The sequence below is a fragment of the Panthera leo genome, chromosome D1 (genome assembly GCF_018350215.1).
Source record: "Panthera leo isolate Ple1 chromosome D1, P.leo_Ple1_pat1.1, whole genome shotgun sequence".
NCBI lineage: Eukaryota > Metazoa > Chordata > Mammalia > Carnivora > Felidae > Panthera > Panthera leo.
This window is the reverse complement of record NC_056688.1, coordinates 8,627,012-8,771,190: the sequence shown is the minus strand read 5'-3', so window position 1 is coordinate 8,771,190 and position 144,179 is coordinate 8,627,012. Positions and strand designations below refer to the sequence as shown.

The 144,179-nt window shown below is 40.2% G+C and overlaps 2 protein-coding genes and 1 non-coding gene across 5 annotated transcripts; 2 read left to right on the top strand and 1 right to left on the bottom strand.

Moving 5' to 3' along the window:
- The first annotated feature begins 26,447 nt into the window (after positions 1–26,447).
- Positions 26,448–28,218, top strand: LOC122199264 (60S ribosomal protein L37-like). The gene is given in 2 exon segments (XM_042904153.1): positions 26,448–26,910; positions 26,913–28,218. Coding segments are annotated over 2 exon segments (291 nt in total). The 5' UTR covers positions 26,448–26,669; the 3' UTR covers positions 26,963–28,218.
- Positions 28,219–40,529: 12,311 nt separating this feature from the next.
- On the bottom strand, positions 40,530–40,663 carry LOC122201546. The gene has a single exon (XR_006194242.1). It is a non-coding gene; the product is annotated as a small nucleolar RNA SNORA52 (small nucleolar RNA).
- An 8,593-nt stretch (positions 40,664–49,256) lies between these two features.
- RDX (radixin) lies at positions 49,257–143,760 on the top strand. Of its 3 annotated transcripts, XM_042904261.1 has the most exons (16): positions 49,257–49,446; positions 65,495–65,564; positions 73,759–73,842; positions 79,855–79,950; positions 80,372–80,646; positions 85,873–85,956; positions 86,159–86,305; positions 90,087–90,183; positions 90,642–90,805; positions 95,392–95,522; positions 105,920–106,080; positions 106,982–107,074; positions 111,213–111,455; positions 112,443–112,603; positions 140,655–140,748; positions 143,194–143,760. In XM_042904261.1, exons 2-15 carry the CDS (start codon positions 65,553–65,555, stop codon positions 140,719–140,721), a joined length of 1,815 nt encoding a protein of 604 aa, XP_042760195.1. In that variant the 5' UTR covers positions 49,257–49,446; positions 65,495–65,552; the 3' UTR covers positions 140,722–140,748; positions 143,194–143,760. The 3 variants fall into 3 exon arrangements, with proteins under 3 accessions (XP_042760195.1, XP_042760193.1, XP_042760194.1); XM_042904259.1 differs by lacking the exons at positions 140,655–140,748; positions 143,194–143,760 and having other exon boundaries at positions 49,259–49,446; positions 112,443–115,028; XM_042904260.1 differs by lacking the exons at positions 49,257–49,446; positions 140,655–140,748; positions 143,194–143,760 and adding an exon at positions 64,735–64,757 and having other exon boundaries at positions 112,443–115,028.
- Positions 143,761–144,179: the final 419 nt, after the last annotated feature.

The window sequence follows — 144,179 nt, the reverse complement described above, 5'->3', positions numbered from 1 at the left end:
TTTATATTTATTATTTACTTATATTACTTATATTATTTATATTTTACTGCAATAAAAAAACGTGCCAAAAGACCAAGCAGATGGAACAAGGAAATAAATATTTTCCTATATTTTATCAGTCTCTTCACAAGAAGGGATTGATGGTCTATTACAGAACTGTTCTGTAATGTAGATGTGAATTATTTGTGAATGTTAACTACTAACCTCTAATGACGCCCTTACTATGTGTTCGGAACCGTGCTGAGGGAATTAACACATTCTCTTAACTCTCAAAATCAGCCTGTGTAGGTGTAGGTACTATTATTATGGTCATTTTCAAATTCAGAAAGTAAGGCTTAGAAAAGTTTTAAGTCATTTGCCCATAGGGCAGAGTTAGGGCACTGTGGAGCCCAGATTTGGCCATGTTGCTCATTTCAGAGTTTGGGTTCAGTTTTGGGGGTTTTTAGTGCATTTTTCTTTTTCTTTTATTTTAGAAGGGAAGAGAGAGAGAGAGAGAGAGAGAGAGAGAGAGAGAATATCTTAAACAGCCTCCACACTTAGCACCGAGCCCAAAATCAAGAGTTGGATTCTAAACCAACTGAGCCACGTAGATGCCCCTTAATAAAAACTTTTTGTTGTTCGTAAGTTAAACACTTGTTTAAGGAATTTCTCAGGAAAGGAATTGGAATCAGGAGAATGCAAATGACATTGATATGCTCCGAGGATCTAAGAGCTGAACAGTGCTCCTTTCAGAATTATGCCTAAAACAGTGCCTCGGCCAGCGGCCCATGTACTTGCTGTGGAGTGGGGGGACTCCAGCCTTGATCCATGGGTAAGGGAACTGGAAAAGCAACAATGACCAGATACTTCATTTGAGGTACAAATAATTTTAGAAAATATTCTAAAATGTCACTTTAAAACTTTTTTTTTATTTTCAGATTTTATAATTCCTGACACATTGTTCAGTATGAAATATTCTACATAAGCATAAACTGGGCAAAACAGTAGAACCAAGTAAAGAATTGAGAGATTGATTCTGTCAATTTACAGGACTTCATCTTCCCCGCAAAGGATTAACTGGATGTGTTATTGTATCTTTTCAAATGCACATCTGTTTTGTGTGTGTGTGTGTGTGTGTGTGTACACACAGTGGTAGATTAAGCACATGCATTTGCCTCTCCTGTCTCCCATATTCCCATCAAAGTAACAAAAAAGATCTTGTAGAGAGAATGTGAGAAAAAGCGTCATCAGCTGGCCAAAAGTGCTGAGACATTTCTGAAAGAGAAAAGCAGACAGATGACCTGAAGAGAAAGCGCAGAGAAAACTGTAAGCCAGGGCACAAGAAATGAGCATGTGTCTTCCCAAGGTGCCCTCCCCACCCCCAAGGGAGCTCACACTCAGTCATAAATAAGATGATGGGCTGTGGGGCCACCTCCAGTGGCCTCATTAAAGAGCCAGATGCAGTGCCTAGAGACAGCTGGGCCCCTTTCCTCCACATGTGTAAACACAGCTTGGCAGCTGGGACTTTTGCCCTCAGGGTAAAAGCCAACGTGCTGCCCTCTAGAAAGCCAGCTATCGGCTCAGAGAGCGTTCTTGCTGAGGATGTTGCAAGAGGAGATACTGAAGAAATTCTGAATGTCTATGATAAACTCAGACTGGAAATCATCAGACTTCAGATGCACCCCCACCTGGAAACCTCTGGGTTCCCAGATCCCCTTGTTTGCGCTTTGCCCACAGGAAACCCTGCAGGGAGGCCTTCCCGCCTCCAGACTCCACCTGCTTCTACAACCACCGCCGTCATCATTCTATTCCAGTGAAAAAGCGTAGAGAGACTAACGCAAAACCCCCCGAAGAGGAAACCCACACAAGCTACCAGATACTAAATTAAGGTGTTGGTATAGAAGGACAGCAGGGAGCCTCAGACTTGTGAGAACAAACAATACAAAAAGGGAGAGCCTTAGAAAAATAAATAACTGAAGCTGAAGAAAAAAGACAACCTAAGCAGTTAGCATATTAAACAAAAAAAAAAACAAAACACCTAGTGATGCACACACAGAGCACTCACATCATTAACACCTATATTAGCCAATCAATACAATTAATATTTAAAACAATTTTTAAATTGTGCTGAGTGCTTTATATGGATTAACTCTTTTAATCTTCAGAAGGCTTACTTATAATCACAGAGCCAAATGTAGGAGCAATAAAAATGCTAATTCATATCAGGAGAATTTATAACCTGCATTCTTTTAAGACAATTATAGTTTGTGATGAAAAGTAACCATCAGGGCCGCCTGGGTGGCTCAGTTGGTTAAGCAACTGACTTCAGCTCAGGTCATGATCTGACGGTTCGTGGGTTCGAGCCTTGTGTCGGGCTCTGTGCTGACAGCTCAGAGCCTGGAGCCTGCTTCAGATTCTATGTGTGTGTCTCTCTCTGTTCCTCCCCTGCTCATTCTCTGTCTCTCTCTGTCTCACAAAAATAAATAGATGTTAAAAAAGAAAAAAAAAGAAAAGAAAACCGTCAGACAACATGAAAGAGTTGTTGGAAAGTAAAAATAAAAATGTCCAATGGAATTGCTAAATAATAATATAAATACGATGGGAGATCGAGTTGGTTACCTGGAAGATAAAGGAAGTGAAATGACGTAGAATATGAGAAAAAATTAAGATGTGGAAGGTAGCTCAAAGAAATCTAATACTTCTCTAAAGGCGATTCTAGAAGGCATAGGGGTTGACCATGGAGAAAAATAGTCAAGAAAGTGGTGAAATAAATTTCCTTACGCTAAATAGAGTTTTTAGGTTGACAAAACCCACCAATTACAGGGCAGGGAAAGCAAACAAAAGTACATCTAGACACCCTGGTGAAATTGTAGAATTCTAAGAACAAAACAAAAATCCTAATATAATATATATACACAGAGTGTATACTCTGTGCTCAAAACTTTTCTAGGTCCTTGTGATAGATCGATGAACCAAACAGACCAAACCCTGCCCTGGCGCATCGTTAGCAGAATGTATTCCAAGTTACTGAGGGGGGAAAATCGATCTTAGAATTTTAAACTTGGCCAAACTGTTAATCAAATTTGAGGACTTAAAAACAATTTTAGACACTCAAGGCTCAGAAAGCTTACTTCCCATACAAAACAAAACCAAAGTTCCAAGGAGTAACCCAACAAGTTGTAATCCAAGAAAGACAACAAGAAGCTGTGGTGAGTATGACCCAAAGGAAGTGACAGAAGCAAGGAAAGGAGGAAAGGAATGGAGGGAGGAGTGAGACTCCATTTGTTATTCAAGTTTAGAAGAATCTCATTTAAGCCACAGAAGTTCAGTGAAATAACATTACATTTCCTTCTCAATGGAGGTTCATCTATACTACTCAGTTGTGAATCATAGCTGGCCGTTACAGAGGACCTATGTGCCTGGCACTGTGCTGAGTGCTTTATATGGATTAACTCTTTTAATCTTCAGAAGACTTACTTATAATCACAGAGCCAAATATAAATACAGTAAACCATAACCATGTATATATTCCATGTGTATATATCTGTATCCATATATACTTATGTATATGTGTAAATCTATCCATAAAAGAAAAACTTAGAAGTAGAGCCTATCACATGACTGGGAATCAAGAGTGCCTTACCTAAATAAATAATTCCAGATGTAGAAGTTTGAGTATTATTTAAAGCTACAAAGAATATTTTAAAATATAGTTTTCAGAAAAATGAGAAATACTAACTACTGAAGTGAATTACAAATAATGGAGCTGACACACATTAGGAGATAGAAAAGTTGGGGGAAAGTATAAATATTCTTCCTTATCTTTCATAGATGGAAGTCGGTAGACACTTTCCAAAGCTGATGAATTGAGAAACAACTGTAAGCGTATTATTTTCAATTACAATAGTAAGTACGACGTGACAGGAGTAGCTGTTAACAGTGCTTGTGTTGGGAGTGTCAGCCTGGGCAGGAATGGTGTAGAGATCACGTTCATTTTATACTCTTCTGTACTGATGCACATTTTTTCTTATTATATGCATGTAAAACTGCTATAAAATAACAGTGACCTACTTCAACAATAGTAAGTACGTTAATTTTTTTTAAAGAGTGAAAAGCTAAAGGAGCCTTTTCTAGGGGCACCTGGGTAGCTCAGTCGGTTTAGCATCCGACTCTTGATTTCAGCTCAAGTCCTGATCTCATGGTTTGTGAGATCGAGCCCCGTGTCAAGCTCTGTGCTGACAGCATGGAGCCTGCTTGGGATTCTCTCTCTCCCTCCCTCTCTGCCCCTCCCCTGCTCGCACATGTTCGCCCTCAAAATAAATAAATAAACATTTTAAAAAATTAATGAATCTTTTCCAGAAACGAGGCAATAGTATTTAAGTATATGTACTTGAAAGAGAACTTGCTTAGTCATTGTTGCTAAATGTCTTCAAAGGCTCATGATTGTTTTAGGAAAAGTGTCTTAGGTCAAAGACAGCTTAACAGGGTTACCTGGGTGACTCAGTCAGTTAAGCGTCTGACTTTTGGTTTCAGCTCAGGTCATGGTCCCAGGGTCATGGGATCGAGCCCTGTGTTGATTCCCACGTCAAGCACCACGTTAAGATTCTCTCACTCTTCCTCTGTCCCTCTTCCCAGCTTGCATGGTCTCTCTCACTCTCTAAAAATAAGTAAAAAATAAAAAGTTACAAAAAAAAGAGCCTCACATATTATCTGCTTGTCTTTTTTAAGTTGAAAAGAGAAAGTTAAATCCACTCTCCAGCTTTTGTCATTTTGAATTGGGAGAAAGTTGCAAGTATCATGTGTCCTATCCTTGTCGATCCTACAAATGGCTCAAAAACTGATGAACTAAATACTTTGAACTCTCCAAAAAGGAATTCATCACTGAGGATTACTCCTCTGTCCAACTAGAATAAGATGCAGTTTGTATTAAACAACATTCTCTAACAGTTAATATTTATTTACTGAGCCAGGGAATGCGGTGGCATAGGGGACAGAGCAGGGGGCAGAAAGTCTGTCTTTCTCAGCTGTGTCCCCAACTATGTAGTGACCTGACCACCGCTTCATCTGTAGCTCCTTCATCCGTAGACAGCAGATAAAACCACTCTCCTCGCCCCTTCATATTGTCCCTGTGAGCATCAGAAAGGATCAAAGGTAAATCCTTTGAAATACTGAAATAGTGCCCTGAGATTACTATGTAGTATCATTTGGATGATAGAACATCACAAGTGAAAAGAAGTTAGAAATTATCTTCTTTAATTCACAGTTTCGGTCTCTCATCTATTACTTGCTTAGAGCCCCTCCACATATTATTAATACTCAACAACAGAATTTCACTTAGAATTATAGCCTTCTGGATTGCATCCTCTTCTAAAGTTACAAGGAATCGTAGGGTTTCATGCTGCAAGGGACTGCTGCCCTAAGATAAACACAGGACAGTGACCCCCCAAGCCTTGGGTTAAAGCCTGTTCCCCAGACTTCCAGTCCACAGCCCCTTCCCATGGCCATTTATGGATAATTACAGTCAATAAAGTTCTATACTGCCCTGACAAGAGTATGCTAATTGTTTTCTGTTTTTGTGATGTTCAAAAGATGTACCCTTCCTTAAAAAGCAATTATGTGGCAAAATAAACTGAACAAAAGAAAACATAAAGAAGAAGGGAAAAAATTTAAAAAGTAATTATGCTCGAAAAAAATATAAATACACAGATGCAAATCTATTCTCTAAAACTAAGATTGAAATATCAGAACAATTAGGCAGTTAGTAGTCAAATTAATTACCAACATTCCAGGAAAACTGGACATCATTTAGTCCTTCACACAAACCCATGGAAGAGAGGCAGAAGATGTAAATGGTTAACATCACCAGATTCTAAATCAAGACATGGGTTTGAATTCCAGTGCTGCCATTTACGAGATTTGTAAATTTTATGTAAATTTTGAAAATGTTCTCAACCTCCCTAAGCCTCAGTTTCCTCATTTATATTATGGGAGTAGAAATAATTACTTCTTAGGGTTGTTGTAAAGATTAAAAATTCACATAGTTCAATAAATGGGACCACTTATTATCACTTGAGATTTTTAAAAATTTCTTTAAAGTTTTATTTTTACTTATTTGACAGAGAGAAGGAGAGAGAATCCCAAGCAGGCTCCACACTGTGTGCGCAGAGCCCAATGCAGGGCTCAGACTCACCAACTGTGCGATCATGACCTGAGCTGAAGTCAGACGTTTAACGACCCACCCAGGCACCCCTGTCACCAGGGATTTTTGCAGGTGAAGAAACTAGAGCTCACAGCTGTCGTTTGCTCAGCTAATAAGGGGTGGAGACAAAACCGAAATCCCAGTCGTCCAACTCCGTTCTTCTCACCTCCCTGCGCAGTCTCTCTAGCCAACACTTTGTGAACCTCACGGGAAATATCCCCCTGTGACCCCACCCCCCCAGTGCTCCGCTTTTCCACACCCAAATGGGAGGTTTCCGTCCTAAGTAGGACAGCTCTTTCGGCCAATTTCAGATGACATGGCCTTCAAGCGGACGCATCTCTTTTGGCCTGCCAAAGGGAGTCACTTGATTCTTTCAAGTTCGCAGCCCTCGTGTGCTGGAGAGGAGGTGGGGTGGGGGGTGGCTGCCCATCTGTGTCACACAACCCTCTATTGTACTCTTATCCCTCCTCACTGCCCCTGACCTTGTGTCCCTCCCGTGAGGAGGCACGTGCCTTCAGTCTCCCTCCCTCCCCCCCCGCCCCCCCCCCCCCCTCAGTCTCAGGCATCTCCAGCCAGGATTGGGAAGGCCCTCTCCTTCTTCAGCCTGGTGTCTGGGTGCCAGCTCTTCAGCACTCAGATCTTCCCTCAGTACCCTAGACAAGTCTCTGAGGGGCCCCATGCAAATTTGACTTCCCCCATCCTACACATTCTGGTTGTCCCTGTCTTTTGTGTTTTTATTTTTGTGGCTTTCAGAGCCCAGTGGGAGCTGGCATGTCATTAGCACTCCATAAATGTCTGCTGGGAAAAGTGGGAAGGAAGAAGGAGGAGAGGGAGGAGTCAGTGCTCTTGTCACTAGAGATTCTGGACAAGGTGTCACAGTGAGGTCACCTTCCTAGGTCCAAAAGCATAACAATATTTATACATTTTTAAAATCTATTTACTTATCTATATCTGGAAATACTGATAATAGAGATATCACTTTAATTTTAGTCTCAGACCTCACACTTAAAATTTCGGAGAGAGTGTGTGTGTGTGTATGTGTCTGTGTGTGTAAATCAGAGTTGGACTTTAGACTGTGTGAGTTGAATTGCAAATACGAGTGGAGTCCAAGAGCCCTATCTTCTTGTGCCTCCAAGCTGCTGTGTAAACCTGGCTGAGCCACACTTTCAAAACTATTAAGAGGCACCTGGGTGACCCATTTGGTTAAGCGTCTGGCTCTTGATTTCAGCTCAGGTCACGATCTCATAGTTTGTGAGTTTGAGTCCCGCATTGGGCTCTGCACTGACAGCATAGAGCCTGCTTGGGATTCTCTCTCCCTCTCCCCCTCCCTCTTTCTCTGCCTTTTCTCTCTCTCTTTCGAGCAAATAAACATTAAAAAAAATTTTTTTTAACCATTAAAATGGAAGCAATTTTAACAGATGCCACCATTACAGGATTGTCATGAGGAATAATGATGATGCATTCTAAATGGTCAATTATTAATAAACCCATGAAAAATAACTATTGCACTATCCACATTTTCACAACGCTTGTTGGTGTTTATGGGCCGTGTTCTACCATTTGAGTTTTTTCTGCTTGTCCATCCTCCCTGGCTCAGTGAATACCTCTAGGATTCATGCCACCTGTCCCCGCTAATTTTGCTTCTGAAGTGACCTTAGAATCTGTTCCTGGCCTCTCTGTTCACACTCTGACTCTCCTCTTCTTTTACTACTTCGCACTTAGACGCAGTGACCTCCTGACACTTACACCTGCATTTTTAATGATCATTCTTCGTTGTGTCTGCTCCATCCTAGGACATTTATATACATTCAGACTGCCTTGTATCCCGAGAGTACACAGAAGCTCAGCTTTCAGCTGCAGCTGTCTTGGAAATTTCCTTCAATATTTTTTTGCTCTCCAATCTGTGGGCATTCTATTCCAGCTCCTAACACCAGTTGCAGAGTCTCCTGGCTTTGATCACCTGGGAGGATGTGCTTCTCTCTCACTCCGCATTCTCTTTGATCTAATGTCATTCTTATTCGTAACTCATATCTGCAGCTGTGGGTAAAATTATGTCCACTGCCCCATTCTGGCCGTGACTGACTGATTTTGGCCCATCAGCCTACTCATCATGTAAAGGAGAACAGGCGATGTCTGTCATTAATGTGTTGTTCCGAGACTCAAATTGTAACTTGGTATTCTCTGATTCCACTGCCAACAGCAGAATGTCAGTGTGGTTGTTCAAGGTTTTTGTGATGTGGCTGGTATGAGGCACAAAGGACCTTTGGCAACAGAAGGCTGGGTTGGAAGGAAGACAGAAGCCAGCTGTTTGGGAACACCCACCAGTGGAATGGAAGGTTGACAGGGAGGAATTGACCAAGGATCATAGGCCGGCCCTGGAGAAAATCAGATGGGGCACAGGCAGGAGGGCTCAATAGTCTCAGCCACTAATCCAGAAGTTCTTGGTTCTGCCATGGTAGTCAGCCAGCCCGGCAGCAAGTGGTACTCTTCAAGTTTTTACCTTAAAAAGCATATACATAAATCCTTGCTAGAGACTCCATTCATTCCTTCAGTGAATAGTTAGACACCAACTACATACCAGGCATTGTGTTAGGCATTGGAAAAGGAAAGCCAGCGTGGTGACTTCCTTGGCAAGCTCTGTTAAATAACTTGGCATGGACCGTTCTTCTTTATTGTCTTGTCAATATTAGAACGGGTTTTGGACCAGGAGATGTGGCTTCTAGCCAATGCGTTTATGCAAACAATTCTCAGATGTGCCACAAATATGTGCCCAAGATAACATTATCGTCTTCATTCCTGCTGTGGGATAATGACACAACTTTTCAATAAAAACAAATCCTTCGTAGGCAAATAACAGAAATACACATTGTGGTTTCTGGATGTTTTGAATTTTCCAATCAGTTTTTTCAACTGGCCATTCCTCTACATTCAGTTAAAAACAAAATCCCAGGAGGGCACCTGTTGGGATGAGCTGTGTTGTATGGAAACCAATTTGACAATAAATTTCAAATTAAAAAAAAAAATCCCGTCTGGAAACTTCGATAGCTAATCATCACAACACAGTTTTCAACAACACCCCCATGTGTTTATGCTGTCAAGAATACTTGGTGTCCCACCATGAAAGGATTACATTCTTGTTGAGCTTGCTTGGTTGGTAACAGCAAGATTGGTAACAGAAGCAAAATCAAACAACAACAGCAAAAACCTAGTCTCTTTAGAAGAAACTAGTTCATATCACTAAGAATCCGTGCCCAGTGAGAAAGAACACCTACCTAAATAAAGAGACGTGTCATATTCTTGGCTTGGAAGACACACATTGTAAAGATGTCACTTTTCCCTAATACCAATCTATAAATTTATTATAGCCCAATAAAAATTCTACTGAAATTCTTTTGGAACTTGGCAAAACCATTTTAAAGCTTAGAAGAATAAAAAATATGCAAGGAACATCTGAATACGAAAGGATATTATGGAGGACCTGGGCAGTTATTTAAACTGCGGCGTTGGGTGTCTGGGTAGCTCAGGTGGTTAGGCATTTCACTCTTGGTTCTGGCTCAGGTCATGACCTTGAGGTTCCATGAGTTCAAGCCCCACAGCGGGCTCTGCACTGGCAGCGTGGAGCCCTCTTGGGATTCTCTCTCTCCGTCTCTCTCTGCCCGTCCCCCACTTGCACTGTTTCTGTCTCATAATAAATAAATTAATTAAACTGCAGTATCTACTACCAATATACTGCTGAAGGAAGAGACAGATGATCAATAAGATATTGAGCACAGAAGTAGATCCAAATACGAATGGCATTTGGTTATATAATAAAGTAATGAAATGTGCTATTCCGACATCTGGCTAGTCTTTTGGAAAAATGACAGAGTTGGTTCCCTACCTCAAACTTCCAGATGAAATAAATATTCAAAAATTTTTTTAAATCATAAAGTATCAAAAACTTTTTTTTTCGATGTTTATTTATTTGAGAGGCGGGAGGAGGGGCAGAGAGAGTGGGAGACACAGAATCCGAAGCAGGATCCAGGCTCTGAGCCGTCAGCACAGAGTAGGATGTGGGGCTCGAACCCATGAACCGCAAGACCATGACCTGAGCCAAAGTGGATGCTTAACCGACTGAGCCACCCAGTACTGGAAACTTTCAGATGAATGTTTTTACTAGTTTTCAGTGAACGGGGGCTTGAAGCCTGCCCCTTGGCTGTCCAGGCATCAGGCTCCCCCATCCAAGGGAGGGATTTCCCCGCTGTGCATGGCCCTGGCGTGACAGAGTACGCTGCCTCCTACTTTAGGAGCTGGAGGAGACAGGGCCCCCTGCAGCCAACACGTAGTGGCCTCGTCGGTGAGCCCCCTGTGACCTGCTGAAGAAGGAAGTGTTCAGGACTGGTTTTGCAGATGGTTCCTACCTGATCGCCGACACTAACACAGTTACTGTTGCAGTTCACCCACTTAGGGATGGCCTAGAAGGACAGTTGGAAGGAACATCTTCCCAGGGTTGGAACTCTGGCCGGGTCGGAGGAGCACGTGGCTCTTGATCTCCGGGGCGAGAGTTTGAGCCCCCTGCTGGGTGTAGAGATTACTTAAAAGGTAAATAAATAAATTATAAATAAATAAATAAAGCAAAATAAAATAAGAATGTTATTCTTAAAAAAAAAAAAAAAAGAACTCTAAGTAGTGTATCTCCTCACCCACCTTCCTGAGAGGAGCAATGGCCTGAGGGTTTAGAATCCAAGGGAAACAGGCTTCAGTCAAGGGACACATTAAAGATTCCACTGAATTGGAAAATGAAGTTCTCACCTTGCCATTTTTTGGCACACAGAAAAGAAAATTCAAGTGTAGGCTGGGTGATTAATTCTGACTATAAAGGGAGAGAGAGGGATTGTAAAGGGAGAGAGAGGGATCGTAGAGGGGCAGAAAGGTGTTCCCCAGATATACCTCCTTGTAACACCATGCCAGTGCTAAAAGTCAGTAGGGGATGCTTGTAAGAGCACACAGGCAGGCCTCTGATCCTTTGGAGATAAAAATTTGGGTCACTCCAATGAGTAAAGAGCCCCAACCAGTTAAGAACAAGTGGAGGACAAAAAAATCAGTTTTGTTATTTCAAGATAGCAAAAATGTATTTTGTCCTATGAACTCCAGGGAGCAGGCCGACCAACTTGAACCTGTCAGTATGTCTCCATTTTAGCCACAAAGTCTGTTCAAGGTTCAGAGAGGAAGACACATTTTCTTGCTTACCAGTAGTTCTGCAGGCAAATTTTTACCATCTGCTACTTTTTATCTTGCTCTGTCTCCAGCCTCCCTCACCCCTGCTTCCTGTCCCTGGCAGTCCTCTCCCTGCCCTACAATACTTCGCAATTCATAGTCCCTTAGGTCACCAGGTGGTTTCCACCTCTAAAACTTGCACCTTGTGCTCTTCCTCCTCCCTCCATGGCTCCTCACCTACTCCCATTTGGGGTTCAGCCACATCGTTCTCTCAGAAGCCTCTTGAGTATATATGCCCAACAGAACTGGTGACTGGGTTCCTGTTTTCGTCAGAGTACCTGTAATACTCCATTGGTACTGTGGGTTTATGTGTTTATCTCTACTTACCAGATTTACCTTTAAAATCCCCGAGTTTGTGGGAATGCAAGCTGGTGCAGCCACTCTGGAAAACAGTATGGAGATTCCTCAAAAAGCTAAAAATAGAACTACCCTAACACCCAGCAATTGCACTACTAGGTGTTTATCCAAGGGATACAGGTGTGCTGTTTCGAAGGGACACATGCACCCCCATGTTTATAGCAGCACTATCAACAATAGCCAAAGTATGGTAAGAGCCCAAATGTCCATAGGTGAATGAATGGATAAAGAAGATGTGGTATATAGATACAATGGAGTATTACTCAGCAATCAAAAAGAATGAAATCTTGCTATTTGCAACTATGTGGATGGAACTGAAGGGTATCATGCTAAGTGAAATTAGAGAAAGACAAATATCCTATGACTTCACTCATGTGAGGACTTTAAGAGACAGAACAGATGAACATAAGGGAAGGGAAACAAAAATAATATAAAAACAGGGAGGGGAACAAAACATAAGAGGCTCTTAAATATGGAGAACAAACAGAGGGTTACTGGAGGGGGTGTGGGAGGGGGATGGGCTAAATGGGTAAGGGCACTAAGGAATATACTCCTGAAATCATTGTTGCACTGTGTGCTAATTTGGATGTAAATTTAAAAAAATAAAATCAAAAATAATAAATAATAATAAACCTACATCCAGCAAAAAATAAATCAAATCCCAGAGTTTGGCACAGAGAGTGGCACAAAGTAGGTGCCCAACAACGCTGGTGAACCATACTGATGAACCGCCAGTGTTAGAGGCAGCGGAGAATGAACTGACTTTCAGCCGGAGACTTTAAATGGAGCAAATACTCCTCTAAGTTTACTCTAAATAACTAAAGCTTATGTCGAGCACTTAAAAAGAGCCAAAATTAATTCTGTTCTTTAGAACGTGTAAAATATAACTATTTTTTAGATCCAGTATTTAAGGCGGAAAGGTTAGGTCAGCTTACAGGCCTGCGGGTCCCAAAAGATCATAGTAACAACAAATCATCCCTTTTCTGCCTTTGACCCTGACCTTGTGACTGTCCTTTCTCTCTTTTGTGTAAAGGGCAGGAGGAAGTTGTGCAAGGAGACAATAGCAGTGCATTTTTCAGGATCAGCAGCTTCGGTGACAGTTAAAGCTTGGAGGAGTTCAGTCCTATTGGTGTAGGTCACAGTTGCCATTATCATTACCAACTTCAGTCACTCGCTGATTGAGTTCTTCCTTTCCCCCAAATTTTCCTGGGTCTGCTTTGCTTGGTAAATCCACTGTATATTAAATTTTTTGAACATTTATTCATTTTTGAGAGAGAGAGATGAAGCATGAGTGGGGGAGGAGGCAGAGAGAGAGAGACACAGAATCTGAAGCAGGCTCAGGCTCTGAGCTGTCAGCACAGAGCCCGGTGCGGGGCTCGAACCCATGAACTGTGAGATCATGACCTGAGCCGAAGTCGGACGCTTAACTGACTGAGTCACCCAGGCACCCCAACCCACTGTATATTAATAGTATGTGAAATTCTGGGAAATTTTCATTTTCCTTCTTTTTTCCTCAAAGATACTTTTTTCCAAGAGGCCCATTTGTTATCAGCCATCATTGTCAAAAGGATGTTTAACATGGCAGGAGTCTTGTGATTTCTCCAAATGGTCCCTATTTTCTCCCAAGTATATTTCAGGTATTGTATCTGGTTGGCCTGTCTAATTTTAATCATGATTTCATTGGGCATGAGGCTACTCAGAGCAAATTAGGCACCTTTGGGAAGCTACATTAAAGCTTTGGGAATAGTACAAGTGATTTTGTGCACTAAAGCAGTAATTTACCAAATGTTACTTAGCTATCTGAGAAAAAAATTGCAGAGTTTTTCCTGGTATTTAATTTGTTTCCAGGAAGTTATTCAAAGGGAGGATCTGAGCTAATATGAACAAATGGGCAACCTTAGATCTTACCTGTTCTAAAATCAGTACTGTTGCCTAATTAAGTAAGCATGTACAACAAATGTACTCACAGACACAGACCTGGCTCTCTGAACACAGAAATGTTCTATTTTTCTCTGCAAGGAAAATAACCTAAAGAGAAATTCTGCTTGCCCCTCATGAATTCTCTCAGGGTTAATTTTTTTTTTTTTACTTAATACATCAAGTAATAGTTAAAACATGCATTTTTAATCTCAGGGTACCACATATCAGGGATCTCTTGTTCATAGTATAATCTTGAAACACATTCACCATTTTAAGCTGAAAGGTCAATGTTCATCAAAATAAAAGAGTGGTCCTTTAATGACTTTATATATTACCCTTCCCCATTTCATTATAATCACCAATAAATCTCCAAACACTGTACAACCTCAATGGAATTTCTACCAATCAATTCCTTTATTTTTTTTTAAGATTTTATTTTGAAGTAATCTCCACACCCAACGTGGGGCTTGAACTTACAATCCTGAGATCAAGGGTCGCATACTCTACCACATGCAAGCCTACCAGGTGCCTCTCAGTTCCTTTAAAATAATCTGAGCAAATATTTGTGGAGCATTAACTGTGTGCCAGGCAGTGGGCCAATCAATGGAGGAAAAAAAATGGTGACTGTAACAGACATCATCCTTACATTCGTGAAATTTACAGTCCAACTAGAAAGACTGATTTAACAGGTCTTCATATAATAAATGTCTAACCAAAACTCTGAAGATTTGAGGGTGCTTGATTGGCTCAGTCGATTGAGTGTCCGACTTCAGCTCAGGTCATGATCTCATAGCTTGTGGGTTCGAGCATCACGTCGGGCTCTGTGCTGACAGCTCACAGCTCGGAGCCTGGAGCCTGCTTCAGATTCTCTCTCTGTCTCTCTGTCCCTACCCCGCTTAAGCTCTTTCTTTCTTTCTCTCTCTCTCTCAAATATAAAATAAAAACATTAAAAAAAAAACAACTCTGAGGATTTTGATCCCAGTAATATACTGCATCCATTCAGATCAAGGTCCCCACTGACCTTCAAATGGCTAAATCCAACGGTCAGCTTTCAGTCAGTCTTACTCAGCTCCTCCAAAGTATTTGATACCATCAGTCACATCTTCCTTTTATAAACATTTCTTCAATTGGGGCACCCGGATGGCTCAGTTGGTTGAGCATCCAACTCTTGGTTTTGGCTCAGGTCATGATCTCACAGGTTTGTGAGATCAAACCCCTCATCAGGCTCTGCACTAAGAATGTGGAGCCTGCTTGAGATTCTCTCTCTCCCCTCTCTCTTTCTGCCCCTCTCTTTCTCTCCCCATCCCTTTCAAAATAAATAAACTTAAAAAAAAACATTTCTTCAATTGATTTCCAGTTCTGTGGTAGAACTGTAAAATTTATAATCCCTAAATTCATTTATGGCTCCCAAATTCATATTTTCAGCCTCACTCATTTTTCTAAAACGCCCCAATCAAACACGCCCCAGACTGAACCACGAATCCCCTTCACCACTTCACAGAACCCACCTCTTCCTTAGTGTTCACGCTTTTACCACATGGAACCCATTCATTCAGCTGATCAGGCCACAAATCTTGGAATTGTCCATAGCTTTTCTTTCCTTCATACTCCTCATTCAAGTTAACAGAAAAGCCTGTTGGATTTACTTTTAACCCATATCACAATTTCACCACCTCCCACCACCTTCATCGCTACTGTCTTAGTACCAGCCACCATTTTTTATCCTCTGGATCATGCTAATAGATTCCCAACAGATCTCTTTCATTCCTCTCTTGTTCTATTCTTTGTACAGCAGTCAGAGAGAACCTTTTAAAACGATTGTTATTTCCTTGTTTGTATCCTTTCACACTTAGGGTAAAACCCTCACCGTGGCGTATAAGGCTCCACGTGATCTGGTCTTCATCTGCCTCTCTGCTCACCTTCCTTCCTACTCTTCTTGATATTTCTTGAGTTTGCTCAGTACATTCCCACTTTAGGGCCTTGGCATTGGTGTCCCCCTGCTTCGGATCTTATTCATTTGGATATTATGATGGTTCTCTTCAGTTCAGTTCACACGTATCTCTATTCAAATGTCAACTTTTCAGAGAGGACTTTCCTTACTGCTAACTTAAACTACTAAAGCAGTGTTCCCTCCCCATCTCTTTCTCTCAACCTTCTTGGCTTGCTTTGTTTTCTTTCCACTTATTACCCCCTGACACTGCCTGTCTGTGTGTGTGTGTGTGTGTGTGTGTGTGTGTGTGTGTGTTCATTGTGTATCTCTCCTATTAGGATGTAAGATTGAAAAGCACGTGGAATTTTGTCTCATTCACTTTTGTGTCCTCAGTGCCTAGAACAATGAGTGCCTGGCAAATTGTAAGTACTCTTCAAATCCGGTATATAGGAATGAATGTGATGATGGTAAAAAAAAGGAAATTTACAAGGGATGATAGGATCATACATGGATGTAACATAGAATGAGGTATCAGACAAGGAAGCAAATATGTGTTCTGGTGAATATCTATAAATAGAAAAGGCAGCTGTGCAAATGTGGGTGACAGAGTTCTCTAATGCTCTCAAGACAGTTGCACACCCCTCCTTCTGAGCTGACCCATGTGGGGTAAACATAAAAGCTCTACTGAAGAAAAATGTTTTTCATGTATAGTTTGGTTTTGCTTTTTCCCAGAGAAATGTGACCAGCAATATCCTGTTTATCTGTGTGACAGATCTGGTAGGTAGTTGGACACGAGAGATGAAAGGAAAGGAATAATACCAGTTTTGTCTTCGTGAAAAGGCAGTGAAATGGAGAGAAGTCTTGTGACATACCCAGCATGATAGCAACAGAACTAGACGTGTAATTGATCCTCCTGATTTATTACTGATCTCTGCTTCCAGAACCTCAGGGGGGTGGGGGAGAGACGTTTCTGCAGATTTGTCCAGAGTGGATATGTTTTCTCTTATATCTCCTCAGCCCAAACCACCACCTGTAATTCTCATCATGACTCCCTTAAGTTCTAAAGTGTGGGAAGTGGCCAGGTATGAGGAGAGAGTAGGTGCTCTATACATATTTGTTGAATTGACAAATGAGTTGGTAAGAGCAAAGGGAGTAAGAAAGCAGGTTCTGTGGTGTGTGTTCACATGTGCACAGGTGCAATTCCCAGTGATTTGGGCATATGTGAAGGAAAGGAATTTAGGAGCGCCTGGGTGCCTCAATCAGTTCAGCATCCGACTCTTGGTTTTGGCCCAGGTCATGATCTCACAGTTCATGAGATCTATCCCCGTGTCAGGCTCTGCACTCACAGCGTGGAGCCTGCTTGGGATTCTGTCTGTCTCTCTGCCCCTCCCCCACGCTCACATGTGCACTCTCTCTCTCCCCTCAAAATTAATAAACATTAAAAAAAAAAGAAAAGGGATTTGTAGCATAAACAGAATTGAAATCTATGGAATTGGGATGCAGGATTGAATGGAGAATTTACCTAAATTTCTCTGGCTTCTGTGTTTTTACTTTTAGTGACCTCTCAACTATCAGATTGCTCATATTTATGTCAAAGTATCTTCTAAAGTTTATAAACAAACTATATTTGTCAGGTATAACTTTATTGATGTCAGATTTCATTGTGTAATGTGTAAATTCATTCATGTTCTCCCACTGCAGTACAGGTGTTTGATAAGATCAAAATGACAGTGACAAACAGATGAGTTTGATGTGGCCTGCAGAATTCCTTCATTCCATCAGTGTAGGTGTAGACAGTCACCGGTCTGATGCCCCAGCCACAACATGGCATCTGACATTTCTTTCCCTCAGACATTGGCCCTCAGGCTGTTACTTTCTGTGTGCTTCTCTGTCTCAGTGTCTCCGTGTTTCTGCCCCGTTTCACTCCCAACTCTTCCAACCCTTGTTCTCTTCTGGCCATTTGCCCCCAGTGTCTGATGCACAATATGTTCTGTTCTTTCCTTTATGAGACCTACTGGAGTACCGTGGGGCCTGTGGGCAGTGCCGGACCTCACAGTTCTGTAATAACCAGCTGTGGCACAAATACTGGAACCTTGTGTTTGAGAAATTAACTCGGCCTTGTTTCCTCCTCAGGAGAAAAGATGGGGGGTGATGGACGATAATGCTAAATGGCTACTAAAAAGCTATTCCCAACCCTCTTGTCCATTTGTACCCTTAACTCTACAGCCTGAAAAGCAGGATACTTCTCCATCTTTCCTTGCATCTAGAGATGGCCCTGGGACACAAGGGGAGCGTGCTGGTGGAGAGAGAGGGGTGCTGAGAAAGATTCTGCTTTCCTAAAAAAAGGAAAACGGTTGAGATAAATGTTGCCTATTCGCCTCTCTCCCTTTCTTTCTTCCTTGAATGCAGAATTGATGGCTAGAGCCACAGTGTCATCTTGTAACTGTGAGAGGAAGGTCAGGAGAATCAGATACATCAACCCTGACAGCAGTGACCTAGAGAACCTAGGCCGGTACTTCTTGTTAAGAGAGAAAAATAAGCTTTTATCTTTCAAGTGGCTATAGGTGGTCTTCCTGTTATTTATGGGTGAATGTAAGTCTAGCCTATAAACAGGTACTTCCTCACCACATCACAGCCTCCTTTACAGAGAAAATCCAGAGTTTTGTAAGCAAAAGTCTAGGGCTTCTTGGTCACCATGGAAGAGCTAAGATGTTTTTATTTTTTAATGTAGCCTAATTGGAGGATAGGGCTGAATCATTCAAGAGAAGGGAGGGATCTAATCTGAGGAAAGAAGGAGAGTCCCAAGATTGGGAAGGGTGGGACACTATCAGACCCCACAAATAGTGGGGCCTTGAGTGGCTCCCACACAGTGCCTTAGAGGGCTAGGACCTCAGACGGGTGTTACCAACGTCACCGAGTGCTGCAGTCCCAAGAGTAAAGGTAGGCTACTCTGTAGCTAAGTCTGGTTAGTAGAGAAGTTCATCATAAAGGATGTCTGTCTACCTGGCCGATGCTTGGAGACACCTGAGGAGGGACTGAAAATGGCGTCATGTGGTAAGTGGTAGAAGGAACACATGTAGCTGTGGCAACTGTGTAGACTCAGGGCCAGGCCTCCTGTTTACCTACAGGTTCGTACATTTTTGTGCGATCTCACTGTGGGTGGAGAAGGGATGGCAGTAATACCTGACCAGCGCTGGATTTTTGTCTGCCCTAATACATAGTGGATTGAGCTAGATTTAATTTTTTAACCTTTGTCTTTATATTTAAGGTGAGTTTTTTGTGACAGTATATTCTTGGGTACTGTTTTTCTATCGAATCTTTTCATTTATCCAAACAGTTTTTTGTGATTTAACTAGTGTGTTTAGACGTTTGCATTTAATGTAGTTATGAGATGGGATTAAAATTTACCATTTTATAGTTGTTTTGTTCATTCCATCTTTTTCTGCCTCCTTTTGGATTATTGGAGTGTTTTGCTTGAGTTTTTTTGTTTTGTTTTTTTTTTTGGTTCCATTTTATATATACTCTAGACTTACTATTTTTTACCTCATTTTCAAAAAATTTTAGTGCTTACCCTAGGATTTAAATATACATCTTTAACTCATCACAGTCCACCTTCAAATAATATTATAGTACTTTGTATATTGTTTAAGAGCCTTACAACAATATATTTCCACTTCTACCCATCCGTCCTTTCTACTATATGCTATAAAAACAAAACATATTGATACAACTGATCTTTGTTTTAGATAATCAGTTATCTTTTAGAGCAGCTAAGCTAAGGAAAAATAGAAATTTATATTTACCTTCATTTATACCAGAGATCTTCATTTCTTTGTGCAGCTCTATGTACAAAATAGTATATTTCTTTCCAAAGTTAATAGAAATATTTTCCTAAAATTGTATAGGGAAAACCATTACATCATCCAAGAGACTGTTTTTCAAGGGTCATAGGAGACAGGAACTGATATCAAAGTTTCTCGTTTTCAATGTGTACATACATCAGATGGTTTGCTGTGCAATTGACCATTTTTCCTCTTTGGGAGAACTTTTTTGTATTTTTTGTAGTTGTGTATACAGTCTAAGCATTTATAGTCAAATCTCTATATAAAGTTCAAGCTTTAAGACTCTTTTGGACCACATGTCATCATTACTGCCACCGAGTATAGAAATGTTTCAAAACATGTATTTTGACTATATTGTGTAACTCTGCATTTGTGACCTATTTACATGTTAGTACCAATTTCCATTAAAATGACCTATGTATCAGGGGTGCCTGGGTGGCTCAGTCGGTTGAGTATCTGACTCCTGCTTTCAGCTTAGGTCGTGATCCCAGGGTCTTGGGATCAGGCCCCACATGGGGCTCTGCACTGAGCATGGAACCTGCTTGGGATTCTCTTCATCTTCCTCTGTCCCTCCTCCACTGGCACACGCACATGCCTATGCTTTCTCAAAACCAACCAATCAGCAAAGAATACAGCTAAGTAATATTTTTTTAACGGCCTGCGTATTAAACTAAACTAAAAGTCAGTTAAACAGGACAGAGATATTTTAAAGTCCTAAAAGCCCTGAGATCTACTGTTAGACATTTAGCCACTGAGAGATTTCAACACTATTTCCAAATTTATAGCACTTGTTTTTTGAACTGCCACTAAGAAGTGCAATATGGGGAAAATGCAGTGGAGCTTCCAAAGGAGGCCCGAAGGAGTATCATCTCCAGCCTCTGTGTTCCTCAATTCTCTGGCAGATGGCAGATTCACTTCTTTGGAATATTTTTGGGATAGAAAATGAAGAGCTCTTTACAGGCCTTATTTGTTATGGTACAACATTTGCAAATATGTAATTCACATTCTCTTGCATTTATTTGTCCTTTTTGTTTGTTTTCCTGTTGCTTTTGTATGTCTCGTATGTCATCAGTCTTACTTCAAAAGTAATATATAGCAGAAAAGGTATATACGCATTTTAAAGTAGCCATGTCTTGGGGTGCCTAGGCAGCTCAGTCGGTTAAGCATCCCGCTTCGGCTCAGGTCATGATCTCATGGTTCGTGAGTTTGAGCCCTGCGTCCAGCTCTGTGCTGACAGCTCGGAGCCTAGAGCCTGCTTGCGATTCTGTGTCTCCCTCTCTCTCTCTGCCCCTCTCCTGGCTCTCTCTCTCTCTCAAAAATGAATAGCTCTCCCAAGACAGAGAAAGGGTCCAAGGAGCCGCCTCTGGAGCCAGAGCTGTCATGTCCCCTCCTCTTTCACTTCCCGTCGCAAACAATAAAGGCTGTTCCTACAGTAAAAAAAAAAAAAAAAAAAAACAAGGGGGGGATGGGGCACCGGGTGGCTCAGAGGTTAAGGTTCGGACTCTTGGTTTCCACTCAGGTCATGAACTCTTGGTTTCTGACTTGGAGCCCTGCAACGGTCTCTGTGCTGACAGTGCAGAGCCTGCTTGGAATTCTGTCGCCCTCTCTCTCTGCCCCTCCCCTGCTGGCTCTCTCTGTCTCTCTCTCAAAATAAATAAATAAACTTTAAAAAGTTAATGAACAAATAAACATTTTAAAATATAAATAAATAAATAAATAAATAACCCATGTCCTGAATTAATGGTCCTATAAGCTGTGCAGATTTAAATGCATTTTTATCTTTTTGTTGTTTCCCTTTTGGGAGTTCTGTGTCAACGAAGCCAACGTCCTGCATGTGGGTCTCGTAAGGCCTGTGTTCCAAGTCTTACCTCCTGAGCCCAGTCACCAGTCTTATCGAATCACCGCTTCTAACGACGTCTAGCCCAGGCTGCTCTAACGGAATAGCACACACGGGTGGCACAGGAACAGTATGCATTCATTTCTCACAGCTCGGGAGACAGCATCAGGGCGTCGGCATGGCTCTGGAGGGAGCCCCTTTCTGGGTTGCCCACGGGTGCCTTCTCACCGTGTCGTCTCATGGCCGACCCGGCAGAGGAGGCAAGATCTCTCCTGACCTGTATAACGGCGCCAGTCCCGCTCACGAGAGCTCCACACCAATGACCGCATCTAATTCCAATCACCTCCCGAAGGCCCTACCTCCCCAAACCCTCATATCGGGAAGTAGATGGATGGGGGAAGGAGGACACAAACCATGCTCCATAACAACAACAACAACAACAACAACAACAACAAAAAGCGACCTAAAACCTAACAGGTCAGAGCTCAGAACAAAAGATTAGCAGTGCCATAACACTGTCCAAACCACAGCTGTGACCTCCACAAGCAACAGGGCTATCCATCCACTCCAGCCCAGTGCATAGGGAAACTTCCAGTTGGTTCTTTTCCATCTCACCTTGGGAGGGGATATGCCACCTTTACAGTGGCAAAATGCTTTTTTTCTGATTGAAAAGACACTTTGGTTGCATATCCATTTTTATTTCCTGTTGGGGAATGTTCTCAAATGTGGGATAAGCTAAAAATTGTGGCAATGAGGATGAGGTCAATGCTCAGTTCTGCCTATTCTGTCCCCCTCTCCAAGCCGGCATATGGCATCTAAGGAGGCTTATCACATCTCAGCCTTGGGTCCTGAACGTTCATTCTGGGACTGTGTTGGCTGACGTGCAGTGGGAGAGGAGTGGCGATGTTTGCAGGAGAGTAGGCAAGAGAAGAGAGTGATACCTGCTCCTGAGAGAAGAGATCAGGGCTTGTCTGTGGGGCTGTCTGGAGAGGGGGTGGCTCTAAACTAATGACCCGGGGTTATCAGCTGCCTGGACCCTGGCTCTTTTCTTTTCTGAAGGTCCTGAGTATGACCAGCCCAGGGCCCCCCAGCCTGGCTCACTGTGACTCCACTATTTCCTGACAGGCTTTTCTCCCTCTCCGGATTGTATCTTAGGTCAAAAACGTACGGCACAGACCACATTGGCCCTTACCTCCCCGGATACAAGGTTCCATCGCTCTATCCTGCCTCCACTTTCATTGTAAATAAAAACGTGTGTGTATATCCTCTTAATATACAAACTTGATTTGTATTTTCAACTTTAAAAATTTCATTCTCAAGAACAGGACTAGGTAAACCTTGCTGAAGGCCCAGCTGACACTGACAAAAATGTAAAAAGGATTAGGATTAAGATTGGAGTTAAGCAGTTTTTCTAGAGCCAGAATATGGTGGTTGCACGCTCGTGTGTGACAGATGGGCACCGTGTGTGGGAAGAGCCAGGGAATAAGTTCTGAAGATTTGGAGCCTTGGGGTGATTGAAAGAACAAGAACTTTCTTGTCTGGCTAGACCTGGTTCACAGCCATTCACTGGGGAATTGGTCAGCAACACAGAAGAGAGTCACGGTGTTAGAGAATGTGGAAGAGGCCAGCCGCTCCTGAGTCTGTAGCCCCTGCTCACACGGAATCTTCGCCCCCATCAGCAGCCCCCCTGGTTCTCCGTGCCTGGCCCTGAGCGGACAGCAACGCCAGTGCACCCATGAGAGGGCGGGACGGGGAACTGTCCTCCACAGTCACCAAGAAAGGGAACTCAAAGGCTGGGGCTTACCACTGGGGTCACACTGCCACTCAGGTCACACAGAGACCTGCAGCTCCTGTCTGTTGCAACCGGTCACCCGACCCTCCTCCTTTTCTGGGTTCCTGGGCCACATAAGACGGTGTTTACCAGAAACACCGTTGAGCCGAGCAGACTATTTACCTGGAAGTTTGTGAAGAGCTGAGTCCACAGCTCACAGCCATAAGAAACAGCTCTCCCACAAACTGACGGTGGCCTTGAGCTCTACGGGCAGCAGCGTCCCCCTTGTGAATTAAGAGAATAGATCTCATTGCTCGTTGGGAAGAATTCCTCTCCTCTTTCCAGTTCTTACAGTCACAGCAACTGTGTCACAGCAGCTGTGTCACAGCCTTTTGCCAATAGCTGCTGTGTGTCCCACACCATCAAGGTCCGTCGTCCTTGGGCCGCGGCCACCTCAGCCCCTGTCGCTGCTGGATTCACCATGAGAAGATGCCGTGTCACTGCCTATCACCTAAGCTGCCACCGGTTCCATAGAGACCGCATCTGCCACTGTCCCCTCATCAGCAGCCGGGGGCCCTGCCATAGGTTGGCCTGTCACCAGGCTCCACTGTCATCACTACAGCCTCTGCTGTCTGTTGCTTGTTTTCTCCCTGAGTAATAGAAAAGGAGAATGTTCTCTTTGTCCCTTTTCTAAGAGGAACATGAGGCTGTTCACGTTAGGAGTTTTCTTGCACCGGCTGATTCCAGGTCTGCAGAGGGAGCAGATCGTTTACTGTAAGTAAATTACCTACTGGAAACTCTTAGAGCACAAACAAGGCAACTTGGGATACTAATTTTGATGAGAATGATCTATACGTCAAAGGCAAATCATCTGTTAGAGTCTCCTGAAGCATGAGCTCTTTTCAGCTAACAAGGTTTGAAGCAGCCTGTCCAGAGGCAGAGGGTTGGTACGTGATGTTTCTTCACCAAACCCCTTCAGGAGGTGAGAGAGGCTGAGCGATGCCCCAGGGCCCAGGCTTTGGTCAGCGCTAAAATTAATATTCTTTCACTTTAAAGACTTACCCAGTGAAGAATAATTTCTACAGCTCAGGTTGGGGGGAGTAGGGAAGGAAAGAAAAGAAATAGCTGATCGGCAGCCCTTCACGCAGGGGCAGGATCATCAATGGATGGGCGTAGATATCGATTACTTGAGTAGGGATGCAGCCCTTTCTTTGGGCAGCCTCCTCCACATATCAGCATGTAAAAGTCCTTAGCTTAGGGCCGTCAGTTTCACATAAAAGAAATCCTCCAGTTTGTGGTCTAGAGGGTATAATATAAGCTTGCCTCTAAGGATTCTGGGAGAGCCCACTAATTATTATTAAGACTTGAATTTGATACCCGCCAAACATGCCTTTTTCAGTATTCGGCTAGGCCTCCCCCTGTGAGGTTCGGTTTCTCCGGAGAGTGAGTTCCGCCCCAGCCTTCTGCAGAGGTGAGGGAGGGGTCCTAGGCTGGGGGAGCAGATGTTGAGTGTACCAGCTGCTCCTTTCTACCACTTTCCTGTGTCTGGCCCAACCCTACACCCCTGCCTTCAAACATTGCTGAAGACTGCATGCCTGAATCTTTCTGGAGCTCGAGGGCAGAAACTATTTCACTTCTTTTTATCTTCTCCCAATAGGCACTTAAATGACTTTAATGAGTTTTCAGGAGAAAAGTCCTAAGTCGTTTCTTTTGTTCAGTCTATCATGTTTAACCAAAACCCCTCTTTTTTTCCCCCCATGCACTTTGCTTTACAAAATTTCATCTTTAGCCTGTGTTTGTAACACACAAGAGAGTTGAGGATACTTTGCTTCGGAAATTGGAAATGGTGTCACAAAATGTATAACATTCTCTGTGGGCCCAAGGTGGTCAGGCAAGTCGACGCCTGTGGAAGGAAGTTACAGGAGATGTGGGGACCTCATGGGGGTGCGGCAGTGGATGCCAAGAGGAGAAGGAGGCTGGTGAGAAGACACCACACTAGATATTAAAGGGTATTTTATGCCATATTGACAAGTTGGACTTAAAATATATATAGGACCACCAGGTCACAATACAATGAGGTAAGCCTAACATTTCAAGAGACACACATTCTCCACACATGCACAGAGGAGACCCAGCAGAGCTCCGTAGAAAGCAACACCGAAGGACACGTGACAACCGGCTAAGCTTCGAACGTACTGCTGACCCGCCACATGGATGGATCAGTGGAGCGTGGAGGCCTCGCAGGCTCGGGGTGTTTGAAAACAACCTCTGCCCGGGTCACCGGCTGACTATTAAGCGATGCAGACATAAAAGGAAGCCCTAGGAAATCAGGCTGCGGGAAATAAAAATTACAATTAAAAAAATCTCAGCAGACACGTCAGCAGCTGCGTACTGTGGGGGAAGGTAATTCCGCAGCACTACAAAAAAATACGTCAAAATTCATAGTTGCTGCAACATTTAGTTAAAAGGTCCAGTTTTCTACAAAAAAATTATGAGATGTGGAAAGAAACAGGGAAGTGTGACTCATACTTGAGAGACAAAAGTATTTGATAGAAACTGACTTCTAGTCAGCCCAGATGTCGACTTTATCAGGAAAAGATCTCAAAGCAACTATGACAAATACGTTCAAATAATTAAAGGAAATATGACAATTCAACAGCTCAAGGATGTCAGAAGAGAAATAGAAACCACACACACACACACACACACAGATTCTAGAGTTGAAAAAAACCACACTGACATTTTCCAAAAAAATCACTAAATGGGTTCAACAACAGATTGGAGATGGCAGAAAGAGGTATCAGTGAGCTCCAAATAGAGCACTGGAAATTATTCAGTCTGAAGAGCAGAATGAAGAAAAGATTCAGGGAAAGTGAAGAGAGCCCCGAAGACTTGTGAGACAAACATCAAACACGAAATAGGAATCCCAGAAAGAAACAAGAGACAAAATGGGGCAGGAAAACATATTCGAAGAATGATGGCCAAAAACGTCTCAAATTTGATGGAAAACTTAAATCTGCAGATCCGAGAAGCTCAAATAATCATAACTAGGATAAAATAGAAAAAATGTCTATTACCTGGACAAAGAGAAACCCTTGAGGAAAAAAAAACATATATCTAAGATTCTCCCCTTGTCTGGGTGTGGACAACTTGGCCTCATTTTATGTTTTAATGCTTATTTATTTTTGAGGGAGAGAGAGAGAGAGAGAGAGAGAGAGAGCATGAATGGGGGAGGGGCAGAGAGAGAGGGAGACACAGAATCCGAAGCAGGCTCCAGGCTCTGAGCTGCCAGCACAGAGCCCGACTCGGGGCTTGAACTCATGGACCGTGAGATCATGACCTGAGCTGAAGTTGGACGTTCAACCACCCAGGCGCCCCTAGATTCAAAGACTCAAAACAGGTTGAAAGCAAAAGGATGGGAAGAGATACATAACGCAAACAAAGTGTATAGTAGCTGGGCCAGATATATCGTTCAAAATATACTCTAAGAAAACTATTTCTCATGACCTTTGATTGATGAGTCAGTCAAGATTTAATAATTGTAAACAGAGCTCTTTGGTCTGAGCCGCGGAAACAAGATGACGAAGGGGACATCAACGTTTGGAAAGCACCGCAATAAGATGCATGTGTTTAGCCGCCACTGTGGCTTGAAGGCCTACCACCTTCAGAAGTCAACCTGTGGCAAATGTGGCTATCTTGCCAAGCGGAAGAGAAAGTATAACTGGAGTGCCAAGGCTAAAGGAAGAAATACCACTGGGACCGGTCAAATGACGCACCTAAAAATTACACACCACAGATTCCGACCTGGATTCCATGAAGGAACAAGAGGGCAGCTGTTGCAGCATCCAGTTCATCTGAAGGATTTCAGTGATTAGTCACACAATAAATGTTCTGGTTTAAAAAAAATTGTAAAAGAATATCTAAAATCGGCCCCCAAAAATATGAAGTCAAAACTGACAGAACAGAAAGGAGAGGGAGTTCGCCAGTTGCAGTTGGAGACTTCAGAGCTCCTCTTGTAGTGACCAGTGGAACAACTAGACAAAAAATTGGTGAAGACATTGAAGGTGTGAACAGAAAAGCCACCCAACCTGGTCGTATTGATATGTAGGGATCACCCTACAGATGTTGATGGAGACTATAATTTAGAAACTGTGCTGTATTTCCCCCAAAGGGTAAATAAACCCAGCCCTAACAACCCACTTGAGACAGACCAATGAGGCAGAAAAGAAGGGATTAGAGCAAAGCAGGATTTCCAAGGGCCAGAGTCATGAAGACTAACCAGAATGGCGATGCTGAACATAAATGGAGCAGGATCCTTTCAGGTCAGCGAGGCAAATGCTTTTCCTACTCAGAAAGAGAGGCAAAGCTGGGCAGACAGAGTTGGGGTTGGGTGGAAGTGAGGCGAGGGGGTGGCATGAGAAGAAAAGCAGTTGAGCCCCAAGCTGCAGCTGACAATCCCAGGGCTGATCCCAGAGAATAGGCACGGAAGCAAGTGCCAGAAAGGAACCAAAAATCCTTCCTGAGATTCCACCAGAGATCGTTTGTTCCAAAGTAACACTGCACCAGAAATCTGAGGAGCTCCATCCAGCCTCGAACGCCATCAGGCCAGACGGCGTGGAGGCCAAGAAACACCACCGGAGCTTGGCAAACTCTACAAACAGAGCCAAGCTAAGCAGCCCGGACCTCAGTGAGATTAGGATAAAAAAAAAAAAAAATCTATGTAAACCTATCCATTTCTCTGCTCTTATATTTGCTTGCTTTTCCTTCAGTGTTTTGTTTTGTTTTGATTTTCAATTTCAGTCAGGTCCCAGCTGAACCAAGGGGGAAAGTGATTTCCCACACCTAAATCAGGGTAAATAATGGAAATGCTGTGAGAAGCACACAGGGTGGCGATGGCTTTAGAGCCAGGGAATCGTTGGTGGCGGAGAGAAATGGTGGGGAGGGGTTCTGGACCGCAGGGCACACTCCTACCTTTCTTCCTAGGGATTTCTACCTTTCCTTTGTGCTTTCTCTGGAAGTTTGTGCTCACGCAGCGGCCTTGGGCGTGAGGCCTGTGACTTCCCATCGTCCGGCTGGAGAAACAAACAAAGGATTGCCTCTATGGAATTGTGGAATGTTTATTATTCTAAAGAAAAGCATCTGTCTTCTCTGGCAGGAAATCCTGCCGTCATATCTTAGAACGGCCCCTGAAATAAATAGTCTTCAGTGCCTTTATTTAGTTTTTTCCAGCTTTATTGACATACAGTTGACATATAACATTGGTGTTATGTTCATTTGAGATCATTTGAGATCTGTATATATTGTGAAATGATCACTACAATTAGATTAGTGCCTCATATTAAGCCACAGGATATCTGGAAGCACAAGAAAGTAGGTGACCTACTGGGGGTGGGGCAGTGGCCGAGTTCATAAGCAGTGCCCACAATTGCTCAGGCTGTTAACGTGGCCACGGAAGCAAACCCACTCCCAATCCTGGATCCTGCCCTGTCGTTTCTTCCTCCGCCTTCCCAGGGAGTGGGGTCTTGGAGATTACAGCCTTGAGGAAAACACTGGGACTCAACCCCACAGATGATCCATGGAACTCGTGGACAAATATTGTTGTGAACTCCTGGGATGTGTAAGAGCTTTGAGGAAGCCAGAGAAAGTTCCCATAACTCAGCTTGCCTACCAGCTCAGCCAGTCTCACTGACGGGACACACGGCTGGCTGTTTGCCCAACTCTCAAATTGCCAGAGGTTGAGGGACATTTTAGAAGTAGATTCCTACCTTTAAAAAAGATACTTTTTCTTCCTTTGTATTAAGATGTTATATGTTGCCTTTCCTTAATCTCTTCTGCAGAATGTAAGCAAGTCAAGTAGGACACTGACAAAAATCCATCATAATTTTCTGTGACTAATATGTCAGTATTTACATTCCTACTTCCTGTCTTTCTCTTCTTTAATTTTTATTTCTGGGCTCACTTTTCAGAATTTTCCAAGGTGAATTGAGGAACTGAATGTAGACTTTTTCCTTCTGTTTTTGTCTTCCTATCTTTCTCCCTTACAGTCTGTTTTGTAACATAGACTTACACACCCACATCAGAAGGAAGCACACTTATAAGTATATATAGGACCATCTCCGAGGAGCAGGTTTAGAGTCTAACTGAGAAAAAAGATCCTATTCCTAAAAAGAGCAGACTGGAGGATTTTGTCATTAAAATGCAAAAAGAAATCTCGACAAAAGAACTTTCTGACCCTGGTAGTATAGAAGTTAAATGGTACAAAGACCAAAGGACACAATGAAATCTTCATCTCTAGAAGACCAAAGCTGGCATAAGATTTCTACAAGAACTTCTCAGATCCCTGAGTGATTCAGATCCCTTTTTGCTTTAAAGCTATATAATTTTGTAACACTATCACTAATTCTGCATGCTGGAGTTTGTTATCTGATGTTTTACCAAATGTGACTTCCTTTAAATAATAGAAAATTTGTATTTTAGTGAGATCTAAAATGATTCATTGTCAAATTAAAGAAGGGAGACGTCTCTACCAAAAATAAATGTAGCTGATTTTACTGCTTTCCCTGAGGCAATATGGTTTTACACAGCTATATTGCTGCCTTAGGGAAAATTGTGACGTATCCCTCTATTTACAAAGAGTGGAAACTTAACCAATTACTTGTGAACCTCGCAAATTTTGTCAAATGTATGTTTACTAAACAAATGAATTGTTGTTTTGGACAAGTAGAGAGAGATTTTTAAGGGTCAGGCTTGATAAATGGCAGAAGCCCACGTAACTGCTGAGGACCAGTCTGGCAGGAATTGGCAATGATAACAAACTGAACAATGAAGGTCCATTATCTCAGAGTTCACAGAAGAAGGGCTTGGCTGCTGGCCAGGTGTATAATCAGTCTATTTTAGTCTTTATCACACAAACCAGTGGGGTTTTTTTCAAATAATAGTAAATTAGGTGTGGCTGTTTTCTTTCTTTCTTTTTTTTAAAGAGGATTTCCTGACAATCTGCCTGGAAGTTATGATACTATCTTTGTGTATTTTAAGAAAATGGTACATTATGCACCTATGATAAGAAACAATGGGTCTTTGGTATCAGCTTTTTGATTCTGGGTGTTTGGGGAATTTTATTTTCAATGGTTCTTTTGATTTCATTAGTCTACATCAAGGCCAACTTTACCTTAGTCCACATCCCTTAAAATCTGTGCTTTGTGATGCCCCATTACAATAAATAAAGAGAGCCACAATGTCTATATGGCAGGTTGGCTTCCACTTATTCAAAGAGGAGTGCAGAACAGACACAGAACTGCCACCCAAACCTCACCTACAATACATACTTGCGGTCACACACATAGGTCTTTGAAACCAAATATCTGTATTTATCAGCACGTTGCAGTCATTGCTGTCTAGTTTAAACTTCCCTCGTTGTCACAATATACCAAAACTAAAATTTTAATTATTTCTTGTGGGGAGAAAATAGTCCTCAATCTCAAATCACTCAAGGTTCTATTTATTATAGAAGCTGCCATAGAGAAGCTGAGAATTTATCGTTTAATATGAGTGAGAAAATTCATCATTTTTATTAGTTGGAGATACTATAAAGCCATTGAAAATTTTACAGAAAAAAACTAAAAGATGACTTACTCATATGTATTTGGTGCAGAAATTAAGGTTAAATTAATTGCTCAAACCTTCAATAATGCTCAAAATATTTAAAAATTCAACATCCATTACAAAACTCTCAGCAAAATACAAATAGAAAGGATTTCCCTTAATCTCATAAAGGAAAACCAATAGCTAATATCATACTTAATAGCAAAGACTGAATGCCTTTTCCCTACCATTGGGAATGAGGCAAGGATATCTGTTCTCACTACTTCTACTTAAGATTATACCAGAGGGATGCCTGGGTGGCCCAGTAAGTTAAGCGTCTGACCCTTGAGATCGGCTCAGGTCATGACCTCAGAGTCATGAGATTGACCCACGTGTGGAGCCCCTACATTGGGCTCCACATGGGGTGTGGAGCCTGCTGGAGACTCTCTCTCCCTCTCTTTTGTTGCCCCTCCTCCACTTGCACATGCTCACAGGCTCACTCGCTCTAAAAATATAAATAATTAAATAAAAAGGGAAAAAACATAAAAAGACTGTACTGGAGATCTTAGGCTGTGCAATAAAGTAGGAAAAAGAAATAAAAGACACACATATCAGAAAGGAATAAAGCTATTTTTATTTACAGGCAACATGATCACCTATAGAAAATCTGATGGAATTACCAAAAAAATGTACTAAAATTAATAATTGAATGTACCAATGTTACAGGATACAAGATTAATATATAAAAATCAAGCATATTTCTATATACTAGTGAAGAACAATCTCAACTTGAAATTTAAGAATCAATGCCATTTATAATAGCAGCAGAAATATTAAATATTTAGGGATAAAGCTGTCCAAACATGTTTAAGACCTATACATCAAAAACTATAAAACATTGCTTAGAGAAACTAGAGAAGACTTAAATTAATGGAGACATAAAATGTTTTCATAAATTAGAAGAATCAGTATTGTTAAAATATCAATTCTTCCCAAGTTAATCTTTAAATTCAGTGAAATCCCAATCAAAACCACTAATTTTTGTCTTCTGTAGCTTTTCATAAACTGATTCTAAAATTCATATGAAAATGCAAAGTACCTCAAATACTCAAAACAAGAAATAAAGTTAATAGATACACACCATTTGATTTCATAATTACTAGGGGCACCTGGGTGTCTCATTCAGTTAGGCATCCGACTCTTGATTTTGACTTAGGTCATGATCTCACGGCTTGTGAGATCAAGCCCCGAGTTGGTCTCCATGCTGATAGCACAGAGCCTGCTTGGGATTCTATCTCTCCCCTTCTTTCTCTGCCCCTCCTCCACCCACAGTCTCTCTCTCAAACATTAAAAAAATGATAAATCTGCAGTAATCAAAGTTGTGTGGAATTGGCATAAAATAGACATTTAGGAAGAGTGTCTAGAAATAAATTCAGTTGGTTTTCTACAAAGGTACTAAGGCAATTCAATGAGGAAAGGAAAATCTTTTTAATAAATACTACTAGAAAATTTGGATAACTATACCCCTCAAAAATGAACCTCAAAATCTACTTCACATCATATGCAAAAATTAACTTGGAATCTATTATGGTATAGGCCTAAATATAAAATATAAGCTAGAAGAAATCATAGGGGAAAACCTTAGTGACATTTGGTTTGTTAAAGTGTTCTTAAATATGACACAAAAAGCACTAAGTGAAAAGGAAAAAAAAATAATAAATTGTACTTTATCAAGATAAAAAATTTTTGCTCTTTAAAATACTGCCATGGGGGCAGCTGGGTGGCTCAGTCAGTTAAGCATCCGGCTTCAGCTCAGGTCATGATCTTGTGGTTCATGAGCTTGAGCCCCGCATTGGGCTTTGTGCTGACAGCTCGGAGCCTGGAGGCTGCTTCAGATTCTGTGTCTTCCTCTCTCTGCCCCTCCCCTGCTCACATTCTGTCTCTCTGTCTCTCTCTGTCTCTCAAAAATAAATAAACATTAAAAAAAATTTTTTTTAAAGACTGCCATGAAAATAAAAAAGCAAGCCACACCCTTGGAGAAAATCTTTGCAAAACCTTTATCATACAAAAGACTTTATTTGGAATATAAAAATATCTCTTATAAACCAATCAGAAGGTGACCTTTATTTAAAATGGACAAAATAATTGAACAGACACTTTAGCAAAGAGGATACATGGATGACAACACATGAAAAGGTCATCATGAGCCACTAAAGAAATACAAATTACAAATTAAAATCATAATGAGATATCACTACACAACTACTAGATTGGCAACAATTAAAAAGGTTGACAACATCAAGTGTTGGTGAGAGTAGGAAAAAACTGGAATTCTCTTACACTGCTGGTGGAAATGTGAACAGGTGCAGCCACCGTGAAAACCCGTTTGGCAGTTTCTTGGTAAGTTGTACACATACCTATAATTTGACCCAGCCATTCCACACCTGGACATTTACTCAAGAGAAACAGAAGTACATTCTACACAAAGATTTATACATAAATGCTCATGGACGCTTTGTCTATAAGAGCCAAAAACTGGAAACAACTCAAATGTCTATGAATGCTCAAATGGATAAGCATATTGTGATATAGGAAACACTATTCCACGGTGAAAGCGAAACTATTCATACATGTAACAGCATGAATGAATCTCAGAGTAATTATTCTAAGGTGAAAAAAGCATGGCCAAAAAGTACAAGGTGAATGAGTTCATTTATGTAAAATTCTGGGAAACGCAAACTAATCTGTAGCAACAGAATCTAATGCAGTGGTTGCCTGAACTTTGGTTGGGGGAAGTGAGGAATAGATTATGAAAATGTACAAGGAAACATTTTAGAATGGTATTAACATTCAGTATCCACATCGTGGTGATGGTTTCATGACAGTATAAATATGTCAAAACATTTTATACCTTAAATATATGCAATTTATTATATGGATATTACAGCTCAATAAAGCAAAAAATAATAATGCTTTGTTGAGCACTGTTCTTTTCATTCCTCCCACTTTGTTCATGAGTTATGTAATGTTAGCAATCCAAGTTTGCTTCTGTTTCACCCAACCTTTCAAAATTTATGCTTACAGTATTTAAATGATAGAGGGGCACCTGGGTGGCTCAGTTGGTTAAGGGCCCGACTCTTTTTTGTTGTTTTTGAGCGAGAGAGTGAACACGTGTCAGCACGAGCAGAGGCAGGGCAGAGAGAAAGAGGGTAAGAGAGAATCCTAAGCAGGCTCCATGTTCAGCACAGAGCCTGATGCGTGGCTTGATCCCGTAATCGTGAGATCATGACCTGAGCCAAAATCAAGTAAGTATCTGTCTCTTGATCTCAGCTCAGGTCTTGATCCTCAGGGTTGTGAGTTCAAACCCTGTGTTGGGCTCCATGCTGGATGTGGAGTCTACTTAAAAAAAAAAAAAGTATAAAAGTTATATTGTTAAGTAGAGATTATATTTAAGGTGTCTAAGTGTGATTTAATAATATATTGTCATTAAAAGTTACTTGAGAGAATGTGGACAATATTTTCAAAATTTTAAGTGTATTTTTTACTGCTTAGGAATAACAGCCACTATTTTTGTTTCCAGACCTTCTCATGCATATAGAAACATAATAATTTTTAACTGGGATTATATTGCATGTAATGTCTTATATCTTGATTTTAACATGTAGCATGTTAAATTTCAGCACTTTTACATGTAATTATATTTTACCTGTCATTTCAAAAATGCAATTTTTCTGTTGTATACTAAACATTACATTGTAATGTATATGCCATAATTGATTTAAGTTCTCTTTTTTTTAAACTTTTTTTTTTTTTTTTTTTTTTTGAGAGAGAGAGACAGAGAAAATTAGCAGGGGAGAGGCAGAGAGAGAGAGAGAGAGAGAGAGAGAGAGAGAGAGAGAGAATCTTAAACAGGCTCCATATTTAGCTTGGAGCCCCATGTGGGTCTTGATTTCACAATCCTGAGACCATGACCTGAGCCAAAATCAAGAGTCAGATACTCAACTGACTGAGCCACACCCCTGACTTTTCTTGTTTGGGACATTTAGGTTGTCCTCAAGCTTGCACTAATATGTATAATGCTGTGTTAAACATATTTGTATGTGTGTGTATTAAACCATTTCCTTATTTTTTAGTGTAAACTCTTAGACATGGATTAATGATCAAAGAATAAGAATACACTGAGGACTCCTGATATGGTGTCAGACTTTTTTTCAGCAATACTGAACCAACTTACAACTCATTGGAAATACATAAAAGTATATGGTTTCTAGCTTATCTTACCATATTCTTCAAAGTATTGAAGCCTAGAGAGCTTTTAAATTTTAACACCATTTCCCCCCCTCACTATTTAAGGAAACAAGGAAATTCCTTGAAGGAAGCCATCATTTTGATATGACATCCTACTTAAAAGATATGAATCACCTTTTCAAAAAAGTAAAAACCAACGCATCCCTTTTATGAGAGTAGTATCATTAACATTCATTAACAGTGCATTACAATTCTTTGTCAATCTCACAATTTTTCTTTTGCTAATAGACAAATTACCTACTATAGTCTCTGATTCTGATACACGAACATGTAAAAATTTGGTAAGATGTTTAAGGCACAGCTTGTGAAGTGACAAATTCTTCTTTCTTTTTCACGTAATGTGTTTGGCTTATTTCTTTTTCACTTAATTATAGGTCTCCAGTAGAAATTATCACCTGGTAAGAAGTGACAATTATTTAGCTACAAATACCAAGTATAATTTTGTAGACTATAATAGTTAAAAATGTGAAGAGGCATTCTAGGATCTACAGCCTGTTTAGATCTCTGTTTTAAATAGATTTTTAGATGAATCTATTTTTAGATATTTTTAGGTAAGTCTAAAAAATAGATTCCCTGCTTTTTTTTTTAACTTAAAAAAATTTTTTTTGCTGTTTTTTTGAGAGACAGAGAGAGACACAGCATGAGAGGGGGAGGGTACAGAGAGAGAGGGAGACACAGAACCCAAAACAGGCTCCAGGTTCTGAGCTGGCAGCACAGAGCTGGATACGGGGCTCGAACTCACGGACCATGAGCCGAAGTCGGACACCCAACTGACTGAGCCACCCTGGTGCCCCTAGATTCCCTGTTTTTTAATTGTATTATATCAGGGACAAAACTCAGACACAGGTTGAGTGCTAGAGCCTTTTCATTTTTGTGCGTGAGTCTTCTGGGTCTTTATCTGATGATTCTGACCTTTACCCACACGACTGATGTGTACCTGATGGTCCAGCACCAATGTGTGGTCTGACAGTCTGTGATGCATTAGGACCCTTGGCCCTCCAGATAATTCAGACAAGGGTCAACGTCCATAGGATAATGTTAGATCAGCTTTCAGTGGGGGTATTCAGAAAGAAAAATGGTTAAACTGCAGACAAAAAAAAGTGGCACTAGTTGAGGCTAACAAGTGAATAAATACGCCATGAATAAGGTCTACAGGAGCCTACTCAGGGAAACAATCCAAAGCGTGATTTGAAAGCAAATACTGTGCATATTCCCTAGCTAATGCAGTCTGTTACAAAGACGTGTTGGGAAGATGAGGAGTGGCCTCGAAAGGGTAGGGACGAGTATGTGACGTATGTGACGCCCCGTGCCCTCCACAGTGCCTGGTTCTTGGCAGGTGCTTCGCAAAATGTTGCTGAATGAGGAGGTGCTGCTACCTGGGAGTCCAGAAAACAGACGGAGAGGAAAGCAACAGCAAAGGAAAGACACCTTGGTTTGCATGTTCGTGTGAAGAATGACTTGACGGATGTAAAGACTGGCAGTCTGAGTTTTCCTCGACATTTAAATAAATCGTACCTGAGGCTTTGACAACCTGCTTTGTAAGTATCTGTATTTTTTCCCATGCAGACTTACAGAGGAGACTGGCTGGAGGGCGGAGAAGGATGATGCCTTCCTCATCAAAGGAAGCCGATCCCCGAGGCTCCAGCCCCGGGAGTAAATGAGAGATGGAGGAACTGGATTGTCCGGATCCGGTTTTTACCAAAATGATGGGCCAGAGAAAAGAAGGAACCTTAGAGAGTCTGACCTAGTTACATTTACATCCCAAGGAGAAACGAGTAAGTGGTATAACTATCAAGCTTTTAAGGCTGCTTCTAAGTTTGAAATTTCTCTATGATGTTATTTCAACCCCTTATATTCTCTTCTTCTTTTGAAGGCTGTAAAATTCCTCAGAAACACTCAGAGTCATTTTCTGGCACAGAGAAGAGGAAGGGAGGGGGACACCATGACACTCTTTTCAGCGTCCAAGAGAGACAAAAACTCAGCTGGAGAATGTGGGGCGATGCTAGAAGAAAGCTAGGGTCACACTTGGACCCTCTGGGAGAAAAGGATGAATAAAGGGGCCAGCCTGGCAAGGAGACACGAACCCAGGCATCTGCACTAGCCGGAGAACCGGGCCACTCACGGTGCTGCTAGTTTCTGGGTAGGAATGATGGGTGTGCTCTGTGGTGGAGAAGAAAAAAATCATTAGGTGTTTCCATCAGATACTGACATGTTCTTTAAGAGCATGAAGTTTCCTTTCCTGGAAAATACCTTCTTGTAACCCCACGCTGATTTTACAACTCTCTCATGATTCGGCACGGAAGCCCGGTTTCCCGAGTGTAGATCCTGACCTCACTGATGACCAGGTATGTTAATATTTCCATTTGTTTCCTCACACATAAATTAAATACAAGAAAGAAAGAAAGAAAGAAAGAAAGAAAGAAAGAAAGAAAGAAAGAAAAGGAGGAAGAAAGAAAGAGAGAAAGAAAGGAAAGGAAGGAAGAAAAGACAGAAAGGAAGAGGAAAGGAAGGAAGGAAGGAAGGAAGGAAGGAAGAAAAAGAGAGAGAGAGAAAGAAAGGAAGAGGAAAGGAAGGAAGGAAGAGAGAGAAAGGAAGAGGAAAGGAAGGAAGGAAGGAAGGTAGAAAAAGAGAGAGAAAGGAAAAGGAAAGGAAGGAAGAAAGAGAGAGAGAAAGAAAGGAAGAGGAAAGGAAGGAAGGAAGAAAAGAAAGAAAGAGAAAGAGGAAAGGAAGGAAGGAAGAGAGAGAGAGAGAAAGGAAGAGGAAAGGAAGGAAGGAAGGTAGAAAAAGAGAAAGGAAGAGGAAAGGAAGGAAGAGAGAGAGAGAAAGGAAGAGGAAAGGAAGGAAGGAAGAAAAGAAAGAAAGAGATGAAAGAGAGGAAAGGAAGGAAGAGAGAGAGAGAGAGAAAGGAAGAGGAAAGGAAGGAAGGAAGAAAAGAAAGAAAGAAAGAAAGAAAGAAAGAAAGAAAGAAAGAAAAGGAAGGGAAGGAAGAGAGAAAGAGGAAAGGAAGGAAGGAAGAAAAGAGAGAAAGAGGAAAGGAAGGAAGGAAGAGAAAAGGAAAGAAAGAAAAAAAGAAAGAAAGAAAGAGGAAAGGAAGGAAGAAAGAAAAGAAAAAGAAAGAAAGCAAGAAGGAAATAGTACCTTCCAGCCACGTTCGTTGTGAGAATTCAATGAAATAGTACCTGCAAAGCTCTTAGCGGGTCACCGGGCCCAGTGCAGCTGGTTGCTAACTGCTGTTGTTGCTACTAGCCGGGTTGTGCAAGCACCTGGGTATTGGGCTTGAGTACCCAGGGGCGCCCTGGCTTTGTCGGTGAGGGGGTAATCCAGATTTGGTGTGGTGTGGCAGAGACTGCTAGATTGTGCCAGATATCTCTGAGGTGACACTTGAGATCTCTCAGCCTCGTCTGTCTCAGACTTTGGCCTCTCGTCTGGGCCCAGCCTCTGCGGTACTGACTCTACGTGTACCCTGACTTCGCGCAGATGCTACATGATGGTGACGCCCCGCTTGCCCGCGCCATCTGCCTACCATCTCCCTTGCTGAGGCTTCCCTGTTGAGGGAATGGAGATGCCCTTCCCTTTTCCTTTACCCCCTTTCCTGGCTTTAATGCAAACACAACGGCTGGAGCTGGGGCAGCCCTTTTGCCATGAGGCAGAAGCCGTATGGTGAAGGCGGCCGAGCGTGGAGACAGCAGGAGCTGGGGTCCTTGGTGAGTGGGCAGGGCGCCACTCCAGCTCCAGACTGCCTCTCTGGTCATCATTTTGAGAGAAAAACACATTTCTATCTTCTTAAAGGACTGTTATTTGGGGTTTTCTGTCATTTTCTGCTAAACTTAATCCTAACTGTTCGAGTAGAAAATTGGCGTTCTGTATGAATGAAATGAAGGGAAAGGAAGAAAAAAGACAGCATCAAGTGTCATTTTAGATGCATTACATACGGCATGACAGGATCCAGATGTCAGTGTTTTTACCAGTACATTGTATCATCTCTTACAAATTTAGATTATGTGAGCCAGATGTCCAGTGACCCGGTCACCTTTGAGATAACGGAATACTGACCTTCCAGAGGAGCATAAAACAAACAAAACACTCTCCACTCAGAAAGCTGGCCTGTCAATGCCTCTCATCTCCATTAACACACAGCGTTAATTACAACAGTATTTACTGCGGGTCCCACTCTGTGCTAAGCCCTCCAGTTAGAAAACCCAGGAAATCTCGCTCTGTGAAGGATATGTTTGAGAGGGTCGGAATGCTGGACTGGGATTTCACTTGGGAAGTTTACCAGCCTCCCAGGTGAGGACAGTAGCCGAGTTAGGGAGGAGAAGGTGGGACGTAGGACTCGTGAAGAGATAATATCAGCAGGACTTGGTGACTGATGGAAAGTGGGGGCTGAATGGGTTCAGAATTACTCTCCAGCTTCTAGGATGGGTGACTGGCTAGAAGACAGTTTTACAAATTGCAATGGGACACATACAAAGGAAGGGAGGGAGAAAGCAGAGGGAGGAAGAGGTTTAGTAGAGAAGGTAGAGAAGATCATGGATGGGTGCAGTTCTGGGCATGTGAAGTCTGAGGTGTCCCTGGGCACCACGTGGAGATGCTCAACAGGAAACGAAAGACTGAGTCTGGAGCTCAGGAGAAAGGGCTTAGAGCACTTTTCAAGCGATTTTGTAATTTTTGTTTGTGACGTCGCACTTCCCAGTAGACTTTCTTGCTCATCTTGTATTCTCAGCACTTGGCACTGAACCTGCAACATAATCAATGCTCAATAAAAATTGGTTTAGTGATTGACAGATTAATGAATGAATGACTTTCAATCAGTCAAAGAAGATACAGGTTTTTGCCATCTCAGGTTGAAACCCCTGTATGTATTCCAATGGAAACATGATTACAAACCTCAGTCGGTTGCGGAGAATCCCTCTGTAGTGTGTTAAGTTTGAATAAACTTCTGCCGACTAGCCTCAGAAATGAACCGCCCTTTAAGTCATTTCCACAGGAAAAAGAGAAAACACACCTTTAAAATTCCAAAGTAGTTTACACCATACTTTTGAACCAAAAGGTCCTTCACTAGTTGGGAGGGTCATTCTTTTTTTTTTTTTTCCCCCTGAAGAACTTATCAGAACATCCTGCACATGTGTCCCAGAAGCCACCATATCTAACATAAAGCCGAGAGTCAGAACACTGCATGGTCACCACCTCCATGCTTCAGGGCCGCCCTTGTTACCCTCTTTCCGAATCAGGTTGCAATGCCCAAAGAAAGAATTTTGAGGAGACGAACAGAGGCACAGCCCAGTGACTTGAAAAGTGTTCCCGAAATTAATAATTGGACTAGATCAGGGACCCAAGTAGATTTGCAAAGGGCCTACGCTTTGCCCCTTTCTTCATACATAGTTAACGATAATCACTAGATATTTCTCAATAAAACCGGCTCTGATTCTGAAAGTCTCTCCAACTTTTCTGTAAGCATTGCATTTATATCTTAACTTCTTCGGTAAAAAAGCATTCATACATTCAATTGCTAACTTATTTTTCTTACTGCTTTTTCTTTTCTTTTCCTGGAGTGCCTAGAAGCAGCCTGGCACAAAGCCACTGAAGCCTTGCTCGCCCCTCTGGGTAAGGCTTCTAAAGAACTCTGGTCCACAAGCGAAACCTGGCAGGCCACAGGCTGACTGGCAGGGGTTAGGGTGGACCGCAATGACTAGCTTCTTTCGTCTCATATCGGGTAAAAGCAATTGATAGTGGAAGTTGCTTTTGAACTGTTTCAGTAATGGCTGTTGTACCAGCAGCATTCTACAGACAAAACAGAACCCACAGATAAATACGTAAGAGAAGATTTATCATAGGAATTGGCTCATGTGGTTACGGAGGCCAGGAAGTCCCAGGAGCTGCCGTCCACCAGCTGGACAACCAGGAAAGCCAATGGTATAATTTAGTCGAAGTCTGAAGGGTCGGTGATGTCACTCCCAGTCCAAGGTCAAAGGCCTGAGAGCAAAGGGGCTGTTGGTGCAAGTCCTGGAGTTGAAGGCCTGGGAACCAGGAGCTCGGAAGTGCAAGAATGGGAGAAGATGGAGGTCGCTGCTCCAAAAGAGAGAATTAGCCCTTCCTTCCCCTTTCTTGTTCCATTTGGTCCCCTGACACATTGTTTGATACCTACCCGCATTGGTGAAGGCAGATCTCTTCACTCAGTCTCTTCAATCGAATGTTAACCTCTTCCAGAAACACCTTCCCAGACATACCCCCCCAAAATTTTTTTAACCTGTTATCTGGGTATCCCTTAAACTAGTCAAACTGACACATAAAATTAAACCTCACAGATGTATTTCAGGAAATAAGTGGCCAAGTCACAAAGTAAATAAGCCTGCACAAGAACTTTGTCATTTAAAAAAAATTTTTTTAATGTTTTACTTATTTTTGAGACAAAGGCAGAGCATGAGCCTGCTCTGGGTTGCGGGGGGGTGGGGGGTAGTGGCAGAGAGAGAGGGAGACACAGAATCCAAAGCAGGCTCCAGGCTCTGAGCTGTCAGCACAGAGCCCCATGCGGGGCTCGCACCCATGTATCGTGAGATCATGACCTGAGCTGAAGTCGGACGCTTAACCAACTGAGCCACCCAGGTGCCTCAGTAATTTGTCATTTTAATACAGTTAACTATGCCTGGACATCATATACCACTAGTGTTGACCAAAAAAAAAATTTGAAAAATATCAACGATTTTCTTTGCACTTAATAAATGCATTGTGTCGATATTCAGAGCTGAGTACACCAAATTGAGAGCAGCAGGTAGGTTGTAATTAACATTAAATTTGGACTCAGGAAACCTAGATGTTGGTCTCACACTAACTTTTTGAGTCATTTCATTCATTCATTCAACAACTATTTTTTGAACAGGGTATAACGCTCTGGACACTGTGGTAAGTGTTAGGGAACAAAATTGAAAAGAAAGTGACATTGTAGCTACATTTATAGACTTGTAGGCTAATAGAGAGGACAGATACCAATTAAAAAAAAATCTATGCATTAATAATACAACTGCTATGAACTACCACAAAGAAAAGTTACAGGGAGATTGTGCCAGGGTGGCAGGTGGTCAGCACAGGCTTGATTGTGATTGAGATCTGAAGGATGCTTACATGTCAGCTAGACAAGTGGGGCAGAGGGAACTGTATATGCAAAGTCCTAGTGGCCTGGATGGGGCAGCTGGCAGGCTCCAGGAGTTATAGATGGTCAGCGTGGCTTGAGCCTGGAGAACAAGTGCAGACCAATGGCCAACACACAGTAGGAGATCAACAAATGGTCGGGGGGCAGCAGGTGGAAAGGAGATGTGAGATAATCATACTTACATTTCAACAAATTAAATCTGGATTCAATACTGAGAAATAATTGTAGAAGGCACAAGCTGGCATAAGAAGACTAGTTAAGAGGCTACTGCTGGTCCAGAAGAGAGAACCGTTGTGTGATCAGGTCGGAAGTGGTGTAGATATGAACAATGAGACTGAGGCAAGAGGAGGTAAAAGCAATAGGGTTAGGTAACCGGTTGGGTATGGAGGAGGTGAATGAGAGGGAAGCGTTAAGGATGGCTCCTACATTTCTGGTTGAGCTGGGGAATAATGGAAACATACCAGATTCGAGCAAGACAAACTGCAAATCTTAATTTGTTTCTGCAAAATAAAAGGCAGACTTTTCTTTAGAAAAAGCCTTTTAATGTTTATTTATGAGAGAGAGACTGAGCATGCGAGGTGGGGAGAGACAGAATCAGAGAGAGGAAGACAGAGGATCCCAAGTAGGTTCCACACAGTCAGTGCAGAGCCCGAGGTGGGGCTCAAACTCACAAACCCGTGAGATCACGACCTGAGCCGAAATCAAGGGCCGGCTGCTTAACCAACTGAGCCACTCAGGTGCCCCGAGGCAGACTTTCCTTTAAAGCACTGTCCAGGCTTAAAATGGTATGAATTGGATTATGGAATTCAATCATTTTTTTCAAAATAAAGAGTGAACTAACTAGAGTGGAAATTCTGTATAGGTAAATACATTAGGTATCTATTGTTATCTATTGTTAAAAAAAAAAATTACCCAAACCTCAGCAACCTAAAACAACATTTATTATCTCACAACTTATGTGGGTCAAGGAGTCAGCAGCAGCTGAGCCGGGCAGTTCTGGCTTAGGGTCTCTCAGGTGGTGGCCTTCGGGTTCTCGCCATGGGCTGCAGTCATCTGATGGCTTGCCTGGGGCTGGAGGGCTTATCTGCTTCTGTGGCGGCTCACTCACATGGCTGTGAGAAGAAGGCCTCAAGTCCTGACTAGCTCTTGGCAGGAGGCCTCCATTTCTTACCACACGGGTATCTCCATAGTTGGCCTGCATGTGCTGGTGATATGGCACCTGGCTTGCCCCAGAGAGAGCCAATGAGGAGGAAGATATAGTCCCTTTTGTGATCTCGTCTCAAAAGTCCCCTGCCATCAATTCCATTTTTCTGTTTGTTAGAAGCAAGTCACTAAATCCAGCCCACACTCGTGGAGGAGGGGAATTAGGCCACACCTCTTAAGGGAGGACTATCAAGAAATATGCAGATGTATTTTTAAAATTTTTTAAAGTTTATTTATTTTGAGAGAGCAAGAGCATGAGTGGGGAAGGGGCAGAGAGAGAGAGGGAGAGAGAGAGAGAGAGAGAGGGAGAATCCCAAGCAGGCTCCACACTGTCAGCACAGAGCCTGACACGGGACTTGAACTCACAAACCATGAGATCATGACCTAAGCGGAAATCAAGAGTCAGATGCTTAACCGACTGAGCCAACCAGGCACCCTGGTTTGTGGATGTATTTTAAAACCACCACAGAAAAGTGTTGCCTCAGTCTAATTGTTCATCTCTAATCTTCTACGCTTGCCACTACACAAAGCACTGGGCACCTTTCCTGGTTAGTGAATAACCACTGTTGTATACATTCAACTAAACTAAAATAAAACTAAAGTGTTATAAACTAGAAAACAGCTGTCTAGAATACTCAGTGCTAAAGGTCAGGGTGAATATTTACTCATTTATTTATTTATATCTCTGTAATGAGACAAGGACAGTCCAGCAAGGTACAAAGCTTATTGAATAATAAGCTGATGGATATTTGGGTCAAAAATTGTGAAACACTAGGAAGTGATTGCACGTAAATACTTTCTGCATAGGTCATAAGATACATAATGAGTTCTAGAAGTTACAAATCAAATATTTTATAGGTGAATCGGAGTTAGAGTTGAAGAATTAGAGAGCTTGAAGAAAGCTTACAGATGGTTAGTCTCATCTAGCTCCCTATTTAATAGATGAGAAAACTGGGAGTCAATACAAAGTAAAAAACATTTTTTTTCTTAGGAGCTCTCACACAGTTAGTGGGTGGAAACCACTTTTGATGGGACCGCTTCACAGTAATACCGGAGAGGGGAGTCACTGCTTTTTGAGGTTCTCTTCTAGTCCTGAAAATCCCCGACGTCTTAAGCTCTTGGAAAAGCACAAAAGGTGTCACATTCCCCTCACTTTAACCCTCTTTGCAAGCAGGTTACAGAATAGTCCATCGGATCTTTCAAGGTCATTTAGCAACTTGTTTGTAGGAATTGGGAATAAAGCCAAGGTTATGGATTCCCTCGTTTAGACTCTTTCGACCCTGTTACTTCTGAAACTTTGTTGTTTATCACAAACTAAACTGGCTTTTTTATGATATAAGGAGAGAGGATTAAGTAATAACTTTTACCCTGCCTTTGTTGAAGATTAATACACTCATATCTCTGAACACATGAATTATGTACTTATGTAATTTGATCTTAGATAGGGAGAGAATAAAGGCAGGAACAGGCCTGTGGTTTCTTGAATCTTCCTTTAGATTCATTAGCCATCAAACCTCTGTTGACTGTACTGGAATTTTATAGCTTATATCAGCAATTAAGTTTGTATGGCTTACTAGGCACACAAAGCAGATGATAAGATAGTTTTATTTACTTTGTTTTTACTGAGAGCTATCATATTGCTGAACACATTGTGAATATCTACTTAAATATGCAAGGTAGTGGGAATAGTATGAAATATCACAGTTTATAATAGAAAATTCCCTTTTGTATCTCTATGTATAGGTATTTAAAGTAGCTGTGATTTTACATCTGTATAGCTTCTTTTTAATTAAGAATAATTTTTTTAATGTTTATTTATTTTTTGAGGGAGAGAGAGGGAAAGCATGAGCAGCAAAAGGCCAGAGAGAGAGGGAGACATAGGCTCCAGGCTCCGAGCTGTCAGCACAGAGCCCAACGTGGGGCTTGAACTCATGAACCACGAGTTCATGACCTGAGCCAAAGTTGGATGCTCAACCAACTGAGCCACCCAGGTGCCCCACATTTGTATAGCTTTTTAAAAATGGTGAATAAAAACTAAAAAGAGTGTATAAAGTTTTTTCATGGAAAAACATTTCAGTATACAATGATGGTTTAGATTATCATCTAATATTTCATATTCAAATCCTTGAGTTGAACAAAACCACATTTTCCAAAGACACAGTTGGAAATGAAAAGCCTGTTTCAGCATGTTACTGATGTTCATCTATTTAATGAGTATTTATTGGATGTCTCATTCACCATAGTTCTTATTTCCAGTTACTGAATATATACTTGTTCTTAGAGTACCCATAGACACTGAAAATCAGCATCTCTGTAAGTTGCCTAATTATCTTTATCTCTGAGTTCTACATCTTTTATACTCCCTGTTTATTTTAGTGGCACCCATTGGGTACTCATTTTCACATCTCCTTTCCTCTTACTTTTTTTTTTTTTTTTTTTTTTTTTTTTTTAAGATTCTATTTCCTCTTCTTCATCTTCGAAACCTCCTAGGGTCAGTCCATCATTCTCTAGTGCCTGGGCCTTTATAGCAAAACTGTCTGTGTCCCTGATCTTATGGATCACTCTGTCACTGAACTGCTCTCCCATGTAATCCACATGGCTGCCAGTTACTTTGCTAACACAGAGAGGATCGCATTATTCCTTTTCTTAATGCCTTGTATGGCTTCCTAGCTCCTTAAGGATGAAGGGCAAATTCTGATCTTCCCAAATGGTTCTCAACTTACCTTTCTAAACCTCTAGTTATAAACATCCTTATTTCAACATCAACCCCGTCTTGGTACTCAGTCTTCAAAGTTGATTGCCTTTCCCCACTTCTCTTAGGGAACCTCTACTCACCCCTTCAACCTTTCCTCCTCTGAGAGGCTTTCTCCTTTCTATGCAAAGTTAACTGCCCAGTGTTTCACCTGACACTCTGTGTCTATCCTTATTATAGCTCATATTGCACAACTGTTTGTTTGCCTTTCCCATTACTGAATCTAGAGGGCAGGAGCCTAGACTTAATCAAACTAGCAAGGGGGCTGGAGCTCAGTGTTTGTTCTAGATGGAGAAGAGGTTCCATTTACAAACCATACTTGCAAAAATGAGTGTTCTTCAAGGACTTTTATATGTGCTGAGACAAATGCTTTGTAACTATCATTGGAATTCTAGAATTCAGAATTAGTCAATATGGTGGAGTACAGTAGGATTGTAGCATACAAGAGTTAGTAATAGATTGTAGTAGATTGGTTTTGGTCTTTTTTATGCATAGTAGGTGCTATATAAAATTTTTTGTAACTACTGGTAATATCAGAATAGTTTTCTGGAAAAAAAAAATCTAGTTTCAACAACCGTATGTGAATTTTCCCCTTGACAGTATAAATGTGGGAATAAAACAAAAAAAATTTTTTTTCAGTTAAATCTCTCATATTTCATTAAAGATGCATATATTTGATATAAGGAACAAGGTACAACAATGGTGTGTATAGATGACATTTACAATGAAAATACCTGACGCCTAACTATCTGTCAGCTCAGTTCATTACGGTTTTTCCACAGTATAGTCTCACACTTAGGAAGCAGTGGCTTTGCTGCTTTTGTGTAATTGATGACCCACATTGTAGTAGATCTCAATTTAAATAATTATTTTTACACTGTAAAAATAAGACAGAAAATACTGAAGAATAGAATAAAGAAAAATGCCCATAGAAAACCACCCAGCCAACCCTGGATTTCAAACTTTCTCTTTTTTCCTGACCCCTTGTACTTTTGTGTGTGTATGTGTGTTTAAACATACATGTAATCATACTGCTTGGATAGTTTCATAACTTGTTCCCTCCCCCTAATACTACCAAAAATTTTTCATGGTGTTAGACACATTATATAAACATTTCAAGTTGTTACCCAAAATGTTACAGAGTATATATAGTTACTTTCAGGATATTTAGTTCCCATGTTTAATTTTTGCATCTTTTAATACTATTGTGATGTAGAGTTTATGAATAAAGGTTTTGCTCTATTCCAGATGATTTCATTCAGAAAGAATCCCAGATATGGGATTATGGGTACAAGAGGATGAACATTTTTATAGGTTGAATCACGGTGCCAAATTGCTTTCTAAACAGGCTGTTTAAGTTTACACTCCCACTCACAATGTCTGAGAGTACCCTTTTTATCTCACCAGCCTTGAATGTTATCTTTTACCTAAATATTTACTAATACTATAGTCAACTGAAATGTTACATTTTCTGGTCTGTTTGCTGTTGCCAGAGTTTAGGATAAAATCACAGCTTTGGAGTCCAACATAACTAAGGTTTGGTCATTGCTCTGCCATTTCCTGGCTGTGTCACACTGAACAAATTACTTAACTCCTTTGAGTCTCTTCAGTCACTGATTTAAAAAAAAAAAAAAGTCAATGTTAATATTGACCCCAAACACAGGGTTGTTGTAATTATTAAAAGAGATGCTCATGTAAATGCGTCTTACCCCAGTGCCTGGCACATGACAGACAATAGCGTATTATCCGTTTTCCAGTGCAAAAGTGTGTTACATACTTTTTTTTTGATTAGTGTACTATCCAGGAATTTACATAATACTTTGACTATCTTTATGCATGCAACTTGATGTGGGACGCTGAGCAATTACCTGGATAAACCTTGCACCCTAGGGATAGAGTCAGGGAGTAATCTTATAGTTAAGTAAAAGCACACACCTGGTTCCCATCCTCCAGGAATTTGCAATCTGAAGATCTTTGAGTTTAACTCTAGGGGCTTTTAATTGTTCAGAAAGGTCGCAGAGGGCAATGGAGGAAACTCACTGAAGCTGGGAGCTTAGCGAACTGAAGCGTGAGCTTAGTGAAAGTGATCTGGGGAGAGAGTTCCTGGAAAAAGCTACCGTCTCGGGGAAGGCAAATGCTAAGGCAGGAAGCATATGAATTATTTGTTCCATAAAAATTAAGTACATTCTTGAGGTTTTATTATTTGAATGTAAAGTTTGTTCATAAAGGGTAAACTATATGAAGATGGCATGCACGGCAAGCTGGACTGATCTGGTTTTGTGCACTACGGTTCAAGTATACTCAGGGCAAGTGTTACTCTTTGAATCCCAGCAGAAGACGGACAAGGATGGGAGCGTGGACACTGACCACAAGTCTGTCTAGTCCCAGCCACTAATGAAAGTGAGTGGCCTGGAGTCAGACTAGGACCACTTGTCCAACCATCTCTAATTCCAGGATAATTTAGGTTTGGCTGCTCCTTGGGGGCCCCACGTCCAACTTTTTTCTTCTGGACCGCCTCCTCCCCAGAAATGTCGGTGGTAGTAAACATCGTCGACATCCTTGCGTGGATAAAACTCTGCACTCGCGACTGGGGCCATATCCATCGAGGTTTTGTTGGAGTTATTCGAAATAGCAAGTTTTTCGAGTTGGGGAAAAACGGCCAGAGCAATTTCCACGTTCTCGGTGGCACACATAAATCCCTCTAAGATAGGCCCCTTTCTGTCTCCCGGTGGATTCTCCAGCTGAGCAGCCAAGTAACCCGCGCCCGACTCCGTCCTGGCTCCCCCCTCCGGGAAGAAGACTCCCTCCTCAGGAGGGCGATGGAAACGCCCTCGGCGAGTTTTCCGGCACCCGCGGGAGTTTCAAGTTTCCACTCCCGGGGGTGCGCGGAGCGGGTGGCGGCGGGCGCGCCGCGAGCTTCGGCTGCAACAGCCCGCGTCCCTCCGGCTCAGTCCCGCCGGCAGGGGCTTCCCGCGGGCCTCCGCGGCCGACGCCGGCCCTGGCGCGTCCCCACCCCGCGCCGCGACCCCCGGCGACGCCGCGTGCGGCGGGCGGCGGCGAGCGCGGGGGGCGGGGCGCGGGCGGCCCTCACGGCGGCGGCGGCGGCGTTGGCGCTCGGGCCGCGGCGCGAGGCCGGCCGGCCGGCAGGGGGAGGCGGGGGGCGCGGGGCAGCCCCGCCTTCCCCCCGAGGAGCCGCCGGGCGGCCATATTGCGGAGCTGTCTGCGGTGGTGGCGGCGCCTCTCGTCCCCGGCGGCCCGGCGCTCCCACCGCCGCCTTTCCCTCCCTGCCGCAGCCGCGACGCCCGGCGCCGCCGCGCAGCGCCCCGGCCACGCTCGGGGCGGGAAGGAGCCGCTCGCTCTCGGGGTAAGCCGCTGGCGCCCTCCCTTCCCACCCCCCCCCCCCCAGTCGCTGCTCCCGGGCGGCTCCGGAGACGCTGAGGTGGCGAGAAGTTGCGGGGGCCCGCGCTGCCCGGCGGCCGCTTCGCGAGGGCCTCGCGCGCCTCTGTGTCCGCGCCCCGCGGGCCGCGGCGCCGCCGAGCTCCCGGCCCGGCCCGCCAGGCCGCTCCCGGGGTCGGCGGCAGGCGCTGGGCGCGGCCCGAAGCCCGAGGCGGCCGCCGGGCGTTTGTGGTCGGCGCGGGCGCGCGGTCCGCCCCCGGGGTGGGCCCCGGACCCCCAGACCCCGGGCAGCGGCGGGTTCCCGCCGCCTGGGCGCGGCCCCGGCGCGGCCTGGCGCGGCCCTTCGGGGCGCCCAGAAAATACCGTGAGCCTGGGTAGAATTCTAGTTTGCAGTGCAGGATGGGGGGAATTTATTAGAACTTCTCCCCCTCCTTTCTCCCCCTCCCCCCCCAACCCCCACCGACCTCCAGTTTGAAAGTAAGGGTGTTGAATTACTAGAGAGAGCGCGTTGGCCCTGGCGGCAAAGGGATGTTGTGTTCTGTACGGGGTTCGGGGCGCCGAGCCGCTCCCGGCCCCGGCCCCCGCGAGGCCAGGCCCGCCGTCCCCGGCCGCCGCGCTCTGTCTACCTGCTGCCGCGGCCGCGGGCGGCCTCGGAGCCTCGCAACTTTGTCCGGCCGCGGAGGCGGCAGCCCGGCTTGCGGTCTCGGCCCCCGTCCCCGCTTCCCGCTTCCCGTGAACGCGCTTCCGCTTGATTTCCGGGCGAAGTCTGAAAGAGGGGCTCTGCGTTCCTGCAGCTTCGGTGAAGCGCATCACTTCCTATACAAAGACGTCGGGATTCCTGCACCGAGCCCGCTATTGGGTTCTTTTCTTTTTTCCCCTAACGAGATTGAGTGAAGTCCGTTTCGTCAGAGATCAGTTTAAAAATACGGTTGAGGGTTTGTACCAGACTTTTTAATGAGTCCCGTGGCACTGAGGCTGGCATGGTGCAAATGTAAAAGGCTGAGATAATAAGGGTTTATTTGATGAAGGGGTACGGACATCGACATTGCAATCTATTGTTTACGGAGCGTACAGTTTTTACAACACTAAATACTCTTTTATATGTCGGACGGAGCTCTGAATGAACAATTGCCCCGTTCATGTGGCAGGGTAAATAAATAATGGCTTAATCCATTTGCCAAAACAGCATTATTAGATTTGAGAGGAGATTAATATTCAGGGCTGCATTGTTTTGTGTGTGTGTGTGTGTGTGTGTGTGTGTGTTTATTAATTTTCAGAATCCCATTGCTTTCACTAGTGTGCTTTATCTTTCAAACTAATATGACAAGAATGACAAAAGGTAGAACACCCCTTTTGAAGTTAGTAGTATGTTGTAAAAAGGATCGTCACGGACTTTGGTTCTTTCCTTAATCACTTTTTTTATGTAGGGAGGAATTTAATAAACAGGTAACATTATTAAAGAATGAATACATATGTATTGGAAATTGTAGCTTTATGTAAATGAGGCAGAATTTAATTGTGGCGTTTAGGAATGTTAAATTCTTGCTCTTGCGGAATTTACGTTGTTTTGTTCACTTCTGTGTCCCTACGCATGGAAGAGAGTGGGTAGGAGAGACTCAGAAATATTTGTAGAATAAATGCAATTAATTTCAGTGTGGGTAAAGTATGTGGGGTCTGTCCTTTTAGACATTGTCATTACTTAAACTGATGATTGTTTTTCCTTTGGTGGTAAGAAATGACAGACTTTGCTTTTCCCTCTCTTGGTGTCAGTAGTCTCGGGGAGGGGAGCAAGGGTTGTTTCTTGATTGCTTCACCATTGCCAACAGCACAATTGGATTTTATTACTCATTTATGTGTTTGGCAGGTTGTTGAAATGAAAGTCTTGATACGTCTTTATTTTGACTTCTGTTGTCGTTGAATATCCTCTCCATATAGTTTCATAGAGCCTGAAATGTGGAACGATGGTGGGAATCTTTTCACCCATTTTTAACTTAATGCGTTTTAACTTAGGCTGCTTAAAAAGTGGCAGGTTTTAACCAATATTGCCCAAAGACTGAAGCCAAAAGAAATGTGTTCTGTGAGGACTGTGAAGAGTGAGCTGTGCTGGTGGAGCACACCTGGCAGGGTAGAGCCAGTATGAGTTTATGCTCCTTCTCTCAATCTGGGAGCTCAAGGAAGTAACCCTTTCTTGGATAGCTTGGGCCTCCAGCTGACCAAAGGCTAGTGGGTACTTCTTAACTACCCTGATGTTACCCTTTTGCTACTGAATTCAGCGGAACTGGATTGGATTGCTCTCGACTCCACCCTTAGAAGGTTATTTTTAAGCCTCCCAGTGTTGTTACTGACGGCTAAAGTGCTTCTGGGACCTTCACTCAGTCCTGTGGCCAGTGCGTACTCACCTCTTGGGTGATGCAAGCGGCCTGTCTGACCCCAGCGAAGTCCTCAGTTTGTAGCCTCTTTCACAGAATCTTGTCTTTCCTATTCATTTATTTCTCAATATTATTTTCTATTAAACGTATATTTTAAACTTTTATTTTTTAGAGAGCGTGAGTGTGAGTGAGTGGGGGAGGGGGCAGAGGGAGAGAGAGAATCTAAAGCAGGCTCCACACTCCGCTCCAAGCCCTTGACCATCATGACCTGAGCCAAAACCAGGAGTTGGACCCTCAACCGACTGAGCCACCCAGGCGCCCCTTAAACCATTTTTAAAGATGTTGAAAGTAATACAGTTTATGACAAACTTAAAAAACTTATATCTTTAAAGATGTAAAAGTAAACCTACAAGTTCTCTTCACTCCCCAGAACTACCCAACGTCTTTCCTACTCCCGTTTTTCATAGGTATTGCTGTTAGCACTTCCTTCCGTGGATACAGAAAATGCCAAAACTTAGGCAAAAATAAACATAAAAATCCTTTATTTGTGATTTTAAAGTCTATAAAAATAAGGTTATTTTGTAACAAACACTGAAATGGTATTTATTACTGTGTTGAAAAGATTAATGTTTCTCAGACGTTTAAAAAAATTTTTTTTAATGTTTATTTTTGAGAGAGACAGAGTGTAAGCGGAGAAGGGGCAGAGAGAGAGAGAGAGGGAGACACAGAATTTGGAACCGGCTCCAGGCCCTGAGCTGTCAGCACAGAGCCCCGGGACTGGAACTCAGGACCCATGAGATCATGAGCTAGGCTGAAGTTGGGCGCTTAACCGACTGAGCCACCCAGGCCCCCCTAAAATTTTTTTAATGTTTATTTTTGAGAGAGAAGATTTGAAGCAGACTCTGAGCTGAGAGTGGAGAGCAAAGTGTGCTTATGTGCTTGTGCAAATTTTCTTGCTTAATGATTGAAGGTGAAGTTCACTTTTTGTTTTCTCCCTATAGTATGGCATATAATAGTGAAAAATGGTGTCCTTTAAAAAATGTGTGTCTTTGGGGATACCTAGGTGGTGCAGTTGGATAGGCGTCCGACTCTTGACTTTAACTCAGGTCATGATCTCAAACTTGGTGAGTTTGAGCCCCACACTGGGCTCTGTGCGGACAACGCTGAGCCTACTTGGGATTCTCCCTCTTTCTCTGCTGTTTTCCCCTGCGCGCACACACACACACACTCTCTCTCTCAAAATAATAAGCTTTAAAAAAAAAATGTGTCTTTGTATTGGGAGCTGTTTGGAAAGGAAATATAGTCCATACGATTGACTTTCCTCATTCCATTTAATACTGAAGTCTAGCTTCAGCTTCGTAGAAGAGAGGGGCTCAGTCAAGTTAGGAGTTGGACAGGGTTTTTTGGGTATTTTTTTCCCCTTTGAATAGACAGTATGTATAGAGATCCTTCCAAATTTCCTAATTTAAAATAACTTACTTTTATTTAAAAGGTAGATGTTAAAAATTTGTATATGCATAAGTTTTGTATTGTTTTTTTCTACTGTAACATCAGTTACTCTTTAATAGAATTCTAAATTGGATTTTGCAGAGGTTTTATATATATAAATAAGGTAGCGATTTTTTTTTTTAATTTTTTTATTTAGTGTTTTGCTTCAAGCAGTCCAATACAGAGGAATAGAATGTCCAGTCATGCTGGTTACTTTTCTACGTAGTTTATATACATTTGAAATAAACTGTTTTGACAGGCCAGATCTCTCCGGCTGGCCTGATTTTGTAAAGGAAGTTTTATTGGAACACGGAAATATAATTAGTTTACATAGTGTTTCTGGATACTTTTGAGCTATAATGTCTGAGGCCATATATTTTGCACATCCTGAAGTATTTACTCTCTGGTCATTTACAGAAAAAGTTTCCAACCCCTGATTTAGAGAAAAAAATATCTTGTTGAAAGAATGTCTTAGGTACTGTATGGAAGGAGGTAGCACATTGTTTTGTTTTTTGCCCCATGATTATAGAATTTATAAAGTTATAAATCTTAGTAATTGGAACAGATCGTTTTTTCCAAGTTGTAGGTAGTCTGTGGGCTTTCAGAACTTTAAATGTTTCTTTCATTTGTGAAAAGTTGTTAACTAAAACTGGCTGCAGTGAAATTGTGAGGTGAACAACCTTCTTTTTCAAGGACTTCTATCACTTAAGATGCTTTGGCCACAATAACAGGAAATTCTCAAACTGGCTTAAATAATGAAGAAAATTAAGACACTTAAGAATAGCTCAGTAATGATATCAAGGACTCACTCTCTTTACAACTTTCTGCCCTGTGGCCTTCCCCCATTGGCTTCGTCCTGAGACTGCTCTCTCCAGCGTTACAGTTTGGCTGCAGCCACCTGCCATCCGCACACAGCAGTTCCCAAAGAACTGGGAAGGAATGCCTCTTCCAGCAGCCCCCCAGCAGAGGTCTTCTTAGTGTCACTGACCAGGCTTGGGATATGTTCCTTATCCAACCCAGTTACTGGCAGGGGGAATGGGATTGCCCCTCCTCTATCTAACTCTGCTCCCACTAGATTGTTTTAGTGTCTTGGGTTCTTTCTTAATCCCACCCACCTGAACTCACACCCAAGATTGAGCTGTTGTACATAATCTAGCATGAATATGTGAGTTCATATCTTCTTGGTTACCAAATTTATTTAAATTATGAAATGAAAAGTGTTGATTCCTGCTAAAACACTTTTGAGGCAGGGTTGACAAAATGTGGTCCATGAGCCAAATCCAGCCTACGGCCTGATTTTGTAAATAAGGTTTCATTTGAACACATCATTTGTGCACATATTATCTATGGCTGCTTTCATGCTACAAGAGCAGAATAGTTGTAACAGAGACCGTATGGCCTTGCAGAATCTAAGAAGTTTATTTACCTGGCCATGTAGGGAAAAAGTTGGCCAACTTTAAGATAGCATACATACATTTATACTTCTCTGCCAAATACTGTTTGTATCTGGTGAGTAACATACTGACAAAGTCACATTCTAATGGGAATACAAATGTGCTGTTTTGTATACTATAAAGTGTGTTAAATGTTTAAATGCCCTTGTGTTAATAATATTAACGGGAGTTAATTTTCAGTGCACCAGTGTTCTAAGAGTTTTCTGTGATGTGAGTTATTTCTTGTTTCCTATTTATTTTTTTTAATCTTCCTATTGTTTCTGTAATTTAATAACCTTTCAATAAGTTAACAGAGTAGGTATTGTTTGCAACTAAAAATCCTGGCTAGTACACAGAATGATGTGGGCACATGAGTGCAACAGAGGGACCCTTAGTAAAACGGAGAGAGAATGGGGATACAGGAAATCTCAGCCATGATTAATTGGATCTGGAACCCTTTGGCTTTTACTGAGTGTGTGGAATGGACTAAACTTGGTTAGCCGTCATCAGGACTTCTGATAATTAAGCCATTTGTAGATCCTAGACTTAGAAAAGCTGTGAAGTTTTAGTTTGATTATTAGCAAGGTTGGTGTGTATACTTGAACCCATTACTATCATCTAACCAACAATCAGTATAATTATAGTTACCATTAGAAGTGTCAGACTGTCCTTTAACTCTGATTTGATCGTCAAATTAAATGAGATTGCTAAAAATAATCTCTTGAATAATGTCTTGAGTAGAGACAATAGAGACAGCAGAGGTCTAAATTTGGGAGACCTAGTTGGGAGGAGTTTTGTTCTCCCATATTCATGTTTGTTGTCTCTCTTTTATTTTTTTTTTTAAATCTTTTTTTTAAGTTTGTTTACTTATTTGAGAGAGAGAGAGAGAGAGAGAGAGAGAGAGAGAATCCCGAGCAGGCTCTTCACTGTCAGCATGGAGCCCGATGGGAGGCTTGAACTCACAAACTGAGCTCATGACCTGAGCCAAAATCGAGAGTCAGACGCTTAACCAACTGAGCCACCCTGGCACCCCTTGCTGTCTCTTGTAGTATGTTGGCTTATTAGTGTGTTACTTAGCTATTTGATAATGTAAATTAGAGGAAAATATTGCCCTTGACAATAATCAACAGAAAAAGTCAAATGAATATTACATGTAAACTTAATATGCCAACAAAATCGACAACAAACTTCTGAGGCCCTACTGTGAGCCAGGCACCATTCCAGTTTAAAACAAAAATTTTTTTTTTACATTTATTTATTTTTGAGAGAGAGAGACAGACAGACAGAGTGTGAGCAGGGGAGGGGCAGAGAGAGAGGGAGACAGAATCCAGAGCAGGCTCCAGGCTCTGAGCTGTCAGTACAGAGTCCGATGTGGGGTTCGAAGCCACAAACTTTGAGAGCATGACCTGAGCCAAAGTTGGATGCTCAACTGACTGAGCCACCCAGGCGCTCCCTCCCTTCCAGTGTTTAAAAGGGAGTTTTGAATATTTTGAAATTAGAAGCTTAATGAAAGAACTTCCAGAGAGCCTTAGTGATTGCATGAAAGAATATTGTCCAATTTAAGAAACGTAATTACTTTATTCTGTTTTGAAAATAAGCTGCTATTGTGTCCAGTGGTTCAAAACCTGTAAAGCCTAGAATGGTTTGTGAGAAGTCAGGTCATTTTGAGACTTGCTTTTTCCTACTGCATAGGTGACTTAAATCAATCTGTTTGTTTTAACATTTTTTTTTTTTTAATGTTTTATTTATTTTTTTTTTGAGACAGAGAGAGACACAGCATGAACGGGGGAGGGGCAGAGAGAGAGGGAGACACAGAATCGGAAGCAGGCTCCAGGCTCTGAGCCATCAGCCCAGAGCCCGACGCGGGGCTCTAACTCGCGGACCGCGAGATCGTGACCTGAGCTGAAGTCGGACGCTTAACCGACTGAGCCACCCAGGCGCCCCTGTTTTAACATTTTTAAACATGCATTATGTTACCTTTTGATGTTTTCATAAGTGTAAAATGAAACTGAATTGCATTGAGCTTTCTTAGCTTTTAGCATTTAAAATTAATCTTTGCAAATGGTATTGTTTTTCTACCCACCTTGGGAACAATATAGATACGGTGTTTCTTTTAAATTTATAGGTTTATTTTTTTAAGCTTATTTTTATTATTTTGAGAGAGAGCAAGTGGTGGTGGGGGGGGGGAAGAGAGAGAGAGAGAGAGAGAGAGAAAGAAAGAAAGAAAGAAAGAAAGAAAGAAAGAATGAATATCTCAAGGAGGCTCCACGCTGTCAGCACAGAGCCCATCTCCAGGCTCAAACCCATGAGTTCATGACCTGAGCTGAAACCAAGAGTTGGATGCTTCACCAACTGAGCCACCCAGGTGCCCCAGATTTCTTTTAGAAGAGAATCTAAATTCAGTGTACAAGTTTGTTTTTAGTATTGTAGTTCTGCTTTATATTTGTTTTAGGTTCTAGAAATTTGGTTTGCATTTATAGTAACATGTAAAAATTGCTCAAAAGTGTTGAAGATTTCATTTCCTTGAAAATATCCTTGAACAAAAATCAGTTTCTACCTAAGCAAGTACTTATAAATACCGTATTTGGAACTGTATATCACCCTTATAGGAAATACATTTTCAAGGTGATTATACCAGTACTAATGTAACTTGTAACATCTTTAGAGATAGTCTTTTGATCTGAAAACAACGGAAGAAAGAGCTTTAGCTTCTTCTAGAAAAGCTCTGGTAATTATTTGAGATGAGCTTCTCTGGAATGATGTCAGAAAAAAGAATAGGAAAACCAGGAGAGCCCAGGACTCAAGTTTAAAAGGACCCCTGACTTGTTGACTAGCCGTATTACTTAGGGCAAGTCACTTATCTGAATCTAAATTCCTTATTAAAAGAATGAGGGATTGTGATACCTTTCTTGGGCAAAGGGAAGAAGGGTAGTTATTATGAAGGTTAGGTGATACAGGTGAAGTGGCTGAAAAGTATTCTACAGGTAGTTCCTTCATTCACTCCCCTTGTGCTTGTTTTGTGCCTTATTTCTTTATTTACAAAATGGAGCTGAAATTTTTTTGTCCTCTTTGCTTCACTTGAGGAATGACATGGCATTATATAGCTAAAGGTGCATTAATACTGCCATTAAATTGAGTATTAACATTGAGCTAAAAACATAATAAACATAGTTCTGTGTATATTAGAGCTTTTAAGCTTGTGGGTCTGTGAACTTGGATAGGGAAAAAAGTTGCATATTTTTTACACGTTTTCTTGCCATTATTAATGTGGGCACCTAGTAGTATTAGCATTAACACAGACTGTTTCCATTAGAAATTGTAGATGTTTTCATAATCCGTCGCTGTTGCAGAGATGTCGAAGTGACATTACTTGGAAGTTTAATCATTAGATCCACTGGTAGACACTGTTACTTAATTTAAAAACACATATATTACTATATCATAAATTCGTGATTTTTATATTTTGGTGATTGTAGTCCAGTATAGTTGGTCTTTTATGCAATGTTAATGTGTCTTATTAAAATACATTTAAAAGTACTTCTATACATTAAAAGCATTTAAAAATGCTTTTCTAGGAAGGGCTTTATAGGCTTCACCAGAGGAGGACCATGCAGGGGAAAAAGAACTTTTTTATTGTAGATGTTGTTATTGTGTTCGTCTGACTGCCAGAGTTACCTTATTAATTCAGTTTATACTTTCTTTTGTTATACTGCTTCCTAATCCCCCAGTAAATTGGCAGAGGAATTCTTTTGTAACTTTTTGGTCTGTGGAGAGAAACGGTTGGTTCAGAGATTGCTTCTGTATCTCAAAAGGCAGGGAAAAAAAATTACAATTAGGCGTGAGGAAAAGGATATCTTAAGAGTAAAATTAGGCAGTGTGACATAAATTATTGAAGGTTTGGTAATGGGCCCAGGATGGACGAGAGTGAACACCTGTTTTACCACCTGACAGGTGGGAAGAGTCTGTTGTGCCACTGACTTCATAGAGCTCAAGGTGTTAGGCATGAGGCTGTTTTTCCATTGTGTGAGGTAGAGAGGAGGCTGTTTTAAGGTCCCCCTCAGAGTTAACGGATAAAGTAGAAAATGCTTTATATGAATGCATTGTCTGTAAACATCGTACTTAGAGTTTATAGCCGTACAGTTACTTTTCTGCAGATGGGAAATGTGTATACTGGCAGCATCTCTTAAAACTTCTTGTTGAGCATGTCTTTGCCGTGATTGTGCAAAGAAGTAGGGTAAGACCTCTTGAAGAAATTTACCAAGGAGGGAGTAATTTTCTTCTCAGTAATTAGATATTTGAGGGTGGATGGGAGAAGAGTTTATTTTTACTATATATCTCTAATGTACAATGGTTTAGGCGATTATGTAATATATATGTATATGTGCGTGTGTGTATATATATATATATATATATATTTTTTTTTTTTTTTTTTTTTGACAAGAAAGAAAGGAAAACACTGAAAGACCGTAATTTCAAGATGAGTCAGTTAGAGATGGAAACCCAGGACATGTATCTTGGTATCTTAGCTTTTCTTTTCTTTTTTCTTTTCAAAAAAATTTATTTTAATTGTTTATTTTTGAGAGCGAGAGAGACAGAGTATGAGCCAGGGAGGGGCAGGAAGAGAGGGAGATACAGAATCCAAAGCAGGCTCCAGGCTCTGAGCTGACAGCACAGAGCCCGATAGGGGGCTTCAACTCATGAACCATGAGATCATGACCTGAGCCGAAGTCAGACGCTTAACCAATTGAGCCACTCAGGTGCCTCAGTATCTTAGCTTTTCATGTGACATTTTATTAAATTGGCCATTCTGGTACTAAGATGTTAGTTTCAGGAGAAAACACACTAATGAAATCATAGAAGAACTAGAAATGTATTACTGAGGTTAAATAGTATTACTGTGATATAAATACTTTTCAGTAATAACTAAATTGGCTAAAAACTTGAGTTTTAGTTATATCTGTACACAGCTTCATCGTAAAAAAATTTAAGGTGGAATTCTTAAGTCCTATAAGCTGGTAAACTGATACATGAACAGTTTAGTGGATTACATTTTCTAGGTTCTCCTCTGATTTTTTTTAAATTTTTTTTTTTTTTTTTAACGTTTATTTACTCTTGAGACAGAGAGAGACAGAGGATGAACGGGGGAGGGTCAGAGAGAGAGAGGGAGACACAGAATCTGAAACAGGCTCCAGGCTCCGAGCTGTCAGCACAGAGCCCGACGCGGGGCTGGAACTCACGAGCCGTGAGATCATGACCTGAGCCGAAGTCGGACGCTTAACCGACTGAGCCACCCAGGCGCCCCTCTCCTCTGATTTTTAAAATTAGGAACTTAACAGAAATAAGATCTTGATTATTATTATGTGTTCAGTTCTTTATATCCAGATACCATTTGTAAGGACACCTGTGTTTTTACATGGTTAAAGCAAGTGGCTACATAATCTGCTTTTTCACTTACCCTTATGTAAATGTTGACACAGTTTGTCATAATACACAAACACCCCTGTAACAGTCTATCATGTTATCACATTACATTGTGACTTTAATTAGTGGCTTTTATGACATGTACTGCTGTGGATGTCTTGCTAGAGGTTACTTTGTTTTGCATTTCTTTACTTCTTTGGCGTATATTCCAAAAGCAGAATTTCCTGTTCGGAAAAGATTTGAGCTTTTGTTATGCATTGACAACTTACTTTCCAGGAATATGGAGCCGATTTATGGTGCTACCAGCAATGTTTATCTACTTGTTTAGCAGTACTGCTCATCGGTACTGCCATGTATAATAATTATTTTGCTAGTTTAACGACTATGTAAACAAAATGGCCTTTAAGGCCACTTGATTTGTGTTTTTTTTTTTTTTTTTAATTTTTTTTTCAACATTTTTAATTTATTTTTGGGACAGAGAGAGACAGAGCATGAATGGGGGACGGGCAGAGAGAGAGGGAGACACAGAATCGGAAACAGGCTCCAGGCTCCGAGCCATCAGCCCAGAGCCTGACGCGGGGCTCGAACTCACGGACCGCGAGATTGTGACCTGGCTGAAGTCAGACGCTTAACCGACTGCGCCACCCAGGCGCCCCTTGATTTGTGGTTTTAATCAGCAGAGTTGTGCATTTGTTTTGTGAAGAGTTTGTAGAGAGTTTGTCATTTAACCATTTACTGAGTGGAGTCTGAGTGATATCTTTATATATTTAATTATTTCTTTCCATAGTAACTTTTTATTCTGGCTATTGCATATTTTTACTCTATACTATTTTGCTATTTAGATGTAGGGATTTTAAACAAAATAATCTGTTTTCATCATAATGTATATATTTTTCTTAGTCATATTTCTCCTCCAAAATTATAATTTTTTCTAAAGTCTCTTTTTGAGAAAAAATTCACCTACTTAGATTTTATTAAATGTTATGGTGAAGTTAATAGGCCCGACTTAGGTTTATTTACTTAGAGTAATTTTGTTCTCTTATTTTAAAGAATTTGTTTTTCTTATTATGAAAGCTCTACATTATTTTAGAAGTCTACAGATTTATGTTAATTCACAGGAACTCGCTATTTTGGAGTATGATCATATTGGTCTTTTCATATGATACTGTATGTATGGCTTTATAACCTGCCTTTTTAGTAGTTTGTGGATGTTTTGCCATATCATTTAAAATTTTTCTGTATCTTTTTTAAAATTTTTTAAATGTTTTTATTTATTTTTGAGACAGAGCATGAGCAGGGGAGGGGCAGAGAGAGAGGGAGACACAGAATCTGAAGCAGGCTCCAGGCTCTGAGCTGTCAGCACAGAGCCCGAGACAGGACTTTGAACTCACAGACTGCGAGATCATGACCTGAGCTGAAGTTGGACGCTCAGCCGACTGAGCCACCCAGGCATCCCTCTGTAACTTTTTTTTAATGTTTATTTATTTTTGAGAGAGAGAGTGAGGAAGGGGTAGTGAGAGAGGGAGACACAGAATCTGAAGAAGGCTCCCCCCCCCTCCCGTTCTCACAGTTCATTCATGTAGATGAATTAGGTTTGTTGCAGATTTTAAAAACTTAGTTAGCTTGTGTAAAAACCTGTTTTTTGTGTGTGTATGTTGGTCTATGATAGATTTATTCTTTCATGTCAGTAGAGCTCCTTATTAAACCTAAAACTTTAATGCAGATTTTCTTCTTGAAAGATCCTTTTAATAGAGTATAACTGGAAGTAACTCTAGTATTGAAAACTTGGATTAATTATTTTTTATAGGAAAAGGAAATAAACTTACCTTTATTTTGTTCAAGTATTAGGTTCATGTGTAACTTCAGAGTATCAGCAAACCTACATGCTTGGTGTTTATTTACCTGCCCACCTGGCCCTGTGTTTGTGGACTACTTTTTCTGTAATTTAGGTGCTTTAACTTAGTTTATACAGCCTGGCATATAATTAATGTTCAGTTTCTTTCCCTGGTTTTTCCTTGCTGATGAGAGATTGAACAGAAGGGGCACCACAGCTGTATGGTTTAGTAAATAACATGAGCAGTACGTGTGGAAGCTCTCCTGAGTGTGTGTCTCCTGAGTTCTCCAGCATGTGGCTGTGGGGGTCTGATATGGTATATGGAATACAATGTCAAGAAGTTAATGTAAAAATTAGTCTAAGACAATTAAAATTCCTAACACTCTGCTAGGAGCAAGCCTGAAATACCTCTGTAGTGATACATACACACAACTCGGGGCTTGCAAGACTCCCACACTGGGGACTGGGTTAGGGACATGACCTTTCTACACTTGATCTTAGGCAAAAGGCTGAGAACCGATAGGGACATGAGCTTTCTGTCCAAAATTAAAACTGTAAAGAAATAAGCCATACTGAATTGAAAATAGAGTAATTTTATAGTGAGAGAAAATAAACATAGGGATAAACGGAAGATTCAAATGTTGTAAAATAGCATGGCATTATTAAGATTTTTTTTTACAAAGCTGAAAATGAATTTCTAGGAATAAGAATATATAATTACTGAAATGCCAAACTATCAAAGACATAAAACATAAAAACAGTGGAAGAGAATTAATGATTCGAGGAATGTTGCACACAGAGAGAGAGAGAGAGAGAGAGAGAGATGGAAACCACTGAAGTGATGCTTAGAGAAATGATACGGTTTTAAATATAAGGCAAGACGTTTTAAAAATATTCCCCAGAAAAGGAGATTTATATTTATGTTTTTAGGAACTCTGTCACTGCTCTGTTCTTTTTCTTGGGCTTGGAAATATTTTTGAAGACAGGCACATTGACCTGAAATGCCTTTAGTACATGGGAGTTTGGAAAGTTCACAGAGCCCATTTACTAAGTGGTTTAAACATTAAAAAAGAGGTAAATGTAGAATAGATCTGGTTTTTAAAAAAATAATATAGTGGTTGCACTGTAGATACTAAAATATTCCAACAGTACAAACAAGAAAAATTCCTAGTGTTTTATATGAATGGATAGTGTAACTTGGGATAAAAACTTTAATGGTAGTATTATATACTGATTCAAAAAGTGCCTGTATAATCTGGAAACCTTGCTGTGATGCAAGAAGTTCTCATATAGACTTTCATGTCTCATTTGTGTGTGGAGTTTAAAGAAGTTCTATGTTCTCTGAAGTAAGAGATGAAGTAAACTTTTTCAGTATTTTATAGATCATGTGTTTTTAATATCTATACTAATGTACATACTTGATTATTTTACATATTCAGGTGATAAAAATTATTTTTAAATATTTTCATTGACAAAAAAGGGGATACTTTATATTTGGAGTTGCCTTATACTTGGGCATATTTAGTTTATGCCCTTAATGTACATACTAGAAAAGAAAAAATACTGGGAGTTACTTAAAGGTTTAATTTTAGGAATTAGAAAATGAGCCACGGAGAAAAGCCAGCTAATGAGAAGAAAAATGATGAGGAAAAAGACAGAAATTAACAACAACAAAAAAAGAACAATAAAAGAAACAGAAGATCAACCAAACTGAAAGCTGACCTTTAGACAGCTAAACTAAAGCAAACTTCTGGCAAGATTAATCAAGCAAAAGGGAAGGTAAAATTTAACAGTATTAAGAATGAAAAGAGGATCATAACCACCAATGTAGTACATATAAAGAAATCCTGAAAGAATACTATAACTTTCTAGAAATGTGTTACCAAGACTTGGAGAAAATCAGATTTGGCTATGGGGTAGAGATTTAAATATGTTTTGGTCATGTTATATTTGAGATAATCTTTAGACTTTGAGCAAGGCAAGTTAGGCAAGTTCTAGAGAGACAGATTTGGCGATTACTAACTTAGAAATGATGTGAAGGGCAGGTCAGTTTTGAGGAGGTTTGAGGACCTGAGATGGTAAGGATCTGAACTCAGACAATAAATAGTAGGAGGAAGAAAAGGGGATAGAGAATGAGATAGGTCTGAGGAACATTGAAGGTTCATCAAAGTAGGTGACTGTAGGAAGGGAGGTTAACATTTCCCTAGCTAAGAGTTAAGGAAATGAATTCCATGGTTCAGCTGTTAGATAAAAAATATCTCAGGAGGAGGTTCCTTTTAAAGAGAGATTTATTGGCACATGATTGAATGAAATTTAGGGAAATGACTTCAGTGTTTCATTTTTTTCCAATTTGGACAGTTTTCTGCTTCATTAATTATAGCATCTTAAAAAGCTGTAATACAGTTTTAAAACAAAATTATATATCGATGCTAGTATAGTGGGTAAATTTTCACAGCAGAGAGATTATCAGCGGAAGCTGATTTTTAAGTGATTTATCTAATGTACCTCACTGTGGCTCTTCAAACTGGAATAATCATTTTTTCTGGACTAAGGGTTGAGAATGTTAGATCTTCTGGTTGGTTTGTTACATGTTTTTAAGAACGTTTGTCCTAAGACAGTATAGCATGATGGGTTTCTTGGATTAGGATTCACTTTTGCTTTACAGGGAGAAGATAGAATTTAACATTGGTCTTAAGGACAACTCTAAATTTCAGTGAAGGCCACCAGTTTACTTGTGAGTAGCATGCAGATTGCTAGTGTGTGGTCTATGACTGTTTAATACACCTTGGGTGAATAAACTACTTGATACAATTTTTAAATTGTTTTAAATTCCAAGAGAAATTGGAATTGGGTTTTTTAAATTCCAAGAGAAAATAATTTTCTTTAAAAGTTACCTTTTTAGAATTTACATTAATCAGGGGCACCTGGGTGGCGCAGTCGGTTAAGCGTCCGACTTCAGCCAGGTCACGATCTCGCGGTCCGTGAGTTCGAGCCCCGCGTCAGGCTCTGGGCTGATGGCTCGGAGCCTGGAGCCTGTTTCTGATTCTGTGTCTCCCTCTCTCTCAGCCCCTCACCCGTTCATGCTCTGTCTCTCTCTGTGCCAAAAATAAATAGAATTTACATTAATCAGAATTTCCTTTTGTCTTTGGTGTACAGAAAAAAGGTCAGAAAGTGTTTTTGAGTTCATCTCTTTAGAATTTGAATCTGTGTCTTCCCCTTGACTATATTCCTTTCTCTACCAGGCTGAGTGTAGAGGTGAACCTGACTCAGACAGAGACAGTATTTGGATCCGTAGCAGTCTTGCTTCCTTGCTTTGTGTTGTCTCTGACTGAATTAAAACTTGGAGTTGGTGATTGGTCTGCTTTATATGATGTTGTTTGACATGTGTGCTATTTGAAATCACAGTATAAATATTTTTAGAGAATTAGAAAGTAATAGATCTCTTTTGCTTTCTTTTTTCTTTAACTGAAGGTGACAACAGAATTCATAAACGTGAATTTTTAAAGAAGGTGACAAAAAGAGAAGGAAAATGCCGAAACCAGTAAGTGTATTTTTACCGCTGCTTTTACCACTACTTACTTAATAAAATGTCAGTAGCATTAAGTTCCTTTCGGAACAAGGCAAAATATTATGGTAGAGTCGTTGGGGAAGAAAAAGACACTGATCCTGCTGCTGGTGGCTTGTTTTAGATTAATGTGGCTAGAATGAAGCATTATGTGATCTAATGAAAAAGAGGTACAGGTAACACTGTAGTTAAGATTCGTGGGTTCTGGAGCCAGACGTCTTCATTTGTATCCTGGCTCTGCTGCTTACCCTCTGTGACCTTTGTTAGATTACTTCAGACTCTCCAATTCTTAATTTCCTCATATAAAAAATGGAGATGTAATTAGTTACTTAAGAGATCTTGGTGAGAATTATGAGAACTGGGAACATTCGGTGCTCAGTAAATAGTAACTTCTTGTTAAGCAGGAGGAAGTAATAAGAGGTTGGAAGGATCCACGCATTAATTTTCTCATAGTTCTAGCTTTGATGCTAGTGACACCGATGCTGATATTGTATAGTCTTAGCTTTTTTAGTTTAAGGGTGTATGTATGATTTTACTTAGTTGTATAATTATATAGTTTTTGACTAAGATTTATTCCTTTTTTCTTGGGATAAATGTTTTTGCTTCATCTAACAAAATTGAGGTGTTGTTTTTCAGTGTTTCTTTTGGCCAGTTACCTTTTTAAGAAAGTCATTGGTTATAGCTATTTGAGTTTCCTGACATGAATATCTCTTTGGAATTACTTTAAAGACTCAGCAGGTAGGTAACAGAGTACATTTGCGTTGTTGCAGCTGCAGATGACACAGTCTTCAGGAATCTAAAAACCAACTACTAGAACTAATAACTGAACTTAGCAAGATTGTTGGACACAGGCTTATATTTTTAAAAATCACTAGCCTTTCTTATATCCTTGTATACAATTTGAAAAATGAAGTAAAAAAATGTATTTGTAACTCCATCAAAGATATGAAATACTTTGGAATAAATTTACAGAAACTGTACGAGATCTCTACAGTGAAAACTTGTGGGAAGTTAACGACTTAAATTTGCAGGATAATATTCTGTAATGTTCATAGATATGTCTAGAAAATACTATTAAGGTGTCATTTGTACCCAATGTAATGGTAGAATGAATGCAATTTCATCACTCCAATCCAAGGAGGCTTCTTTGGCTGACATTGATTAGCTGATTGTAAAACGTCTGTAGAACTGCCAACATTTATATGGAAGAGCTAAAGCAATTTTTAAAAAGAAAAAAGTTGGAAAACTTACACTTCTGTATCTTAAGACCTGTTCACAAACTACAAAGATAAGATAATGTGGTGTTGGTAGATAATGGAATCAGTGAAACAAAAATGCAACTACCCATATGCATTCATTAGATTTTTTACAAGACTTTCACACAATTCAATAAAAATTAAAAAAAAAATAAATAAATAATAAAAAATAAAATTCTTTCCAACAAATGGTTTGGAACAAAGGGTTATCCATATAGAAGAATATGAACATTGGACCTTACCTCACAATTTACACACCGAATTAACCCTAAGTGGATCATAGACCTAAATACAAAAGGTCAAACTGTAAAACTGCTAGAAGAAAACATTTTTGTGACCCTGGGGTAGGTAAAGTTTCTTAGATAACATACAGGAAGTTTTAACCATTTATTTTGTATTTTTATTTCTTTCGAAAGTTTGAACCGTTTAAAAAACACATTGGATTTCATCATAATTAAAAACTTTTGTCCTTTGAAAGAGAGCAATGAGAAAATGAAAAGATGAAACAGAACAGGAGAAAGTAATTGAATATACAGTTCCTCTAGAACTCCGTAAGATAACCCAGTTTTTAAAAAATGGGCAAAAACTTTGAACAGATGCTTTACGAAAGAACATATATTGATAGCTAGCAGACACATGAAAAGATGCTCAATGTCTTTAGTTACAGGGAAACACAAAACTACAGTGAGATACCACTTTATAGTCACTATAATGGCTAAAATTAGAGCTTGATAATATCAAGTGTTGGTAAGAATGGGAATCAACTGGAGCTCTAATATTTCTGATAGGAATATGAAAGTTTATAGTTACTTTAGAAAACTGTTACTATAATTGAGTGGAAAACATTGATGTATTATTCCTTAGAGTAAGGATTCAAAATTATATGTGCAGGTAGATATAAATTGTATATTAATTTGATTTCTGTGTTTTCCACTGATCTATTGGCTTAGTTTTATACTTAGTAGATACGTAAACTTGGTCAAGTCACACTTCTGCAGACCTGTGTATCTACTTTTAAATGTTTATTTTGAGAGAGAGAGAGAGCTCGCACGTACACAGGTGGGGGAGGGGCAGAGAGAGGGGATCCCAGTCTGACCCCTGATTTATATAAACATGGAAATTTACAGCCCTGTCATAACAATTAGCAGGGAAACCCCTGATAAAATGATCAGTATAGAAACGAGTTGCATTTCTATAAAAGCAAAAGGAGAAACAATTATGTTATGGAAAAATATTTCATCAAATCTACAATCTTTTGTTTGAAACTCTTTAAGCTACATGAGTTTCAATATTTGGAATCTTTTGGATTTTATAAAGGTGAATATATACTTTATTATGTGTCTCTGTCATGTCATGAAGCTTCCCTCAAGACCTGGTATATCACCTCAAAAACATTAATGTTTTTCTATGTCAGTGTGTGAGTATTCATTTGAAATGGGATAATTAAACTCACCAGCTAGTCACCCATCACTTCATGTTAATAAGGTTTTGCTAGAAATTAGCTAATAAACTTGTTTTCAACGCCTTTGGGATATCAACGGATAGTGGACATGTATTTATAATAGTGACAAAATCATAGTGATATATGGGAACGATGTCTAACAAATGATTAATATGATTTTTTTAAGATTTTATTTTTTTTAAGTAATCTCTACACCCAGTAGGGGGGAGCTTGAACTTACAACCTTGAGATCAAGAGTCACACATTGTACTGACTGAGTCAGCCAGGTACCCAAATTAATAGAATTTTTAGGGAGAAAATTAGAAACACTTTTTGGAAGATTTTAAAGAAGACTTAAATTAATGCACAGAGAGAACCACAGTCATGGATGGGAAGAGTCAGTATTGAAAAGATGTTATTTCTCACCTCAGGAGACTAATGAATTTAGTGTTGTTCCATTTTAAATCATAGGTATTTTGAAAATTTACGATTTTCTGTGAAGTCAGGAACAAGAAAAAAGAACCAAGAATAGCCAAGAAGTCTTAAAGATAATGAGGAGAGACTTTTCCTACCAGATACCAAGACTTTTGAAAGATGTAGTAATTAAAACAGCGTGGTTTTGACAGAGTAGTACGTCAACCAGTGCAAAAGAATAGCGCAAATTCAGACCCCAGACCTGTAGATATTTGATATGTTTCAGTTGTCTTCAGGAAGCAAATTAACTAATCAATATACATCACTTAGATGTTTTAAATCCCCATGTCATTATCCTCATGGGGATTAAAAAATGAAATTGGATCTCTACCTCAAATCATAAGCAAAAATCATTGAAGACAAGTTATGAAAAACAACTTTAGTATGAAATAGAAGAGTATCTTCAAGAATCCAGAGTAGAGAAAGATTTCTTAAATATGGCCCAAAATAGTGACACCCATAAATACAACATATCTTCAACATTAAAGTTAATATGTTTATCATAAAGGACACTTCAAAGTAGAATGACAGACTACAAACTGGGAGAAGATTTTTTTTTGTGATACAAATAATTATCAAGGTATTAGTATGTAGGATATGTAAAGATTGGCTACATAGTAGTGAGAAAAAAAAAAAACAAAAAAACAACCCAGTAGAAAAATAAGCAATAGATGTTAACAGACGTCTCCAAAGATGAGGAGACTGAGTGGTCAATAAACATAATATATTAGTTTTGTTATTCTTTAACAAATTACCACAAATTTAGTAGCTTAAAGCAGTACCCATTTATTATCTCATATTTTTGTAGGTTAGAAATAAGGGATGATATGATTGGGTAGGTTCTCTGTTCAGGGTCTCCCTAGCCTGAAATCAAGGTCTATCCCAGCTGCATTCTCCTCCGGAACTCAGGGTCTTCTTTCAAGTGTATTCCTATTGGCAGAATTCATTTCTTGCAAAAATGATCCATCTTTAATTACTGGAGGCTGAAGTTCCCATTTTCCTACTAGCTGTTGGCCAGGGACCACTCTTAGCTCCTAGAGGCTGGTGTCAGGTCCTTGCCCATGGCCCCTTTAATTCACCAGTGGAGAACCTCTTTTATGTCAAATTCCTGTCACACTTTGAATTTTTGTGACTTTTGCAACCAGTCAGAAAAAAACACTTTGCTTTTAAAGGACTTCTGTGAATAGCTTAGCTCCACTCACACACAATCCTTCAATTTTGAGGTCAACTACATCTGTAGGTGAGGTCAAGTACATCTAAAAAAATGCCTTCTCCCGTGTAATGTAACATAATCATGAGGGTGACATCAGGGGATGAAGATCATGGGGGCTGCCGTAGACTTCTGCACACTATACCTATGAAAATGTTCTCAACCTCTTTTGGAATCAGATCTCAGTAAGACCGTATAGAGATACCATTTTATACCCACTGGATTGTCAGATATTTTAAAAATCCGGTAATACCCGTTGTTAGTGAAAATACAGATCAGCAGGACTTCTGTTGTTGGAAGACAGTTCACTTTTTCATGGTAAATTTGACTTCATACTTTATTACCCAGGACTTCATTGGAGTATTTACTTCTAGAGACACTCAGATATATACGTATTAGGAGACATATACAGGAGTGTTCATAACCGTATTCTTGATAACCAAAAAATTAGAAACAATGTCCATTGACAAGAAAGTGGGTAAATTATTTTCTGGCAATAATTGTATAGCAATAGAAATGAATGAATTATAACTACTCACAAAAAAATCAATGGATTTTAGAAATACAAAGGTGAAAAAACATTTGTTGAAACTTTTTTCTTTAATGTTATTTTGAGAGCAAGCGAGAGATCACGGGTTGAAGGGCAAAGAGAGGGAGAGAGCATCCCAAGCAGGCTCTGTGCTGTCAGTGCAGAACCTGACAGGAGGCTTGATCTCACAAACCATGAGATCATGACCTGAGCCAAAATTGAGAGTCAGATGCTTAGTTGACCAAGCCATCCAGGTGCCCATAAACTTTTTATTGAAATAGAATATACATACTGAGAAGAACATATTGTGTTTAGTTGATGAATTTTCATAAAGTAAAATATACTTCTGTAGCCATTGCCCATATCAAGAAAGAAGACTTTCTTATTCAGTACTGTACAACTTTAACACAGTTAAAAATCAAGAAAAACTAAATATTTTACATAGAGATACCCACATTTGTGGTGAAGCTATTTTGTTTTTAATTTTCTTTTACCTTTATTTAGTTTTGAGAGTGCGTGACTGTGCATGCAGGGGACGGGCAGAGAGAGGGAGACAGGATCCAAAGCAGGCTCTCCACTGTGAGCATGGAGCCTGATACGGGGCTCAGATTCACGAACCAACTGTGAGATCGTGACCTGAGCTGAAATCAGGAGGCAGCCACTTAACTGAGCCACCCAGGTGCCCCAAAACTATTCTTTTTTTTTTTTTCAATGTTTGTTTATGTATTTATTTATGAGGGAGAGAGAGCAGGAGCAGGGAAGGGTAGAGAGAGAGAGGGAGATACAGAATCCAAAGCAGTCTCCAGGCTCTGAGCTGTCAGCACAGAGCCCGGCATGGGGCTCTGACCCACAAACCACGAGATCATGACCTCCGCCGAAGTCAGGTGCTTAACTGACTGGGCTACCCAGGTGCCACCTCAAAAGTATTATTTGAAAAAAAAGAATGACAGACAAAAAATTCAGTTTATTGCTCACCTGTGGGGGATTGAGGACAGGGAAATTCAGAAGAAATAGATTGGTATCCACAGCATAATTTGCCATTTCTTGTTATTAAATTGAGTGGTAGATATATGGGTAAAGAAAAACTTTTTCATTACTCGGTTTCTGGTGATAGTTGTATAGGTTTTCCACATCAAGCAGTTCTGTAGTTCTGTGTACTCATCAGTTGTGGGTTCTGCCGTTGAATTCATTCTGACACCACCTACCCGGATTAGCACAGACAGTCCGTGTTAAGGGCTCAGTCCCACTGGACTGCTGTCGCTTCCAGACACCAATCCCAAATAGTGGATCTCCATGTTACCCACATTTCTAACTTGGCTACACATTGGAGATTCCCACGGTCCCCTCCTCAGTTACTGTAATTCACTGGAACAGCTTACCGAACTCAGAGAAACACTTTTACTTATTATTACTGGTTAATACAGAGGATATTATAAGGATACAAATGAAAGACACAGAGGAAGAGGAGGCACCTAGGGCAAAGTCCAGGAAGGTCCAGAGCAGGGGAGCTTCTGTTCTTGTAGAGTTTGCAGTCCACCTTTCTCTTTGTACGTGGATGCATTCATCAACTTGGAAGCTCTCTGTGAACCCCTTTGTTGAAGGTTTTTTATGAGGTGTCCTTTATGTAGGTACAATTGATCAAATCACGTACAGCCAGTGACGATTAACCCAACTTCCCAGCCTCCTCTCTTTGGAGATTAGGGTAGTGGCTGTAATCACATGCTTGGTTCTTGTGGTTACCAGCCCCCATCATGAAGTGTGTACGGGCCCATCTGGAGTCACTTCATTAGCCCAAACTCCGGTGTGGTTGAAAGGGGCTTGTGAGTAACAAAAAATGCTCCACTCACTTCTGTCATTCAGGAAATTCCAGGGGCTTTAGGAACTCTCTGCCAAGAAACAGAATGAAGACCAAATACATATTCTATGACAATAGGTTTTATGTTGTTATGCTTCATTGTTTATGTATGCTACATGTATATGTGTATGCATATTTCCTAATAGGCATTATTTTAAAGAAGGGTAGATTGGTAAGGTTTATTTGATTAGAGAACGTATTTCAGATAAAGGCTACATGTGCAGGGGGAATGTAAATGTAAAGGGGAAATAAGTCACATTTAGAGTTCTAATAGTATGAGTTAAAAAGGTACATTTGTACCACATGATGGTAAACTCTAAATGAAGATGATACTCTGGAATTAAAATTCTTTTAAAAAAAAATTTTTTTTAACGTTTATTCTTTTTTTTTAAATTTTTTTATGTTTATTTAGTTTTGAGAGCAAGAGAGACAGAGCATGAGTGGGAGAGGGGCAGACAGAGAGGGAGTCACAGAATCCAAAGCAGGCTCCAGGCTCTAGCTGTCAGCACAGAGCCTGATGCGGGGCTCGAACTCACCGCAAGATCATGACCTGAGCCAAAGTCGGCCACCTAACTGACTGAACCACCCAGGTGCCCCAACGTTTATTCATTTTTGAGAGACAGAGAGCATGAGTGGGGAAGGGGCAGAGAGAGAGGGAGGCACAGAATCCGAAGCAGGCTCTAGGCTCTGAGCTGTCAGCACAGAGCCCAACGCGAGGCTCAAACTCACGAACTGCGAGATCATGACCTGAGTTGAAGTCGGATGCTCAACTGACTGAGCCACCCGGGTGCCCCTTAAAATTATTTTCATTAAGGCATATTAAGATTTTGGTGAGATACCCAGTTAGAAAGGTATTTATACAAAAGAGAATTTAGGATAGAGTCTAACAGAGGTCAAAGAATGCTTTTTATAAAGTCAGTATATTTGCAATATGAATAAAACTATCTGAATTTTGTGTTGAAAGATACAGGATAGTGAATGACATTCAGAGAATTTGGAGTTATGGCTCAGTTGAAATACCTACTCTGCTATTTGATATCCCTGTGGGCAAATAATGGGAACTCTTTTAGTTTCTATAGAAATGACTATATTTCCTAGTATTGTTGCAGGGGCTAAATGAGAAGATGGAAAGGTCATGGCCTAGTGCCTACTATATGCCAAAAAGTCAATAAATGTTTTTAAAAGAGGACTTTGTAAGTTCTTTTTCAAATAGATTTTAGATTTCCTGTGATTAAAATCAAAGTTGGTTATTTTAATAAAGAAAATACTAGGTACAATTATGGAGTAGCTCTTTATTGCCTGCACATTATGCTTTATTTTATAAATCAGATAATATTTTCTCATGTTTAATACTTAATAAATATATTCTGTATCCTAGTGATTTTCCCTTCTGTTTTTACTGCAGATCAACGTAAGAGTGACCACTATGGATGCTGAGCTGGAGTTTGCCATTCAGCCCAATACAACTGGCAAGCAGCTTTTTGACCAGGTATCATTTAACCACATGAAGTATGCAGCTCTTGACAATGTAGAGTGGAATATGTTGCAACTTCTTTGTATGTTTTTCTGTGATTTTACTGGTATTGCAGCAATGTGGCACTTGAAATTTTTCACGGTACCTATTCAAGATATCTGGCACAGCGGTACAGACACTGTTGTTTCTCATTCCTGCATTTGAGAGATAGGACTTTTTAAAATTAATTACTAGGTTTTGTTTTTTTTTTCTGTTTGTATCTTTTTGTTTAAATCCAAGTTAGTTAACATACAGTGTAGTAATGGTTTCAGGAGTAGAATTTACTGATTCATCACTTATATATAACACCCAGTGCTCATCACAAGTGCCCTCCTGAATACCCATCATCCATTTTACCCATCCCCCACCTCCCTCCCACCATCTACCCTCAGTTTGGTCTCTATGGTTAAGAGTCTCATGTTTTACTTCCCTCTTATTTTCCCCTTCCCCTGTGTTCATCTGTTTTGTTTCTTAAATTCCACATGAGTGAAATCATATGGTACTGGTCTTTCTCTGACTGACTTATTTCAATTAGCACATTACACTCTACTTCCATCCACTTTGTTGCACATGACAAGATTTTATTCTTTTTGATCGTTGAGTAATATTCCATTATATATATATATATATATATATATATATATATATATATATACATACATACACACACACACACACACACACACACACACCCTACATCTTCTATATCCGTTCATCAGTCAGTGGACATTGGGCTCTTTCCATACTTTGGCTCTTGTTGATAATGCTGCTATAAACATTGGGGTGCATGTTCCCCTTCAAATCAGTATTTTTGTATCCCTTGGGTAAATACCTAAACATGCAATTGTTGGATCATAGGGTAGTTCTATTTTTAGTTTTTTGAGGAGCCTCTGTACTGTTTTCTAGAGTGGCTGCACCAGTTTGCATTCCCACCAGCAGTGCAAAAGAGATCCTCTTTCTCTGCATCCTCACCAGCTTTTGTTGTTGCCTGAGTTGTTAATGTTAGCCATTCTGACAGGTGTGAGGTGGTTTCTCATTGTGGTTTTGATTTGTATTTCCCTGATGATGAGTATCTTCATCTCTGGATGTTTTCTTTGGAAAAGTGTCTGTTCATATCTTCTGCCCATTTCTTCACAGGATCATTTGTTTTTTGGGTGTTGAGTTTGTAGTTCTTGAACCCTTTATCAGATACGTCATTTGCAAATATCTTCTATTTCGTAGGCTGCCTTTTAGATTTGTGGATTGTTTCCTTCGCTGTGCAGAAGATTTTATCTTGATGAGGTCCCAGTAGTTCATTTTTGCTTTTGTTTCCCTTGCCTCTGGAGACATGTCAGTTAAGAAGTTGCTGTGGCCAAGGTCAGAGAGGTTGTTGCCTGTTTTCTTCTCAAGATTTTGATGGTTTCCTGTCTCACATTTAGGTCTTAAATCTACTTTGAGTTTGTTTTTGTGTATGGTGTACGAAAGTGGGCCAGATTCATTCTTCTGCATGTTGCTGTCCAGTTTTCCCAACACCATTTAGCAGGTATTTCTTTAACGTCTGCTATCTAAAGCATTGTAATGAGGACAAAAAAAGGATTCAAAGATACTGTGCAAAGTGGGGTGGGTGGAGATCCTAGACAGAGGGGATGGCAGGAGCAGAGGCACAGGGAACTATAGGCTATAAGGAGGTACCTAACATCTGTTTGGTGTTGTAACCTCATGATAAGTGAACATGGGTGTCATATTAAGGAATTTGGACTATGGGTCTTCTCTTTGTTGTCTCACTCTTGAGTGCACATTTGAGTCACCAGTGGAGCTTTAAAAAAACAAAAAGCAATGCTTGGAAACCTCCTCCAGAGCTTCTGATTTAATTGTCTGGGGCCTACTGTAAATCATTAGTTTTTTGTTTTTGTTTTTTTTTTTAAGCTCCCCAGGTGTGCCCGGCTAGCTCAGTGGGTAGAGCATGAAACGCTTTAAGTTTCCCAGGTTTTGCAGTATGATGATGTAACTGATGTTTTATTGAGAAGGGAAGGAAAGAGATTGGTACCCAGAGGCCAAGTGGTTAGGAAGGTTGACTTGATTGCAAAAGGGAGAAAGGTGATAGATTTTGCAAGGCATGAGACTCTGGGGTGGATGTTTACGTCAACTTTTACATCTGAGCTGAGCAGAGAGCAGTAGTCTGTGGTTAGACTTCCCTGAACTTAGAGAACAGAACAGGAGACAGAATTTCTAGTGTATAGCAATAAGTAACCTTGTAGATATTTTGGTTTTATTATGTAGCATTCTATCACATACCGATCCAAAATATGATATAAAATTCAAAAATCCCTGGGAAGTTGTTTCTTTTCTTAACAAAGTATACTTAATCTTCCTGATTAGGTAATTGATGATCTTGAAAGCCCTGATAAGGTCTTTCTGTAAGATGAAAGGTTTTTTTGTGAGTGAGCAAATTCTTAAAGCAAAATCATAAGCAGCTCCATGCACCATACCTTATACACGTCTTACCTTGTGAACTAATATGATATCCTCTTCTGTTGATTCTTCTCGGCTTCCTGTTTGTGAATATATAGCTTATCTTACTTTACTTTAATAAATATGTGAATGGAGAGGTGCCTGAATGGTTCAGTTGGTTAAGCATTCAACTCTTGGTTTCAGCTCAGGTCGTGACTCACGGTTTGTGGGATTGAGCCCTGTGTTGTCAGCCCAGAGTCTTTTGGGGATTCTCTCTTTGCCTCTGTCTCTGCTCCTCCCCCCCAAAGTAAATAAACAGTTGAAAAGTTTTAATGGAGTCAGCATTCATTGTACTTACTTTGTAGCAAGTTGAAATGTCATAGTGCGGTGTTTGTGTTAGTCAAAAACCAATGAGCAAGTGGGCCTTTCTGGTATTGCATATGAGAAATAAAATACTTGCTTTTTATGAAGCAGAGTTGCTTTCGTTTGGATAGCAGGGGGAAAGGACACCTCCTTTATTATAGTGCAGTACTGTGTAGTGTAAGAGTGTGGGCTCTGGAGCCACACTGCCTGCGGTAGAGGCCCAGCTCTAGCTGTTTGATTTGCACAAATTCCTGGCTTTGCCTCATTTGCTTCATTTGTGCAATGAGGATGGTGATTGCACTCTTCTTCCCTGAGGAGGTTGTTGTGAGTTAAGTGAGAATCCATCCATGGAAAAGTACATAGGACAGCATTTGATACACACCCAGCTCATAGTGTAAGTGAAGTTCTAGATAAGGAGTATGGTTATCTGTAATGTGCTCCCTAAGCAGTTATTTCTTGGAGTCACTGTTGTTTCCTGACAACTTCTCTTGAGTCCAAATGTTATGATCTAAAACCAGGCTTTACCTTGAGTATAGTGAGCATATGGAGTGGGTTGGCAGGTAGGTAGGTTTAGGGTCTGACCAGGAGCGGGCTAGAGATAGGGGTCCTCTCAAACAAGGGTCCATAGCAACCTAAATCCATCTGTAGCAAGGCCTTACTTCTGATCATGATGAGCTTGAGGCCAGCTGCTGTGCATAGGGGGCTCTAATTGAGTGCTTGGGGTCCTTTGGTTTACTGCCTGATTCTTCCCACATTATCCTTCACTTACAGCTTCCACCTGTGGGATTAGAGTATTCGCACCCCTAAGAAGTGTTCAATATGATCTGTTAGGATGCAAGAAAAAAAAATTAAAATGTTTATTTATATTTTTGTCCTTTTTCAAGTTACTTTAAAAATACATGTTTTATAATGTATTACTGTGATTTTTGCCTATGCATAATTTATAGATAAGCATACATATATTGTAGTTAAGTACCCAAGTATTTTTTTTTTAAGTTTATGTATTTATTGAGAGTGTGAGAAAGAGCATGCTCAAGAGAGCCAGAGTTGGGGAGGGCAGAGAGGGAGACAGAGAGAATCCCAAGCAGGCTCCTCAGGACTTGAACCCACAAACCATGAGATCATGACCTGAATCGAAGTCAAGAGTCAAGACGTTTGACTAAGCCACTCAGGCACCCGCTTCCTCAAGTATGTTTTTACGTACAAAAGTATGTGTCTGAAAGTTTCTGAGAACCCTTTGAGAAGTAGTAGGAAAAGCACTGAAGAGATGGGGCCTTTTAAAGAATTTCACAGCTGAGCCTTCTTGTTCTTCCTGGTGTTTGTTGTGATGGTCTCCAGTTAGTTAAGGTACTGCCCTTTGTGCCCACTGTGGCAGATCCCGCCTTTCCTTAGCAAGCTCATGAATCTGGCAAAGCCTAAAGGCAACAGTTGAGGCAGCTACTTTGATACATTTCTCTCCCTTGCTTTTGACCTAAGTAAGTTTCTTACTCTGCTGCTCTGAGCTGGAATATATTCTTTGGCTCTGATGGGACAACCTGTCTTTTGCCAAAGTTAAATTACTTGGGATCTCCTTTGTGTAGCTTCAGGTTTTGGTTGTTTGGCATTGATCAGTTTTTGCATCAGTGTGAGTCTTTATATCCCATATCATGTAGAAATTTGTTTTTGTTTTTTTGATGATAACTTTTCCTAGCAGAGCTAAATGTTTTTTTCTTATTTTTAATTTTTTTGGTGTGTGTAATTTCACTGAATTTTTCAAGAGAAGGAAAGTCAACTGAAGGGTTCAGTATGCTATCTTGAAATCCAAAAGCCTGACACATTTTTAGATATGTTTAAAAAAGAATTTTTTTAACATTTACTTATTTTTGAGACAGCGACAGGGTGTGAACAGGGGAGCGGCAGAGAGAGAGAGAGAGAGAGAGAGAGAGAGAGAGAGACAGACAGACAGACACAATCTGAAGCAGGATCCAGGCTCTGAGCTGTCAGTACAGAGCCTGACAAGGCGCTCAGACTCACAACTGTGAGTGAGATCATGACCTGGACCGAAGTTGGAGTTGAACCGACTGAGCCACCCAGGCACCCCTGTTGTTAGCTATTTTTAAAAAATAAGCCAAGAATATCACTTACAACTAATGTTGAATCTTTCTCTCAAGCTTTTAAAATATTAATAAACTCTCACCTCTCCTGGCTCATTTCCCTCACTTTCATCTTAAAATAGATTTTTTTTTTTAAAAATAAGCTTTTTCCAAGTGTTGGTACATTCTTGGGTGGGTCCTAGCTCACCACTCTATTTACTCTAATACTTTTGAGTACCTTCCATGGGCTACTAATTCTTTATAGGATGACATAATTAAGATGAATAAGACCGTAATCTCTGTCCTTAGTTTTAAAGAATGAAGGAGGGTAAATAGACACACTACTTCTCATACAGTTACTTATGATAAGATAGAATCAATGTTCCAGTAGCTATAGATACTAGATAAAGTGCTGTGGGAACATTAAGGAACAAGTGATTAATTTTATCTGTATAATAGGACAGCTTCATTCACAGAAGGTGTGTTAGTTGAGCTGGGCCTTGAGGAATAAATTATTCAAAAGGGGGCGAAAGTACAGAAGAAACATTCTAGGCAGAAGAAGAAGCATGAGCAGAGGTGCAGAAGGGTAAAATTTGGGCATGTTCCAAGAATGGTTTCTTGCTCAGTGAAGGAAGAACATAGAATATTTATATTGATGGTAGGTGAAGAGTATAGTAGAAGGGGGCATGAAATCACCAGCTGGATCATCAGGAGGTATGGCTTTTACATGTCCTCAGGGACTCTTATCACCAAAATGATACTATTTGCCTTGCCTACCCAGTTGTGTAGTTGTGGAGATAAATTGAAATAGGCAGGTGGGATTATGACAGCTTTGTATCTGTTTCCTGGACTTGTGATCTCTTGGGGTCATGATGAGAGATGAGAAAGAAGAAGAGGTGTAAAAAAATGGATCACATAAAATGGAAATGACATTGTAAACTATATAAAACCTGAATTTAAATTTTCAGAAATGTTCCTTTAATTAATACATGACATTTAAGAAAGATCTTTATAACAAAGGAATATACCTATAATACCTCTGTGGTTTTGTTTTTCTTTTGAAATACAGGACCATTTCCTTATACTATGAATGTTGAACTGAAATTGAACTTTTTTTTTTAAGGTGGTGAAAACAGTTGGTTTGCGTGAGGTCTGGTTTTTTGGGCTGCAGTATGTGGACAGCAAAGGTTATTCTACATGGCTTAAACTAAATAAAAAGGTAAAAATATGTATAAAATTCAGCTAGTAATTAAGTTATTTTGAAGTTATGATCATGAATTTGTACTAGGAAAGCGCAGGGTCTGACTGACCTCAGACTTCCTTTTACAATTATCTCTGAGTCGTTAAAGGTGTCATGTCTTTGAATTCAATAAGTTACCATGAGTTTATCATCTTAGAAAAAAAGGAAATGTTCACTTTTCCTGTTTGAAAACTTAACGTGTAATAAATATTAGGTGTAACTGACTCAGTTTGACTTAAGCTATAAAGAATAAGCTTCTTATAAGTTTGGAATCTTACTTACACACTAGAGTCTTATGGATTTAGAATCTTATTTATATTTTATATCCTGCTTTCTTCTAAAAAAGAATTTGATGTGAACTTACCATTTTTGTTGATGATGTTTGAAATTATCGTTCCAGGTGACACAGCAAGATGTTAAAAAAGAGAATCCTTTACAGTTCAAATTTAGAGCTAAATTCTTTCCTGAAGATGTTTCTGAGGAATTAATTCAAGAAATAACCCAGAGACTTTTCTTCCTTCAAGTTAAGGAAGCTATCTTAAATGATGAGATATATTGTCCTCCAGAAACCGCAGTTCTTTTGGCTTCCTATGCTGTTCAGGCCAAGTATGGAGATTATAATAAAGAGATTCATAAACCGGGCTACCTGGCTAATGATAGACTCCTACCCCAGCGGTAAGTGAAACATATATTTTTAATTTTTTTATTTTTCAGAGAGAGAGTGCATGCGAGCAGGGGTGGGGGGAGGGGTAGAGGGAGAGTGAGAGAATCTTAAGCAGACTCCGTGCTGAGTGGAACCCTAGACTAGGCATCTGAAAACTGAGTTTCAAACACCTTTTAGGGGTGCCTGGCTGGCTTAATTGGAAGAGCATGTAACTCTTGATCTTGGGGTTGAGTTCGAGCCCCATGTTGGGCATAGAGATTACTTAAATAAACAAACTTAAAGAAACAAAACAGTATTTAAAAAAGTTAAAAACTGGGATGCCTGGATGGCTCAGTAGGTTAAGTATCTGACTTCGGCTCGGGTTATGATCTCACAGTTCTTGAGATCAAGCCCCACATCAGGATCTCTGCTCTCAGCACAGAGCCCGTTTCAAGATCCTCTGTCTCCCTTTCTCTCTGTGCCCCACTTGCACTCTCTCTCTCTGAAAATAAACAAACTTTAAAAACAATAATGAAAAAAATAAAAAGTTAAAAAACTTAATTTTAATTCTATAGAGGAAGTAATAGTTTCCTAAGAAGATAAAATAATACATGCTGTTCACCAAAGACTCAGGAATATGAGACACCTCATAATCTGTGGTTATTTAGTTTCAGTTATTATTCCAACCCCAGTTCTTGTCTCAAGATTTTTTTTCAAGCATTGAATTGAATAGTTGATTACTAGCACAGTAGAATTTTGTTTCAGATAAGGATTAGTTTTTACTTTTAATTGAGATTTAAGTAATTTTATTTTTATTGATGTATATTTGGCACACAGTGTTACATTACTTTCAAGTATACAACATAGTGATTCCACAACTCTGTACCATAATTGAGGTATAATTTGTACTTAGTAAAATGCACAGGAGGTTAAGTTTTAAATCAGGGCCTAAGGTAAATATTATGTATAATCAACATTACCCTTACAGTTTCTTAATTTTTTGTAGAACAGGCATGCTTTATCTCAGTTATTACATAGATGATCTTTCTTTCCCCCAAGATTTTTTTATTTTTTTTTTTTTTCAACGTTTTTTATTTATTTTTTGGGGGACAGAGAGAGACAGACAGAGCATGAACGGGGGAGGGGCAGAGAGAGGGAGACACAGAATCGGAAACAGGCTCCAGGCTCTGAGCCATCAGCCCAGAGCCTGACGCGGGGCTCGAACTCACGGACCGGGAGATCGTGACCTGGCTGAAGTCGGACGCCCAACCGACTGCGCCACCCAGGCGCCCCATCCCCCAAGATTTTTTTAAAGTTTATTTATTTATTTTGAGAGAGAAAGAGAGAGCAAGGGAGGGGCAGAGAGGGAGCATTCCAAGCAAGCTTTGCCTTGTCAGTGCAGAGCCCAGTGTGGGGCTCGAACCCACAAACTGAGATTATGACCTGAGCCGAAGAGTTGGATGCTTAACTAATTGCGCCTACACAGGCGCCCCGATGGTTGTTCTTCTGTTAGATTAGATTGATGTTTAGTTGAGCGAAGATGAAGTAATTGGCTTCCATTTAATAGTCAGGTGATGTTTTATAATATTTTAAACACGGGAATCATATTTACGCAAAATTTAATTTTTTTATTTTAAATGTATGTGTGCTGTAACCCACTTTGTTTAAAAGGGAGGATGATAGCACGTGCCCTTCAAGATCTGGTCCATAATTTTGAAGGTACAGATAGGTGTTCTTCAGGTTGGTAATGTTTGGAGAACTATTTTAAGCTATCTGAGCTTAAAAGAGTCTTACTCATAAATGAAAATACTGAGCACCTGGGTGGCTCAGTCATTAAACATCTGACTTCTCAGGTAATGATCTCATGTTTCCTGAGTTCGAGTCCCACGTTGGGTGATCTTGAGCCCTGCTTCAGGTGAACATGAGCCCCACTTTGGGTAATACATAAGCCCTGTTGCGGGTGAGCCCCACTTCTCTCTTCTCTAACCTTCCCCCTACCCACCCCTCCTGGGATTCTCTGTCTCTCTGCCCCTGATTCACTGGCGCCCCTACCCCAAATAAATAAATAAGTAAATAAATACATACATACAGTAAGTTTCCTTTAAAAAAATAAAATCAGAATACTAATTTTTGTATTTAAAATGGAGAAAATACTTTCATAGTGATGAACTTATTTTATGTATGGTATAGTACACTTTTTCTCACTAAGTACCCGAGGGGGGGAATTAGTAATCAGGTTATTTGGTAGTCATAAATCAAACACAATTTGATGCCTTTGATGGATGCTTTTAGTTCTTGTATAGAAAAACCTGGATAAGCAGTGTGTTCTCCCACAGTACAGTTTAGCTCTCTCGTGATGTGGATGATCAGCTCCACCAGATAGTATCTCTCTCCTTTGAAAAGAACTAGATATACATAAATTTTTATGTGCCACTTTTCTGACTTGGGCACCTAGGTAGTGGGTAATACAGTTTTGCCAAGATATGGGGAGAAGGAATATGTTTTTGGGGAGGAAGATTTCAGTTCTGAATCTACTGAGTTTGAAACATAACCAGTATAACCAAGGGAGATAGTATTCGTTTGTAGGTGTGAATCAGAACAAAGTCTGATACAGTTTTGGCAATAATCAGCAAATAGATAATTATCCCATGGAATGAAAGAGATGAACTTGACAGTACATCTAGAATGAACAAAAGGCCTAAGACAGATATTGTTGGAAGTTAATTTTTAAGTATAGGGGAAGAGGCTCCTGTAAGGCATAATTGAGAAAAAATGCCAGAGTCCAGAATAATAGCAGAGGAATGTTAATCATGGAAGCCAAGGTATAAGGAAGGACTGGTTAGCAGTGCCAGATAGTACTAACAGGTCAAGTATGAGGGAGAACTAATGTGTCTTTCGGCTTAGCAATAAGGAGATTGGTAGTGACCTTAGTAGAAGCAGCTTCCGTATGGTGTTGGTGATTGCAGCCCGATTGTGGTGGACTAGAGGCAGTAGATGCGAGGTATGTAAACGAAAGGTAGTGAATATGGGTAGTTCTTAGAAGTTCGGCTGTGAAAAAGAAAATAAAAAACTAGGAAAGCATGAGTTTATAGACATGTTCTTTAAAAGATGGGAAAGAGCTGATTTACTGTAATTCCTTTATTCTCTCTACAAAGTTTTGAGTACCTCTTCAGTGCTGGTACCGGGCATATAGTGGTGAGCAATATGGATGTGACAATAAATATGTCCCATCATAAATGATGAAGTATATAGATCCTGGGAAGGTGAAGAGAGAAGTCCCTTAAAAGCCCAGATAGACAGATTTAAAGCCAAGTCAGACAGATTAGCCAGGAAGAAAGACTCCTTTTTCTGGACAGAAGAAAGAGAGGGCGGGAATTTTTGAATACCTGCAGACTCCTACAGATTAATAGTACAAGTGTATTATGCAAAATGCAAACAAATGCTATTTGAAATGCAGGGTATAAAAAACTAGAACATAAATCTTACTGGCATCCAAGTTAACCCATACCTTCAGATTTATTTAATATCATGATCCCAGCACTTGGCTGCACTGATTATGCCCTCAAGGCTGATTACATTCCTCTTGGTGAGCAGTGGAGGCAAGGCAGCAAGAGAGAGTATAAAGACAAGAAAAATGTAGAAACTTAATTGCTCTAAGGGAGAAGACAAAACTTCTCTCCCAAAAAGCCAAGGGCTTAAAAGAGGATACACAGAGAAAGGAGCAGTGCATTGTAAGAACATAATGGTTTGTTTGAGACCTCATTAAGGAATCCATTCTAAGTAGTGAGTAACTTGTGCAAAAGATGACGACATTCTGAGATTCCTTTATACTGCCAAGACATTCCTAGGATTCACATAAATTTTTTATGCAGTTGAACGATAATATTTTAACACCACAGCTTTTGCTGTTAATAAAGTAGGATCTGAGGATTCACCAATAAAGAAAGATGTATAATTATCATTATCTGACCCAAAGAGAATAGAAATAAATAATCTGTAGTGTGTAGAGCAGATATATGCATGTAGAATTTGCTGGTTTGGTGTTAAGATATTAGTAGTAGAAAATAGGTTTGCTTATATTAACATAAGGAACACTGGGAGGATTAAAAAGAAACTAATAAAGTTATTTGGAGAGTGTGGGGTGGTAAAAAGTATAACTTTTCACTTGTATAATTTTATATAAAGTATTATCTAAAGAAAATAACAATTAAATTTAGCACCAAGGAAAGTAAAGACATAGAGTAAAGGAAGAAATTAAGGCTGGAGAATTCTGATTTTCACTCTGTTCTCTTATTTTTCTGTTAGTAATGAGAAAGTCATTTTCCTTTTTTTCTTTTGTCCAATAGTGTATTCATTGGAAACATTTCAATTCCCATAAAGTATCTGTGTAACTGTTTTTTAAAAATGTGTTATTTAGGGGCGCCTGGGTGGCTCAGTCGGTTGGGCATCGGGGTGCCTGGGTGGCTCAGTCGGTTGGGCATCCGACTTCAGCTCAGGTCACGATCTCGCGGTCCGTGAGTTCGAGCCCCGCGTCAGGCTCTGGGCTGATGGCTCAGAGCCTGGAGCCTGCTTCCAATTCTGTGTCTCCCTCTCTTTCTGCCCCTCCCCCGTTCATGCTCTGTCTCTCTCTGTCTCAAAAATAAATAAATGTTAAAAATGTATTATTTAAAATAATTTCAGGATTCTAGAAACTTTTTATCTTGAGATAATTCCAGATTCACAAGCAGTTGTAAAAACTAGAGAGATTCTTTGTATCCTTCTCCCAACGTTTTGGTAACGTCTTGCATATTGGGTACGATATCAACCAAGATATTGATACAGTTCGCCAACCTGATCCAGATTTCATCAGTTTTACCTGCAGTCAGGCATGTGTGTGTGTGTGTTTTCTGTGCAGTTTGATCATGTATATAGGTCTTTATGACAGCCACCATCACAGTTAAGGTACTGAATGAGTCTATACATTTTTTTTAACTTTTTTTTTTTTTTTAATGTTTATTCATTTTTGAGAGATGGAGAGAGCGAGCATGAGTAGGGGAGGGGCACAGAGCGAGGGAGACACAGAATCTGAAGCAGGCTCCAGGCTCAGAGCTGTTAGCACAGAGCCTGATATGGGCTCAAACCCACAAACCGCGATATGACTTGAGCCAAAGTCAGACATTTAACCGACTGAGACACCCAGGTGCCCTAAGTCTAGACTTTTAAATGAATGTTGATTCTGAATCATAGAGGCATTCTCATAGATTTTTTTCCCCTTACAGTGTTTTGGAACAACACAAGCTGACAAAAGAACAGTGGGAAGAAAGAATACAGAACTGGCATGAAGAACACAGAGGAATGCTGAGGTATTTGGGTGGCTATTTTCTTAGTGTTTTTCCTCAAAGCATTTTTATTTCATAGCATGTATTAATATATCAGATTATCCCCCAAAGATCATTCAACTTATGTGAATAAATAGAAAGCACTACTTTGTAATCCAAAGTATTTTTGTAATTTTTTTGGTATTACCTTTATTTAAATGTATTACAATAAACTTTATTTTAACAGGGAAGATTCTATGATGGAATACCTCAAGATTGCACAAGATCTAGAAATGTATGGAGTCAACTATTTTGAAATAAAAAATAAAAAGGGAACCGAATTGTGGCTAGGCGTTGATGCTCTGGGTCTGAATATTTATGAGCATGATGACAAGTGAGTAAATTAGTTGCATGGTAAACTAGTCATTAATGATCTGTATGGCTTTAATTTTATGCTGTGTCTGTAAAAGTTCTTTTTTGGCTTGATTACTCTTACTGCCTTTTTTTTTTTTTTTTTTTTTTTTTTTTTCCTTGCTTAAATGATTAGTTAGGGCCCCATAGACTTTTGGATATCATGTCTCCATCTTTGCAACATCTTATAGCTTCAGAGTTCTGCTTCTCAGTGTATTTATCAGATGGAGTGATTCACTTCTTTTGCTCTCTTATGAGTTCTGTCCAGTAAATTAATTAAATTTGTTCCCTGTATAGGTGAAGAATAATTCCTTAAATATTATGCTTGGCATATAGGTTGAAATTGAAATTAACATATATAAGAAATCAAGAGCAATGAGAATGAAATTAATAGATACATGATTTATTGTATTTTGTAACACCTTTTTTTAGACATTTATAGGAATTGTTTTGAATTTTTTGAACATCAATAAAGTAGAATATCACTATATCAAGTAAGCATAGTAGATAGTGTTGTTATTATTATTATTATTTTTTTTTTTTTAAATTGACCAGGTAGTAATTTTTATATTGGTATAAAATACATCAGACTCTTAAAATACTTTTAGGAATGATAGCTACAATTGCTTTATATTTTCTTTAATTTATTTGCTGTACCACATAAACATTTAAGTCCGTGCCAGTAATGTCTTCCTCTAAGGCATTTCTCTTTATTCTGTCTAGAATTTTAGTTTCATTATTACAAATATCTGATAAAATAAACATTTCTAACAATAAGTCTAAAAGAGAGCATTTTACTAATTTTACTCTGATAATATAGTTTTTACTTATATTACCAAGCAAGTTAAAAGGCTATATCATTCAGAATAGAATATTTTGAAAGTTTTGAAAAGCAAAATGGATTTACAGACCCAATTTTGTGGCCCAAATCTTTTTTCCCTTTTCTTTCTTTTAAAAATCATTGAATTAGTTTCTGTTAGACTACCCGTTATAAATATGCTTACAGATAGGGGCGCCTGGGTGGCTCAGTCGGTTGGGCAACCGACTTCGGCTCAGGTCATGATCTCACAGTCCGTGAGTTCGAGCCCCGCATCGAGCTCTGTGCTGACAGCTCGGAGCCTGGAGCCTGTTTCAGATTCTGTGTCTCCCTCTCTCTCTGACCCTCCCCCGTTCATGTTCTGTCTCTCTATGTCTCAAAAATAAATAAACGTCAAATAAAAAAAAAATTTTAAATACACTTACAGATAAAAATGGGGAATATGAAAGAGAGGGGGTTAGCTCAGGATGGGAAGGACTAAGATTTGAGATTGTGGACAAAAGGGATTTTGGTCTTATCTATACTGGTTCACTTTTTTAAATTTTTTTTTATTTTTTTAATGTTTGTTTATTTCTGAGACACAGAGAGACAGAGCATGAATTGGGGAGGGGCAGAGAGAGAGGGAGACACAAAATCAGAAGCAGGCTCCAGGCTCTGAGCTGTCAGCACAGAGCCTGACGCGGGGCTCAAACTCAAAAACTGTGAGTTCATGACCTGAGCCGAAGTCAGTCGCTCAACTGACTGAGCCACTCAGGCGCCCCATCACTTTTTTTTAAATAACTAAAATCTATTGTATTTCCAAAATATTTTTAAAAGTCAAAATAGTGGACAACTTTAAAAGCTTGGTTAGGTTCATTTAACAGTTCTGCTACTAATTGCCTTTGTGACCCTGGTCAGGTTATTAACTCTCTGAAATTCATGTAACTGCCAGGCTCACCTCACAGGATTGTTGTGAGAATTACATGAGGAAATTGCTTTAGAATTTTTCAAAATAATGTGTAAACATAGTACAGCCTTACCTAAAAAATACTGTGTTCCTTGTGGCGCCTGGGTGGCTCAGTCACTTAAGCATCTGACTTCAGCTCAGGTTGTAATCTTGCTGGTAGTGGGTTCAAGCCCTGCATCTTGCTCTGTGCTGATAGCTCAGAGCCTGGAGCCTGCTTCGGATTCTCTCTCCCTCTCTCCCCCTCTCCCCCTCTCCCCCCTCTCCCCCTCTCCCCCTCTCCCCCTCCCCCCCTCCCCCCCCCACTCCACGCTTGTGCACGTGCGTGCACTTTCTCTCTCTCTCTCTCTCAAATAATAAACATTAAAAAAGCAACTGTGGGGGCGCCTGGTGGCTCAGTTAAGCGTCTGAGTTCAGCTCAGGTCATGATCTCGCGGTTTGTGGGTTCGAGGCCCTCGTCAGGCTCTGTGCTAACAGGTCAGAGCCTGGAGCCTGCTTTGGATTCTATGTCTCACTCTCTCTCTGCCCCTCCCCTGCTCACGGTCTGTCTCTCTCTGTCTCAAAAATAAAATGTTAAAAAAAAAAATAAAAAAATAACAACTGTGTTCCAGCATCCCCCTTTTTAAATAGGTAACTTTGACATTTGAATGACCATTAGAGGGCAGTATAAGTCGTGGATATTGATAAAGTTTTATGCAGAAAAAATTATTTGCTGTGCTTCAGTTCTTAATCTCCTTAAGAATTAAAAGAACTATCAATAGGTAGAAATTCATACTCTGTTCTCAGAAGACTGATTAAAAAGATGTCTTTTGGCCAGCATGGATGTCATAATCATTTTGCTTACTTGTTATTGGATAACAGTGACAAATTTGATGGGTAGTCTGAAACAGTAAAATATATGAAAAGCAGAAGAAAAGTTGTTATTCCAGTATGTGTGTGGTGTGGTAAAATGGAGGTAAGTGCTGCATAGTTTTAAAGTTGGAATTCCAGCCCTGTCATTGATCCAAACATTGGTGTATGTGAATGTCTTAACCTTTTTTCTTTGGAGATAGAATTCACATACCATAAAATTAATCATTTTAAAGATACTGAAAATTAGGGGTGCCTGGTGGCTCAGTCAGTTAAGTGTCCAACTTCGGCTCAGGTCATGATCCCATGGTTTTTGGGTTCGAGCCCCTTGTCGGGCTCTGAGCTGGCAGCACAGAGCCTGGAGGCTGCTTGAGATTCCGTGTCTCCCTCTCTCTGCCCCTCCCCCATGCATCCTCTGTCTCTCTCTCTCTCTCAAAAATAAACATTAAAAAAATTTAGGGGCGTCTGTGTGGCTCATTCGGTTAAGTGTCCAAGTCTTGGTTTTGCCTCAGGTCATCACCTCACAGCTTGTGAGTTCGAACCTTACATTGGGCTCCATGCTCACAGTGTGGAGCCTGCTTGGAATTCTCTCTGTCTCCCTCTGTCTCTGCCCCGCCCCCCCACCCTTAAAATAAACTTAAAAAAAAATTAAAGATACTGAAAATTGTGTTTTTAATGTTATTCACAAATACTCATTTTTAAAGTAAAGAGAGGAAGGAAATAAAAAATTTTCATATTTAGTAACAGGTCTGTAAATCACATGAAAAGTTATGAAGACTTCTTTTTTCCCTCTCCTTAAACATTTTTAATAGTTGTAGTAGCTTGAGTCTAAATAGAGCTAATACAGAACCCCAGGAAGCTCAGTTCTGCACTCTGGGTCGCTAGTGTTTTCTAGGTAATTTTAAGAAAGCAAGTGTGATGCTTTCAAGGCTCATGAAGCATTTATGAAATCCGTTGATAGTTACTCTTTGTTTTATGTGACTTAACTGATCAAGTTTCCCCTTAGAAGATAATGTCAGTAGTATAAGTAAGGTAATGCATTTGAAAGTCTGGCACTCTTAAGACTGGTCATTCAGCTAAATTGGCCTCAAAATGTTAATGAATTTTGCCTTTTGTTTCTTGCTTTTAAGTAAAGGAATGCTTTCATTTTTTAAGGTTAACACCTAAAATTGGTTTTCCCTGGAGTGAAATCAGAAATATTTCATTTAATGACAAAAAATTTGTTATAAAGCCAATCGACAAAAAGGCACCTGTAAGTAAAATTCTTTATGTTCTGTATTAACTCTTTTTTAATTTCTGCCACTTTGCTGTGATAATCATTTGAAGAGTGGCATCGTTCATTTATTGCTCCTGACTTGCTCTTTCCATAGTTTAACCTTCCCAGTGAGAAAATAATGCTAGTAAATATACAAAGTTTTAATCTTTTTTATGACAAATATTAGAGTTTTATGTTAACTGAGATTCAGCTATAAGGTGGGTGATGTTTGTTAACAATCCTCATTCCTAAGAAGCAGTTAAAACACTTGTTCGCTGCTAGCCTTCCTAGTCCAGTGCAAATGTGGCATAGTCACTTGGAGGTAGGAAGTTTTATGATTTCTGAACTGTGTGTAATACGACATTAGGATTCATACCACATATTAAAATTTAGTGCATGTTATTGTGAGAGACACTATCTTGAGGAAGATTTTAATTCAGAAACTTTATGTTTAGGATTTTGTTTTTTATGCCCCTCGTCTGAGAATCAATAAGCGGATTTTGGCTTTATGTATGGGAAACCATGAACTGTACATGCGGAGAAGGAAGCCCGATACTATCGAAGTGCAGCAGATGAAGGCTCAGGCAAGGGAGGAGAAACACCAGAAGCAGTTGGAAAGGTATGGACTTTAGGTCTGTGATGCGTAATTGAGTAGGTGAGCTAAAATTTACGAATGCTCAGTTTTTTGAGCATTCTCTGAGTTTACATTTTTGCATTGTTTTCATTGTATTAAAATTGAATGAGTGCTCTCCTTATCCTCTTCTGAAATGAGTGTGTGTACTCTGCGAGTGACAAATCTTTGACATGTTTCTGAGAGGGTAGCTTCCCAGGATTTCACAGATGTGCTTTTTTTTTTTTTTTTTTTTTTTTTTTTTGGAACATACTTGCTTTTCCCTGACTCACTGGTTTGGGTACCATAGTAGTTTGGAATTTTTCAAGTTTGTTTCCCTTCTGACTTGTATTTCCAAATTTTTCAGGATAAGAATTGCTGAATATTTTGCTTTAAAGCCATATCAGTGACACTGTTGAACTGAAGTGAAAAGTCATTATACAGAGCAACACCAGGACCCCCGCCAGTGACACTGATGTTATCAACCATGGTTACACAGACTTTTGAAAAAGATACTGTTAAATATCCTAGAGAGTTCCTGAAGGGGACAGATACTGAATGAAAGCCTGTGGACGCTGGAACCAGATTACCAGAGTCAGCAGCATTATTCCCAAATCTCATCCTAGATTGACTTGGGCTTTAAAATTAACTTTCATTGAGGAAATCTTTGTGGTATAGAATAATACAGTCGTTTAAGAAATGAGTGGGTCCTAAACAAAACAAAACTGAGGAGCTCTAAACATATATAAACTTACATATTTCAAACATCTTGGAAATAACGCGATTTGAATATAAGAATTAAATAGGTCCTCTGCTAGATAAAATTTTACTACTTCCCATTTTTAGTGTTTGTGTTTAATGATGTTTTTGTTTTGTTTTTTTCTTAAATGTTCTCTGTAATTTAGATAGCTCTCCTCAGGTTGTCTCCCTTAGAGAAGTCTACTGTGTTGCCAGACGTTTTTTTATGTAGGCATGAAACTTTCCAGTAATTCCTCACCCCATCATTAAAGATACTAACTTGGATTGACTGTGCTCTGTCCCTTTTCGCTGCTCTCATGTAGCTTAGGATCACATTGTGGTTTTAGGCTTACATGCTTTTTAAAGTGGTTCTTATTGGGGCTTTACTTTCTATATATTCATAGCCATCATAGCCTCTCCATTTCCCTCACAAAGACTAATTTTTTTCCTTCTTCCTTTCCTCCCTCCCTCCCTCCCTTCCCTCCTCCCTCCCTCCCTCCCTTCCTCCCTCCCTCCCTCCCTCCCTCCCTCCCTCCCTCCCTTCCCTCCTCCCTCCCTTCCTTCCTTCCTTCCTTCCTTCCTTCCTTCCTTCCTTCCTTCTATGCATTCTCACCCTTACCCGTACCCTCTCTTTCTCACTTCCCATCCCTTCCCTTCCAGGCCCATGTCTAAGATCTCCTGTCATGAATTAAAAAAAAAAAATCACACCTCATACATATCACTCCATAAAATGCCCTCTGTTCTGCTTCCCTGTAATGTTGATACATGATTTCCATTCTTAAATATGTTTGCCTATTTGTCCTTTATTTCTCTCCCATAGAGGAGTGCTGGATGGCTTCTAGTGTATGTAGTGTGATTAATAAGTGCCATTTGGTGATCGTAGCGTATTTGAGTTACTCTGAAGCCCAGATGGAAGTGGAAGACTTGAAGTTTCCTTTCTCACGCAGTAACCATGCCGTGGTTTCTGTCTCAGATAAATTTTACAACCTTTCACTGGCAAACATTTACTACCTCGTACCGTGTAGGAATTTAGTCCCCGTTTAATTCATTCGAGTTGCTCAGAGGAGGTTTTACGTTAGTCTAGCACACAGGGATCTGGCAGGTCGTTCAGAAACGGCGTGCCGAGCCTTCATCTAGTCCCTGCTTTCCAGATCAGAGAGAGAAAAATGACAGCCGTATGTGTGGAAGCAGTTGTGGTCAAGCCCTCTGGCGGAGTAGCCAGCAGTAGAGGGGGGAGGGGTCGCTTCGCCAGCGCTGCCTGTGCTGCCGGAGTGGGGAGGGGGCTGCAAGGCAACCTCTCTCCCGGAAGTGCCGTTGTGCGTGGCCGTGTTCTGTCACCTGAACTCCCATAACTGGATTTTTGGCAGTGAAGGCGATGTTCTGTACCGTGGGTTGTTGGGCTCTGCAGTCTGTGCTCTAAGTTCTTTACATCCAGGTTGAATGATAAGTCCCTCTGTAATTCCTGAACATTTTTTTGTATGGCTAAAATCGTTACCAGATAAAAAATGGAGACAGTTTAGGGGCATCTGGGTGGCTCAGTCGGTTGAGCGTCTGACTTTTGATTTTGGCTCAGGTCGTGAACTCACGGTGTGGAGCCTGCTTGGGAATCTCCGTCTCCCTGTCTCTCTGCCCCTACCTGCTAGCGCGCTCTCTCTCTCTCTCTCTTTCTCCCCAAATAAATAAATGTATATATATATTTAAATGGACACAGTTTAGAATCAGATACCTACATACCGGTTGTAGCTTAGCCATGCGGTATTCTTTGTAATGGCCGGCTGCTTGTGTCACTGTGACCCAGCTTCAAGGTTGCAGAGATTTTTGTGAGAAAGAAAGACAGTGGCATACAGACATTTAGCCAAGTCCCTGGTGCTTAATAAGAAGTATAATAATGCTTAATATTATTAATGCATAGTCTGGATGAAAGCTGAATATAAGTTAGCTTTTACCCTTTAAACCTGTAATTGGGTTCATCTGATATTCTTTAAAAGGTAAGGTATTCTAAAATACTTTATTTTCTGCATGTTAGTGGAGAATTGAGAGTTTATTAATATGTTATATATGCTCTTAAACTAGAACGACTTGGTCAAATTAGGGTTTCCAAACCTAACCTCCGAATAAAAACTTACATTTGTGGCTTTACTTAACCACAGGAGGCTTCATGAGAAAATGCACCTTTACTAAGGCTTGAAAGTTAGAAATAGGCTTAGAGTTAGTTAGAGGGGGGTGCCCCTGAACTGCAGGTTTTGGCCTGATGTACTAGGTCACCATTAGCTGTCTGTCTTACTTCTTGTTGACTTGTTATAACTCTGCCCGTTTGCTCCAAAGCTGGAGCCTCTTTCTGTGGCAGGGGCAGTTAAATATCTAGGAGCTGCAGGAATTTTTAAGTTTAGGTTTATAGAGTAAGGGAAAAAAGCTTCAATGATAAAACTTTGCTAATGACTTTATCACAGACTGGAAATTGAGATTTTGTGCCTGAAATTCAGAATTGACACCAGATGGCAGTGATGGGTTTTGGGGGGAAATTTGGATGTACTCAGATAAGAATCAGACATGAAATCATCATTGATTTTTTTTTTTTTTTTAAATTTTAGAGAGAGGGTGAGTGCTAGCAGGGAAGGGGGCAGATAGAGAGAGGGAGAGACAGGGAGGGAGGGAGAGAATCCTAAGCAGGGTCCGTATTGAGCCTGGATGCTATCCGGGCTATCCCACAAACCTGAGATCATGACCTAAACTGAAATCAAGTCAGACGCCCAACCAACTGAGTCACCCAGGTGCCCAAATAATTGATTTTTTTTTTTAACTAAAAAAAGAAAATTATTCCCATTAAAGTAATGGGAATATTGAATATTGATTAAATTTATGAAATAGTATATTTCTGGCCGTCAACATAGAGTCTGACCCCTGGTAAGTTCTTGGTAGATGTTTGTTGAGTGAATTTGGCTATATTTAGAAGAAACAGTCTCATTAGGCCCCTGGCAGATGCAGGAGATAAAACTGGCCATTTATATCAGCTTAAGTTGGTGCTACCTTAGGAATTAAAAATGTGTTAATTCATGTTAATGATTGAACGTTCTTGCCTTCCCAGGTTATTTTACTTTAAACAGTTTAAGTAAAATAACCTTGTGTACTCCTTTTAAGCCTTCTTATTTCTCTCAACAAAAGTGTGCAGTTAACTCCTTTTGTGCTGACCTGTAATGTGTTGTCAGAATTCACCAAGTATGTAAGTGATAATTCTCCTAGCTTCCCCCCACCCCCCATTCAAGTCCACATGAAAAATATGCTTTGTATACAGGGATATATCTGACAGTTATACTTTCCTAGCACTTCTGTAAATTTTTACCTTGAAAATATTTCCACAATGGCTAAGTTGTTAATACCTTTTTAAGCAGTCCTGGATGACATTTCCTGTGACCTCACAAAAAGAATGCCTTGTAATCCCGTGCATGTGCATATCACAGGGCAGTCTTGTATTTTCAACTGGGTGGTTTTTTGAGATCAGCTGAATATAATGAAGACTCTTAAAATACTTATACTTAGGGGTGCCTGGGTGGGTAATTCCATTGGGTGTCTGAGTTGGGCTCAGGTCATGATCTCGCAGTCCATGAGTTCAAGCCCTGCATCAGGCCCTGTGCTGACAGCTCAGAGCTTGGAGCCTGCTTCGGAGTCTGTGTCTCCCATTCTCTCTGCCTCTCCCCCACTCAAGCTCTGTCTCTGTTTCTCTCAAAAATAAATAAACATTAAAACAAAATTTTAAATACTTACACTTAGATTTTTCTTAGTTTACTCACAGTACTTGAGTTTCACGTCAAAATTTCTACGTATTAGTATGTAACAAAGCAATTCTAATTCCTCTTAAGGGCACAATTAGAGAATGAGAAGAAGAAAAGGGAGATAGCAGAAAAGGAGAAGGAGAGGATAGAACGTGAGAAGGAGGAGCTAATGGAGCGTCTACGGCAAATAGAAGAACAGACGCTGAAAGCCCAGAAAGGTAGGAGCTTCTGTTCAATGTTGAATTCACAATCGTTCCTCTTTTGTCAGATGTAATTATTTCCTTACTCTGTTAAATCTTATTTGTCTTGTAGAATAAGTCCACTTAGTTGTCAGATTAATACATACTGGAATCACATCCTAAACACATTTAACTGAGGCGCATAGAATGTTCCTGTGTTCGTGTGTTCTTTCTTTTTTATTTATTTAAACACGGAGCTCTTTTCATGTGTACCCTTATTAAATGTTGTAAATGAGTGCATATATTAACTTTTCCCCCTTACTGTTCAAGGTTCTGTAAACACACATTTTCACTACTTGCTAGCATTTCAACAAAAGCCATTTTATTCGTTGCTTTATGGATATTTCAGTACTTTAAGGCAGCTAAGTAATTTAAAGTGTTTTAAGCTATTCTATTATAAACTCCTTTGGGACTCCATCTCTAAAGTTCATTTTAGTATATTAAAAAAGTACACAACACATAGAAGTGTTTGTTTTTGGTAACACATTGGGAAGAACTACTTCCTATACAGAATGTAACCAGAATGCTACAGTGTATAGTAAGGAAAATTGGATTTAGAGAGTGGTTTATATTAAATAAGTCTAGGATATACTACTTAAAAAAAATTTTTTTTTAATGTGTACTTACTTTTGAAAGTGAGAGAAAAAGACACAGAGTATGAGTGGTGAAGGGGCAGAGAGAGAGAGAGAGGGAGACAGAATCTGAAGCAGGCTCCAGGTTCCGAGCTGTCAGCGTAGAGCCCGATGCGGGGCTCGAACCCATGAACTGTGAGATCATGACCTGAACCAAAGTCAGACTCTCACCCAGGTGCCCCTAGGATATACTACTTTCAAACAACAAATAGCAGGAAGAACAGAAGAAAAAGGGTGTTGAGCAAAATAAGATGTTTTTCTTTTCAAGCATTAGTATTTAGTGAGGGTTGTAAACATTGGAAATATATACTATGAACTGGAATTAATAACTGCTTTCCTGACAACTGGTAGAACCAGCTTTTAGTTCTATTTTTTCTAAATAAAATAAAAACATTAAAGTTTATTAAATAATAATCTATTTAAGGTTATTCTCATTCCTTACATCAGGCTACCATGGTGGGGAGATACTCTGGAGCAGTGGGGAGGAGAATTTGCAAATGGGTAACTACGGGACAAAGTCCCAGAGATGGCTGTAAACCCACAAACTGGTTCATCATTCTGATCCCAAGAGGATTGGAAATAATAATTGTAAGAGAAGAAATGGAAAAACTCTAGTAGCCTTATTCTCACTCATTAGAAACCTCACTTCTAAGAGCTAGAAAATGCCTCAGTTCAAAGATCAGAGGTATTAAATATACTTGTTTGCAGACCACAACGCAAGAGTAGGACCTGTTTTCTCACTTCTAACTTCATACTGTTTGTACCACTCCAGGTGCCTTTTTTGTTGAATAAAGTGGACACTTAGGAAGTGCCTTTCGGGCTGCCTTCTAGGAATACAGAGAATCAGCCTGCGTGGCTCCAAGTCTTTGTGGTTGGCAGAAATAAGATGCATAGAAATACAGATAAAGGGAGGCCATATGTGCCTGATGTTGTGGAAGACTGTAAGCAGTGCTTGGAGAGGAAGAATGCTGTCAGATGGAATGTGTGTTGTTCAAGGAAAAGTTGAAAGAAATTTATCATACTGGCATGACTCTAAAGGAAAGATTGAACGATACCAGTTTTGAATTTACATATATCTTTTTCTGAGAGAATAGCTACTTACTCAATCTTTCAGTTTCGTTTATTTAGGATGTGTAATAAAAATACTAATGATATACACACAGAGAACTACTCAAGTCAAGAAGCACTAAAGAATATAATAAGGAAGATAGAACCTAAGAAAGAATGTAGAGTGTCCCAATCAAGACAATTTCCAATCAGTCATCTTAGGGCAAAGGACATCTAATTGTTTCTTGGTTTTGTTTTTTTCCTAATAATAAAGCTTTTCCAGGCTGTCCTAAAATCTTCATGATTGTCTTGTAATTTATGCTAAATTCTCACTCAAATGCAGTAACTCTGGCCGTATCTAAGTAATAGTATTTAGTAGATAAACCTAAAATTTTTTTGTTTGAGAAGAAACTTTTTCTATACTTCATTATTACCATTTTATTAAAAAATTTTTATTACAGTCATTATTTGAAATGTGTTATGAATCATTATACAGAACCATTCTACCATTTACATTTCCACAATTCATCACTGTTAAATTATTTATCTTTTTTTTTTTTTTTAAGTTCACTTATTTATTTTGAGAGAGACAGAGACAGTGTGAGTGGGGGAGAGAGAGGGAATCCCAAGCAGGCTCTGAGCTGTTAGCACAGAGCCCAACATGGGGCATGAACTCAGAAAACCGTGAGATTATGACCTGAGCTTGAAACCAAGAGTCTGATGCTTAACCGACTGAGCCACCGAGGTGCACCTCGTTACTGTTTTTTAAACCATCTCTGAAGATACTGCAGACTATATTTGAGATATAATAGAGCCATATTTGCATTCAGTTACTGCTGCAGCAAATATCAAAGTGAAATCCCACCTTGAAAAGATAAACCATAAAAAAAAAAAGTAGAGTGATTTCATTCATTCTGAATATTAAGCACTTAGTGTGTACTAGGCACTATTGTAGGTGCTGGGGATAGAGTACTGAACAGATAAGGTTTCTGCTGTCCTGGAGCTTACATTTTTTGAGGAAAGAAGATAATAAAATTAACATAATAAAGATCATTTTATTTTTTAAGTGTTCAGAAGGAGGTGAGCATGATAGTGGGATAAAAGCAGTTGGGAGCGGGGGCGTTTGTTTTATGTATACATTGTATACAAATAGGAGTCAAGCTTTAATTCTGTCATTGACTTAGAATGTGACCTCAGAAAGTCATTTTAACTTCTCAATTTCCTTAGGTTTCTAATTTCTAGAATGGAAGGAAATAATCCCTAATTTAATTTTCTGAGACTTTTTTGGCAAGTTTTTTTTTTTTTTTCATCTAAGTGTAGTGTACATGTAGTAATGTGCATGTCTCTTAGATACAAAGCTTAATGAATTTTTACTAAGTGAATTTATTCCTGTGGGTACCCAGAGCAAGGTACAGAACATTACCTCCACTCAGGGAACCTCCCTTATGTCCCTTCCCAGTCTTTTTTTCACCCCAAATGTGACTCTGATGTGTATCTTCATTAGAGTTTAATCTTACTTTTTTGAGAGAGCCCGCATGTGGGTGTGCACACCAACGGCGGTGGGGGCCGGGGGGTGGGCAAAGGAAGAGTGGGGGAGAGAATCTTAAGTGTCTCCATGCTGGGCATGGAGCCTGATGCCGGGCTCAGTCTCATGACTGTGAGATTGTGACCTGTGCTGAAATCCGGAGTTGGACTCTTAACCACTTGAGCCACCCGGGCACCCCTAGTCTTTTAAATTTTTAGCAGCTTTGTTGAGATATGTAGAATGCCACAAAATTAATGACTTAAAGTATATAGTTTAATGGTTTTTAGTGTATTCAGAGCTGTGCAGCTGACCCCACAATTCTAGAACGGTCACCCCAAAGAGACCCCATACCCATTAGCAGTCCATCAGATTTCTTTCCCCAGCCTTCCCTCCCCCGTGCTCATCTCCTTTTTTGCTCTGTAGACTTGTGGGTTCTGGTCATTTCATGTGAATGGAAAAGTGCAGAATGTGGTCTTCAGTAACGGTCTCTCATGGAGCATAATGTTTTTGAGGTTCATCCATATTGTAGCTTGTATCAGGCATTCATTCTTTTTTACAGCTGAATGACAATCATCGTATGGGTATCCTCCGTTTTACTTACTCATTAGTTGGTGAACATTTGGGTTGTTTCCACCATTTGGCTGTTGTGAATATGTTGCTGTGAACATCTGTTTACTGGTTATTGTGTATTCGTATGTTTTCATTTGAGTGTAAAGTTGGGAGTAGATTAATGGGTCATGTGTAAGTTCACGTTGAACTTTTTGATGAACTGCCGAACTGGTGTCTAAAACGACTATACCTGTCGCGTTCCCGCTGGCAGCGTGTGGTTTGTATGACCCATAGCCTCACCAACACTTGCTGATGTCAGTCTTTTGGATTGCGGTCATCCTTGCACTTGAAGTGCTCCTGTGGTTTTGATTTGCATTTTCTGAATGGCTAATGAAGTTGAGCATCTTTGTATAGGTTTATTGGCCATTTATATATCTTTTTTGGAAAAATGTATTTTCAAATTTCCCATTTTTCAACTGCGTTGTCTTTTTGTTGTTGAGGTGTTAGAGTTGTTTATATATCTCAGTACAGATGTCTTATGACCTACCAGGTAAGGATTTGCAGATGATTTCTCCTGTTCTGTGGATTATCTTCATTTTGATGCAGGTGTTCTTTAAGCCCAATGATTTTAAATTTGGATGAAGTCCAGCTTATTTATTTTTCCTTTTTTGCTTGTGCTTTTGGTGTTAGGCTTAAGAATAGTGTTGCCTGTTTTTGAACTTTATATAAATTCACGTAGTTGGCTTCTTTTTCTCAAATCTTATGCCTATAGGTGTGGTTTATTCTTTGACGCAGCTGTGTAACATTCTGTTGCATGTATATCACACAATTTATCCATTCTCCTGGTGGTAGGAGACATTTGAGGCTTTTCCATTTTGGGGCTGTTGTGAAATAAGGCTGCTATGAACATTCTTAAACATAGCATTTGTGTATTAATTTGGAGGAGGTGTATACCCCTGGGAGTGGGATTGCTGGATCACTGCCACAGTTTATCAGAGATCCTGCCATCATTTCCCAAAGTGATTGTATCCGTGTTCGTTCCTTCCAGTGGTGAATGGAAGTTCATTGGCTCTGTATCTTCATTACTTTAATGACTTGTTATTGTCAGTGCTTTTTGTGTTTTTTGTTTAGTCATGATGGTGAGCATAGTGAGTCCAGGACATTTTCTTGATGGCTGATAAGTTGATTTTGAGCACTTTTGCAAATGTTTACAGCTATCTGTGAAGTGTGTTTTCATGTCTTTTGCTTAAAAAATTGTTTTTAATTGATCTATAGTTCTTTTCATGAATTTTTAAAAGAAAAATCTCTCCATGGTTTACCTTTTTTCTCTCTTAATAGTGTCTTTTAATGAAGAGAGGTTTTTCATTTTAAGTTCCATTTATCACTCTTTTACTTATAGCTGTGAATGTATTATTTTTCACGCTTTACTTTTTTTTTAATTAATTTTTTTAATGTTCTTATTTATTTTTGAGAGAGAGACAGAGCATGAGGGGGAGGGGCAGAGAGGAGACACAGAATCTGAGCAGGTCCAGGCTCCGAGCTGTCAGCACAGAGCCCGACACGGGGCTCGAACTCACAGAACGCGAGATCATGACCTGAGCTGAAGTCAGACACTTTATTGACTGAGCCACCCAGGCGCCCCGATACTGCTTTACTTTTCACACGTAGGTTCACATTCCATACATACGTAACCAGTTTTGTAGGAGTCAAGGTTTATTTTTTCCCCAAAGTATTTCCAGTTGACCCAGACCCATTTGTTCCAAAGACTGTCCTTTTCCCCATTGGACTACAGCCATCACCTTTGTCACCAGTCCAGAAGACAGTATGTGTATGGATCTGCTTCTGGACTGTTCTGTTCCACTTACCTGTTTCTGTATTGCCAGTGCCACACTGTTCAGTTACCAGTTGTATCTAGAAAAACTTGAAACTGACATGTCTCAGAGATGAGTAATAGGTGTACAGCCAAGTGCATGCTCATGTACAGTAGGAAGCACGTTGCAAAGACGAGGGCAGCTCCTGGGCTTCCAGATTACTTATATTTTAAATGATCTTTTATGACATTATTTGTTAATGTTCATTGTTAATGGCATTAATTGTTACACATTGCATACTTTTATAAATCATCCTGAAGTTGAGAAAAGGAGAATAATGACTTGGAAACAAGTGACCATAGGGAACCATTTAGTTTATAACAGGACAAACTACGGCTCCAGCAGTTTATTCTCTGCCAGGACTGGACTGCTCGGTGTGAGTCAGCAGTGCCGGTGTTCTGCGTATTTCACAGTGTAGACCCTCTCCTCCTGTGGTGGTGGTGGCAGAGGCACCACTGGGATCCTTCCTCGGTTGGTAGTCTTCTCTCTCTGTTTGTTGTATTAACTGTACTTTTCCTTTTTTCCCATGTTCTTTGGCTTCCTGTTCTAGTTCTTCATAACCGTCTTCTGAATAGAGCGCGTCTGGAAGGGAAGTTCTGGAGATGGATAGTCCAAGACAGGAAGATCATGGGCTGTTGGGATGTTTTTGCTGCAGACTTCTGTGGGTTGAGCATGTGATTAACGGTGGCTCCCTAACTATGATTATCCTCCAAGCTGGCATTTATTTCTGGCTTTTCTGATGGGTCCTTCCCTGACGTCTACAAGTCTAGGCGTTTCAAATTTTCTTTCCTTAAACTTTACTCTGAGCCACAGGAGGAGCTTCACATGCTCTTTTGTAGCTTTACTGGTGGTTTGGTGGTCATAAATATTTTACCTTTTGGGGGGATGGCACTTAATGCATGATTCTGGTGTCTCAAGGTTTTGCTAAAGTAAAATTAGTAGTATATCTGGGTCCCTGTCAAAGATCTCCTGAATTTTAGTATCTGTTTCTCTGTGGAGGGGCTGTGGATTGTGGACCTAAATGTTGAAGGGAGAATGAAATTTCTAGAAGATAGCAAAGGACAGTATTTTCATAATCATAAAGAAAAGATTGATAACGAGCTTGCATAATTGTAGAAGGGACTCTGGCCTTCGCCGTCCCTGCGGAGGATCTGTAAGGTGCCCGCAGCTCTGCTTCTGCATTATTGTCAGTGCTCCTCTGGGCTCGGCATCTGTTTTCGTGCCTTGCGGCTGCTTCATCTCTCCTAAAGAAGCAGTATTTATCATACTTATGTCAACATCTTTGTTTGCGGACTCCAATATCTGGATAATCTTTGGGCCTCTACAGTAGTCTGTTTTTCTTTTAGGGGTTTTACGGACATTGGTGGGGGTCCTTTGGTCCCAGCTTCCTCATGTGCTTGGTAATTTTCGTTGCATGCCCAACAGTGAGTATGAAACATTAGGGAGGCTTAGGATGAAGTTATTTTCTTTTAGAGAGGATTCGATTTTCTTTTGACAGGCACACTGTGTGCAGATTGCCTTGGTGGAGTTGAGCGGGATTTCAGACGTTGTTAAGGTTGGCCTTCTCCTGTTGTTGCCCTCACTGCCACATCTCGGGAGTATCTTCTGAAAGACTGCTTATTTTCTAGGGCCCTTCTATCTTAGGGGGCCCTGAACTCCAGCCTTTGACTCCTGGCTGCAAGAGAGTGTCGATCTTTTTGCTCCACTCTTCAGCCTATTACAGCTGGGGTTTTTTTTTGCTTCTTTTCCTTGTTTTTCACCCCATATGTGTATCTTTTAAGAGTTGGCAAACATCTTGAGGGGAAATAACATGATTATTTATTTATTTATTTCCTTATTTTTGAGAGAGACTGAGTGGGGGGAGGAGGGGAGAGGATGCCAAGCGGGACACCTACTGCCAGTACAGAGCCCAATGTGGTGCTTGAACCCACAAACTGTGAGATCATGACCTGAGCTGAAGCCAAGAGCAGGACACTTAACCAGCTGAGCCACCCAGGTGCCCCAATAGCGTGCAGGTTTTAGAGCTTACTCTTCTATTCAGGCTCTTGGCCTCTCAAACCTTGGATGCCTTCGTGGCCCCACAGTTTAAATCTGTATCTGCTAAGTCTGGTTCAGTACTACAGGCCTCAGGCTGCTGCATTCCACTCCACCTTTGTTCCACTCTACTGGGAGTATTAAATACCTATGTTTTGTTTGTTTCTTTGTTTTTTGTTTTTTTGCATACAAAATAAGCAAATACTCAAAACTATATTCTTGTTCCTTCTTTCTTACATAAAATGGAGCATACGGCCTACGTCTTGGTGCACCTTGCCGTTTTCAATTAATATACTTTTATTTTTAAATTTTTTTCTCAGTATTTATTTTTAGATCAACAGAGCACAAGTGGGGGAGGGACAGAGAGAGAGAGGGAGACACAGAATCTGAAGCAGGCTGTAGGCTCTGAGTTGTCAGCACAAAGCCTGATGCAGGGCTCGAACTCATGAAACCGTGAGATCATGACCTGAGCCAAAACTGAGAGTTGGACATTTAACCGACTGAGCCACCCAGGCGCCCCTCATCTTCTAAAACAAGCCATATTCTTTGATACCCTCTTCCCGTATGCCGGACCTCAAAAATTGTAGGTTTTAGATGTTTATGAACCAGAGGCAAAATATTGATACTATTTACCTTTCTGAGCTAATCCTTCTCTACAGGTATCCTAATGGGATCCACGGTTTTGGAGGCACGTCTCTTTTATAGAAATAGAAATAACCTAATTTTGGGGTTTGTAAACTTTTCTGTAAAGGGTCAGATAGTACTACCTCAGGCTTTCCACATCACACAGTCTCTTTTGCGACCATCAGCCCTGCTCTTGCAGAATGAAAGCATCCTGTGCTGTATGTAAACATGTGAGGGTGTTGTATACCTTAGTGAATGACGGTATGGGTTCCAGTAAAACTTTATTTATAAAAATAAGAAATTGGGTTAGTGGGCCATAGTTTTCCAATCTCTGTTCTAACTCATTTAACTGGGGAGGGAAGAAAGAAAGCATTTCAAAACCTTCCTTTCTAGGGGTGTGCCTGGGTGGCTCAGTCGGTTGTGTCTGGCTCAGTCGGTTGTGTCTGACTCTTGAGTTTGGCTCAGGTCGTGATCCCAAGGTCATGGGATAGAGAGCCCCACATTGGGCTCCGAGCTGAGCATCAAGTCTGCTTAAGGTTCTCTCTCCCCCACTGCCCCCTGCCCTTCTTCCCTGTTCCTGCTCTTGCCCTTCCTAAAATTTATTTAAAAAAAAAAAAAAAAAAAAAAAAAAAAAAACAACTTTCTAAAAGAAAGTAGATTTGAAGCTTTCTACTTATTTTCAACATTTAAAATAATTTACACTTTTGCATAATTCTTAATAGATCACAAAACAACCATTGCCTTGTCTACCGTTCTTCAAAATCTTTATTGCAAAAAAACTGATAGAAAATAATGAATATTGGGGAATATTTATTTTAAAATTTAACTTTATAACCTGCACTTAATTTTCTTTCTTCTTTCATAGTACAGAAGGAATTTTTCTGTAGTTATTTGTTTGCTTGTTTAGATGAAAAAGCCGTGAGTTTTGTGGGCTTTATTTTATATAAATATTAGTCAACTAGATGGAAAGAATGATTTTAAGAAAAGTTTGATAGGTTAGTTTGATGTCCCAGTTTTAAAAGGCAGATTCTAAAATGAATAATCCTAGAATTTAGTTGTGGTAACACCCAGTTTTGTATACATTTTATCTTTATAATAGCTGCATACAATTTTTACATTATTTTATTGAAAATTTAAACTTTGACCAGAGTTATTTTTCTTCTTGACCATCTCAAAACTTCCCAAGTCTTAACTGCGATTACCTAAATTAATTCTGACCAAGACCAAAAAAGTTAACAATGGTAAGGAGAAGTGTGTATGTAACAGTTAGCTTTCAGACCTCATGACCTAGATTTTTAGTTTTTCTTCCTTTCTAAAATACACAGAAAGGGAGACATTCTTTGTAGGACATTGCAGTCTCTTAATAGATGGCATTCATTTGTCTTCTGTCACAAAATGTCCTTGTTATTAAACAAGAGTTGTTAGAATAATATTTAAAATTAGTACTTTTACACTTAAAAATTTTTGGATTTGTGCTGGTAGTATTTTCCTTTTTCATTCAACACATCAAATAAAAGAGAATTAACTTTATGATCTGTACACTTAAAGATTAAAATTCATGTTATTTATCTCCAAATATTATTTTGTCTCATGCCCAAAAAATGGGTATGTACCAGTTACTGAAAATTTTTAGTAATTGCTATAATTCACATCAGAATTCCTATTTTAAATCAGTAATTGCTGTTTTCAGTCTTAATGTTTTGGGTTTACTTATCTGATACTTAGTTTAGATAAGCAGAAAGTTAGGTAAGTTTGAAAGTGTATTGTTTTATAGAGTTTTGAAACAGGTGGCAAAGTATTTAGATCAAAACTTTGGAGATACTAGTTTTTTAAAAATAAAGATGTGCTTCAAGCTTTATGACATAACTTGAATTACAAAAAGTTTTCATTTCTTCAGGTTTTTTAATTGTGAGTACTAAAGAAAATTACTAGGCTTTTGCCAAGTTAAAATCAAAGTATGTATGTTCATTTCCAGATGTGCTAATTTTTAGAAACTGTACAAATTATAGATTCTTTGCCATCATTTCGGCTTCTTTTGATAATGCGAATAATTAGAATTAACCATTGTTTTGTGGGGGGTGTACAATTTGACAGAACTAGAAGAACAGACTCGAAAAGCTCTAGAACTGGACCAGGAGCGAAAACGAGCAAAGGAAGAAGCAGAAAGGCTTGAAAAGGAGCGCCGAGCTGCTGAAGAGGCCAAGTCCGCTATAGCAAAACAAGCTGCCGACCAGATGAAGAATCAGGAGCAACTGGTCAGGAACCTCAGCTCTTTCTCAGAGAAAAAGGAAAATTTAGACAGAAGCATAGAGCAAACCTTGTACAACTAAGCACATTAGAGATCTTCTGGAAAGCACACCAAAGATATAAGTAGTATCTAATAGCAAAGTTTGGAAATCTAAACATTTAATTTCTGCCTTAAAACAAATAAACAAAAACTAAAAATAAGACCATAAAAGATAAATGGAGCCTGTTGCTAACAAAAGATTTCTGATTCACTTAAACTTTGCCTAAACCACTGGTGTGTTTTACTTTAGATAAATTGACAGTACGTTCTGATTCCTTCTTATAACCGTGGGCCGTACTTATTGGGGTCTTTGTGTTGGTTTGTGTAGTGGACTTAGATATATTAAGTGGGCATGACATTTAAAGGATCCTGGAATTAAATATTGGTTCAGACATTCGCTTGCTATGTGTCCTTGGGTCTTTCTGAGCCTCAGATTCTGCCCTTTGAAAACAGAAATAATGTCACCAGATAGGATTGTTGGGGAATCACATGAGATTATTTGATAGCATGCTCTTCAAACTATAAAGCATTATATAAATTTTTTCTTTGTAGGCTTTAGCAAATACTTTATTGATCAAAGTTTACAAATAGCTCTGGAGTTACACATTCTAAGTTCCTGCTACTGGAAGACGAATAACTACTTGCTTATAATGAAACCATTTTTACTTTATCTCCTTACTAGTTCATTATACTACAAATAAGATATTTATGATCTTAAATACACCTTTTAAAAAAAATTTTTTTTTAATGAAAGGCCATCAAAGAGGAACATAATACAGCCCAAGCATGTACATTAAAGCTTTGTTGACATAATATAAATTTTTGAAAATACATATTTTTAGTATTGGTAATTATATTGTGTATTTTAGGCAGCAGAACTTGCTGAATTCACTGCCAAGATTGCACTTCTAGAAGAAGCCAAGAAGAAAAAGGAAGAGGAAGCTACTGAGTGGCAGCACAAGGTGATCGTTGGTTTCTTCCCTCAGTATCATTTGTTGAATATCTACTTTGTACCCAGTCGTATGCTGAGTTTATAGAGATGAATACTGTCACGATTGAGAGGGGGAAAGATACCTGTGTGTATGAATGTGTTTGTATCGTACTAATTACTGATCTGTCGACGCAAGCTCAGTATTTGGGAGCACAGAAGAGGTGATTAATTTCTGTGGGAATGAGGCAGGCTTGGGGAAAACCCTTAGAAGTTTAAGTTGCGTCGTGAACTTCAATTTTGGGGGTGGTTAGAGACTGTAGACAGAGGGGCTGAATGAGTACAGGAAGTTTGCAAGCACATGCTGGATTTGAGGGGCAACCAGTAAGCAAGCAGTGCTTTCGAGCATCGGTTCAGAAATCTTGTGAGATGTGGTTGGGACATTAGAGAGGAAATTAAGTTGTGAAGGGCTTTAATTTTAAATCAATGGCAAGATGATAGGGAGTGTCTGTAGACATTTGACTTTGAAGATCTCAAAACAGGATTATAACATGATTAAGTATGGTGTTACAAAAATAATGTGGCCGTCAGTGTGGAAGCTGGCTTGGTCCAAGAGGTGGGATTACTTGAGAGTCAAGAGGAGCAGAGGTTGCTGAGAGACATCTTGGGGTAGACTCAAAAGGGCATGGCAACCAAATCGTGGATATAAAGTGGAATTAGAAGGATGCAGCGACGATGATACATTCTGAGGTACCTAGTGTAAGTTCCTAAGTAGATGAAGCCCCTGTTGAAATAGTGCACAAGTGAAAAATCAGAGCTTACTCCGAACTTTAAATAAAGGTTAACTTTTAAATGCAACCATAATAATTTTTTTACCCAAAGGCCTTCTACAGTATGTGTGAATGTTTCCTTTCACCCTTAAATTTTCTTGGTAGCAGTTTAAATTTCACAGGGAAATTTTGATATATTGAAAATTGTGTGTATGTGTAGAACTCTGTTAACCTGTTAACTATTTTATTAGAATTTCACAGAGATACATAAACTTCTTTAAAAAAAAGAAAGAAAAACAAAACAAAAAAAACAACAACAAAAAAAGAGGTGCCTCAGTGGCTCAGTCAGTGAAGTGTCTGACTTCAGCTCAGGTCATGATCTCATAGTTTGTGAGTTCGAGCTCCGCATTGGGCTGTGCGCTCCGCCAGTAAGGAGCTCACTTTGGATCCTCTGTCTCATTCACTCTGCCCCTCACCCGCTTGTGCACTCTCTCGCGCGCGCACTCTGTGTGTGTGTGTGTGTGTGTGTGTGTGTGTGTGTGTGTGTGTGTTTGTGTCTTTGTCTCTCAGAAATAAACATTTAAAATAAATAAAGGAGCACCTGGGTGACTCAGTCGGTTAAGCCTCAGACTTCGGCTTAGGTCGTGATCTCAGTTTCATGAGTTTGAGCCCCAAATCGGCCTCTGTGCTGGCCGCTCAGAGCCTGCGTGGGATTCTCTCTCTCCTCTGTCTACACCTTCCCAACTCACTGTCTCTGTTTCTCTCAAAATAAATAAGCTTTAATAGTATATAAATAAAAATAAATAAAAACGTAAATAAATGAAAATGACACCACAGAGGTAAATCCTCTGAACTATAGATATGAGGAAATGACACAAAAGAAAAATTATATTCCCACAAACCAGGATCACTCTTTTAACACCTTAGTGCAGATCTTTCCACGATCTTTTCCTGTTTGCGTGTGTGCATACATACACATTTATATGTTTAGAGTGAGGTCGTCCTGCACACACGCTTCCATTTTAGTCACTTTTCATCTCATCTGTATTAGACTGTATTCATAAAAATTTTTTAATTCAGATATAATAGACATACAACATTATGTTAGTTTCAGGTGTAAACTTCATTATTTGATATTGTGTGTATGGTGAAATGAGCTAACACCCGTCGCCATACATAGTTAGAATTTTTCTTCTTGTCCTGAAAACTTTTAAGGTTTACTCTTAGCAACTTTGAAATCTACAGTATTATTAACTGTAGTCTCCATGCTGTTTGTACGTTATATCCCCATGGCTTCTTTATCTTACAGCTGGGAGTTTGTACTTTTTAATCCTCTTCTCCCATTTGCTCACTCCCCACTGTCCCCGCCACCCCCAATTTTTGGTAACCAGGAATTTGTTCTCGTTTTTTGTTGGTTTAATTTTTTCTTTTTTAGATTCCACATATAAATGAGATCATATGGTATTTGTCTTTCTCTGACTTATTTCACTTAGTGTAGTGCCGTCAAGTTCCATCCATGTTGATACAGCAAGATTTTCTTCTTTTTTGTGGCTGAATAGTACTCGTGTGTGTGTGTACACAACACTTTCCTTACCCATTCATTCATCCATTGATGGGTGTTTAGCTTGCTTCATATCCTGGCTATTGTAAATAAGGCTGCACTGAACCTGGTGGTATATATATCTTTGTGAGTTAGTGTTTTCGTTTTTGGGGTATGAATACCTACAAGTGGAATTGCTGGATCATATGGTAGTTGTATTTTTAATTTTTTGAAGAAAACCTTCTTCAAACTTGTGTACCGTTTTCCCGAATAGCTGCACCAACTTACATAGTCACTAATAGTGCACACAGTATCCCTTTTCTCCACATCCTTGACAACACTTGCTATTTCTTCCCTTTTCGATAATAGCCATTTTGAGTGGTGTGAGGTGATAGCTCGTTAGTTACGATTTGCATTTCTGTTACGATCAGTGACGTTGAGTACCGTTTCATGGACCTTGTTGGCCATCTGTATGTCTTCTCTGGAAAAAATGTCTATTCAGATCCTCTCCCCAGTTTGTAATCAGATTGTTTTATAACTACCGAGTTGTATGAATTCTTTATATATTTTGGATATAAGATTTGTCAATATTTTCTCCCGTTCAGTAGGTTGCCGTTTCATTTTTTTTGGTGGTTTCTTTTGCTGTATAGAAGCTTTTTAATTTGATGTAGTGCCACTTGTTTATTTTTTGCTTTTGCTGTCAAATCCAAAAAATCATTGCCAAGACCAGTGTCAAGGAGTTGCTCCCTGTGTTTTCTTCTGGGAGTTTGATGGTTTTAGAGCTTATTTTCAAGTTTGTGGTCATTTTGAGTAGATATTGTGTATGCTATAAGATAGTGGCCTAGTTTCATTCTTTTGCATGTATCTCTCCAGTTTTCCCAGTACCAGTTATTGAAGGGGACTGTCCTTTCCCCACTGGATGTTCTTGGCTGCTTTGCTCCAAATTAATTGATCATATTTGTATGGGTTTATTTCTGGGTTTATATATAGAATATATTTCTATATTCACAGTTGACCCAAAATCTTGTATAGATAATTTGCCAGGCCAGTGTCCAAATTAGCACCTTGCATTACATAGGTTTGCTCTCAGTCTCTTTTAAAATAGGACATTCCTTTGTTTGATACTGAATTATTGGAAAGACCTGCAGAGTGTCCCTTCTCCTTTGTGTGTCCTTATGGTGCCATTCATTTGTCCTTTTATCATCAATATTTCCTGTAAACTGGAAGATAGACCTGAAATCTTGAAGGACGCATCCTAAAAAGTTTTTGGCTACAGTGCCTCATAGGTGAGTCACCCAAATTAGAACATTTTTTAGAGTGAAAGGTATTCTTATTAGTAATTACACCAGGACAACAGTGTGAAGCAGGATTTTTCCAGGCACAGCAACACGGTATACCACCCAAATAATTGCTGATGTTGGATACCTCCTGTTGTGTCATCTCAGAAGACACTTAATATCTAGTTAACCTACCATCAGTGATATTAACTGGTCACTAAACAGGCTGATTCCTCCTTTGACTGGGTTATGTGCTCCCTCTTGTGGCTAAAATGTGATCTCTTGGATGTGGCATTCTTTGGCATTAGGCTGATGCCATTTCTCATCAAATATTTGCATAACAGGTTTAGCAATATTTGATTATGCTTGCCAGAGTTAACAATTTTATTAGTTTTTGCAAAGTGATGTATTTTCATTCTGGCATTCTAGCCCCCTGGCATTCCTTTATAAAAGTAGAGTTTTCATCCGTAGGGCTTATTTTCGTTACCCTGAAAGATAGTTTCTATTAGGAAAGAGAGATAACTTGATTCTCTTCATTACCAGTTTTCAAATGAAGTTGCTGATAAATTTATTGTTAACGTTCAGGCTTTTGCAGCCCAGGAAGACTTGGAAAAGACCAAAGAAGAGCTAAAAACTGTGATGTCTGCACCCCCTCCACCTCCACCACCGCCAGTCATTCCTCCAACAGAAAATGAACACGATGAGCATGATGAGAATAATGCAGAGGCTAGCGCAGAATTATCAAACGACGGGGTGCTGAACCACAGAAGTGAGGAGGAACGTATAACGGAAACACAAAAAAATGAGCGTGTTAAAAAACAACTCCAGGTATTTCAAATTGACAGTTGTGTGTACATGTATAGTACAGTGAGCATTTTCCCCATTTAATAAAATACAAACTTACTAAAAAGGAACTTTCCAGTTTTCTTTAAGCTTTTGCCCTTAGCTGGCCTTGTGATTGGTTTGTGATTGCTTGGCCTGTAGTCACAGTGCTTGATTTCTTCCATTGTAGCAAATGTGTTAGTTTTGGGTAATTAGGCCTTAAGTGGTAAGTTATTTTTTAATTACAGCTTGACTCCACGCTAAAAGGTAGAAAGTGTTTTGATGTTATCTTTAAAAGACAGATGAATTTAGTTTTTCGCCAGTAAAGTATACATTAAAAGCCATATAATTTAATAGATTACCTGTATGACACTACATACTCTGAACTATTTGTTCAGGTTTCATAATACCAAAAGGTAGGTTTATTAAAAGCACATAATTAGATCAGAGTAGGAAATCTTAATTTGATTTGACCTTTTTTTCGGATAAGTTCTCTGATTTTTTAATTGGCGAAATCTTTAAATATTAATAAAGAAAAGAAAATGAAGTGATAATTGCAATAAATATATTAAGACTTTGGAGAAAGGTTCTCTAATGGCCTGGATTTTAGATCTTAAAATAACATCCTATACTGTCTACATTGAACCTTTTGTAAGTGATTTCAAAATCTCTATTGTATGGAGAAAGTTAAGGGATTTTGGAATGATATACAGAATCGTCGTGGTTGTTGAGTGTAGAAGTGAAAGACAGTGGGTATTTCTCCCTAACTACTATCTCTACTGTCACCAAAATAGAGCAGATTTACATACTTCATATTTTTTATTTTTATTTTTTAAATTTATACACTTTAAAGAAATTATGTGACAGTGTAAATTCTAATATGCAAAAAAGTCAGATTTGTTGTATGTGTATTTTTGTCTTTAAACCTTTTTTATTAGCTTTTTAAACTTTAAGAAGAAAATAATAGTCATTGTTTTTATTTTTTAAACATAGGCGCTGAGTTCAGAATTAGCCCAGGCCAGAGATGAAACCAAGAAAACACAAAATGATGTTCTTCACGCTGAGAACGTGAAAGCAGGCCGTGATAAGTACAAGACTCTTCGGCAGATCCGACAGGGCAACACAAAGCAGCGCATCGATGAGTTTGAAGCAATGTGAGAGCTGTTATTTTGCATACATGTTCTTCATAAGCTGAACCACCAACAGAGAAAAGCAGGCCTTTGCAGATGTGATGGAATGCACCCCACCTTGCCAAAGCACTTACACCAGTTGACTGTGGTGGCTAAAAGACATGCTTGAGGGAGCCCTTCTGCATTAAGGCAGTGTGATGTCATGCTTGATTTTCTTTTCCTTTGGGCCAGGGAATGGAGAACAGTGTTCCATCGCCTCCTTTCACATTTTCAGTTTCCATTTTTTTTTTTTCTGTTGAAGATTAACACTAATTATCATGTCTGACAAATGTGTATGTGTGATGTAAGCACTTTGTACATTTCAAAGGATGATGGTGACTTAATGAGTGTTTGGGTAGAGCACTCTGTTTTCTTTGGACCCTTCCATAGTTGACCTGTGTGTATTTCCACATTCTGTCTCAGATTTCCTCGGCGTGCCCTTATCATATCTTGCCATGCCGATAGCCATAATTCTGCCATCGTATAGATCATTGGCAGTGGTCAAAATGAAGGTAGGCGACAGGGTGGACAGTCTTTGATAATTGTGTAGAAGACAGCTATGAATCATGAAAAGGATTAGAATATCTAATAGTGTAGTATGCAGCTGGTGGTTAATGTTTTTAAAATCCCAGTTTGCTTACATTATTGGATATTCGATATTTGCTTAATTAGTCATCTTTGACAGCTGAATGGATTGGTGTTTCATCACCTGCCATCCTTTGGTTTTCTTTGCCTACCATTGACAAAGGTGTAGACAGCAGGTGGTAGTACCCTAGGAGAGTTTATTGATGAAACACTACCTGCAAATACTAATTGTCTCCAAAAGATTTAAAAAGTCTGTTCTTTCAAAGATTGACTTAGACAAACAGATGTTTAATTAAAAAAAATATGTTTTTTGGTCATTGATTATGCTCATTCAAAAAGCCGTGGACCTTTCTGGAAGAGCAGCGTATGAAAACATCAGTCCCAGAGAGGGGACAGTAATACTACCTCACTACTACACCTGCGATGACTGGTCGCTCCAACACAGCGGAGTATGTAAGTGTGTTCTCCAACACGCACCAGTACTTCCAGTCATGAAGGAGTATTTCTGAGATTTCCTTTTCCTTCAGAATATCTTAGAGTGCTACTTTTTTTTAACTGCCTTGTTGTTGAGCTGAATTGTGGGACTCTGATTTATATGAAAATTGTAAGCTCTTGATGGTATACTATCTTCTTGGAGGGGTGTTCTGTGTCTGAGGAAGTGTGTGTGTGTGTGTGCATGCGCGAGAGAGAGAGAGAGAGATTTTCCCTTGTAGCATATGAATGTCTGTACCTTCATTTCTTGATATAATTGTTACATAATCATTTTAGCAGATTTGGTTTCTAAATCATTGTGCTTATTTTTTTGTTCTCTAACTAAAAATACTTAAATTTGGTTTGTTAATCCTATTTTAGAAATTATAATTTTAGGTTATATTAAGTTCAATTATGTCTTAAGAAGAAATCTTTCCAGTTTGAAAGATGTTCTAATATTCACATGTTCTAACATTTTCTTTATTGTAAAACATCTAGACTTGGAGATAAGGAAAGCCTTGTTTTCTCTGTGTGGTTCAGCTACTTTTCATGTGGTATTATGCACTCAAATTTACATTTATCTATTAAAATTGCCATTTTGTTAAGCATTTTTCATGCACAGTAGATTCAAGTTGTGTCTGAAAATATCTCTTGTGCTTTTTTTGATTTTGCTGACTTGAAAAGGATTAATCTGGGCAGACATATGAGAAGGAAAGGTTGCATTTAATATATTTTTGGACTTTGTAGGACAAGAGATAACTGGTTGATAACCTTGACGTGACTGTTGTGTGGTGGTTGTGCACATGCTTCAAAACACTGTGGAAGAGAGCGTTTCTGCTTGAGCACATTCGCGGGATAGGTGGTGAACTCGTCATGCTCCAAGGCGTGCGTGCTCACTTTTCCAAAGTAGCAAAGCAGTTGCCATAATAGGTGAAAACTTGGATTTCCACTGGATTTTTATTAATTTTCTACATTTTGAATTGTGTGCACTATCACTGCTGCATCAGTTTGCTATCAGTGTTGAAAAATTACCAGTTATATTTGCTGTTTATAATCTATTTGTAGATTAGGATTAAAATGGATTTAATCCATTTTTAAAGCTGTGTGAATTTTTCTAAACAGGAAACAACTATTTGCAATATGAGTTTTCATAGTGATTAAGCCAGTTATGACTTTTATTATTAGCTGTTGAGAGCACATGCTCATATAGCAATGTAAAAATATATTAATGAGTATTTGGTAAATTCCAGCAGGTTTTACCATTAGCATAATTCTGTGTTGTACAATTAAGCTACAGTTACATCTATAATTTTGGATAACATTCATTGGTTAACAATAAAGTGACAAAAGCTCATGCCTTCAAGGTCCACTGTTGTTATTTAACATGGATTTTTTTGCATATTTCTCAGAATCATAATCTTTATTAGACCCACAAATCATCACATCTTAAAAATGAGAAGTGGATAGGGTAAATTTTCAAAGTCCTCACAGATTTATCTTTCCCCTAAATTGTACCTCTTTTGGTATGGAAGTAATAGTGATTGTTAATTCTGTGAAAAATCATTAAATCGACTCTCTTGATAACAAAATCATTTAGGATTTTTAATTATTGCTTTAATTGTATATTGATAATTTCTGTTTCCTAACGAAGATACAGTTTCATTGCCATTGATCTTGCTATAAAAATGCTAATGTTCTTTAAAGAACTATATATATTCTAAGTGCATTTATTTAAATATGTATTTTTATTTTAAAGCGACATTACAGAGCAGTTACCATAAATCTAGAAAGTTATTGTCTCTTAAAAGCTTACTAGTTTTTAACATAAAGATTATTCATCTTAAGTAAGTCATGTATTCCAAAAAGAAAAGCAAGATGACTTCTCAGTTTATAGTAATACTTAGCTGTCACCTTATTTTTGTCTTACCAGTAGGTAGTGATTTCTTTATTCTGATCCGGTCAGAAAAGAGAATTTTATAAGATTCCTTTATATCTAATTAGGGTTTTTCTTTAAGAACTAGAATTCCCACTTACCGAGTTGTCTTAGGCTCTTTTGGAACCCTCACTCCTGATTATCATTGGACAACAGTTTCAATATTAGTGTTAGGATTGAAAATGCCCACTACTTCCTGGCCGAAGTTCGATTACCTTGTTGATTAGTGATATTTTTAGAACTGAAGCTAAAAACTTTTTAGATCCCAAAGCATCCCATTATGTGTATGCATGAGGAAAACAGTTTTTAAATTTTAACATGTTAATCTCTAAAGCTTAAAACTTTAAGTAGAAAGAATTAGTGCCTTTATCGTTAATTTACTGAGCTAGTAGCAAACCAAAGTTTAGATATCCTTAATTAAGGGTAAGGGAAATCGTTCAAATATGGAGCTATACTGGTAGGCCTATTCCATACTCTTAGCATTTTCTTATTCTGTACTTCATTTTGTAATTAGAAGATAATCTCTCAGTTGCTCTTGCGGTTTATCGTGTAAAAGGACAGCATTCTAGTACATTTCAAAAGTTCAGTGGATTCTGCAGATGTTTAGATAACTTTATGAAATGTCAAGGCAATCCTCACATTCTATGCTGACTGGTGGCGAGGAAGCCTTGGTTCACAATAGTGTTTCACATATCAGAGCTTATCACATTCCCATCCTTGACTTTTCCAATTAAGTAATCTAAAGTTCCATTTTTTTTCCTAGTGGGCCTACTTCTTAATAGGTCCATCTTTCAAGATTTTAAGAGCTGCCATTTTCCTTCTGGAAAAATCATGACTCCTTGCTTTGTTGCCTCAGTATTGTGACTTCCCTGAAACACCGATATGAAGTTATCTGATTTCTGGTTACATATACTGCTTTAGGAGTTCAAGTATCTCTCATTCACTACGGAATTTTAAGGTTAAAAGATAATTGCCCAGTGGCACATCTTTTGAATTCGGGTTTACGCCTGGCTCTGGAGTTTTCTAGCTTACTAAATGGTTCCAGACTCTTTCTTTACAGAGCTTCATGGAGCCACTACATTTAAAAAAAATTTTTTTAATGTTTGTATCTATTTTTTGAAGGAGAGAGAGAGAGAGCATGAGCAGGGAAGGAGCAGAGAGAGAGGGAGACCCAGAATTCGAAGCAGGCCCCAGGCTCTGAGCTGTCTGCACAGAGCCTGATGCGGGACTCGAACTCACGAGCCGTGAGATCATGACCTGAGCCGAAGTCGGACACCTAGCCGACTGAGCCGCCCAGTTGCCCCAAAGCCACTATATTTTTATATGCTGTATTGTAGGATACAGAAGCAAGATGAGAATGACTGTGCCTTTCATTTTGGCCTGTCTTAAAATGTGGAACTTCAGATACTAATGTATCTTAGCCCTTAGGTCATTCGCATTAATCTGTTAAAATACTAGATTTCTTTTAAGATGGCAGCTCCACTTGGTTGATTGCTGTGACTTGTATGCCCAGATTCCTCCCGGCTTCCATCACATCAGTGGCTTCCATCCTTGTAATTATTATTTTTGTTACTTTGTTCCAATTGTTCACTTTCATTTCATGATCATTTAAAAAATTAAGATTCACTTTTATATTTATGCATGTCATTTAGTTTGTTCCTAAAAGTTGCGATGGTTTCTGTTAATGTCACAAAACCCAAATAGCCAATGTCCATCTTCCTGGTAATACGGCTTCAGCGTCTCACAGGTTTACGTGATGATCCTTGGAAACATTCCTGTTGATGAAACATGGGTTATATGAAATTCTTCTTTTGCTGTGTTTATAACGTATACTGTGATATCCCTTTTAATTTTTTGCAACTTAAAATGTCGTAACTTACGTGTCAGACCTAGAAATGCATGAATGTTTTAGACTTAGAAGACACTACCTCCTCCCTCCCTTTCCTTTGGTTTGTACTGAAAAGTCTGTGTAATTCAAGTCCAGCATTAGACTTCTACATGCCCTCATGCCATTTAGGTAATTGTTTACTTTGAAATTTTAGCTATTTTGGATAAAAGATACAGTTGTATGATGAAAGAAACTACAATGTACAGAAAATCAATAGAAGAAAAGTAGTGAATAAGGCCAAGAATAAGAGCACATGGTGTAGTTTCTCAAGTTTGCTTGTTCTCTGGTAAATTACTTAATTTTTATTGCATACATCAAATTTTATGTATTTAAAGACAGCCTTAAACAAGTGCCTCATTGTGAAAGTTTTCTAACTTTATAGTAAGATTCATTTTAGACCCTACTGACAAACCGGTCACCTAGAGTCATTAGTAATCTCTGTATTAAACAAAGTTTCATGGAGTTAGCTTTCACTTGAATCTTTTTTTTTTTTAATTGTTAAAATACGTATAAAATTTTAACCATTTTCAAATGTACAGTTGAGTGACGTTAAGTAAATTCATGTTGTACAGTTGTCCCCACTATTCATCTCCAGAACTTTTTCATCATCCCAAACAACTTGTGCCCTTAGAACGCTGATGCCCCATTCTTCTGCCTTCCTGCTCCCTGGTTACCCCCATCCTACCTTTTGTCTCTCTGAATTTGACTACTTCAGGTGACTCTGAACATTTGTCCTTTTTTATTATCTCTTACTTCGTGTAGCATGATGTTTTCAAGGCTTATCTGTATTATCGTATATATCAGAATTTCACTCTTTTTAGATGTTGGATAATATTCCATTGTTTATATATGCCACATTTTTTTTAATCCATCAGTCAATGGATATTTGGATTATTTCCACATTTTGACTTGTGAACAGGCTGCTGTGTTCGTTAGTATACAAATATCCATTCAAGTCCCTCTTTGCAGTTCTTTGGGGTACATATCCAGAAGTAGAATTGCTGAATCATGTGATAATTTTTTGAGGACTCATTGTACTATCTTGTGGAGCAATTGTACCATTTTACATTCCTACCAGCCGTGCCTAAGGGCCCCAGCTTCTTCATATCCTCACCAACAATTGTTATTTTGGGGTGTTTTGGGGTTTTTTTGGATGGCCGTTCCAATGGGTGAAGTGGTTATCTCATTGTGGTTTTGATTTGCATTTCCCTATGATGCATTTCTCTCTGATACTGAACATGTTTTCCATATGCTTATTCACCACATGTATATCTTCTTTGCAGAAGTGTATATACATGTTTTGTCCACTTTTAAATTGAGTTGTTTACTTTTTGTTCTTGAGTTGTAGGAGTTCTTTATTCTGGATATGAATCCCTTATCAGATACCTGAGTTGTAAATAATCCCTTGCCAGATACAAAAGTTGCAAATATTCTCTCCCATCCTTTGGGTTGTCTTTTCATGCTATGGATAGTATCCTTTGTGGCACAAAAGCTTTTTAATGTTAATGAAGACCATTTGCTTTTTCTTTCGTTTCCCGTGCCTTTAGTTTTGATGTTTTTTAAAGAGAAAAATTTTTTTGATGAGGTGTTGCTGTGAAGAGGCAGGGCAGAAGAATTATTATGTACACTGATGAGGGTCTAGAAAGAGTAGGTTTTCCTGACTGGAATAGAAAATGTGATTCATTGTGCGTCGGCTACAGGATAGTAAAGCTAGGTTGGCTGGGCCAGGAATTTATGGAGCCCTGAATCCTCTGCTGAGGTAGTTTAGTTTGATTTGAAGACATTGGGTGCTTCGGGAGAAAGCAGTTACTAAGGGAACAATAACTACACTTTGCTCCAACAGAGAATACATGCTGCTGTGTCAGGTGTCCTAGGAAGTACAGAGGATAAAGAAAGCTAAGTAGAAGAACTTCACAGACAGTAATTAGCCTGAAGAAAGGCTGTGGTCATGGTAAAGAATTCTATTACTATCTGCTGAGAATTTAAAGGAAACATCTAGGTGTAATTTGCTTTCCTATTTGCTATGTGTAGTTGATATTTTTTCTTCTGCTTATTTTCCAAATGACCTCTTTGGGGACAGTTAGGACCTCTGTTTGTTTTTCTTTTATCTGTGACCTTTTGGAGAGAGGTTCTTCATCGGCACAAAAAGAGAACCAGAAATGAAAGACATTCAAGAACAAATGGATTGGATTCTGAGTTCTAATTCCAGGTCTTAGACTGTCTTGGCCTCTGGTTTTTATAAGCCCTTTCAGAGTTCTGAATCTGATGGTCTGTTTCAGAGTGTTTCTCTGCAATCTGGTTTAGACACTTAGATTCCAGATGCATTGTCTTCCCTCGAGTGTAATGCTTGACCCAGGGTTAACATCCATGTACTTTGAAACACTAATATTTGTTCATAGTTGAAAACTATTAATGCAGAATGTGCTTATAACCGTTGTGTCAATGTCGTTTCTGTCCCTGGTTGGTCCTAATGATGTAAGTGATTGTGAGAAACTTACAGGGTTTTATTTTTTTGTAGTAGGTTTTAAGGGGTTAGAAAAATGGTTCTTTCATATTATGAAGGGGTTCTATTATTTACCCAGACACAACTCCATGAAGATGATCTCAGAGTATACACATGCAGCTATTCATTTGCTGTGACAGCTTCAAACAACTTACTTGGGAGATTTCTGTCAGTTTTTCCAAGTTGAGGTTTAATTATGCTTCATCAGTGTAGCTTTTGCCAAACGTATGACTTGATTCATCTCTTTATGCTCAGATGATATGTTAGGGGTTTCTTCCTTCTTGTTTTTCTTGTTTTGTCCAATTTTTAGGCCATAAAAGTTTTTGAATGTAGATAAATACAATTTCTTGGTAATTGAAGTTGCAAGTGGGTGGGTCGTTTTCCTAACTTTAAAATCTAATAGCTTACCATTGGTATGTAGGTTAAATGTAGAATTTGCACCTTCTTAATTTGTATGTTTTAAAAGTACTTACAAAAGACATAAAACCTTTTAATGTATGCAAAAGGAAATCGTGATTCAGTGGTCTGTTTACTTTTTAAATAATATTTGCAAATGTGGTACCAAATAGGGTAAACCCTAGAATTAGAACCCAGAACCTAATCATCTGTATGCTTTATATATAGTTTAATATGCTGAGCCATATTACATTCCAGGATATGCTGATGCTTTAAGGATGTTTATAATGAATTCGGGGGACATAGGCTGTATCAAAGACTCTGCATCAAAATGTATAGAAAATGTATTCACTGGAAAAGTAGTTTTCCATCTTTAGGGGAGATTATCGGCATTCACATTTTTGGGGTGTTCTCAAGCATTTTGAAGACTGGAAGCAAGTATATCTTCTAAGTTACTGGTCTGATGTCTACAGGTAAGAAAATGTTCTCTACCACCTTTATTTGTGAGCCATGATGCTTCAGTTCTTAGACATTAGGAATTTACAAGGTCTTCAGTTCAAGGGTGTCATGGAAGACATGCTGAATGGGAGACGAGGAGGCGTGGCTTTTTCCACAAAGTGGTAAGACTAATACCACAGACAGACCTACACATTCCCACCCAGGGGTTTGCAGAGGAATTGCTGTTTGCTGTTTGTGCAGAGCACTGTTAGACTTCAGGGCACGGATGATAACCCTTTGACTCTGTTGTGGAAATTGTAGTTAGGTCACGGAGTTGAGACATAGACCCAAATTAAGATGTATAAAGTAAAGTAAATACCAGAAGAAAAAGTGTGATAAAATGTGCAGGAGTTAGTTAGGATTTAAGTTAGAGGTCACATAATTAGCTAATTAGGTGCTAATTAGCAAACAAGAAGCATGGCATGGGTTTGAGTGATCTGGTCGGGAAGTGTTCTCGTCTTTTGTACAATGACAGCAACCAGGGAGCATTGAAAGTTAGCAATTCATCACTAGGCAGGCTGGCTAATATTTTATGTTTGTTAGCTTACTTCTCTGCCACTGAGGATTTGGCATATTCCTTAAAGTCAAATGTAAATGGGTCTGATTTTCTTAAAGTTTATTGAGCATAAGCAACCTTATTAATAATGGTTTATATTAGAATAGCCAGTATTGATACATAATTTAACATTAAAGTTTTCATATAGCTGTTAACTACTGTATTTAACTTGCATTAAACCTAGTATATTTTTAACTTATAAATTAAATTTTATTTTCAGTTTGTGTCATCTATCAAAAGTCAGTTCCTTCTTTACAAGTTATGCTAAACTGAACGTTAAGTAAAATCACTCATTCTTAACTCTGCTGTTTATATGAAAAAATACTTGCTCATGTAGTGAAGAAATACTTGAGCTTTATGGAGACTAGGAGAGTACAGTGAGGTGATTTGGTCTTTTTCAGCCATTTAGCAGAAGTGTTTTGGCTTATATGAAAAAAAAAAACCAAAAAAACAACCCTCAAATACTGAATCACAAATGTCATCAAGAATAAATGAGAATAAAAAATAGGTATATAAATGAAAGCTTAAATAAGAGATCAGAAGTATCTCTAAAGGATAGGAGTGAAATAAATTTATAGTGGTATGATCAAAGCCCATCATACACAATATTTGAAAAAAAATTTTTTTTAATGTTTATTTCTGAGAGACAGAGCATGAGCAGGGAAGGGGCAGAGACAGAGACACAGAATTCGAAGCAGGCTCCAGGCTCTGAGCTGTCAGCACAAAGCCTGATGCAGGGCTTGAACTCATGAGCCGTGAGATCACGACCTGAGCTGAAGTCAGATGCTTAACCGACTGAGCCCCCCAGGCGCCCCATCATACACAATATTTAAAATCACTCCAATTAAAATAAATATACAGTATAATCAGAGTAGGAAATTTTCAAACTATAGTAAACAAATACAGCAAGGAATATGTTGGACACTATTCTAGTAATAAAGCACTCGAAAAAGATTTATGGTGAGGAATTCAATTAAAGCCTAAAGCAAAAAAAAAATTGGTATAGAATTTTTTTTTAAATTTATATCTAAGTAAGCGTATAGTAGTGCAATGATTTCAGGAGTAGAATCCAGTGATTCATCCCCTACATATAACACCCCGTGCTCATCCCAACAAGTGTTCCCCTCAATATCCCTTGCCAATTTAGCCCATCCCTCCACCCACAACCCATCCAGCAACCCTCAGTTTGTATGTATGTGTGTGTGTATATGTATATATATACATATACACACACACACTTGATATACACAAAAGTGATATACACTTTTGAAAAGTGTCATATCTCTGTGTGTGTGTGTGTGTGTGTGTATATATATCTATATCTATATCTATATATATATATATATATATATCTTTTGTCCCCTCCCTGTTTTTATATTATTTTTGCTTCCTTTCCCTTCTGTTCATCTGTTTTGTATCTTAAATTCCACATATGAGTGAAGCCATATGATATTTGTCTAATTTCGCTTAGGATAATACACTCTCGTTCCGTTTACAAAGTTGTAAATGACAAGATTTCATTCTTTTTGATAGCTGAGTAATACTCCATTGTGTGTGTACACACACACACACACACACACACACACACACACACACACACATCTTTACCCATTCATCAATCAATACATTTGGGCTCTTTCTATACTTTGGCTACTGTCAGTAGTGCTGCTATAAACATGGGGGTGCATGTGCCCCTTGGAAAGAGCACTCCTGTATCCTTTGAATAAATTAGGTACTAGTGCAATTGCTGGATGGTAGGGTAGTTCTATTTTTTTGAGGAACCTCCATGCTGATTTCCACAGTAGCTGCACCAGTTTGCATTCCCACCAGCAGTGCAAAAGTGTTCCTCTTTCTCTGCATCCTCGCCAACATCTGTTGTTGCCTGAGTTGTTCATGTTAGCCATACTGACAGGTGTGAGGTGGTATCTCATTGTGGTTTTGATTTGTATTTCCCTGATGATGAGTGATGTGGAGCATTTTTTCATGTGTCTGTTACCATCTGGATGTCTTCTTTTGAAAAGTGTCTATTTTTGTCTTTTGCCCATTTCTTCATTTGTTTTTTGGGTGTGGAGTCTGATAAGTTCTTTATAGATTTGTGCTACTAGCCCTTTATCTCATATGTCATTTGCAAATATCTTCTCCCATTCCATCAGTTGCCTTTTAGTTTTGCTGATTGTTTCCTTCACCATGAAGAAGCTTTTTATCTTGGTGAAGTCCCATAGTTCATTTTTGCTTTTGTTTCCCTTGCCTCTGGAGATGTGTTGAGTAAGAAGTTGCTGTGGCCAAGGTCAAAGAGGTTTTTGCCTGCTTTCTCCTCTAGGATTTTCATGGCTTCCTGTATGATGTGTAAGTCTTTTATCCACTTTGAGTTTATTTTTGTGTCTGGTGTAAGAAAGTGGTCCAGGTTCATTCTTCTGCATGTCACTGTTCAGTTTTCCCAGCACCACTTGCTGAAGAGACTGTCTTTATTCCATTGGATAGTCCTTCCTGGTTTGTCAAAGATTAGTTGGTCATACGTGTGCGGGTCCATTTGTGGGTTCTCTATTCTGTTCCATTGATCTGAGTGTCTGTTCTTGTGCCAGTACCATACTGTCTTGATGATTGCAGCTTTGTAATACGGCTTGAAGTCCGGGATTGTCCTGCCTCCTGCTTTGGTGTTCTTTTTCAAGATTGCTGTGGCTATTCAGGGTCTTTTCTCGTTCCATACAAATTTTAGGATTGTTTATTCTAGCTCTGTGAAGAATGCTGGTGTTATTTTGATAAGTATTGCACGGAATATGTAGGTTGTTTTGGGTAATACCAACATTTTAACAATATTCTTCTAATCCATTAGCATGGAATATTATTCCCTTTTTTGTGTGTGTCTTCAATTTCTTTCATAAGCTTTCCATAGTTTTCGGTGTATAGGTTTTTCACCCCTTCAGTTGGGTTTATTCCTAGGTATTTTATGGTTTTTGGTACAATTATAAATGGGATAAATTCCTTGATTTCCCTTTCTGCTGCTGCTTTATTGGTGTGGAGAAATGCAACCAATTTCTGTGCATTGATTTCATATCCTGTGACTTTGCTGAATTCATCAATCAGTTCTAGCAGTTTGTTGGTGGAATCTTTTGGGTTTTTGATAGAGTATCGTGTCATCTGCACAGAGTGAAAGTTTGACTATGTCCTTGCTGATTTGGATGCCTTTTATTTCTTTGTGTTGTCTGATTGCTGAGGCTAGGACTCCCAGTACTATGTTGAATAACAGTGGTGAGAGTGGACATCCCTGTCATGAAGCTTAGCATTGTTTAGTACAAAACTTTTTTTTAGCTTAAGTAAATTTTAGGAGATATATTACCTCAAGCATTACAGGTAGCATTTCCTTGTGAAACACTGATTAATTGTGGGTTGTTTTTTTTTTTTTTTTTTTTTTTTGAGTTTATATGGTAATAGCTTGTGTCATAGCAAAGCATCAGAAAACGGGTTAAGGATTTTTTGGTTATTTTTCTTTGGAGATTCCTTTTTAAGCATTAAAATGATCAAGTTATTGTCAAATTCCCTCCTTTGTAATTAAAAAATAACTTTTCATCTATGCTTAAAGAAAATTGTTTTTATTTATTTTTATTTATGTATTTTTTTAAGTTTATTTATTTTTGACAGAGAGAGTTAGGGAAGGGCAGAAAGAGGGGAGAGAGAGAATCCCAAGTAGGCTCTACACTGTCAGCGCAGAGCCCGACTCGGGGCTCAAACTCAAGAATCACGAGATCATGACTTAAGCTGATATCAAGAGTCAGACACTTAACTGATTGAGTCACCCAGGTGCCCCAGAAAATTGTTTTTTAAAAATCTAGAAGACTAGGTATTGCAAATTTTTTTAAGGAAAAGTGTGCTTTTCTTTGGCTTCAAATAGTACCAGATGATGTGCTGAAGTTGTGAAATTCTGAAAGTACTTGTAGGCTCTACTTGGCTACTCTGTGGCTAAAGCCTCATTAAAAAAAATAACTCCGTTAAATCATCAAAATTCTAAAAGATAAGTGGTACATGAAACATGAAACAAAAGTCAATAGATACGATAGAATAACACTAAAAAATACAAGCCTTCTTTCCCTGTCCTCTGGTCTTCCACCTACCCCCAGAGGTGGCTGTGCACCTGTGCCTCCTGCTGGAGACCACCTGTGCATGTACCCACATGCGTATATTATGGGCTTTCTGTTGTCCGTACACATGGTTTTGCACTTCTTTCACTGAACGTCGTATTTTGGAAATCCTCACACAGCAGTACAAAAATACCATTGCATTTAATTTATGGATGTTCCTTAACTTCTGATGAATTTTTATGTCTTTACCAATCCTTTGCTGTTACAAACAATATGCCATAGTCTTGTAGAAACACTGCTTGTGTGTGTTTGGTTTTTTTTTTTTTTTTTTAAGAGGAGAGGGAAACCACAAGAGGCTTATTTTTTTTTCTTTTTGAGAGAGAGATCAAACAAGCGAGGGAGGCACAGAGAGAGAGTGGGACAGAGAGGATCCGAAGCGGGCTTTGCGCTGACAGCAAACAGCCTGATGCAGGGCTCGAGTTCACAGACCGGGAGGTCATGACCTGAGCCGAAGTTGGATGCTCGGCTGACTGAGCCCCCCAGGTGCCACCTTGCTTGTTTTTTCCTAAGAAATTGTGTTACAGTCTAGGGGATGAGGTAAGTTTACATATGATTTTTTTTATATTTTAGATATTCCAAAAATACAGGAAATTTTTTACTTAAATGTTGTGTGTTTTTTACATTTAACAAATTTAAATAGTAACATATGCTTATGGAAGCACCTTTAATAGAAAAACAGACACGTCTCCATCAATTGGATTTCTGCATATCAAGTTTACTTAAAAGGTGAAGTAATGGGGGCGCCTGGGTGGCGCAGTCGGTTAAGCGTCCGACTTCAGCCAGGTCACGATCTCACGGTCCGTGAGTTCGAGCCCCGCGTCAGGCTCTGGGCTGATGGCTCAGAGCCTGGAGCCTGTTTCCGATTCTGTGTCTCCCTCTCTCTCTGTCCCTCCCCCGTTCATGCTGTCTCTCTCTGTCCCACAAATAAATTTAAAAAAAAAAACGTTGAAAAAAAGGTGAAGTAATGATAATGTCACTTTTGAGGGCCCAAGTGACAAAGATCTGTCAGTAATTAAAACTTACCTGACTTCTTCAAATTCTGTAATCAGAAAATGTTACTATAAAAGAATCAGTAGGGTGGGGTTTCCTAAATGTACGTTGGTAGTCTTTTGGTTCTTAATTTCTTTTGGTTGCCACCATTTCTTCAGTGGTTCAAATTTTCGTTTGCCTTCTTGTGTTAAAACAGCAACAGTTGGTTGAGTGCCCAACTCTGGATTTCAGCTTAGGTTATAATCCCAGGGTTGGAGGTCGAGCCCCATGTCAGGCTCCATGCTGAGCATGCAGCCTGCTTAAGATTCTCTCTCCCTTCTTCTCCCCTCTCCCCTGCTCATGCTCTCTCTACACAATAAAAAAAAAAAAAAAAAAAAAAAAAAAAAAAAAAAAATTAAAAACAGGAAATGACAAGCTCAGGTCATTGTGAAACACTTAATAATAAGTGCTTTATTTACCACATCACCCAACAAAAATAGCAAAAATATTACGAAGAAATTTGATTCTGCAAGGGTTTTTGTTTTTGCTTTTGTTTTTAATTTTAAGGGGGTAGATCAACTTAGTGTTTTTCGAACATCTTTGAAGCTACAATGTAAGTGTAGTCTTTTATTTATTTATTTATTTTTTTTTAACGTTTATTTTATTTTTGAGACAGAGAGAGACAGAGCATGAACGGGGGAGGGTCAGAGAGAGAGGGAGACACAATCTGAAACAGGCTCCAGGCTCTGAGCTGTCAGCACAGAGCCCGACGCGGGGCTCGAACTCACGGACCGTGAGATCATGACCTGAGCCGAAGTCGGCCGCTTAACCGACTGAGCCACCCAGGCGCCCCAAGTGTAGTCTTTTCTTATTTCAGTGCTACTAATGTGATCTTTCTGAAGTTAAAATGTCCTTTGACTTCACAGCTTTCTCTTTAGATCACATACTGCTCTTATGCCTATAAATTTGACCTAGTTGTGAAATGATTTTCTTGGGCCACAAATAATTGTGGGGGAGGGCAGGTATAGAGCCTAAATTTGTTTCAAAAGTGTTAATGCTGTTTCATGTTAATCAGAGAGAAGAAACCTTGATCGTAGTGGTTTGTGGTCTCCCTCTCTCTCCCTTTTCCCTAGATTCACACTAAATTCTAGGCTGATTTCTCAGAAAGGCTCAGAGGTCTACAGTGGTCACCAGTTTCCGTTGCTCTGTATGCTGCTCGTGCCATGGAGTCCTGGCCCTGCCATCCGATTGTGCGGAATCCTAGGTGTTCTCAGAGACTGTCAGTAATCAGATGACCCTGTAGCCCCCTGTTCCTCTTGGTCTTGGGGCACACGGACCCTTTCCCACATTTTCTGGCTTCTTCAGATGTTTTCCTTTTTATGGAAGATGCTTAGATCCAGGTTTTGCCTGTTCGAAGCACATTAGCTCCATAGCCCATGTGACTGGCCCTCTAAGAGTGTTTAGGAAAGATGCAAACAGGTATGAGCAGGCAGCTGTAGGGCTTAGGGGAGGCCCGCATCTGGTTTGAATGGCCCAGCCACATACTAGCTTCGTGGCCCCGGGACACCACTCACCCATTTGGAGCCTAAGTTTTCTTGTCTGTTACATGGGAGGAACACTCTCCAGTCTTGTGGGCATTGATTATAATACACAGGGAATATTTGGCTTATTCCCTGGCATATTAAAGATGTTAATAAATGGTAAGTTCTCTATTTCATCATATTTTTGTTCATCTGTCAGTATTGTGGATATTAGTATTTATACCCATGTGCTTTGAATTCTGTTTTTAATGCTTCAGTTTGCCCTTTAAGGAGTGTACTTGTGATTCTCTTAGAAAGTATTGCTCGGGCCTTGTGCTCAGTATGCGGAGATAAAAAGAAACGTGGTCCGTCCTAAGTAAGAGATAGTTACTGTTCACTGCCAGTAGACAAAATCAATAATTGATGTGTGCTTATGCCTGATGGATAACCCCTTCTCAGCCTCCCAGTGTTGGGGTGTCCCCAGGCCCAGCCCTTCCCTGTGTATACCTGGATCTCATAAGGACTCCATCCACTGTTCCTGCCTTAAATACCATAAGTATGCTGAAAACTTAAGTCTTCATCCAGAACCTCTTCTGAACTTTGGATGCATGTATCCAACCGTCTACCTGGTGTTTCCACTTTGATACCTAATGAACATGCCAAACTCCCTATGTCACACCAGACTCAGGGTCCCCCTGGACCCCGTACTCGCCCCCGCCTGGCTCCTCCTCTTAATGAAGAGCGAGCCCATTCTTTCAGTGAGTCGGGGCCAAACCTCCACCACGTATCACTCCTTGTTGGCTCATGCCCACATCCAACCCAACCACAAAGTTGTTGGTCCAACATTCAAAATACACACTATACCCAGAACATGACCCCTTTGTGCCTCCTCCACAGCTGTCCCCCGCTTCCACACACCGGGTTTGCCTGGATTATTGCTAGAGCTTTCTGGTGGGGTTTCTTGATTCCTCTCTTGCTATTCTACAGTCTGTTAAGACAGAGGTCTTAAAAAGGTAAGTCGGATCCTCTCACTTCTCAAAATCCTCAAGGCTTTCCATCTCAGGGTAAAAGCCGTAACCTCAGTGGCATCCAGAGCCCAAGCTCTGGTCACTTGTTCTTGGACCTCATCCGCTAATTTCCCCTTCTCTCACTGAATCAAAGTCAGCTGGCTTCCCTCTCATTCTCTAAACTAGCCAGGGCCCAGATACGCCTTTTCCCCCAGATATTTTTATAATTTACTTCCTGGCCACCTCCAGGGTTTTGCTTAAATGTCCCCTCAGTGTGGCCTTCCATCTACCACTTTAAGTGGGACTTTCCCAGTATTCCCTACCCATTTCTTCCCACCACCTTCCTCTAAGCACTTGCCATCTAACATCTGTAGTTTCTTTGTATGCAGCTCTTCCTCGACCTATGATGGAGTCGCATTCGATAAACCTGTTAGAAGGTGAAAATATCCCAAGTGGAAAATGCATTTAATACGCCTGACCTCCCAGCTTTGCCTAGCTGACCTTAGACGGCATGCCCAGAACACTTAACATTAGCCTACGGTCGGGCAGACTAACACAGAGCCTATTTTGTAATTCAGTGTGGACTTTCTCAGTTGTTGACTGAGTACTGCGCCGAGGGTAAAAGCAGTGGTCGCGTGGGTACAGAACGGTTGTCAGCCTATCGGTGTTGACCCTCGGGGTCACGTGGCTGACCGGGCACTCTGCCGCCGCCCGGCTTCACCAGAGAGGATCGTACCACGTGGTGCTAGCCTGCGAAGTACAAATTTCGAAGTGTGGTTTCTACTGAGTGTGTATCACCCTCACGTCCTTGGGAGGTTGTAAGTCAGGGGCCGTCTGTCTTCCGCTGCAGCATAAGCTCCATGAAGGCAGGGGTTTTGGGCAAGGCCATGTGCTCAGTGCCTGGAGTGGTGATTGACACCTGGTGGATGCTCGTGTTGTCTGTTAAGCGAATCGGATGGAAGGCGTCTGGGAGGTCAGAACGAAGGCTCCTAATCTTGCCAGAGGGTCCCGGGGAAGGCTTCCGGAGGGAGACCACCCCTCAGCCAATCTTTAAGACTTGGGTTTTTTTTTTTTTATTCTTTTTTTTTCAAGTTTAAAAGTTAAAAGTTTTAAGTTTATTTATTTTGGAAGAGAGAGAGGAGTGTGCATGTGTGCATGCAGGGCGGAGGGCGGGGGAGAGAGAAGGAGAATCCCAAGTAGGCTCCATGCTGTCCCCACAGAGCCTGAGGTGGGGCTTGAACTCACGAACCATGAGATCATGATCTGAGCCGAAATCAAGAGTCAGATGCTCAACCAACTGAGCCACCCCGGCGCCCCAAGAATGAGTTATTCTCAGGGGGGACAGAGGTAGGAAGACTGTCTGGATAGAAGGGACCACATAGACCAGCACGGGGAGGCTCAGAAGGCCCGGCTGTGGTGGGATCGCCAGTTTATATCTTAAACGCATGAAGTGCGAGATTCAGAAGTTGGTGTCAGGAAACGGTAGAAAATCGTGAGGGGAATAGTTGCATCTGTGCCTGTGACGTGTCATTTTGGACAATTTAGGTCTGGAATGCCGACGGGATGTCATAAGATACCTCCCAAGGGGAAAGGGTAGGGAGAGACACTGGGTTTGGTAGAGGACCTTGGTGAGGGTCCTGCAGCCCAGGTGCTGCCAGAGCAGAAGAGACAGGATGTCAGGTGCAACCTGGAGAGAGGGCTGCACGTACACCACAGGGCCGGGATTTCAGGGATTTGGGCGGCGTGAGTGACCACCAGCGTGGTGGCCTGTCACAGCACTTAAAGTGCACACTGGTTCTGGCAACAAGCAAATAATTGAAAAGAGCCGTTTCTGTGGAATTAGAATAGTTTTTTGTTCCCACTTAACTGTACAGTGTCTTTTGGAAAGTATTCCCACAAACCTGTGCATACAACAGGTATGACAGCCAAAAACAGAAAACAGAGCATTTTCCTCTCCCCCGCCGTGTCCTCTGTCAAGTGCAGGTGTCTGAGGCAGATGCTGGTGTGCACCCTAGCCCCGCACCCCTTCCCGAGCCCATGAGATGAGAGCCAGCCAATGAGCATCTGTGTCCATGTTGACCTTCCAGGGGCGCCCCGTGTGGCACCTGAATGACCGAAGCTACTGGAATAATTTCATTCGCTCTTAAACATCTGTTCAGCACTTGAAGTTAGATCTTGAGGGTTCACAGATAATTTTTAAAAACTCATAGTCTAGAGAAGGAAACAGAAGAGTTAAGGGATGGCATGACTATGAGACAAGGACACATACCAGGGTCTGGGGAGCGGCCAGCCTCTTGCTGGCACCTCCAGGCACACAGAGGCCATTGTGATTGTCAGCACTTAGCTCAGGGACAAGTGTCATCCTCCCCCCCCCCGCCCCCACCGTCCCCCGGGCTTCCTCCTCTTCCTCGTAAGGCTGAGGGAATGCCTCGGTGGACCTCCAGCAGTGGTCTTGTGCTGTTTGTACAGGGGTTCTAGGAAAAATCACAGCTTCGGAGTAGTTTCTAACACTGGAACTGGGGGCGTTGGCGGGGTGGGCAGAGGCGGAAGTCTGGGACTAAAGCCAGCTCTGGAGCTGAGTAGATTAGGAAAGTCTACTTCTAACTGGGGCTGACTCTGGAGACCTCAGGATGGGTGAAAACGGATCTTGTGTGTGTTCCAGAGCTGCTAAGGAACTTCCGTTGGGAGGAGTTGTTGCATTTTATTTATTCATCCAAATATTTTAGTACCTAGTAGCCACCAGGTACTGTGTACATAGTTGTCACTGAGGATATAATAATGAGACTAGGTCCTTACCCCGATGGTGTTATTTTCTACGGAAGGACGTGAAGCACAGAGTAATTGCAAGGTTGTGAATTGCATTCAATTAAATTATGTGAAATTGCCGCTATCCAAGCATCTTTGACCTATAAAAGCAGCACATTTGTATCAACTTAATATGATGAAAGGAACACAGGACTGAGTTGGGGAAGATATGGGGGTGGTAATGGGGCTTGGAAGGTCAGAAAGTCTCCGTACAAGGTGGCACGTAAGTTGCCTCCTGAAACAAGAGAAGCCTGGTTCCCCCTCTTCCTTATTTAAATCTGGATGTGAATGCAAGCGCCAGAGGGACCCCCGAGTGCCCTGGCCCCAAGGCGGCTGTGCATAAACAGGAGTCTTGTGCTCTGATGAGCATAGCGGCTTTTCAGATGCAACAGGCCCTCTGTTGCTGTACCTTCTGGCTTTCCAAGAAAAGCCAGAAAACAGCTTTTTTAAAAAGGACATTCAAAGAGTAATGCTTGAGACGCTTCAGTTGAAATGTCAAGTTTATGTGAAACGCTCCTAAAGTTTACATGCCAGCTATTTCAAACATTTTAGGAAATGCTTTGTAAACCCAACGACGTTACTTGCTTGTCCAAAGTGGCCTGCTGGGCACCGATTTACAGACTTCCCTTGAAAGCTTTCCAGGTAGAGGGAACAGGATATGCAAAATTAGGAGGCAAGAAAGGGCTTAATTTGTTCAAGAAACAGAAAGGAGGGCCGTACATCTCCAGAGCTGAGCGACCCCAGAGGACAGAGGTGTGTGAGATGAAGGTGGGAAGGAGCCAGATCACAAGGAGCTCACCAAAGTCCAGGGCCAGAAGCGTGGGGACAGAAGTGTAAATTCAGGGTGAACACAACTCAGCAAGCACACGCCCCTGGGGCCACAGAGGGCGGCATCCGCCTGGAGGAGAGGGTACTTTTCCTCATCCACACAAGGATGTCCTAAATGCTACAGGTGTCCCTGAAGGTAGGTGCCTTATTCCATTTTACAGTTGAGTAACCTACCCCAAGGCACAGGGGTGGCATAGTTTGCATCTGGGTTTGGTCTTCTTTGAATTGGAAGCCCACCCAGATCCTTTTTACTACAAAACACTAACTACTTTTCCAACCGAGATATGTTTATAGGACAGTGCCCTTTGGCGGATTTTCCCGTCTTGCCTAACTCAAACTGAATGTATCCACTAATTTAAAGGCCAAAGAAGAATGTTTTCTATATTTAAAAAAATGTTTAATGTTTATTTGTTTTTGAGAGAGACAGAACATGAGCAGGGGGAGGGCAGAGACAGAGGGAGACACAGAATCTGAAGCAGGCTGCAGGCTCTGAGCTGTCAGCACAGAGCCCGATTCAGGGCTTGAACTCACAAACCATGAGATGGTGACCTGAGCCGAAGTCGGACGCTTCACCGACAGGCACCCCAGAATGCTTTCCATATTAAGGTGAATATGGAATAACAGTAACCTGAAGATCAGACCCCACAAAATTGAAGACCAGACTTCTTTGTTCACCTGTTTTGCACAGGCTGGTTCCACCAGACTGCTGAGAGCTTAGTGCTTCTTTTTCAAAATTAGGAATATCACTTCAAGTTGAAATACATGATTTACTTTTGTGGGGGTGAGCAAGCAACCTTTTCCTTTTATTGAGTGTCAAAGCCTTAGAAATCAAAGGGAGGGTTTATGCTCGAGGGATCTCAGACACCCAGAGGAAAATGAATTCGAGAAGTGAAAATGAATATGGAGAGAAATAGGCTTTCTCAGCCATGCAGTAGACGTCGAATAAAATATTTCAGGAACTCTGCGAGCAGGTCTTTGGTGAAAGGAAGTAAACTCAGTCTGGAAGACAACTCAAGAGCTTGGGCATCAGAGGGAAGAAGGCTCTTGCCCGGAGAGCTGCAGACCCGAGAAGAGAGGAAGGCCGCCACAGTGTGAGGCCTGAGGAAGGAAGTCTGCGTAGCATTCAAGACGGGCTTACATTGAGGTTAACCACCTGAGTCAGTGTCTGGAGGAGGAGATTGCTAAATTAGTTTTCAGAACTCAGTGTGATAGAGTGTTTCATTAAAATTCATCAGTCACTTCTTTGGCACTTATTAGAACATTTGAAGAGAGAAAGGAGCATAATTAGTAACATTTTCCAGATGCTCTATGTGGGTTATTTGATATACTTTGTAGCTAAAAATGGATCTGATTTAACTTTCCTTATGATTCTTAAAGCTATTAGATTTTTTGCCTGCAGTATTAAAATGAAAATTGTATTAAAAATTTTCTTTCAAGTTTTTTATTTGGAGAGAGAGAGGGAGAGAGAGAGGGAAGAGAGCATGAGTAGGGTAGGGGCAGAGAGAGGGAGAGAGAATTCCAAGCAGGCTGTTAGCGCAGAGCCTGATGTGGGGCTTGAGCTCACCAACCACATCATGACCCAAAGTGATACCAAGAGTCGGATGCTTAACTAACTGAGCCACCCAGGCACCCTGAAAATTGCATTTTTAAAAGCTATCACTATGATTGTCTATAGTTTGCTTTTATGTTGGTAGATTCTAATCATTGGACAAAAGCAGAAGTGGAAAATTCTCTGTCCAGGTCCACGTATTAAATATTTTTGCCTTTGTAGGCCAGATAATGTCTATCACAACTACACAATTCTGCTATTGTAGCACAAAAGGAGCTATAGGTGTGTATAAATGAATGAGCAAGGATGCCTTCCAGTAAAACTTTACGTATGGACCCTGTAATCTGAATTTAATTTTTTTTATATTATGAAATATTCTTCTTGAAAAAAAATTACGTTCAATCATGGCCTCTACAAAAACAGGTGGGGAGCTGGGTTTGGATTTGGTCCATGAGCCATGGTTTGCTGACCCCTGAATTAAAGGGCTGGAAAAACATGCATGTTCTCCCGCAGGCCAGTGGTGTGGTTTTCCTGACTGTCTAGAATTTTTTTTGACCATGGAGGGGTCTCATTTTGCTGAAATGAAAGGTATTGTTTTGTTTTGTTCTATACACGGGAAGCACTTTGAGCAGTGGTTCTCAAACTAACATCAGAATCACCTGGAGAGTTTGTTCTAAATGCAGATTACAGGGCCTCTTCCCCAGGTTGTTGATTCAATGAGTATATACGGGTTCCATGAACTTGCCTTCTTAACAGAGGAGGCTGAACTGTTCGGACAGCCGTTGTGAGAAGCCCTGACTTTGCGGTGAGAGTGTCTGTCACCATGGCAATAATGTGAATGCTTCTCTTCACTGTCCTCAGAGTAACCATTGACTTTTCTCCCTTGATGCTTTCTTTGAGATCTTCCAAATTCTAATGGTTCAAAGACCAAAGATAACTGGAACCAAAATCTATAGCTTTTCTCTCTGTTGTAGTATGTTTCCTCCATTAATTTCTGATGGTTTTAAACACATAACAACTAGAGAATGTTTTACAACAGTGTTAGGGAAAGAAATGTGCCTAGGGGAAATAAAAAGGAATGTATACATTCTTGTTATCTATATTATTAAATTATTACTAAAACATGTTATGTATTATTATACACTTGACCCTTATACAACATGAGGGCCTGGGATGCCAGCCACCTGCTCAAAAATCTGCATGTAACTTCTGACTCCCCCAAACTTAACTTAACTCCCCAAAACTCATAGCCTACTGTTAAGTGGAAGCCTTACCAATAACATAAACAGTTGATTAGCACATATTTTGTGTCTTATATGTATACCTACTGTGTTCTTACAATAAAATTAGCCAGAGAGAAGAAGCTGTTAAGAAAACCATAAGCAAGAGAAATACATTCATAGTACTGTACTGTGAATACGTTCACAAAAATCCCCATGTAAGTGGATTTATGCGCTTGGGTTCAAACCTGTGTTGTTAAAGGATCTGTGTGTGTGTGTATATATATATATATATATATATATATATATATATATATATATATATATATATATATATATAAAATAGATACTCATGTATTAGTTTAAAAAATAGTACATCGACGGTAACTTTGACATTCTGAGGCCTTCCCCTATTACATCATACTTCCCTGTGGGTTTTACTGTGTTTGTGTCCACAAGCAATATGATACCTAGTTTATATGATGTCTAGCGTTGCATGCATATGAACTTTAGATAGTTTTAACACACACACACACACACACACACACACACACACGCATTTTGACTAATATAGTAGTGGTTCATTCATTCTTGCTGCTGTGAGTACATTCACTTGAATACTCTACCATTTATCCATTCCCCTGATGGTGGACATTTGTCTTCTAATATTTTTTATTTTACAGACAACATGGCCATAGATCTTGTTGGACATGTCTCTAGTGAATGTAAGCAGTAGTATCTCGGTGGCGGAGACCTAGTTGGGAGGCAATTATTCAGTTTATGTAGCCATTAAATTACTTTTCAAAGTAAAGATACATTCACATCTTTACCACACGTGATATTACCAGAATTTTTAAACTTCTGCCTATTTGATAGGTATCTTACTGTGTTTTTAATTTGCATGTTCTTGATTACTATTATAATTGAGAATCTTTTTTTAAAATTTTTTAATGTTTCATTTATTTTTGAGAGACAGTACAAGCGGGGGAGGGGCAGACACACACACACACACACACACACACACACACACGCACGCACACACACACACACAGAATCGGAAGCGGGCTCCAGCCTCCAAGCTGTCAGCCCAGAGCCTGATGTGGGGCTCAAAATTACAAAGCATGAGATCATGACCCGAGCCGAAGTCGGTTGCTTAACCCACTGAGCCACCCAGGTGCCCCTATAATTGAGAATCTTTCTTATATTTATGCGCCTTTCACGTTTCCTCTTCCTTGAAGTGACTTTTTTTTTTTTTGCTTGTTTTCTATTAGCTTCTTTATCTTGATGTAATTGCTTCACAGAATTTCTTTGTATTTTGGCCCTTAATCTTTTGATACTTAACTGTTTTACAGTTATCGCCTTCCAAATTTTACCTCATCTTTTCACATTTTTATGAGTTTTTGATGGATACGAATTTAAATTTTATTGCAGCTTAATTTATAAATCTTCCTCCTTGTGATCTGTGGCAATTTTTGTGCACGCATCTTGTTTAAGAAATTCTTCTTTTCCTTGAGATCATGAAGGTATTCCCCTATATCTTCTCTAAAAGTTTTGAGTTTTTAAACTTTCTTCTAAGCATTTGGTTATTTTTACACTTGAGTCTTTAATCCAGCTAGAAGTAACTTTGGGTATGGGATGAAGTATGGATCCATTTTTTTTTTCTATCCGGATGACCAGTATGTTAATACTCCATCCCTCTCCCATTGAGGCATTGCCACTTCTTACCTATATTAAGGATTCACATGTACAGTCTCTGTTCTCTTCCATTGGTCAGTCTGTCTATCCCTGTGTCAATAGCATTCTGTTTTAATTATAGTCTTATTTTTATAATGAGTCTTAATTTCTGATAGAGCTTTCTTTCTTTTTTCTCCACCTTGCTTTAATAATAAACTCCTGACTAGGTTTGGCCCTTTGTTTTTTGGGGTTTTTTTTTTTTTGGCCTTTTCTACATAATTTTACATAAATTTTACATAAATTTTATTATTATTATTTTTTTAAGTAATCTCTACCCCCAACATGAGCTTGAACTGAGGACCCTGAGATCAAGAGTCACATATTCAACCGAGCCAGCCAGATATCCTTTCTACTACATAAATATTAGAATTCATTTAAATTGGGGGCATCTAGGTGGCTCCATTGTTAAGCATCCGACTTTGGCTCATGTCATGATCTCACAGTTCACGAGTTCAAGCCCTGCATTGGGCTCTGTGCTGTCAGCTCAGAGCCTGGAGCCTGCTTCTGATTCTGTGTCTCCCTCTCTCTCTGCCCCTCCCCATCTCACATTATTTCTCTCTCTCTCAAATAACATAAACATTAGAAAAACTAAAAAAATTCATTTAAATTGTATGGGAGGGGCAGGGGCTCAGTCTGTTGAGCATCTGACTCTTGATTTCCGCTCAGGTCATGATCCCAGGGTCATGGGATCGATCCATGGTCAGCGTGAAGCCTGCTTAAGATTCTCTCTCTGTCCCGCCATCTGCCTTCTCCTCTGCTTGCACTTTGTCTCTCTCTTAAATAAGTAAATAAATAAGGATAAAAGCGTTTGTTTGGAAATGTATTAATAATAATTAGATTAATTTGGGAAGAAATTACATCTGTACAATATTAAGCATCCCTAGTCATGAATATATTTCTCCATTTATTGGTATCATCCTTAATGCCTTCCACCAAAATTTAAATTTTTGCTTTAAGGTCCTGTGTATCTTTTGCTGGATTTATTACTAAGCAACTTAATTTTCACTAACTTCTAGAAGTTACATTTTAAAACTCTTTGTGGCTGCTATATAGAAATGAAATTGATTTTTGTTTGCTGACCCTATGTGCAGGGACCTTGCTTATTCTTGTTGTTCCTAATAATCTGTGAAATCTTTTAGGCTTTCTACATAGCCACCTGCAAATAATGGCAGTTCTCAATCTGTCTTCTCAATCTGTATAACATTTACTTTTCTTATGTTACTGTGTTGACTTAACTGAACATTTCAGTACCATGTTGGACATCACTGGAATTTCTGATTTAAGAGGAATGCTTCCAACAGCTCTAACATTTGCCACTACATGTTGGCCCTAGGTTTCGGTTCATGCCCTTTATTGAGTTAATGAAACTTCCTTTTATATACATACGTCTATTTTGTTAGATTTTCTTTTTTAATAAAGATAAGCCTTAGAATTTATCAAATGCAAATGTATATGGCGATAATACGTTCGTGTACTTTTTTTTTTTTTAACATACTGAATTAGGTAGATTTTCTACTGTAAAACCAAGTTTGCCGTCCTGAGGTAACTTGATCTGATCTATGTCCTAACCCATGACTTGGCGCTCCACAAATCCTGAACTCCCTGTACTGTGGATACCTGTCCCTCTACAGTAGACCCACCCGCTTCAAAGGTTGGGTGTTCAACCAAGTTGTTTTAATCTCATGGCGCCACCTGGTGGCAAATTTAGAAATTTCTGACTTGATCTCTTTTAATTTTTTAATTTTATTAAAGCAATTCTTTAAATGTTTATTCTTGAGAGAGAGAGAGAGAAAGAGAGAGAGAGTGCTTATGAGCGGGGGAGGGGCAGGGAGAGAGGAAGACACAGAATCGGAAGCAGGCTCCAGGCTCTGAGCTGTCAGCACAGAGCCCGACGCGGGGCTCACACTAACAAACCAGCAGATCATGACATGACCTGAAGTCAGATGCTTAACCGACTGAGCCACCCAGGTGCCCCGCTTTTGTTACTTTTTAGGGAAATGTATGGATGTGGTTTCTTCTGTTATCACTGACATTTAATCTAATTCTGTTTCTTCCTTGTACCTTACATTTATCCCATTTACTCCCATGTCATTCTTTCACTTTCTCTTCCAAATTTCCTCAATATACTTATGCAAATCATTCTTTTTTTCCTTCCTTTGTTTTCTTCTTTTCCTGCCTTCCAGTCTCTCCTTTTGTTCTTTTATGAGTATAAATCTACCTCAGTTGTGGTTAACCATGGTAAAAGTAGTGCTGGGAACTAAGGGAAAAAACACAGGATGTATCTTTTAATGAAATCTGAGACAATAAAGTACCAGCCCTGCTAACCTTCAGAGTCCTTGAAAACACTTCAAGTTCCCTTTGAAATGTTCTCAGGTTTCAGGTACTCCTTAATCACCTAATTAATCCTGCCCAGTTTAACATCAAGCTCAAGTATTACAGAAAAATTTTAAGACTGTTAATAAGTTTCATGGTTTCTGTGTTCCTTTACTACTAGCTTTGACAAATAAGGGATTTCTACTGTATTTGACTACAAAGACTCAGTTTTTCATTATGGCTTAAACTGCCTGGAAACAACTACCACTGAAATCGTGCTGTCCATGGGAAAGAGCTCACCACAGATGCCCTTCCGGTACATAACTGATGTATAAGATAGAGATTTCCAGTAACTGCATTTCTACCTGCTTGAACCACAGCATAGAACGTACTGTGAGCAGTGTTCTCCCCAGTCCGAGAACTCGGGCGTGGATAAGCTTGGCTGGTTTCGTGATTTCTCTGTAGAATTTACTGTGACTTCATTTTTGGTGTCTCTAAGGGCTATCCCTGAGAATGGAAGGTGAGTCAGCTGCAGGAGACAGACCAGAGAAAGTAGGGCCGGAATCGATCTCTTTAACCTCTGCAGTGCCAACATGGACCCAGAAGAGGTTTTTATTTCTCGTTTGTCTTAATCCACCCCGGTTTTCTGGCAGGCAGGCACAGTCTGTTGAGAATTTGCTTCTTCAAAGACATATTGATTTCAAAGGAGGTCTGTGAGTCTGCTTCGTGGCCAAAGGACATTTTAATAGTGCCTAGATTAATCACTAGAGAACCTCAAATCAAATATAAAATCTGATCCGTGTTATTTTAACACTTTGGGATCCATTATTCTCGTGAAACCGATTTATTTGCGTGGAGTTGCTACAACCATTAGAATTCTAGCATCCATTTGAAAGGGAAATGTCACCAGATTCTTATTTCCACATTGTAACAGTGGAGATTCAAGACTGGATTGGAAAAAACAAAAGTTAAAAATTAGGAAGAAGATTGCTTTGGCACTTTGGTTGCCCAGGAGGCCTTGCCCAATCCGGGGTGACAAGGGTGCTTTTGTCATTCTGTACTATTTGACTTCCTTCTGGGTTCTTTTGCTAAGTGCTTCCTAACCCCTGATGTCTCTTTTGAAAGGTGGGGACCCAAACTGTATGCACTGTTCCAGATGCGTTCTTGTCAAAGCAGTATAAAGCAGATGTAACAGGAAGAAGGCTCCCTCCCTCGCTAGGTAAGTACAAATGGCGGCCATGGCCAGGGCCAGCCCACCTTTCCATGACACCCACCATGCCCGCCCCTTGGCTGGACCCCATAAGACCCAAATCTGTTCACCCACAGCCTGGAACCATTAATCTAGTAGAGTGAATCCCCAAAGGAGGTCGCCTGGAGAAACCCCTACCGTTACAGCATCTAGTTTCACTCCCTGAAGGTTCTTTCTCCCTTGTTTGCATCTCTTGGGCTCTTTGCCAGTCACGCACATCTTCCTCCAATTTAATAGTTTTGATGTTGGATAAGATGAGACTTTGTCTGTAATCTATGTGCGCTGATGGGACAGGCTGCTTTAGACTGTTCTCTTTTGTGATGTGGAGTGAGTATTGCAGCACAATCTCACGCAGATGATGCCGTGTGCTGCCGGGAATTCAGAAAGACTGAAAAATGAAGGGCTGTCCATATATAATGAATAGAAGAGATCCAGAATCGGTTCATCAGCCAGGTTCGTGTTCTGCGATGATCTCAATTTGGAAACATTTAAAAGTCCTTGACCAACACGGTTACCTTGAAACAGGTTGTTTTAAAATTCTTTAATTTCCTTGGCGGAGACTGTTAAGACCCTTCCCATTGCTTTTTTTTTTTTCTTAATTTTTTTTAACATTTATTTATTTTTGAGAGTGAGAGAGAGCACGAGCGGGGGAGGAGCAGAGAGAGAGGGAGACACAGAATCCGAAGCAGGCTCCAGGCTCAGAGCTGTCAGCACAGAGCCTGACGTGGGGCTCGAACTCACAAACCGTGAGATCATGACCTGGGCCGAAGTTGGAGACTCAACCGACTCAGCCACCCAGGCGCCCCTAGATTTTTTTTTAAATGAGATTTAAAAAATGGTCATATAAGTTCGACCCAGGTCCAGAATTTTTAGAAATGATGTGCTTCCTTGGCCTAGGATTTTGGATTGCTTCAAAATGAGTTTAAGGTCGTCCAAGAAGCTCGGACGTTCTGTGACATCACCCAAATGTTTCCAGTGTTTCAACGTCCACTTGAAAGGCTTGTGGCACATGCATCATTGTTTTGAAAGTGGTGTAGGTGCTTGTAAATTCATAGAGTCCCAGTTAGTCATATTCCTGATTCCTGGGATTTGAGCTAAAATCCCAACTTCGCACATGCTCTTACGTCCTAGCGAAAGCCACAGACGGTTCTCTTCCTGGCTACTCCTCTTTAAACCGTTGCTTCCAATGCAGGGACTTATGTAAGTCTTTCCATCTTGTTTGCCGATGGGCAAAAGCCCCCCAAGTTAAGATGTACCTGATGATTTGCGACTGTCCCCTCACCGGTTGTCATCCGTTAACGTTTTTGCTTTTTTTGAGCAAATCCTTTGAGCGAGTTTAACTGTGTGCTCTTGTCGTCAGAAGCAGGAAGAGAAGGTTTCTGCATGACTCACCGGGAAAGTCAAGATCAAATGACAGACTTCTGAATTATCCCCAGATGAATTTATTAAAGGATCAAAGGAGTTGGCAATCGCCACATCCTTCAGCTTGAAATGTCACAGAGTTGGCGGCCTTGGAAAAGTGCCGGGGCCTCTGTGGCTGATGTCGTGGACCCAGGAGAAGGGATAGGGACTCGCGAGTGGTCTTCTGGTCCTTCTGCTGCTGTCCTTAGGGCGTCCCAGCAGAAATCTCACGCGGTCTTTGTTGTGGCCAGCCCGTGGCGTTACGGGGAGGAGGAATCAGAGGTTCACGTACAGTCACAGACAAGTGAGAACTGGCTGGTTTCTTCAGGGACAGAGGCCCCGTGGACACAGGTGCCAGGGGGCCAAATTGCCCATCGCTCCCCAAAGCCTCTGGCGGTCTGGGGTGTCCGGACTCCCAGACTTCTTGCTCTCATCCTCCAGGCCTTGTCCTTTGTCTGAGGGGCTAGGTTGACGGTGGCCTGGGAGGCCGGGTGAGACCCGATCTGAAGACCCTCATGCCGGACCCTCTAGGGGGAGGTGGCCTGAGGTGTGGAAGGCAGAGCTGGTGTAGGGAATGTGAGCTCACCCCTTGGGCACGCCTGTTCCCCCCACCCCACCCCCAGCCTGCTCATCTTGCTCTCCCGTGATTCACATCACGAAGGTGTTCGTACCTGTGACACGAGCGGTCTCAGACCCGCCCCTCGCAGTTCTGGGTCTGAACGTGGCGAGATCTGCTCCCTTAGATTCCCTCTGAGATGGGAACAGTAGTGGGGCTGCGGCCGGAGCCACCTGCCTTCTGGTCGTCCCAGAACAGCCTGTATTCGGCACACGGCTTCAGGAGCGCTCCCCCCCCCCCAATAATTCAGCAGCACACTCCACCGTGGCTAAGTGTCCCCTACGACATGTGGGAGGAGGTCCAGGTCCGAGGCCTCACCAGCTCTGCGATGCCAATATGCAGGTGTAGCCCAGTCCTTTCTCCCCTGACTTTCCTGTTCCCTCCCTGTCTTCGTGCAGGTCCCTGGCATCTGACACACGGCGAGCTGTAGGACGAGGACACACCAAGCCGTGCCTGATGTTCTGAATGTGTCTGTCCCCCCCGAACCCTGAACCTCAGCTGGAACCGGATGGACAAGAATTCCCCCCACCAAGGGCTCTTTCGCCGATGGTTCTCTTCACGGCTCAGTTTACTGTTGGTTTTCCCTCGCTCGCTGTTCTGTCTCTCTCCAAACCTCTCCTGGTTGCCTTTCCTAGGGACAGACCTTAGGAAGCTGGGCCGGGACTTGGGAATTTGTGCATTGCGCCCTGCGGCCCCAAGCATCCGCCTCGTCCTGTCTTCAAGGCACCGCCCCCTCAAGAGATGCCTGAAGGCATCGGCTTCTGAGAACCCACTTTTTTTTTTTTTTTTTCTGCATGTCTAGCTTGTAAGGAGGGATATATGGAGAGCATTTCCTAGAATTTTCCACTTTTTCACAAAACGTATGTGACTTATTTTTGGCTTCGAACTGAGAGCAAATGTCGTGGCATACTGCTCCGTTTACTTGTGCACATGTGTGGAGTCTGGAGAAATCGACGCTACATTCCCTCTCCTGTCTGGGCTGTTTGTATAATTGTATATAAATGTAGCAATAAATATATTCTAACATCAGCCTGGGGCGCCTGATTCTGCACCCTCGCGGTAGGCAGTGTATAAATAGCGTGTTTTCAAGGAATTGCCCTGCTGACTGGCACGACCCGCCTGCCCCGTCCTCGTCCTCCGCGATTTCACAGTGTCAGTTTGGAGTTGGCCGGTGTTGGGCGAAAGAAGCCTGAGGAGCGTGGGGGCAGAGCCGGGATGTGACGCGGCATTATTAATTCACCAAGGGGCACTATGTCTGACACTCTGGGGTGGCTCAAATGTCCCAGGGCTGAAGCTCAGAGGATTGGGTGACAGTGTGCCTTCTGAGCCATTTTAACAGTGGCTCTGAAGTCCTCCGAGAACGAAATGTGTTACAATCACCCGG

Bases quoted from the DNA above. Each gene is read 5' to 3' on its own strand.
- RDX (XM_042904261.1), top strand. The intron at 80,647-85,872 runs GTAAGTGAAACA...TTCCCCTTACAG, and splicing joins GATAGACTCCTACCCCAGCG to TGTTTTGGAACAACACAAGC. The intron at 90,806-95,391 runs GTATGGACTTTA...ATTCCTCTTAAG, and splicing joins CACCAGAAGCAGTTGGAAAG to GGCACAATTAGAGAATGAGA.